The following is a 144,179-nucleotide window of genomic DNA, read 5'->3' as shown; positions in this document are numbered from 1 at the left end:
ACAAAGCATTATCATAATCAATCATTATGAGCCTGTCACACCCCATTGTTCATCTTCTGTGTAACCGCTCTGAGGGGAAATGTTACTTATTGGAAGAATAAAGCATATCCAGTCCTCATCATATACACAGAGAACAAACAATGATGTGGTCTTTATCCAATAATCATTATATCATGTCTGTATTGTTTGTCCGAAGTCAAGTATCGAGTTGAAACAATGGTCAGGAAAATGCGTCACCAAGTTCTTTTAAAATCAATCAGTTGAGTCGTTTTTCTCAGCGAATAAATCCTCATTCCAGCTTGAGCAAGATGTACTAGTTTTCTTCTTCTCATGTGATATTAAATTGATTTTTTTTCAACAATTGTTCTACTTTGTTTCACAGGACAGAGAATTCTTCACCATAAGAGTAATATACTGGAGACAGTGGTGCTCATCAACCCTTCAGATGAAGCCGTCAGCACCGAGGTAAAGTGAGATCAAATGGTGTTGGTGTCTTTAACTTTGTATTTGCAATCAAGGAGGTATGAGTCACACATGCTTTACATGAATGCACAGCTACATAGCAGTTACAGCTTGAAAGGGATTATTATCCAGCCTCAGCTGTCCACCACTTTTGGCTAATTACCCCTCCATGTGAAGTGCTGCGCGGTGCAATTTGTGGGAATAAAAAAAGATAGGAGCAATTAGGAGCTCAAGAGACTACCCTCATGTCTTGGGTACTTTTAGAATAAAGTGCAGCCTTTTACCTCTTTTGTTTTTGCAGAAAAGTTGTTGTTACATTTTGACCGAAAGAAAGACATCGAAGGGTCAGCAGTACAGATGACACACGATGTTTCTCTTGTGACGTGGCTTCAGCGTCGCCTCCACCCCCCAGCCATGTCTGCAGTCAAACTGTGCATTCATAATATCTCAAAGCACAGCAGGGTCTGACCAGCCGCCCAGAACAGCTGATGTTGCTGAACAAGAACAAATAAAAGACCAACAGGGAGAGGCAAGACTTAGAGGGATGAAAGGAAAATTAGCAGAGTGAACGAGTTAGCTAATTAGCTAATGGATTTGATTGACGCAAAAACTAGTGATGTTTCAAACAGACTAAATCATTAGGCTGTTTGCTGCAGCCGCAAAGCTTTGTAGTCCGCATCTCTGTAGCCAATAAGTACTATATATGATTGTGTACCAGTGGCGAACCGTCAGGGCCTTCAAGGTATTCAGAGAATACCCTGGAACACTCAGATAAAACAAACAAAAAATCGATTTAATTATATAAATAAAATGTATATAAAATAAATAAATGAGAATGGTATCCGTGTTGTTGATCTGTAATATTACAGTGTTACGTTGATTTGTTTGTCCTTCTCGGACCATGCACTACGCATTTCAGTGGCTTTGTGTTAGAAAAGAAAGCAACCAATCAGATCGTGTTCTGGGTCTCTGGGTAGAACATCCTTCAACCAAGGTATTCTACATCCTTGATAGAATGCCCTGGCCGTTGCACTGAATGAGAGCGTACGTCTGGACTGACAGTTTGATCAACCAATCATATATTGATTTGTAGCCAATGGGCGTGTTCTTTCCGGCGGCAGGTGTGTGTGTGTCTACAGAAGGTCCAGTTGTGATAGACATGGTTCGCCACTGTTGTGTACTATCAAGCCGTTTACACCAAGTGTCATACATGTTTTTCTCAATGTTTCTTTGACTTATTGTCCATTTACTCTCTAGGCTCGTTTGATGGTCTCAGACACCGCTCGACACAAGCTTCTGGTTCTCTCTGGGCAATGCTCGGAAAACAGTGGAGAGTTAATCCTTCAGTCTGGAGCTTTCTCTTTCTTCAACTTCATAGACATATTCACCGACCAAGAGGTGAGCAAACATGATGATGAGTTTTTTTATGAGAACTATGACATTTCCCCACATTTCTTTGATCTGGTTTTACATTAGTGAAAGATGTCAGGGTCTATAATGAGAACAAAAACATGTTCAGTCAAACCCTTGCAACAAATGCATGGTATTTGCCATCCCTAAAAGCTCTAATTCAAGCATTGCATTATAGTCTTAAAACTTGACATACATATACATGTACTAAAAGTGATAGCAAAGCACTGTTCATTTCATTATGGACTTATTCAAAGTTACTCACTCATAGTCTCTCCTGAACAGATTGGTGAATTGCTCAGCACCATTCACCCGGCAAACAAAGCCAACCTCACACTCTCCTGCCCTCAACAAGGGGAGTGGAAAAACTCCAACCTGGACAAACACAACTTGCAGGACTTCATTCACATGAAACTAAACTCGACTCTCATACTCCCTGAAATGGAGGGCCTCTCAGAGTTCACAGAGTATTTGTCTGAATCCGTAGAGATCCCGACTCCTTTTGAAATGTTAGAACCACCGACCTCAGGTGGATTCCTCAAACTCTCCAAACCATGCTGTTACATTTTCCCTGCCGGAAACGGTGACTCCGCCCTCTTTGCCGTCAACGGCTTCAACATGCTCATTAATGGTGGCTCGGACAGGAAGTCGTGCTTCTGGAAGTTGGTGAGGCACCTGGACCGGGTGGACTCCATCCTCATGACCCACATTGGTGACGACAACCTGCCAGGCATCAATAGCATGCTGCAGAGGAAGGTTGCAGAGCAGGAGGAGGAGCAGTCCCAGGGGTCGACAGCTAACAGCGACTGGGTGAAGAACATGATCTCTCCAGATATTGGTATTGTGTTTGTGAATCTTCCTGAAAACCTGGACAACCCGGACCCGAATTACAGAGTGCGAAGGAGCTTTGAGGAAGCAGCCTTCACTCAGCAGTTCCTCACCAAGCTAAATTTGAGGTTAGAGCCTTTGCAGAGGCCTGTTGGAAACACTATAGAACCACTGATACTTTTTCAGAAAATGGGCGTTGGGAAACTTGAGATGTATGTGCTTAATCCATCAAAGAACAGCAAGGAGATGCAGCACTTTATGAAGCAGTGGACAGGGAGTGAAAAAGACACCGCCTCCATTCTGCTGCCAAATGGAAAAGAATCAGAGTTCCCCATTTCTTACTTGACTTCAATCTCTACGCTCATCGTGTGGCATCCCGCAAATCCCTCAGATAAGGTTGTGCGTGTTCTCTTTCCTGGAAATGCCACCCAGCATCATGTCTTTGAAGGTTTAGAAAAACTGAAGCACTTGGACTTTCTGAAGCAGCCGGTTGTCACTCAGAAAGCGATATCTTCTAATATGCCGTCAACACCAACACTAAAGCAAGCTAAGATGAAACAGAGAACAGACAGCAAAGAGAGCCTCAAATCTACCCCAAGGCCATCACCAAGCAGAAGCATCAGGAAGGAATCAAAGGAGGAAGCCCCGGAAAAGGCAAAGACAGATGCAGAATCTTCTCATGAAAAACCACAAAAGACGGAGAAAAAAGAAAAAGCCCCGCTGAAAAAGGCAAAGGCACCCGAGAAAGAATCAAAGGCAAAGGCAGAGCAAACGGCCCAACATGAAACTCCAGAGAAAAAGAAGTCTGAAATTAAACCCAAGGTGGAAAAGGTTGTAAAAAAGGAGACCAAAGTGTCTGTGGAAAAGAAAAAAGAAGTTAAGAAAGAAGTAGTAAAGAAAGATGATACACCCAAACATGAAGTTAAAAAGGATGAAAAAGTGAAGAAAGAGGAGGCAAAGAAGGTTATCAAAAAGGATATCAGAAGAGAGTCGCCGATGAAGGAGAAGAAGGAAGAAAAGAAAGACTTAAAGAAAGATGTCAAAAGGCCAGTTAAAGACATAAAGAAATCATCCGCTGCGGGGGGGGAAAAGAGCCCAACACCAAAACCAAAGCCCCTGAAAAAAGAGGCTTCAAAGAAAGATGCGGGAACTCCATCAAAATTAAAAGACAAAGGAAAGCCAAAGGTGACAAAGAAGGATACGAAAGGGGAAAGTGCCAAAGTTGCAGTGAGTGCAGCTGCTGTTGCGGAGGATCCAGAAGTAGTAAGATCTCTGATGTCAACCCCAGAGGACCTCACGAAGGACTTTGAGGAGCTTAAAGCTGAACTGCTCGTGGAGGATGATGCAACTGTGCCACACCTCAAGGAAGAAGAGGCTGTGACGATCCACCGTGAAGAAATCATGCAGAACAAAGAGTCACCTGAGGCATTGGAGTCTTTGGACGAGGGTATAACAACAACAGAGGTTGAAGGAGACAACGAAGAGACTCCAGAAGAACAAGTTTTTAAGGGAAAACTCATTGGCAGTGTAAGTGAGAAGTTTGAAGATGAAGGCACTGTAATGGAGGAGACATCAGAGGGAGGGGACTATGAAGAGAAGGAAGAGATGGAAGAAGTTTATGAACCAAATAAAGATAAGCTTACTCCCAGTGGAGATGAACAGCAAGACCGAAAGGATGAAGTTAAACAAGTGGATAGTGTTCAAGATGATGACGATGATGTAACTTATAAAAATGAGGAAAGTCTTCACATAAGTGAGAGACAGACCGAGAAACAGTATCAGTTCCTTTCAGCGTCACCCAAAGTGTCCTCACCTGTTTCTCCAGCTGCATCTATCCATGAAGAAATGTTTCCGGTTGACTTTGAGAGCTCCACAACCTCGGATGACGAGAACAGAGACGAGCCCCCTGAAGATTACACTGTCAGCTCTGGCCTTACTCAGTCCACTATTGAGATCTCTAGTGTGCCTACTCCAATGGATGATATGTCAACTCCTAAGGACATTACAAGCGACGAAAACATCAACGATGAGTCTCCTTCACAGGACTTTGGCAGGTTTGGTAAATCAGCATTTGGGGAGTTGGATAGGAAGAAGCCCTCTCCACTTCAGGATTTGCCATTGTCAGATCACTCTCACAGTGATCCCACAGAAGGCCATGACTACAACCACTCAGCTTCCACAATATCTCCCCCTTCACCTCTGGAGGAGGATCAATTCAATAAAGGGTTTCTCACCGCAGGGAAACTTGAAGGATTTGCAACAGCTAAAGAGTCATGTGACACAGACTCCACTAGACTGGGTTCAACTTCCACCACATCACCTCTTGTACGTTCTCCCTCAGTGGACCGCAAGGACAATTTGGATTCTCCATCAGTGTTTGCTTCTCCAATTGAGCTGTCCACCACCATGGCAGGGTCTCCAGCAGCACCAGTCGATCCCTTCATTTGCCCAGAGGACAAGATCTTGGAAGGAGCTAACTCACCTCAGTCCTCTGGTCACACACCTTACTTTCAGTCCCCAGTAGATGAACAAGCCGGAGCTATACCACCTAAAGCACAGGGTCCAGTCATTGTGGAGGTCACAAGTGATAAAGAGGAGTCTTCCAATAGAAGTACCCCTGAACCAGAAAGGTTCTCCGCTGTGGAGAAGGTAATGTCCTCCTCAAAAAGCCCACCTCCAACTGAACCAGATTCCCCAACACAGATGGAGAAGTCAGACTTCCAGAAAACTGGAGATTCAATCCTGTCTTCAGCACCAATGTCCAAACAGGAATCAGACACTTGTCCTTTTACAGCTTTTAAAGACGAGAGTAAAATGTCAATTTCAGAGGGTACCACATCAGACAAGTCCGAAACTCCTCTGGAGGAGGTGGTAGCAGAAGATACATTTTCACATTTAGCTTCAGCATCCACCGCCTCGCTGGCCACCAGCTCTTTGCCAGAACCCACCACAGGCTCTCCTTCCCTTCATGCAGAGGTAGGATCTCCTCACTCAACAGAAGTGGATGACTCTTTCTCTGTCTCCATGGTTCAGACTCCAACCGCCTTTCAAGAAGCTGAGGGATCTCCAACCAAGGAAGATAGCTCAAGGCCCATGTCTATCTCCCCAGACATCTCACCAAAGATGAAAAGCAGAACACAGGATGCAAAATCCCCAGAGCACTCCACCATGTCAATAGATTTTGGCCAGGATTCCTCTGACCACTCCTCAGCCCTGGACTTTAGTAAGCAATCTCCAGAGCATCTATCTGCTGGGGGCACTTCACGTGCTACAGAGAATGGCCCTACTGAGGTTGACTATAGCCCTTCAGAGGGAACAGATGAAAGACCATCTGAAAACCGTAATTCTGCAGCAGAGAAGCCTTTTCTTTTTGAAGAGAGTTATTCAATCCTTGCCACTTCTGCGACCCCATCAGATGCATCTCAGTCCACTCCCTCTGTTACAACCCCTTGCCACATGACAGAGATGCTACATGCAGCACCTGAGCAGACGGATAAGTCTCCCGTCACCACAAAGGCATCTTCTCTCACCCACTCTCCCCATTCCAATGATTCATCCCCAGTGCTGGGAAGTCCCTCGGCTAAAGACAGCTCCAGCCCTATTTCACCATCTGTAGAGAGCATAACTAATACATCTGACACCCAGCAGAAATATGACAAGTCACCCTCACCTCCCAAAGCTGCTTTCCCCTCATCGACTTTTAGATACTCAAAAGAAGATACCTTTTCCCCTGCAAAGGAGACTAATCCCTTTAAATGTGAGGATTCAACACCTGAGGCAAAATCCCCTATGAGCCCTAAAGTCCCCTGTCCATCCTATTTACCTCTCTCCTCTGATCCATGTCACTACAATTCGGCCTGTGGCTCCAGAGATCCAGACTCTGTTAAGAAGAGCCCCTTTGCTCCATCCAAGACAGATGTCGACCTATGCCTAGTCACTTCATGTGAGTATCGTCACCCTAAGACAGAACTGTCCCCATCTTTCATCAACCCTAGCCCTATGGAATACTTCATTAATGAAGAGAATGCCAGGGAGGAGGAGAAGCTTCTGACCAAGTCAGCAGGAGGGCCTCCACCTCCAGGAGGGAAGCTTTCCGTGAAGCAGTGTGAGGAGACCCCTCCCACATCCGTCAGTGAATCCGCCCCCTCCCAGACAGACTCAGATGTTCCACCAGGGACCGAGGAGTGCCCCTCCATCACAGCAGACGCTAACATTGACTCTGAAGATGACTCTGAGACTCTGCCTACTGACAGGACGCTGACTTATCGGCATGCAGATCCTCCTCCGGTGGCACTGAAGGACTCCGCTCCATCTTCAGGCCACCATGATGTCTGCATGGTGGACCCAGACGCCCTCAAGGCTGAAGAAAACAATGCTAATACAGATGGAAGAGAGAATCCCAAGAAGAAAAAGCTGATCAAGAAATCTTCCTCACCTGCCAGGAAGACTACTCTATCAAAAGTAAAGGACACCAAGACTGCCTCTCCAAAGAAGAGTGTCGGAGAAGGGAAGGACGCTAAAAATGCAACCAATACCTCGGCATCCAGAGGTGTAAAAAGTGCCACATCAGGTGAGTACTATTTACTCATTAGCATCAATGATATCACATATCTGTTTTACATCCTTTGCTTGTATTGAAGGTATGTTTGCTTCTTTCAGGTACCGGCAGTGGGAAGGTGTCAGGCGGGGCAGCTCTGCCCAGCTGTCCTCCCATGTACATGGATTTGGTTTACATCCCTAATCACTGCAATGCCAAGAATGTGGATGCTGAGTTCTTTAAGCGGGTGCGCTCCTCTTACTATGTGGTCAGTGGCAATGATCCCACTGCTCACGAGCCCAGTCGGTCAGTCCTTGATGCTCTGCTGGAAGGAAAGGCTCAGTGGGGAAACAATTTGCAGGTGAGTATTTATATAATTAATGAGATATTGTAAAACTAACTGGACTAAAGTTACAATTTTGGGGAGAAATTTAAGATATTTTTAAGTCAATTTCAGTAATGCCACTGCCCGCATTTAAGGGTGCAAGAAGGGTATTTATGTAAAGACAATATTCAATACAGTGGTTTGAACATATTTTGCAATTATTTATAAATGAACTTTGGTCCTCAAGTTTGCATTTAGTATTTGTATGTAGTACAAAGCAGGGATCAATGAAAAAACAAATAGATCTAATTAACCAGCCTCAAATAGGTTTTTTTTTTACAATCAAATTATGACATATTATGACATTTACTAACTAGTAAAAATGCTAAGCATGTTAGGGAAATTATTAATTTTTAGAATAAATCATGGTCAGAAGTGACACTTTTAAAGGACTAATCCAAATAAAGAAATATAGATATACCTTATATAAAATGTTTAATGTGAACATATCTGCACACAACATTATGAATATGAATACATAAATAAATATTCTTACTTCTTATATTATAAAATTGGCCTATTGAAAATAACAATAGGTCATTGACCCATACGTTTCTTCCCATAGTTAAATGTTGCTGTTAAAGCCTTGCTAGTAATAATATAATACGGAATTCTACTTGCAAACATCATAAGAGGGACATATATTTTTTAGTTGAAGGATGATACATGAATTTTCTGAATGCTCTGAGCTAAGAGACCTTCTTCTCTCGTGTCAGGTTACTCTGATTCCAACCCATGACACTGATGTGATGAGGGAGTGGTACCAGGAGACCCACGACAAGCAGCAGGAGCTCAACATCATGGTGCTGGCCAGCAGTAGCACTGTCGTCATGCAGGACGAGTCCTTCCCCGCATGCAAGATAGAGATGTAGGCTCTATCTTGGAGATCAGGAGGTCTACTGACAATGAGAGGCATCATTATTTGAGGAACAAAACATGTAGCACTGAAACGTACAATTAAACACTTATATGCTCGAAAGCTCCTACTAAACCCTGAGGAAATAAATATGTACAATGAGAACTAACACTGAAACAAATTAGCTTTGAGGGTCTTCATGCAAGGGACAATGCTTTCTATATAAAGTAAGACATGTAATCTAATTTGTAGGTATAATTCGATTGTGCCAGGAGGAAATTAGAAACCAACAAAGCCATGATTGTCCATTTATGCCAACTCTAACACGTAACTCTGATGTTGTTGTCGATGTATTGGGTTTCTTCTGCATCCCTAGATCAAATAGACAGATGTCAATAGAACAAATATCCCTGCATAATGATATATTCTTGGATAATGGCTGTTATCCACACCAAAGGATAAAACGAAATGTTTTCTGTTATTGCCTTAGGGAGTCAAATTGAATGTATAAGAAATGGTACAACTAGCAGAGTGGGCCGCTAGCTCTTCACACCGGGTCAATCCCAAAAACTGCTGTGAAATGGTTACATAGTCGAATGATGGTGGATGAAATAACTTGAAAGGATACTCAACACTGATTAGCATTAATATGATGTCTGACTTCATATTCATCACGGGGGATACGAAGTGCCCCCTACCATTTTGAAACCTTATGTTTTTTAAGTGGGCCGGGTAGTATTTGATTTAAAATGCATGTCTTAAAATCTGCTTTATGTTGCTGCTGATGTATGAATATTAATTTATTATTTTTAATTTATTGTGCTTGATTGTCCAGATAGCCTTTACACTACACAATAGGAAGCTGCTTCAGAATGCTCTCCCTTGCCTTTTGTCGTGTAAGGCCTTTTATTTCAGATTGTCTGTTTTATTTACATATTTTATGTTATTTCACGAAGAGAAAACTTATTTATTATTATTTATTACTTTTTTTTCATGTAATCTTTGAGCTATGGGGGAGCTAGCCTTTTCCCATTGTAAAGCTGGTGAGGCAGGATATTTTCATAGACTTTAAATGTCTTGTTTTTCTAAAGCATTGTACTATAATTATAAATAGCTTTGTGGCCGATGGAGTGGTTGGAAGACATGCATGATGCGTTAGAATTTGTTATTTTTTGTCCATGGGGATTTTGCTCAGACTTGCATTAACAACAACAGGGCTAAGCTACATAAATACATGTAAGGAGCATTTTATAATTTTTGCAAGTTGTGTGATGACATTGTATACTACATTTAACTCAAATGGCTTACAAATGTGCACTGTAGGAATATAAAACATGATTTTGGGTTTAGTACAGTGGATTTTCAGGTTGAATCATTCTTGAGACAAAAGAGTGTAGGCTATGCTCTTTAGCCGGGATGAAAGGATGACAGCTTAGAGCAGAGGTGTAGTTTTGAGAGGGGCCGCACACAGAGGCGAGAGCGAGTAACTTAGGTGTTTTAAATGAAAGTATGTAAAACAAAGACACTTTAAACACATACATGACAAAACAAAACAAACAGTGCAGAGGCCACAGGGGAATTTTGACTGGCCACGTTCTGGAGAAACATTTAACAATCAATCATTACAGGCTTTACTTGATCACTAAATATTTCTGAAATGTCAGGTGTTCATAATACCACTATAGATCGGTTTTCCTGCAGGTGAACCTTAAACCAACACCATAACCAACAACAAACATACAAACCGGACTGACATTTCCCTATCCTCTTTCTTATATCTCTTCACTCCCTGTATTTCTCTCTGCCTTTTACTCCTTATCTTTCTCTCGGGAGAACTTTACTATGTCTGTCTGCAGCTGTGTGGTAAATTTGTCTTGTGATCTTGCATCCTCTCTGCCCTTTTCCCAAACTCATATGTAACTTCTAGCAATTAGTTTCAAGTGAAAGTATTCCTCGCTGCTTTCTGATGTTTGTGTGCAATATTTCCTCTACCCTTATGGCGAATCCGATGTAAGAGGAACCACTACTAAAGAAAACACATTCAAAAACAACCACAATAAAATCTGTTGTGAAAAAATATGGATTTATTTGTCTTACTTAATCCTTTTAAAGGCTTTAAATTGTGTTATTGTGTGATATTACAAAGTGTATTTATTCTTGTGTTATATTTAAAAAATATCATGTCCAAATCTCACAGACGCCAGTAATGCTTCCATTAAAAATATATCTCACAATTCCATAATTCCCATGCTAGCAGCTACGTGAGCATGTACAGTGGTGCTTTGAGCTAAATGCTAATTCATGTTAGCGCTGATGTTAAATACGTAAAAAGTAGCCTACTAGTACACCATGTTTCCCATCTTAGTTTAGCGTGTTAGCATGCTAACATTTGCTAAATAGCCTACTTAACACAACATTTTGCCGATATCAAGTCGATATCATCTGTTGTACAGGTATTTGGACCTAAACCAAAGAATTAGATACAAATTCCGTACAAAAACATGACACTGTCACTAGATTTAAAGTCAGGTGATCGTCAAATTATAATAAATCCAACAACTTGTTGAGATATTTGACTCAAAACCTATAAAGGTAGTTGTTGTCATCTTCTTCATTAACGTTCTTACAGAATTTCATAGCTTAACGTATTGAGATATTTCAGTACAGACCACAGTCTATGGTAGGCTACAGACCAGAGTCCTAGAGATACTAATCTCTCTTTATCTCTCTAGTCTAGGGCTCTGGTACAGACTAAATGTATGGATCATTTCACCACAACGTTTACGACAACAAATTCCTCCGTCGTCGTGAAGATAAATAACACAACATTGCCCGCATGTCAAGTAAAGGTCATGTGCACACAGGTGATTGGCTAGAAGCAACATCCAGGGCAACACACTAGGGCTGCAGTCGGATAGTTTAAAAATAAATCAGCTCCTAAATTCTAACCCTATCGTCTATTCCTTGACCTCTGAGTGAAACGTCACGGGGTTAAGGGATAGTGGATAGGAGAATTCAAAAGTACTTAGGAGAAGAGACTGCGGTACTTTAGAGAATCCGAATGCACTTTCACTATCCGACGTGTTTATGATGCGCCAGCGGACGTCATTGTGTGCGTCTGCTGCTGTGGGGAAACTATGGAAACCACAGTTTTCTATACAGCGGACTACAACATGGATGTTTAATAAGAACGAGGGACTACTGTAAACTCATCTAGAGACTCTGCAATTGAAATAAAAAAGGAAAGTGAAACTTATGCTCGTCACCCTCTCCCTCCGGTCCACATTAATACAAATGATCCCAATACGTATGATTGTATGAACTAAAGATCTTAAAATCAATACAGATGTATTTATTATAAACGTTAGTCCTTATCACAGTGTATATCACCATTCAAACATCTTCTAAAAGTTGAACAAACCCCACACAACTCAGTAAAGACTGAAATATTGACTTTATTTGATAATTTCAGTGAAAACTAACGTTCATATTTCTCTTTTTGATTATAATACTGATGAACGTTCAGAACAAAGCACTTTGGCAACTTACCACCTATGTTTTAAAATGCTTAATAAGCACCGTAACTTTCATGATATCATTTCTCGGTCATAATCGGTTGTTTCCGTGAACGGCCGACTGTTTGGTGACGGCAAATGCTGCGGCTGCAAGGCATTGTGGGGCAGCATTTTCGCTTCTCCTGTCGGTTAGGGAGGTCCAGTGGTTCCTAAGCTAAAGGAGGTTATAAAGGAAGTTTGAAACCTCCTTTCCTATCACTAGGCTTGTTTGAGACAAGCAAGACCTGCGCAGACCTGCGCAGTTGCGATCTAGTGCGTTGCATGATGGTTAGTCATTTTGTCCGACTTGCTCTGGAGGCTCGCCCACATGAGACTTTGAAATCTCGCAGGACAAAGACGCCCGCAGCCTTGAGAGCGAGGCGAGGCGAGTTGGCGCAGTTGCTCTCCACGAGCTGCGGAAGCGAAATGCTTGATGGGAAACGACTCGCTGGTATCTCGATCTGAGCGCTCATTGGTGGTTTTTACCACGTGCTGCTGATGAAACTCTCCAATTGGCTGGCAAAAGTTTGTTGTTGTTTTGTGTCAGTTTTACGTCGCCACATCCATTCCCATTTTTCATCATTGTTCCACAATGTTTATCATCATGAAATTAATATCTATATATTTTATACTATACTGCTTACCGTTTTCATACTTTATATATCTTAGCATATTCATACACACTGTTCATACTGCTCACAGGCTGCTAGTGTATATCTAGTGTATTCATACCCCACTGTTTATTCATCATTCAATTCATTCTATATGTTATTCTGTAGATTGTGTACATTACTTTCCACTTCACTGCTTGTTGCACCTGGTTAGAAGCTAAACTGCATTTCGTTGTCTCAGTACCTGTAATATGTGCAATAACAATAGAGTTTCTCTTTAAGTTAAACCAAATCATTACAATAAAATCTATTGTAATGTAATGATTTGGTTTAACCTTATTTATTGAATACATCATTTAAAATGGCAAGATTAAATCAAATTACATCCATGTTGTACACATCATAAAGCTTAAAGTGGCAGCTAAAGAATTAACACAGCAGCAGGTCTGTTCAATTCATGCTCATGAAGCTTCATGTGTGCGGATCTGAAGGGACTGATCATTTGTAGCCTGTCCACCTATCAGTTTTGCAAACATTAAGAGGGAGGAGCATTTCTAATTATGGAACCCAGTCACTGGTGTGGTTCATCATCATGACTGAATTAACAAACCTATATAAAGCAATGGAGATCACCTTTGTCTACAGTGGGTCAAATGGAATTTCCGCCATTGCAAACCCAGCCAGTCAAGCCGACTCCGAGTCCGAGCTGTCCGACTTAAGACGAGCTTTTTGACACCTCCCCCGGCTGCGATCGGCTACTCTCGTCTACTTTCGAGGCGAGCCGCAATGTGTCTCAAACAAGCCTAGTCTCATCATTCTAGAGAATTCGAACGGCACTTATCATGGCTGCCACTGAGGGACTTCCGGGTCATTTCACTCCTTAAGGGAGGTTGTCACTACCCGATCCGTCACCCTGCCCGATCGGTTCTGCGCATGTGCGAGAGGGTCCGCCATATTGGACAACTCCGGACGGCAACACCAGATGGACACTTGACACAGTGGCTTTTAGCAAAGCTCAAAAAGAAAACTCGAGAGAGATGAGTTATTGTTATTACAACGTGACTTCACTATTATTTAACAACTCTTTTTATTGGGTTCTTTTATTTGGGGTTAAGTACATTGTCAGAATAAGTGAGGAATGAATTTAACTTCTGTTAGACAGCCATATGCCATACATTTTTGCATACATTCACAGTAAATATTTATTCAGTATGATAGCTGTCTAACAGAAGTTAAATCTATTTCTCACTTATTCTGACAATGTACTTAACCCCAAATAAAAGAACCCAATAAAAAGAGTTGTTAAATAATAGTGAAGTCACGTTGTAATAACAATAACTCATCTCTCTCGGTTTTTCTTTTTGAGCTTTGCTAAAAGCCACTGTGTCAAGTGTCCATCTTGGGTTGCCGTCCGGTCTTCCGGACCCTCTCGCATATGCGCAGAACCGATCGGGCAGGGTGACGGATCGGGTAGTGACAGAGGTTCCTAAGCTAAGTGGACTATTCGACTTCAGCCTAGGCTTGTTTGAGACAAGCGAGGGACCTGCGCAGAGCAAGCCCCCAGGAAGTGCGCTGGAGTCTGATGAGAATATTCGTTGTGGCCAAACGGCGGTACTACACTTATTTTAGGTTGCTGGGCCCGGAAACACTTTTTCCCATTGACTTACATTGGGAAAGAGTGGTCTGTAACTCGTTGGATAATTTTTTGTAAACTAAATAAACAACCCAGCATGGACATTTGTATAGCCCTTATTAAAAACATTCGTTCCTCAAGTTGTAAAAATGTGCTAATAACGTTATTCTGAGAGTTATTTCCCTCGGCATTATGAACGCGCATCTAACCCACGGGACTATGGAAAGCCTAAAGTGCCACTATTCGCCCGTTTAAAACGCGCGTTTTTTACAAAAACCGCGTGTTTTAAACGGGCGAATAGTGGCACTTTAGGCTTTCCATACAGGACCGCGCCGCCCGGCACGTTCATGTTACGTGTCACTGTTCAGCACTGTATGCGTTTATCTTTACCCATGGATGCACAATAAGAACGGACCCATATCGCCTTACTGCCAGCCCACGGAGCTGTAATAATGGATATATTGCACATGTTTGCTGTAATTCATCATTTGTAAAATATTATACTACATGGGCTGTATGATTAAATCTTGTACCGTAAATGTTGTATTAAATAAAGTTAATATTACCGACGTTAGATTAACGTCCCTGTAGCTTATTATTGCACTAAAACGCTTATTGCACTGTGTATATATATATGCAATAATTATTTCATGCTAAATGAAGCTCTGTTGGATATCACTATCTATAGATCCTGTTACAGCGTAATATAAGTACATAACGATTGATGTGCACATTAGCATAATTACTAGCTAGCCGCTAGTTGCTAAATGCCGCCTCGTTAATATCAAATCCATCATAATAACAATTCATTACCATGCTGTCTTGACCGCACGGTGCTGTTACGTGTACGCAAATTGACGTGCTTGATGTGAACGAGCATTTTGGTTAAAGTTGTGCATGCGCTATGAGCGCACATACGGGTACTTCTCAAGCATGCCGGGTAATCTGTGACGTTTCACTCTCTCAAAAGTTGGGCCATTTTATCATCATGCGCTAATGAGCAACTCTCATAGGAATGAATGAGGCCCCGCCTCCCACGCTGTATCCAGTTCTTATTATACATCCATGGCGCAGACCTGTGCAATTTCGATCAACGTCTTTCTAGTGCGTTGCATGATGGTTAATCATTTTGTCCGACTTGCTCTGGAGGCTCGCCTACATGAGACGTTGAAATCTCGCGGGACAAAGACGCCCGCAGCCTTGAGAGCGAGGCACGGCGAGGCGGGGCAGTTCCTCTCCACGGGCTGCGGAAGCGAAATGCTTGATGGGAAACGACTCGCTGGTATCTCGAGCTGAGCGCTCATTGGTGGTTTTTACCCCGTGCTGCTATAGAAACTCTCCAATTGGCTCGGCAAAAGTTTGTTGTTGTTTTGTGTCAGTTTCACGTCGCCACATCCATTCCCATTTTTCATCATTGTTCCACAATGTTTATCATCATGAAATTACGACATCCTTTGTCCTTAGACCCTCCAACCCAGTCTCACAAAAAAACGTGTAATAACTACGTTGGTCCACAACGTAGGACGTAGTATTACTACGAAAACGCCTCTGAAATTGTAAGATCCCTACGTTTTTTTTCACCATTCATTCCAATGGCTGCCGTCTATGTCACGTGATCTTCACATTTCTCCCTGCAGAAAGAAAAAAACATGGCCGAACTTCGTTTTATTCTCGGTGTAAAATGCCTATTTAAAGTTACTTTGGCCATTAAAATGCGTTTTGATGTCATTTGATGCGAGAAATATGAGTTGTTATTTCAGATTATGTGTGCAGTGGATATACATGATCTTTAGTTTGCTAGTTATTATGACGATTACTTCAGGAAATTGCATCCATAACGTTTTCATTGTTACCAAGGTGGTTGCTAGGGACGCTGCTATCGATATTATTTATGTTATGTTGTGTAACTGTTTAATGGTGTTATCTTTATTGCTACCCCCTTCCCCGTCAATGTATAGTGTTGGTCCACAGTGCAAACGTATTAGTTTAACAAAATCCGCATCTAAAGATACGTTATTTTCCCCTGTGCAATTCTAGTCTCACATCTCACAGCACATCGTCATTAACAAATACCAGAAACAGACCGAAAACATTTAAAATAAAAATAATAATACTTTATTCCGAGTGTGCTTGCTTTTCTCTTTGAAAGTCATCACATAATGGCATTGTAATACATGGTTCGGCTGCATTAAATATTACATATCTGCCGTAGTTCTCTATTTATAGAGCCCTGATGAGAAGACTTCTAGACAAACATGAGGAACTGAAAACGTGACGTGGATCATAAATATATCAGCAATTAAACAACATCTTACATTTCTTTTCACACAATACGTCTCCTTACAGTATCAACACTAATTCGGCTGACTTTTATATTTGATCCAATTGGTAGGCTGTATTTACACCATAAAGGTGCACAGCTGATATAAAGGGACACCTAGTGGTTAAAGCATGTTATTGAAATGTATTATTTTTATTATTAGATATTAATAGGATCCCTATAAAGTATATTCATTACTCGTTATTCTCTACTAATAGATAATTAAAGACTGTATATAATGACTATTTTGCACATCCCTTTCAAGATTTCAAGATTTTCTAAGGTTTATTGACGTATTATATTCACAAACGGTGTAGTTATGCATTGAATGAAAAACTTGGGTCGCAGGTTCCTCAATAGTGCATTACAAGACATCTATCAATATTTGTGCATACCTCCAGCAATGTTAACTCTGTTGAAGCACTTATTTTGACTGATATTATACATGTATTATACTCTTATAAGATGTATGTAGATATTTCATCTCCGGCCTTGTCAGTTATTGAACAATCAATAAATAAAGAACACAGAATTGTTAAATATAAAACACAGAATTTGTGTGATTATACTAAATGCTTTACATATAAACACCACTGCATATTTACAACTGTTACACATGCTGATGTAATGCAAATGTTTCCAACTTGGGATTAATAAAGTATATCTTATCTTAAGCTGATCGATGGCTACTGCCATATTTGCAAAATGTGCCTCTGAACCTTGACAAGTGCATGTTTCAGGCTTATCAATTAATGTAATGTAATGTTATCAATTAACACCAGAAGGGGTCACAAACATAAGACCATGCTGTTAAATAAAGCTCTTCTGACCTTAGCTGGCATGCATATTATTGCTGCCCATTATGGGCACAAGCAATTTTCACCCATTTATTAATTATATGTTTTAAATTTGAGTGTTTCCTATCCCTTAAACCTCCAGGGATGTACACAGTTTAATACTGGCAACTTCTTATTATGGGAAATACGAAAAAGTCTTTTAGCCAGCATGTGTAGTTCTGGGGACGGGGTGGGGGAGGGGGGGAGGCGGTGGACCCGTTCAAATCCAGTTTTGGACAGTCTGCCGTGGTTCCATCCCATTTCAAGTGCTGTTCGACGCTCAGCGTAACCCTCGGAGCACACTCTCCAATCACAGAGCTTGAGGACTATCACGGGGTTTGTCAAGCGAAGCGGAGAGAATACTTAGCCTACTTCCCGGTGTAATATTAGGCTTGTTTGAGACGCGTTGCGGCCATACATCCATGGTTGTGGCTCGCTTCGAAAGTAGACGAGAATAGCCGATCGCAGCCGGCCCGGGGGAGGTCTCAAAAAGCTCTCCTGAAGTCGGACAGCCCGGAGTCGGTCTTCTTCTTCTTCTTCTTCTTCTTCTTCTTCTTCTTCTTCTTCTTCTTCTTCTTCTTCTTCTTCTTCTTCTTCTTCTTCTTCTTCTTCTTCTTCTTCTTCTTCTCTCGGTTATTTGGCGGATTGCAAACAACTTTAAGGTGCATACAGCCACCTCCGGAGTCGGCTTGACTCGGTTTGCATTTATAAAGAATGCACACATGTGTTTAATCGTTAATGTCAGATATGTACTAAGTAAATACATTTGTTCCTGCTCAAGATTAGATTCAACGTTATTGTTATTGCACATTACAGGTACTGAGACAACGAAATGCAGTTTAGTTTCTAACCAGGAGTGCAACAAGCAGTCAAGTGAAAAGTAATGTACACCATCTACAGAATAGGCTGTCTACATGATGTGGCCTGCCGACATGACCACTTTCATACAGATCATACTAATGCCCTCGATTGGTCTCTGTGTGTCATTCAAGCTTTGGAGGGTGTGTGTATGTGTGGCGCGAGCCAGTGAGATAAAGCATGCGCGCCGGTTACGTGTATTGTTGTTGTTAGCATCTGGTGCTAGCTAGCTGCGCTAAACGGATATAAGGAGCTTTTTCAACAACAAGGTGGAGGAGAGTCCTGTCCTGTCAGACTGAGAGATTGATAACTACAGCTCAGGTGAGGTAAATTACTCTCTGAGTGCTTAGATAGTTAACTTAGTCTAAGTTATCTCAGTGGGTCTCAAACGGTTTGGTCACCATTTATGTAAACACCTATTTCCATTTGAGGGGGGAGTGATTAATAAAATATGCATGAATAATAATTTAAAAAAACGTTAACTAGGTGAAAAAAGGTAAGAAAAACTATTAAAACTTGTTGAGAGCTAAAAACGAGTCTTTGCTTCTGCCTCAAAGAGGAGCAGGGGGAGAGAGGGGAGACAGGTGAGGCTGGTTCAGGAGCTCAGACACACTCACAACTATAAATGAACCAAAAAAATAAAATAAACAAGTTTCAATGTTTTTTCATATTGGATATGGTATGTTATTGGTTATGGCCATGTTTCATATGGGTGTAGTCTCTTTATTTCCCCCTCAAAATGCACCAGATTGATGCATTTAAGTCCAACATTTAAAAACAAATCTTACCGGGGGAGCATGCCCCCGGACCCCCCTATAGGATTTGAGGTACACCCCCACTTAAAATATGTTCACATAGGTTCCTAAATAGATTTGCACATTTTTAAAAAATAGTAACCCATGTCCATATGTTTATTTTTGGGTAGATTTAGAGGGCTATCACTATGGGCAGCAACGCTGTAATAATTGACAAATAGATCCAGCAAATGGCACAACAAACTGGAAGTGGCCTGACTGGGTGTATAATTCCCGGCCTGACTTATTGTCCCAGTCCGGCCCTGCAGCAGCCTGTGAGCAGTATGAACAGTGTGTATGAATATGCTAAGATATATAAAGTATGAAAACGGTAAGCAGTGCAAGTATAGTATAAAATATATGGATATTAATTTCATGATGATAAACATTGTGGAACAATGATGAAAAATGCGAATGGAAGTGGCGACGTAAAACTGACACAAAACAACAACAAACATTTGCCGAGCCAATTGGAGAGTTTCATCACCAGGACGTGGTAAAAACCACCAATGAGCGGTCAGCTCGAGATACCAGCGAGTCGTTTCCCATCAAGCATTTCACTTCCGCAGCCCGTGGAGAGGAACTGCGCCGCCTCGCGAGATTTCACCGTCTCATGTAGACGGGCCTCCAGAGCAAGTCAGACAAAATGACTAACCATCATGCAACGCACTAGCAAGAAGTTGATCGCAACTGCGCAGGTCTGCGCAGGTCTCGCTTGTCTCAAACAAGCCTAGACTCTAAAGCAAATGAGCTGCTCCGACCCGAGGACCTGACGGACTCCAACTTGTGTTTATTAATCAAACAAATAAATAAACACAAGGATAATTATGTGTTATTGTTGAGTAAATGGAGAATTGCACAGGGGAAAATAACGTAGGCTATATATGCCACAATTTTAGATGCGGATTTTGTTAAACTAATACGTTTGCGCTGTGGACCAACCTATACAGTCTATGGGACCAACACTATACATTGACGGGGAAGGGGGTAGCAATAAAGATAACACCATTAAACAGTTACACAACATAACATAAATAATATCGATAGCAGCGTCCCTAGCAACAAGTAACAAGTAGTTAATAATAATAAAATACATTAAGAAAAAGGCATTTTCAACAGTCATTAAAAAGCAACACAATCTACCTGCATTGCATTACTCTAAACGTGTAATAGCGTGATTTAACCAGTAGGTGGTTTGGGTTAAAAAAGCTGTCAAGTTTACAGTGTTAACAAAATAAAATATACTGCTGTTTCTGGTTTAGTTTACGACGGAAATATATTTAGTTATTGTTTTGATATTTGTAACACAAAAGCGATGGAAAAAACTCACAGCAACACAGAAAAGATGGTCTTAGTAGTCTAGTAGTTAATAAAAAACAATAATATCAAAACAAAATAGTACTACTAACTTTACTGTGAAATTCAAACTGAACGGTAAAAGAATAGTTTCCGGTCTATTCTGAGCCCGATCTCTGTAGATAAATAAAAATAAAGAACTACGACAGATGTATAATATATTTAATGCAGCCGAACCATTTATTACAATGCATTCATGTGATGACTTTCAAAGAGTAAAGCAAGCACTGCTGAATAAAGTATGATTTTATCTTTTATGAAACGTTTTTTTCATATGGAATGCCAATCACAGAGCTTGAGAACTAATCACGGGGTTTGTCAAACAGAGCATATGGTGTAGTCCTAAATGATAGCTGGGGATTCTGAGTAGTGTAGTCATCCTTTACTCCGAAAAAATATTTGTTTCTCCGAATCGAAGGGGAAAAATACAAAAGCATTACACACAATTTAAACCAATCAATGTTGTGTAATTAACAAGGATAATCTGGTGTTTTTTAGTCGATGAGTAGTGCAGATATCACTGTAAAATCAATCGACAGTAAGGGGAATACTACTTCCGGGTGTAAAATTCTCCGTTATCCAATGGGAATGGGACGCTCACATTGCCTTTAAGGGCAGCCGACACAAACGATGCCGTGCTTCCATGAGCGTCAAATCCCGCCGCAGATGGGAATACATTGCAATCAGTTGAAAGCTATTTGCGTCCCTTTATGACGCTGAAGGAGCCTAGGAGCGTCACAACTGGACGCCACGGACACTGACCAAATGTCGCTCCTGGACGCTTATGGAGTGAGAGTGTGTTGTCCAGGGAGGAAGTCGTCTGTCTTAGCGTCCTTGAGAGCTAGACAGAATAGATTGGCTTTTATGTTCCCTCAGAGGGATTTATCCTACGAGACTTAGCTGTGGTTAAGCTACGAGGAAAGAGCTGTCTGTGAGTGTTTTGACACTGTTTTCCTCTGTAAGTAAAGCTATTCGCCTGGCTTGGCTTGGCATGTTACATTTTCTGACATGAAGTTGGACTTAAATAACTATGGATTGTGATAACATTTTGCACAGACATTTATGGTCCTTTAATGATGCATCCTACACACTCTTGTGAGCCACTGAAAAAATGTATAGCAACACCAGCAAAATAACATTGTTGGCTTTAATGATACAACTTCACAACTATTTGATTGATTGCCACACAATTTGGTGCAGACAAAAGCTAGGATGCAATTATCATAATTTAGGAACAGTGGGCAGCCACAACTCAGCACCTGTGGAAAACACTTGAGTACAAATCTTACAACATACTTAATGTGCATATCCTTTTATGTAGATATCAGGAGAACACCTGCAATGGGAGAACATGTAAACTGGCTGTAATCAGCAGTAGCTTTAACTTAAGACCATGCTAACCCCAGCCAATGTACAATGCAAAGGAGAGTGAAGAACATATAATAAATTAATGTGAAACTATCAATGAACCGATCTTTATAATAAGATATGCAGAACATGAAACATGTCTTGAGAAAATAATCCATCAATTTGTAACACTTTTAGCTACTCCAGTATGGAGCAAACTGAAGGCCCTTTTAGATCAGATTCCCTAGAGACAAAAGTGACAGACTAATTAAGAAAAGCAGAGCAGGATGAGAGGACATTTCTACTCAATCCAATATCCATTTCCTGTACAGTGTTGCATCACAAAGCCACATGTCTGGTGACTTATACACCCCCACAGAGTGGTGATGGCTGCACACCAGTAAGTGGAAAGCTTTTAGATCCTTCCATATAGTATCACATTACCATATACAAGTTATGGAAATGAGAGTGCCTCCCTTCCCAACACCAACATGCAGTCCCAGGCTATACTTGAGTGAATAAACATGCATGTAAATGCTACGTTGAAAATATTGCTATATTGAAGCTAACCTATTCAATTGTATTTCAAGGACAGTGTCTGACACAGGAATCACTAGCAGCTGTTTTTTCCTTTTTTTTCTGTGCCGAAACTGTTTCAGCAGGGACATTTATTAATGATGATGGGACATCCCCGGGCACTTTCCAAAACCAAAGGGAAGTGCATGCAGGGATAAATCGAAGGAGATGAAAGAGCTACTGCCTGTCTGCAAGTGCTAAAATAAACCTCCCCTTCACACTGTGCTGTATTTCCCTGTTGATTAAATACATTATTACAGTAATGCAGGAGCTGTCATCCCACTAAACCCTAAACCTGTAGCTTTAGATAAGGTTTATGTTTGATAAACCTTTTTTTTTAAACAATAATAATAATGCAAAATATACATACAGAGAAAGAGAGAAACCTGCAGAGACACATACACATTACATTACATTACATGTCACTTGTTAGACGCTTTTATCCAAAGTGACTTACACACTCAATACTGTGGACAATCCCCGCAGGATGCCATAAATTATCAAAGCCTTGGTTCTGATTGGCTCAGCAGGCAATCTCAACAGGATGGGCTGAGGTCTTGTTGCCAGGGCAACAGTAGGGAACTCCCTGTCCCAGCCCTATTTTGTCTCTGCTGAGATCTTAGGAGTACCTTTGAGAAACACCATGATAATTGTAATGAATATTCTCCAAATGGCTGCAGGTTTAGCAAATATGTTTCCACAGAGTTCTAAATAAATACCATAAGATGATATGATGATATTAACAAATTCATGGTGCACATTTGAACAACTGGATAAGAATTCACAAGTAAAAAAAGATGAATGAATACATAGAATATGTTGAGCTCTTAAACTCTCTCTCTTTACTTGCTTATGTTTATAGCACACATCGGCTAGTCTACATATTTATATATCATACAAAATACAGGAAGTTTATCTATTTTACAGTGTTTATTTTACATTCTGTTTCATCTTATTTTACTTGCAATATTATGTCATTTGCACTATTTTATGTATTTATTTTCTTTGCTTTATCATACTGTATGTTGTACTGTTTGAGGAGACTGGGACTTAAGATTTTCATTGCTAACAACTATGATGTAGCTTTTGTGCTTATAATATTATAGTCCTTGAATTTGCAAAAGTATTTCAAGAAAAAGGCAAATGTGTGACCGCTGCATCCCATTGAAAATGCAACTGAACTCTTCCATAAGGATGTGCAGTAGGTCCTTGCTTATGTAATGCTGCAGGTCAATGGGTACAGTGGTGGCAGGGTTTGGCATCTCAGACTCCTATACTAAATGGGAGATGAGGTACAAATGCAATTCTGTTTAAATAAGATGTGAGTCTGGAAGATGTGGGGGTCTACATATTCTTAATGAAAATGTTTAGAATTATTATTATTTTTGATTAGACAACATTTTACTTTGCGATAGGTGGATCTATTCAGAAGTGGAAAGTAGTAGAGAAAAATAAATGCAAAACGATATCACTAAACTAATAATACATATTGTTGTGTATTGCAACTGACAACCTGTTAAAAGAAGGCCAATTGTCCCACATTTCCTGACAGCTGCAAACTCCTCAGACATGTTTACAGTAAAGTACAACAGCCCCACCTGTAGGTTAAAAGAAGAACCCCTTTGGTCATGAAATAAAAAATAAAACAAAACTTTAAACATGTAATAGCCGAAACACGATGAGAGGTTTGTGTAAAAGAGTATAAGCAGGGGTATAAGGGATATAAGTACACGTATTCAAGTACTGTACTTAAGTAGAATTTTGAAATATTTTTACTTTACTTGACTTTGTACTTCTACTCTACTACAGTTCAGAGGTAAATGGTGTACTTTTACTCCACTACATGTATTTAATACCTTTAGTTACTTTACAGATCTGGATTAATGATGTGAAATATAATCAACTCTTAAATAAGACTTTAGTTACACCTGGAGTAAATTCACAAGCTACCCTGCATTATACATTACATTATATTACATTGCATTTAGCTTACGGTTTTATCCAAAGCGACTTACAATAAGTGCGTTCGACCAACAAGATACAAACTTGAGGAAAACAGAATCATATAAGTACATCAGGTTTCATAGAGCTAAAACATTTCAAGTGCTACTCGACTGGCTTTAGATAAGCCAGTCCTTTATTAGTGTATACAGTGGGGCAACAAAGTATTTAGTCAGCCACCAATTGTGCAAGTTCTCCCACTTAAAAAGATGAGAGAGGCATGTAATTTTCATCCTTGGTACACTTCAACTATGAGAGACAGAATGGGGGGAAAGAATCCAGGAAATCACATTGTAGGATTTTTAATGAATTAATTGGTAAATTCCTCTGTAAAATAAGTATTTGGTCACCTACAAACAAACAAGATTTCTGCCACAGACCTTCTTCTTTAAGAGCCTCCTCTGTCCTCCACTCATTAACTGTATTAATGGCTGTTTGAACTCGTTATCAGTATAAAAGACACCTGTCCACAACCTCAAACAGTCACACTCCAAACTCCACTATGGCCAAGACCAAAGAGCTGTCAAAGGACACCAGAAACAAAATTGTAGACCTGCACCAGGCTGCAATAGGTAAGCAGCTTGGTGTGAAGAAATCAACTGTGGGAGCAATTATTAGAAAATTGAAGACATACAAGACCACTGATAATCTCCCTCGATCTGGGGCTCCACGCAAGATCTCACCCTGTGGGGTCAAAATTATCACAAGAACGGTGAGAAAAAATCCCAGAACCACACGGGGGGACCTCGTCAATTACCTGCAGAGAGCTGGGACCAAAGTAACAAAGGTTACCATCAGTAACACACTACGCCGCCAGGGACTCAAATCCTGCAGTGCCAGACGTGTCCCCCTGCTTAAGCCAGTACATGTCCAGGCCCGTCTGAAGTTTGCTAGAGAGCATTTAGATGATCCAGAAGAGGATTGGGAGATGTCATATGGTCAGATGAAACCAAAATAGAACTTTTTGGTAAAAACTCAACTAGGCGTGTTTGGAGGAGAATGAATGCTAAGTTGCATCCAAAGAACACCATACATACTGTGAAACATGGGGGTGGAAACATCATGCTTTGTGGCTGTTTTTCTGCAAAGGGACCAGGACGACTGATCTGTGTAAAGGAAATAATGAATGGGGCCATGTATCGTGAGATTTTGAGTGACAACCTCCTTCCATCAGCAAGGGCATTAAAGATGAAACGTGGCTGGGTCTTTCAGCATGACAATGATCCCAAACACACCGCCCGGGCAACGAAGGAGTGGCTTCGTAAGAAGCATTTCAAGGTCCTGGAGTGGCCTAGCCAGTCTCCAGATCTCAACCCCATAGAAAATCTTTGGAGGGAGTTGAAAGTCTGTGTTGCCCAGCGACAGCCCCAAAACATCACTGCTCTAGAGGAGATCTGCATGGAGGAAAGGGCCAAAATACCAGCAACAGTGTGTGAAAACCTTGAAGACTTACAGAAAACGTTTTACCTCTGTCATTGCCAACAAAGGGTATATAACAAAGTATTGAGAATGAGATGAACTTTTGTTATTGACCAAATACTTATTTTCCACCATCATTTGCAAATAAATTATTTCAAAATCAGACAATGTGATTTTCTGGATTTTGTTTTTTAATTTTGTCTCTCATAGTTGAGGTATACCTAGGATGAAAATTACAGGTCTCTCTCGTCTTTTTAAGTGGGAGAACTTTCACAATTGGTGGCTGACTAAATATTTTTTTGCCCCACTGTAAGTCAGGGTTGTCAACTTTGGGTACCTGGCTGGAGTGAGATTTTGATATCATGGGTTTAATTACACATATGCGCACTAAATGACTGCTATCGTGTCAGCAGCGGGACACGATAGCAGTATATAGGATATATAATATATACAAATATATACAAATACACAATATTGGACACAGACTATAAAGGGCACAAAGTTTCATTCACTAATGAAAGTCAAACACATGTTTGTTTCCACTGTTTTATTGTGTCCCTGTCGCGATAAGCGATAAATAAAAATGAACTCGATAAATTGACATTTACATGAGGATGTGGCTAGCAGTTTGAAAGGATGTACTTGAATTATTATTATATATTATCATTATGTCAGTGTTCTAAAATGGTCATCCAACGGTGCCGACAATATTATCGTTTATCGCAATCATTTCAGGGAAAATGTATCCAACAATATTAATTATCGTGAGAGGCCTATACATGAAACACACACACACAAACAAATCTACAGACGTACTCCAAACTGCCAAATATATTAATTAACTGACTCTCACTCTCATATACTCTTTGACTCTATTTTGGCCTAGTAGAACAATAAGCAGCAGACTTTTACTTTTTTATCATTTCTACTGGATCTTAGATCTGCGCATGCGCAATACGGGTCGGGATTGACCAACAGGCTCCCACTGCTCTGCTGTCTGTTAACGTTGTTAAGAGTGGTGGGGGCGGGGAGGGAGCAGATTGACATCTTGAGCAGCTGTCAACTCAACATTGTAAATAACCAACAAAAAACGATCGCCGGTTCATCTTGTTTTTGGCGGGTGGCGCAGTGGTCTGTACATCCGATCATCAGATCAAGGGGGAGTGCTGGGGAACTCCAGTTCGAAACCCGCTCCCGCCGCCACTGCGTCAGGCCGTTGTGTCCTTGGGCAAGACACTTCACCCGGATTTGCTCCTGTGGGTATTGTCCACAGTACATGTATAATACCAATGTATACTTGTAAAAGCGCCTCGATGACCTCGTGGCGTGAAGATGGACGGTGTGGCGCAGTGCGCTGTGCAATGATCATCAGATCAAGGGGTGAAACCCGCCGCTGCTGCGTCTGTAAAGCCGGTGGGTCCTTGGGCAAGACCCTTCACCTGAACTTGCTCCTGTGGGTATTGTCCACAGTATCTGACCATTGCATGTATGATGTGCAATGTGTGTATATGTAAAGCGCTTTGAGTCATTGATAATGCAATATAATAAATGTAAGGAATTATTATTATTATTAGATCCATTCGCAGCATGGTACGCAAGTACCAGTGTCTTGAAATGGATTCTAGCAGTTACTGGAAGCTAGTGAAGGGAGCGGAGGAGCGGCGTGGTGTGGAACAATTGTGGAAGGTTGAAGACCAGACGAGCCGCTGCATTCTGGATGAGCTGCAGAGGTCGGATGGCACATGCAGGTAGACCAGCCAGGAGGGAGTTGCAGTAGTCTCGGCGTGAGATGACGAGAGCCTGGGCCAGAACCTGCGTCGCTTTCTGGGTCAGGAGGGGACGCATCCTCCTGATGTTGTAAGGCGTGTATCTGCAGCAGCGGGTTGTAGCAGCGATGTTTGCAGTGAAGGGCAGTTTGTTATCTAGGGTCACACCCAGATTTCTTGCAGTCTGAGTCGGGAGAGGTGCCGACAGGGGCGGCGGGTACTGTAGGCTAGGGAAGGCTACGCCTTCCCAAATATTTGTGTCACTGCATCCTGGTAAAATAAAAATATAATGTTTGTGTCTTTGACATTGGCGCTGCTATGCAGCCACCTGTGCCCTGTACTACGAAGCCAGTTCAACATACCCTGGATATGTTTGAGTAACAAACAAACTAACAACAACAAACTAACAAATGAGATCTCGCTCGCTATGCGGTCCTACGACGCTGGTTATCAACTCGGTAAATCAAGCCAGGGAGTTTCTCTCCAGCTGAGAGCGCGTTCACGTGAAAGGGGCGGGGTTAGCAACATTTGACCAATCACAAACAGGGACAAGTGTACTGACAGCGCAGCGTCATACTTCATCAACTTTAAACATCCATGATTTAAACATATAATCCAGGATACAAGCTACATAGTTGCACCTGCAAGGTGAATATAGAACAACTGGTTAAAAAATAAATAAACTACCGAGTGTTTGCAAGCGTACAACAGTTTTATGATATCACTGCCCCATCTAAGACACGAGTGGATCTGACTTGAATTACATTTGAGTGTTTCGTCAACCTAATGTGTTGCTTCAAATAATACTTCTGCATACAGTATGTGACACTGTAAGTGTTGCACTGCCAGATACGGCTCGAGAAGCTGACTCAGATAAGGAAATATATGATATATTATATGATCGATGATCAGATTAATGATGTGATATGAATGATAAGTGCGACACGTCGGCGTCTTCTCTGCATACGGCAGTTTAAACTGTATATCCTTTATCCTGTAATATGACTTGAGAGATTTAAACTCCGCACACTGAGTGGATCTCTTTTCTATAGATGCCGGAGGCGGGCAGCGTCAGGTAAAAAAAGTTATTTAGCCTTCCCAAACCTGAGCCTCACGCGCCGCCTATGGGTGCCGATGTTGATTGTTAAGTCAAGAGTGGGACAATCTTTTCCCGGTAGGAAAAGCAGTTCAGTTTTGTCAAGGTTGAGCTTGAGGTGATGAGCAGACATCCACTGAGAGATGTAAGCTAGACAAGCAGAGATGCGTGCGACGACCTGGGTCTCTGAGCAGGGAAAGGACAGAATGAATTGGGTGTCGTCAGCGTAGCAGTGGTATGAAAAACCATGCGGGCTAATGACTGATCCAAAGTCATTAAAACTAGCTGCACCTTTACCAGCTTTGATAACACTTTAAGGATCAATCATTATGAAACATATCATATATATATTATTCTGAAATGGACCAATCTGCACAATGACTACTTTACTTTTGGTACTTTAACTATATTTTGATAATACTGTAACGGACTGCTTATAATGTTAATGTTTGATATGTTTGTTGTTCAGAGTTTGTTTGCATTTTACAGAGTGTCAGTGAAGGTGCCACTGTTTTGATGGACGTTTCTTGTGACCTGTTGCTTTGGGTTTGGGTGGGAGAGTGTTGTCTGGTTGGTTGGGGCTGGAAGAGGGAGGTTCCTGGGGAGGGAGACGCGGGAAGCTAGGAGAGAGCTAGTGGGAGATGTGACGTAGTGATGGGCATTTAGATTCCCTTTCGGGGACACAACTCTTTTGATTCAGTTCACTTTAAAGATTCGTTCGCGGATTCGTTCACCGGTTCGCGAACAACTTCTGGTGTTCTCATTCATAACACTCCGTTCGATGTCTCACTATGGGATGCTCCTCATCGCGGAGCAAACAGAAGCATCAATCTCATTACGCCACACGCGGGAAAACAGAGACAAAGAGGGCAGGCACGAGTCAACACACAGAGCAACACAGAGAAGCCCTCCCCTCATCTATGAAAACCCCCAGGTATGATGGCAAAGCGAACTGGGAAGCATTCCAGGCACAATTTGAATTGCTAGCCAAGGCTGGCAGGTGGTCTGCTGAAGAAAAGGCCCTCCAGCTCTCAATGTGCCTTACTGGGGATGCTTTAACCAGTCTACTGCTACTTAACCCTGATGATAGGAGTGACTATGATGCTTTGGTGGGAGCTTTAAAGAGGCGCTTTGGACTATGCTCTGCAGCTAGCCTGCTCCGATCTGAGCTGTGTAGCCGCAAGCGTCGGCCTGGGGAGCCGCTGAGGGAGCTCGCCAACGACATTGAGGGGCTGGTTCACCGCACCTATGCTCACATGCCTCCTGTTATCCAGAGTGAGTTAGCCCGGGACTACTTCCTCCAGGGCCTACTACCAGCCGACCTGCGTACACAGACTTTGCTCGCCCACCCCAAGTCTCTACAGGAGGCTTTGGAGCTAGCCACAGAGAGAGAGATGCTATGTACTGCTTCATGGAGTGTGGATGACCACACACCGAAGGTGAGTGCCACATGTGGTATTGAGCTGAATACAGCAGAGCCGGCCTGGGTGAAAAAATGTACACAGCTTGTGCGTGCCACCACGCTGAGAGAGGAGCAGTCTCTGAGACCTCGCCAGAGGATCTGCTGGGGGTGTGGACAGCCTGGCCATCTGGTTCGAGATTGCCCTTGCAGCACAGCTAACCAGGGAAACGGGGCCGGGTCTGCATAACCGGGACAATGCGGACCCCTGATGATGTGTCCCGTCCCTCTTCAAATGAGGAAACGTTGCAGCGCATTAACCAAGCAGAAGAGGCTGGCGGCCAGCCTGAGCGAATCATCAGGCTGGGCCGAACTTGGGTTGAGGACTGCTGGTATGCCCCAGTGACTATTGCGGGAACGGACTGTTTTGCGCTGGTCGATACAGGTTCTTCAGAAACCCTGGTGAAGCCTGAAACTATTTGCCCCACCATAGTGAAATTACATATAGTTACCGGGGAACGATCTCCGATGGTGAGAGAGACAATTGTGACAATGGAGGTGGGAAAAAAGTCTGTTCGCTGCCCAGTGTGGGTCGCAAACCTGGAAGATTGCATCCTGTGGCTGGATGTTCTTGGGACATTAGACTGTGCCATTGATACAAAGAGGGGTGCACTCACTTTTCCAGATGGGCAGGTCGTTCAGATGTGTAGGCGGCCACCCCAGACAGGCTGTCGTGTGACCCACACCATTATAACACAGACCCTAATCCCCAGATGACGGCACCTGCACAAACCCTCACCCTGCCGACCCTGGACCCTTGCCTTCACCCAGTCATTGCTGCAGAACCTGTCGCAGATAAGAGTGAGTTTCGGCATAACAGACGTCTGGCAGAGAAACTCTGATGGACTAACTCCCAATGAGCAGAACCTGCTGCTGCAGCTCTTGCTGGAATTCAAAGACTGTTTTTCCCTGTCTGAGGCCGATGTTGGCCGGACAGATCTCATCAAACACAACATCGACACTGGAGATGCACAGCCCATTATAATGAGACCACAACGCCTCCCTCTGGCCAGACAAGCTGCAGCAGATAAAGCACTGGGGGAGATGCAACAGGCTGGACTCATCGAACCCTCCAACAGCCCCTGGGCTGCTCTAGTAGTCATGGTTCCCAAGAAAAAGAAGGAGGACTTTCGGTTCTGCGTAGAGTTCAGACCGCACAATAAAGTGACCAAGATGGACCTGTACCCCCTTCCTCGCATCGATGAGGCACTCGATACAGTTGCAGGGTCTTCCTGGTTCTCCTCCCTGGACCTGCACAGTCCGGACTGATCACTCAGCCTTATAGTGGCTCATGTCCTTCAAAGCTGGCACGCTGGATTGAAGAGTTACAAGCATATGACTTCACCATAATTCACAGACCTGGCGTGCAGCACGGCAACGCTGATGCACTCTTCCGCCGCCCCTGCTACAGTGATGACTGGGAAGATGACTGCGTGAAGAGAGAGACACAGGAGAGGGAATGTCTACAGGCTGAGGTGATATGTGCAGCGGTGGGACCAGTCAGGTTATCAACTGACCAAGGACTTTTAGCTGTAGATGCTGCCGAACGGAGAAAGAATCAGGAGGGGGATGTCGACATCAGGCCGGTAACCGCTTGGGTGGCTGCACAACACAAACCCCGGTGGGAACAGGTCTCTGGGTTTTCTCGTGCCACTAATGGCGCGTTTCCACTGCAGCGGGTAGCTCGCTTTAAGCGTGCCGAGCCGTGCGGGGCCCGTTTTTGGTTGCGTTTCCACTTGGCCTAGTTTTGGCCCGGGGCTACTTTTTCACCTTTTTTCTGGCCCGACTAAATCGTGGTTCTAGGGCCAGGAACAACCAGGCTGAGTCGGGCTGAGTATGCTAAACTAGAGAGAGGATCGCTGGCAAGGGGGCTACAACTACAACAAGATGAACATATTTGACCGTGATTTAATTATAATACACGTTTCAAAATGATGCCGAAGTAACAACATACTGATACCGGTTAGTAAAAACCATGAATTAATGCTTTGACAAGTCTGCAGACAGACGGCAGGCGAAAAACCCTTTTAAAATGCGTGTTTTCTAAATGTATCTTGGCTAAGCTAACGTTGTATATGCTCCGACCGTCCACACTCACAGCAACGGCCTATACAGACATAAATAAAGCAGCGACTGTATTCGCCATGACACAGGCAGTCTGTGGTTTGTACTTGTTTAACTTTTGTCTAGTTTCTGAACAGATATGAAGAGCTGTGAGCTCTGAGTGCTAAGAGCTAACGGCTGTGTTGTTTTTTGGGGCGCTCATTGAAGATGACGTCACGGCTCCGCCTACACTGCGTTACTATAGTTACTGCCCCAGTTCCTAAACTGTAATGGGAACGCAGCATTAAAGTGAGCCGGGCATAATAAGGCCTAACCAAACCGAGCGAGGCCGAGCGAGGCCGAGCGAGGGCTGCAGTGGAAACGCGCCATAAAGGGCTATGGTCAATGTTTGAAGCCCTGTGCCTATGTGATGGAGTGCTGCAGAGGGGGTAGAAGGAACCGGCTGCAGGAGAGACATGGTGGCAGGTGGTGGTGCCAAGGACCCTGCGGGAGACGGTACTTCGGTCAGTGCATGGAACTCCAGGATCTGGTCACTTTTGGGTCTCTAAGACTCTCCGCCGCCTGCGACAGAGATTCTACTGGGGCCAACACAGACGAGATGTGAAAGATTACTGTCGCCGCTGCGACAGATGCACTGCATGTAAGGGCCCTACCGACAGATCTCAAGCCCCGCTCCAGCAGTTTCCGGTAGGGTGCACAATGGAGAGGATCGGGATCGACGTTCTTGGGCCGTTTCCCCGCACAGAAAAAGGGAACCGCTACATCCTCACAGCCATAAACTACTTCATTAAGTGGCCTGAGGCACACCGGCCAGGGCCGGAACTTTAAGTCCCGAGTGTTTAAGGCTATGTGCGAAAAACTGGGATCCCATAAGACCCGCACCACACCCCTTCACCCACAGAGCGATGGCCTCGTAGAAAGGTTCAACCGCACACTGGCTCAACAGCTTGCCATAGTGTGTCAGGATGCGTGGAAAAGGTAGGACCCAAATGCAAAATTTAACAAAAAGCGAGCTTTATTAAATCATAAAAGCTGTGGCAAAAAGGCAGTATCCAAAAATATCCAAAAACAAACGAGCAGCACAAGGAACACAGACCGTGGACACATGGAGGGGAAACAATGGACCGACATGGAACACAGGGGAAGACTAAATACACAGAAGGGTAATCACAGGACAAGACACAGCTGGGCAGGGGAGGGAGAAACACAAGGGCAACAGGTGAACACAATGAGACACACCAGGGAAACTAACGACAGGGAGAAGGACCAGACAAAACATAAGGAGGAAGACAAAACACCAAATGAACAGACTTACAAAACCCATAACCAGACAGACAACACTAAAACCGTGACATAAACCTAGGAGTGTGACATAGTGACGTCAAAACACCAAAGAGACTGGGACGCCCATGTCCCCCTCGTGCTGATGGCGTACCGGTCTGCGACCCAAGATTCCACTTCCTGCTCCCCTTCCCTCCTCATGTTAGGAAGGGAGATGCGCACGCCGGGCGAGATGATGATGGGCTTGCCCCCCGACGCTCCTGTGGACCCTCCAGGGTTCGAATATGCCAGGAAACTCCAGGAACGGTTGCAGTCAGCTCACGACTTTGCCAGGCGCCAGCTACAGAGTGCAGGGGGCGAGGCAGAAGAGGAACTACGCCGTGCATGCTAGAGGACGGCATTTCAGTGCAAGCGAGTTGGTCTGGGTGTATAACCCACAGAGGAAGAAGGGCAGATGCCCAAAGCTGGACAGCAACTGGGAAGGGCCCTGCAGGGTTCTGGAGAGACTGAGTGAGGTCGTCTACAGGGTCCAACTGCAGCGGAAAGGGAGAATAGTTGCTCTTCACCGGGATAGGTTGGCACCCTATCGGGGTACAGCATCACCACTAGGATCAGGTGGTGAGACGCAGGGGGCTAGGGACCAGAGTTCCCGTTAGCCGGTAATTACCGGACTACGACCGGTTAAATATGCTGAAGACCGGCAAATCTAAATCTCTACGGTCAAAGTGTCCGTTCAAAATCATTTCCGTTTAGCGCAATACCACATCAGTTGCGCAACTTGCGCCATTTATGTGACAGACAAAAGAGTATGTGACAGACAAGAATATTCAATTCTAATGTCTAACGCTTAATATGGAGAAAGAGATGTCCTGAGTGGGTTGATTGTGCGTTGATCTGTTGGTAATGCCTTGGGGTTCCGGTGGGCATGTAAACAAATGCATAATGTTGCACTATACTTTGCGGCCTCACCCGGTTGCATAGCGAAGCTTATTGTGTAGGTGTCTTTTAATAAGCAGGTAGTCCTATCATTAGCTAGAACTAGCTAGATCTGATCGATATGGACATAAACGCGAGTGAAGTCTAATCTTACGGGAGAGAGAGATCAGCTGCTGACGAGTCGACACGCAGCTCTGCATGATCACATGCAGCGGTGAGCGGAACAAAACACACACTTCAGGTTAGAATATCACACGTAGCTATTTTAAATGACCTCTCAAACTACCGTAACTAGTTATAGATATGTTTAGTTTTATTGTCGGGTCACTCATTACTGATCCGCGAGCTAAATGATACTGACGGGCTGTCAGGAGAGGGAGAGCGCTCCGTTTATTATTCCTGTGTTATTGTAAATTACTGTTCACTTTTGAATAATGTAGTTAATCTACTATAATTAGTTTGTTTAATATCGAATCATATCAATTTGTTTTAAAGCACAATAAATAACAAAGAAGACCTTTGACCGGCACTTTTCTCAATTTGTCCGGAAGATTTAAACTTTAACGGACATGTTGACCGGCGAAAAAATATTCTAACGGGAACTCTGCTAGGGACACTGTTCTTTCTTCCTCCCAACCCCCCTCTCACGACCCGGAGACCTTGCCTGGTTCCCCACAACCTGGACCTTTTTTCCCTTGCCCTACTCTGGGCCCCACGGTGGGCCTGCCTCCCCCTGCCGAGACCAGGCAGGCCACAGAGAAATCGCGGACCCCCTAACCACCTGAGAGACTTTGTTTATTCCCTCGAGGACGAGGGACTTTGAGGAAGGGGGAAAGTGTAACGGACTGGTTATAATGTTGATGTTTGATGTGTTTGTTGTTCAGAGTTTGTTTGCATTTTACAGAGTGTCAGTGAACGTGCCACTGTTTTGATGGACGGTTCTTGTGACCTGTAGCTGTGGGTTTGGGTGGGAGAGTGTTGTCTGGTTGGTTGGGGCTGGAAGAGGGAGGTTCCTGGGGAGAGAGACGCGGGAAGCTAGGAGAGAGCTAGCGGGAGATGTGACGGAGAGTGAGAATACGACAGGGTTAGTGGATTGTTTTGGCGTGGTTACGGCCAACAGTAACCGGTGATCTGTAAAATAAACTCCCGGATAAAGGCCAAACTAAGCCTGCCTGTGTTCCTGTAGCGAGACGCTACAATACTTTTCTAATTTTACTTGAGTAACATTTTGAATGCAGGACTTTTACTGTAACAGAGTATTCCTACACAAGATCTAAGTACTTCTTACACCTCTGTCTGATTTCAAACTCTTCCATTTTGAGTAAGTTTGCAACTGTGTGTTTTACTCAAGCGGCAAACTCTGGGGCAGAGCCGGGAGGCCAATATGGAAGTGCCTCAAACTGCAGTTCATCTAGTGGCCAGTAGGAGCAGTCTGCAGAAGGGAGCAATTTCCACAGACCCCCATGTTAAAATGACCAACTTTACAGCAGAAATAAACATGTTTACATCGTGGTTCAAAAAACCATATTCTTTGTATAGTTAGATTCCCCCTTCATGATAACTGTCTAGGGGGTGATTTTTTTTCTCAACTCATTTGTTTAATTAATATTCAGTCTTAAAGTTATGCATAAATTAGGGCGTGGTCACTTTGAGTGACCGGTATGAGCCTCACTGTCGGCTAACAACAATTTGTCAGCTCTGCTAGGCTCATAGGCTAGCTAGGCTACAGCTATGCTAGTTGTAGTTACCGAACTTGATCCGACGGCCGTGTCCGTGAATTTCGTGTCTTTTGTTAAGTATAAGACATAGACTACTGTATATATAAATGGACGTAGTGTCCGTGACGTCACCCATAGAATTCTGCATGAGTTGCCGAGAAGCCTAAAAGTAGGCTCGACAGTGACGTCAGAGTCTAACTCCCGCCTGCTGCAGCCTGATCCAAATAGAGAGGCGAAGTCCCGCCCATCTACTTCCGACCCATGGGACCTTATTTCGGAAAAATTATGTATTGAAGTCAATGGCGAGAGAAAGATTATCTTTCGATCCCGTTTGAATTGTGCCACAAATTACACATATGATGTAAAAGATAATTTTGCAAGTCACATTTTTTTAAATGTGTCGTAAAACTGTGAAGTAACACTTTTTTTTGTGTGAAACCGCTCAATGAACTAAATCTCCTGTCTCGCACCACACACCAAGACGGCCGTCACGTTAGCACATTTCACTTCTTTCTTTCAGAATGAGGCGAAAAGTATTAAACGAGGTGAAAATCACTACAAGTCTGGGCATGTTGTGAGCTGTACATACACAAAAGGGGAGTTAGTCGGTTCCGTAAGCAGTGGCGGAGCTGGGGGGTGAATCCTGGCCACCCTATTGGCCACCCCAAACACCCTCACCACAATTTTAGAACATTAAGAAAAAAATGTTTAAGTAACCTTTCATCAATAATTAACATTAATATAACGTTATATTGATAATGTACTCACTAAACTTACAATTCATTTAACTTATTTTCTTCCAAAAGTTAATTATCCAAAGCCTAATGCTGCACCTGAACCACCTTTTCTCCCAACTGAAGGAGGTGAGCAGCATTGTGTTGAATTACATGCCACTTAACATATCTGAAGGGAGACTGGAATACAATATATATATATATATATATATATATATATATATATATATTAGGGCTGTCAAGTTAATAACGCGTTAACGCAAAAAAAGATTAACGCCACTAATTATTTTAACGCGATTAACGCATGCCACCCCGTAGTTTCAGAGCGCATCAACTTTAAAATACCATCTACAAGCTGATGCTGACAGCCCCGCTCCTGCCGCCCGCTTGCTGCAGACCACACTTCCACGCTCACCGGCAGGCTCTGACTGGCCATCGGACCGGGAGAGACCTTACGTGTATTGTTGTTGTTAGCATCTGGTGCTAGCTAGCTGCACTAACGGATATAAGGAGCTGTTTCAATGAAAACAGAGGAGCGACATTTCGCCGAGCACTTGACTTTATGCAGGAAGCCAGACAGTGGGACGAAAAGTCTGCACACTCAGCATGGATAGTGTGCGCAACATGATTGCAGCGTCCAGGCAGCTCCCGTTCGAGCATATGCCTTGAGCTTGATTGAAATTGAACAGGTCAAGGAGACAAAATTGCTAGGTATAACCCTGGATCATAAATTATCTTGGTCTAAACAAATTGATAATGTTGTATGTAAAATGGGAAGGGGTGTGTCACTTGTAAAAAGAATTGTAAAATATTTGCCTATGGATGTCAGTAGACAAGTTTTGGATGCTTTGGTTCTGTCGCAGCTTGATTATTGTTTGGTTATATGGTCTAGTGCTGCTGAAAAAGATATAAACAAACTACAAGTAGCACAAAATAAGGCAGCACGATGTGCACTGCAGTGCTCCTACAGAACCAGAGTCACTGAAATGCTGGAGACACTGAAATGGTTAACTGTCAGACAGAGGTCAACTTATATTTTATTGAATTTTGTCAGAAATATTACAGTGACTCACTCACCAGATATATTATCACAAAGATTTATAGCGCAATATGCACAACATAACTATCAAACACGACATACAATAGAAGGAAGGTTTGTATTACCTAAATCTAAATCAAATATGGGACAGAAAACAGTCATGTACAGAGCCATGATCAGCTGGAACTCTTTACCGGTTCACATCATTCAGGAAAATTCTCAAGTACATTTCAAATGGTTGCTAAAAAATTATTTAAGTATTACAAAGTAAATTTGAACTGTGCCTGTGGCTATGTATGCATATATTATTATGTACACTTATTTGTATTTACTTTTGTTTGGCCTTAGGATGGCGATAATTGAATGACCATGTTAGTTTCACTTCATTTCACTGTAAATAGCATGAAATTATGAGCTGTTTTGTTTTGTTTTAATTTTGTTGTATGTTTATGTATGTTTTGAGTGTGTGAGGACCCCAGGAAGAATAGCCAATGCTCATGCTAGTGCTAATGGGGACCCTAATAAAGACATAAAAGACATAAAGCTGCACATAGCTCCAACGATCGATCTCTCTCACACACACACACACACACACACACACACACACACACACACACACACACACACACACACACACACACACACACACACACCCACACACACCATTTGTATTGTATTATTGTATGAGCGAGGTTCCAGGTTGAATTGAGGCGAATATTTGTAATGTTCAGAGGTTGTTGTGTTTAATATTCATGAGAATATTTGTCATTGTTCAAATGATAATAAACATTAGCATAAAGCATATTTTTCCACTCATATGTTGATAAGAGAATTAAAAACATGAAAAATATTCCTCTAAGGTACATTTAGAACAGATAACAAATGTGCGATTAATTTGCGATTAATCGCGATTAACTATGGACAATCGTGCGATTAATTGCGATTAAATATTTTAATCGACTGACAGCCCTATTTATAATTATAGTTCATTAACATTTGCGAGCATTTGTTGTTAGGTGGCTGTTAGGTTAATACTAGCTAAGACAATTCCTAATACATAGTTTATTTACATTTACAGAATAATTACGTGGAGTCAACTGTCATTCCTGGAAGGAGAGCAGAGCAGTAAGGTAGATTTAAAAAGCTGAAGGATAGTCATTGAAGAGTTGTTCTTTTGCTGCCATGGCCCAAACTAAGTGACTCAAAGAGAAAAGACAGCAGGACTGATTTGACCTATCCATCCCCTGTATGTTTTTATTGAACACAATGCTACCTGACATGTTGACCAAGGCGGCACAGTATGTGCTATACTATAGGTGGCTACATCCCTGTTCTCCATCTTGTCCCGCAGGGTCTTTACGAAGCAAACACGGAGCGGCCCATCCAGGATGTGGAATATTCGCTTCAGCACACCGATCACCCGTTCTGTTCACCCATCAGTTGTTTTAAAATATTTTCAAGTATAAAACTTCACATTTTAACTCAGTAATTGTTTGTTAAGTACTTTGTTTGCACTGTTATACAATTTGCTACAGTCCGTTAGTGCTGTTTTTTATATAACTTAATTTAGTAAAAGAGTTCATTTATTTTCCATCATATTGATATGTGCAATAGTTTACCAGTCTGTGGATAATGAATGTATACTTACCAATATGAATCCGAAACTTTGATTTCATTCTTGACTCTTCAACGTCTTTGCCTGGGAGTTGTTTTCTGCCGAGAGTGAAGGCTGGGGTTTCGAGACTGGCACCAAGTAAGGCAAACTCATCTTTCAGAGTAAAACCCCGATCAGCCAAGATCTAAAACAATTAATGCATAAGATGTAGGCCTTTTGCTTTTAATGTTTGTAGTCAAATAGTAAATAACGACACTTGTCCATAATTATTACCAAAAAAATGCATGTGATGAACTGTTAGTGTAGAATATGTGCACTTTATGTAAGATGAAACTTTACCTGGTCCCCAGGATGTGGTAGAGGGGTGAAATAAAGCCAGATTCCCTAACTATCTTGACATCTGATGCTCTTCCTCCCCAACCTTTGGACAAGAAGGTGATGTTTCCTGCAGGACTAGACACTATGAAATATTTTACTGTAGTCCACTTCTTATAATTAGAGTATGATTTTTCCCTGTTGAAAAGAAGAAACAAAAACACGGTTAGATGAACAGGACTCATTTTCAAGTTTAAGATGTCAAACCTTTAATGGACCTTTATTTGTTTTCAATAATACATTTAATATTTGATATGATGCATGCAGCGGCTGGGTACAATGAGCATCCCTCTATCTGAGCATACATTTAAAAAACAAGACCTGTAAATTATCAAACTCATTCGTATTACTTATTCAGACCTGTGTACGAACACTGTCAAAGCTACCTGACTAAACCATAAATATTGGCACCTTTACCTGGCTTTAAGGGCTTTTGGATGTTCAATTCTGATCTCGAAGCAATCTCTAATTGATGTGAGGCGCGGAAAGTTGGCCTTCATCACTGGTGGTATGGTTTGGGTGATGCACTCCCTGTCAGGCCAGTGAATGAGGAAAGTGATTTTCGCATACAAAAGATTCAGCCAACTTTGGAATATGTGATGGACGGTGGGTTTTGGTTTGTGTAGTATTTGGCTCAGCAAAGCAATCGATGGATTTTGGCGTAGCTTGAGCAAGCAAAGGAAGAGCTGGTCCTGGTATAGACAATCTAAAACCTTTTGGTGATGATTTGATGAACTGAACTAAATATCGGTGAAGACAGTCAAAAACTGACCAGCTGAGCCCAGTCATGGCCCTGCATGCACTGTCGTTTCCTTTAATAGCATGAACAGACAAACGCTCCTTAGACCAGTTCTAGAGTTCTCTTCTTGCCTCATCTCTTTCTCTCCTGAGATTGGCAACCTCTATGGCAATGGAAACCTGCTGCCTATGTAATACTGGCGTGTCACTCAGTTCATAATCATCAGAGGGCTGAGGAAGTGAATCCTCAGTGAAAGGGGCTTCAGGATAAGCTGTATCAAAATCTTCAGGGGTTTCATTAGGAGAAGCCTCTGTAGGTGGCTTTATTCACTGCCTTTTTGCTGGCAGGACCTCATGCTGAGAAACAGCATCTCTCCTTTGGTATCGCTTTAGAGCCTTCTGACGATGGTCGTTGTGGGAATATGGATGGATCATAATCTGGATGCTCGCCGTCATTCACATGGTATCCTTAAACCATGAAGGTAGGTGTTAGCCAAATACAGAGACAAACTTGACAGTTTTTTGGTTACGTTCACTGCGCCTATACAATATGTAGATCATAAAATAATTACCATAATGACTGTTTTGATAATAACCCCCCCCCCCCCCCCCCCCCCCATTTCGCTCAATATTCACCTATTTTAACTTTTAAATGAATTAATAAGTTTGCTTCAGTCTGAGCCAAATGAGCTGTTCTCTAATGTCACCCTGTGTGTACATGCAGCAGGCTAGTTTCCTTGGTTTGTCCGTTTTTTATATTTCAATGCAACATCTACTTCCACTTCTTAAACTTTTAACATTACATCTATTTACTTCAACGATTGATATTAGCCTCGTTAGCATCATCATTTACCAATAGGGTGACCAGATGTCCCGCTTTGCGCGGGACTGCACAGCATTTTCACGACTTTTGGTGCGTCCCGCAAATTGAGACGATGTCCCGCATATTTCATTTTGATTGGCTAAAACGCTTTTCTTTAAAATCAGATTCATCCAATGGCTGTTGAGAAAGCAGGGAAGGCTATCATCAGGGGGCTGTGTTTGCTGTCAATCAAACTGTAACACACGGCGGGTGCTTGTCAAGTGTTAACCAATGAGAGTAACTCACTCACACACACACACACACCCCCCACCCCGCCAAACAACAACAACGAACGCAGGCGACGCAGCAGGTTATGGAAAATGGAGGAAACTGAAACTACAGCTAAGAAGAAAAGAAGATGCACATACAACAAAGACTGGGAAGACACTTACCCGTGGGTGAAGCCAGTGCAGGGCGACTCTCAGAGATTGTGTTGCAATCTTTGCAAGAGTAATTTTTAAATTTCACATGGCAGTGAATACGACGTCAAAAGACACAGAGAATGCGATTCTCACAAGAAACGTGTCGCTCAAAAAGAGACATCCCACTCTATGGAGACATTCCTACTCAAACCAAAAAATGATGGTCACTCAGACAAAGGTAACAGCAGCAGAAATAACCAGTGTTTACCATACAGTGCAACACTCCCATTCATACCGGTCAAATGACTGGTAACAAGCTAGCGCCGACCATTTTTCCAGACTCTGAGATAGTAAAGAAAATGTCATGTGGTCGTACAAAAGCAGCGTCCATAATAACAGATGTGCTGGTCCCTGCCTCTGTGGAGAGTTGTTTGACAGAGTCAAAGACACCAGTGGTTCTAGGTGACAAAATAGCCCACACACTGTGTGGGGGCCCATCTTCTGTTGGTGTGATGGACAAAACTGAAAGCTATTTTATTTTATGTATTATTATGTTTCTGTTCCCTCCTGGCCAGTGTTGGTTTTATTTTATCTATTAATTTATGTTGTGCCTACTTGTACAGGTAATACACTATTGAATTAAGAAGATGCATTTCTAAACACTTGAAGTGAATAATGCCTGCTGCCTTGGTTAGCCTTAGTTTACTTTTCTTTATTAAAAAACTGCATTTTGACTTCACTTTCTGCTCTGTTGTTATATATTTGTTGTTACGTTTTTTTTTTCCGGGGGTTGGGGGGTGCTGTTGAGAGGGTGTCCCACATTGTCCCACATTGTCCCACACAACCATACTCCTTGTCCCACATTTGGTTTGTTGGGATCTGGTCACCCTATTTACCAAGTGTTTACCACAGACGTACACGTATTGACTGGCCGGGTCCCATTGATTGTGATTTTACAGAAAAACGTAACTCCGGGTTTTTTTTTATGTTTGAGGTGCAATACACGACACAGCAGCTTTTTGGCATCATAAAACAATTATTTTCCGCCTCGCTCGTGAGAGTAACAGCTGGCGAAATGACAGCCCCGCCTGCTGCTTTTAATTTAACCAGCTTTTAATTTAACCAGCCCGATTGTCGTTTTCCAATGATTTAATGTAATAGTTTGCCTGTCTGGCCATTGTAATCGGGCTCTTTGAAGATCCAAAAATCTCCGGTTTTCTTACATTTCTGATCGGATTGGCAAAAACTTCAGAATTTGTATTGACAGCCGTTCAACTGAACTGACAGCGTTATTTTCCTCAAAAAGTGGGCGGAGCCGTTATTTTTGCCCGGAAGTGACGCATTTGTTACTCTCATCTATGGGTCGGAAGTAGATGGGCAGGACTTCGCCTCAAACGCTGTATCCACTCCAGTTCTTATTATATATCCATGATGGCGCTGGCCAGGATTGGTAAATTATGTCGGTCGTTAGTACACGAACCTTCGAAAGGACTGTTTGTTGGAGTTTTACAGCCAGGGTGGATTGAATGCTGCACAGGAGGTAAATTAAACACAACTTTTCAATATGTTTCTTGTCAGGTGACCTTCAAAGCTAGCTGGTTTAACAGACAGAGATGCTACACTGGCAGCATGTACATGTGTGTACAGCTGCCTGTAAATGTCTTTAATGCGTCATAAAAACTCACCAAAACACGGTGTACCTGTAGTTTTACATGCATTGTATAGCAGTTGTATGTCCGTCTCATTCATAAATGTGGACATTCGTAATACCCGTACAAGCTTACTCACGATTGGGTTCATTTTTTTTTAGTTATAGGCAATGATGGAAAGTACATTAACTTGTAGTGTACTTCAGTAGAAGAGTACTGGTAGGCAAAACGTTACTTCACTTGAGAATTTCCATTTAATGCAACACATTACTTCTACTCTACTATATTTGTAAGCAAATATTGTACTTTACATACAGATTATACAATAACAACAAAATTATACAATAAATACAACATATGAATAAACTAATACATAATTTATATTAAAACAGGTCAAGCTAACAACCTATTTATAAAATGTGTTTAAATGAGTTTCACATTTACTAGCAGCAATATCAAAATGATACGCACATTAATGCATCACTAATTATAATCCTATAGTATGATAAATATGTTAATGATATGGGAAATGTTTTGGTACTTTGAGTATTTTGGTGCTAATACTTGCTTTTGAATTTGAAATCTAGGGGTATTTCTAAACATTTGTTACTTTTATTAATTAAAATATCTGAATTCTTCTGTCAACACTGTATTTTTTCTTTGCAGCTAAGAGGCATCTGTTATCACAAGATGTTATCAAATTACAAGAATTCCAGAAAAATAAGCTGGCTGTGGCTCACCTTCTCACTGGAGCTAAAGGTGAACTATTTATTCTTAATGTTTCTAAAGCTGCAGTGTTATGTCCTGCATTATGATCCACAAAGTAAGAGCTTATATCTTTACTTTATTTTACAGGAAATTATATTGAGCTGTTTAGTCAGAAGCTACAGAGTAATGACCTGATTCTGAGAGATGAGCTGAAGCTTCTCCTTCACATGTGCCAATCCGCAGACGACATGGTGATCGCCAGAGATGCCATCTCTAGGTATGGTACATCCTGTATTGATAGTTATTTTAAGCATCCATTACAGCATCAAATAGTTGTCCTATCCTCTTTTTATTCTCCAAAATGCCGTAACCTATATTCAACTGAACAAAACCAGATGCTACCAACTTCACTTAAGATAACTAAAATATGTCTACAATGGCTTTGACTATCATCATCAATTTTATGTATATTGTATTATTACAACTCAACTTTTTACCACTGACTGGTAGGACATTAGTGCTAGGGCTGTGCGATTATGGCAAAAATCATAATCACGATTATTTGGGTCAATAATTGATATCATGATTATTTTGACGATTATTCATTGACCATTTATTGAACTTTAAAACAAATAATATTTTACCAATAAACAAGATCAACAAATATGTTGGAGCACACTTCCAAAACCATACTAAGCATATATTATTAATATGATAATTAAAAAGAAATTAGACCAAAATAAATTAAATCAAATATGTTGCAGTGCACTGTCACAACCTACTGAAAACTCCTTTAACATATAGCCAACATTTTGGTAAAACATATTCAACATATTCCACTCAGTTAAACGGTGAAGGCTGGCCAACCGTCATGGTCCAGAAGTAACAGGAAATAAATGTTGAACTACAATTTAAGACCAAATAAAAATGTTTAGGCCACCATGGCAAATGCTGGTAGGGCTGCTCATGTAATCTCTTAAAGATTTTTTGCAAGAAACACCAGCCTGTTTACATGGTCTGGTTTCAGAGATGAGCGCAGGCAGGTGACAGTAGGCTTGTTTGAGACAAGCAAGACCTGCGCAGTTGCGATCAACGTCTTGCTAGTGCGTTGCATGATGGTTAGTCATTTTGTCCGACTTGCTCTGGAGGCTCGCCCACATGAGACTTTGAAATCTCGCGGGACAAAGACGCCCGCAGCCTTGAGAGCGAGGCGAGTTGGCGCAGTTGCTCTCCACGAGCTGCGGAAGCGAAATGCTTGATGGGAAACGGCTCGCTGGTATCTCGAGCTGAGCGCTCATTGGTGGTTTTTACCACGTGCTGCTGATGAAACTCTCCAATTGGCTGGCAAAAGTGTGTTGTTGTTTTGTGTCAGTTTTACGTCGCCACATCCATTCCCATTTTTCATCATTGTTCCACAATGTTTATCATCATGAAATTCATATCTATATCTTTTATACTATACTGCTTACCGTTTTTATACTTTATATATTCATACACACTGTTCATACTGCTCACAGGCTGATATCTAGTGTATTAATACCCCACTGTTTATTCATCATTCAATTCATTCTATATGTTATTCTGTAGATTGTGTACATTACTTTCCACTTCACTGCTTGTTGCACCTGGTTAGAAGCTAAACTGCATTTCGTTGTCTCAGTACCTGTAATATGTGCAATAACAATAACGTTTCTCTTTAAGTTAAACCAAATCATTAAAATAAAATCTATTGTAATGATTTGGTTTAACCTTATTTATTGAATACATCATTTAAAATGGCAAGATTAAATCAAATTACATCCATGTTGTACACATCATAAAGCTTAACGTGGCAGCTAAAGAATTAACACAGCAGCAGGTCTGTTCAATTCATGCTCATGAAGCTTCATGTGTGCGGATCTGAAGGGACTGATCATTTGTAGCCTGTCCACCTATCAGTTTTGCAAACATTAAGAGGGAGGAGCATTTCTAATTATGGAACCCAGTCACTGGTGTGGTTCATCATCATGACTGAATTAACAAACCTATATAAAGCAATGGAGATCACCTTTTTCTACAGTGGGTAAAATGGAATTTCCGCCATTGCAAACCCAGCCAGTCAAGCCGACTCCGAGTCCGAGCTGTCCGACTTAAGACGAGCTTTTTGACACCTCCCCCGGCTGCGATCGGCTACTCTCGTCTACTTTCGAGGCGAGCCGCAATGTGTCTCAAACAAGCCTAATATTGCCACCTGTACTGAAGACCCTCAGCCACGCCCCGACACATGGGGTGACGCCGGCCAATCACAAAGCTTTGATGCGTTCAAGTGCATTATTCTGGCACAGGAAGATTATGTTACAGGACATTAACGATAAAACAGAATATTGTTGTTCTATTTTTAGACACATCTCGCAATCGACTGGTTGGGCACCCCTCGGCTAGACCATAGGTCTGTTGTGGTAGCAAAGTAGTCAGCTGAAGCCACATCTCTCTCAACTTCCCCACGGCATTTGTCATATAGTGCAGGCAGCGCATACCTGCTGAAATAATACCGAGACGGCATCGCGTAACGCTTGTCCAACATGTTGACAAGTTGCTTAAAGCCCTGATTGCTAACAGTGCTAACTGGGCCCATATCTTTAGCGATGTGAAATGTAATGGCACCTGCAATATCTCTGTGTCTCTGCGAGCTCGTCGCGTAGGCCGTTGCTCTGTACAATGCGTCCTGAATCGATGACTGTGATGATGTGGGGGATGAAGTCGAGCGGGCATCTGTTTTTGTTGTATTAATGCCCGGTCGTATTGCACTTTGTGGTTGTATTTCAGATGATTAAAGAGATTGGTTGTGTTAGCGTGTGGTGCCAACACAACCTGGTAACAAATCCTGCACTGTACTTTGTTTTGCTCCACGTCGGACTCCTGAAAGCCAAATTACTTCCAAATAGTGGAAATAGTTTTACCCTTCTTTTTAACGAGTTTCCGCTCTTGTTCTGACATCTTCGCTCGCGCTGAACACTCACACTCATCGTATTTTGTCAATTATGCTGTTTTCATAATCGTCGCAAGCCATAATCGTAATCGCGATTTAATTGCACAGCCCTAATTAGTGCAATGTCATTTATATAATTATTAATTCTTTAACTATGTCCTCCTACTATTACACTACTGAGACCTCCAATTCGATACTGTACAAGCATCTATTTGACCTTCATATGCTCTTACACTAATTTTAGAATTGTAGCTATTACATGTCCTTACTTTTGTCTTATATTTTCAATCTTTCCATTTTGTAATGCAAATGCTGCCCATTAATATCCGTATAAATAATAAATACCCTTTTTTATTATTTTATCTAATCTGTTATTATCCTTTAATTTGCAATCACTAGGTATCATGCAGAGAACCCGAAGTTAATGTTTGGAGACTTCAGGTTTGGTCCTCTCTTTGTGAGACTGTGCTATGAGCTGGGTATGGAGGACTTGGCTGCTGCTACAATTCTGGATAAGGTAAAAAAGAACATAAAAACGATATGCTGTCTAACTTGGATAGAAACATTTGTTATGGTACTCTTGACAAAGTTTAAACCAGACAGTGTTGGAATAATAACATTTCATTTGACTTTTCTGAACAGAGTATGAGTGGATTTTTCAGCGAAGCAACGTCTTTCAACATCACCTTAGACATGTTATTCACTAAAGGCTATTATGAAAGTAGGTGACAGATTAACCTTCAAGTGTTTATTTTTTATTTTTCACATAATCACATGTAATATATCAAACTTTGCCTTTTGCAGATTGCCTAGAGGTACTAACAACCATGAGGAAACAACCTGTACCATTCAACACAAACACATTGATGCTGGCATCTGCCACCTTCTATAAACTGGTAAAACAAACCAATCAACATGTACAGATAATTTCTTCAAAAAATGAACATTACAGTACAATATACATCAGTTATTGTTTTAAGATGTACAATCTCTTTGCCATTATTTAGTTGTGCGTTATGTTGTTCAGAACACGGAAGAGTCCTACAGGATGTGCACTGCTATGCTCGAGAACGGACTGACTGAAGGCATGATCATCCCCAGGCATGCTCTCTGCTTTGCTGTAGCGTTAGCACTTCGACAGGTTAGTAAGATCTTCTTCACATCTTTATTTCATGCACAGAGATGTCAAAATATAAAATTGTCATTAATAATTCTTTTTGTTCCAGAACGACATAGAAAAGGCACAGTCGTTGTTCTCACAAATAATGACTCCTGACAGCCTATTATGTCGAAATTTAAAGGCAAGTCTGCATCCTAACTATGGTGTACTTAACTACTTGTTGTTTATGTTGAGTTAATAATATATTCTTCTTTTAAATGATGATTTAGGTTATGATACTAGCAATGTCAGGAGAAGTGACAGACGTCATAGCCTTGCTGTCTGCAGCCTTGACGCCAAAAAGCTTTTCTTTTTTCAAGAAGCCTGCATTTTCGCAGGAGGTGGTAAGTTTGCTCCATATCAACTTTAAAAAATAAATCCAGATATCTATGGGTGCATTAATTAAATATTTTACACATTTCAATTAATATTAATGTCGATGCTTTTTTCTGTGGTTCAAAGAATTTTAACCCAAGATAAAAAATGAAAAAGCTACGGATATGAATATGTAAATCTCTGAAAAACCGCTAGTGAGCTCAGTGGCCTCCTATGGCCTGTTTCAGGTGGATTTGCTGCGCCTGCGGACTGAAGGCAGTACACACATGCTGAAGGTGGAGCAGATAGTGAAAGATCTGGAGCAGGCTGATCAGGTGACCCAGCAGACCGTCGATGGCATGCTCTGCCACACGCCAACAGGGAAGAGGAGGCCGTCGCTGCTGATGGAGGAGAGGAGGCACAGCCAAAGGACTCAGAGCCCACGAGTGGCCACTCTGCTGTCGGACTGAGAGAAGCCTGCTTTCACTAAAGGCTGAATGCAATCAGTCCAAAAACACTAACTCTGGCTAGAGCAGACTTTGTTGAAATAACTCCTAACACAGACAGTCATCTATCTGCAGAGCTGGATTTTGTCCCATTTTTTTGTCTATCCAATTTGAAGAAGTTAAGAAGTTCAGTTGAAAAACAGTTCATATTTGTGGAGCAGGCATTGAAATACAAAGCTGCTAAAAGACAATGTTGGATGCAAAATCTTCATGGTTATGAAGCATTTCCTTGAAAGGAAATGGATAATGAATGATTTGGGAAGAATGTGTTGTATATAAAAGTGTAAATGAGTGATTAAAGATACATTTAATAATGGAAAAAGATTCTTCCTCTTGCCTTGATTTGTAAAGAAGTTGGGGGAAATGGTTTTTAATAATCAAGAATTTTACCTCAGGAAATAAAGGAAAGAAACACTTTCCAGGGAAACATAAATAAGGGATTATTTACTATAAAAACTCTGAAGATAGCGACTTGAAAATCACACTGTTATTTACAGTATATTTGTTTTAGATTTTGAGAAAATACAGGGACTGGGGATTTTGTTCTCCAGCAAGTCCAATAAAAGTACATTATGAAGGGATTTATTAAAGGTTACTACAGAAGGAATTATGACAACAGGTATTGCATTGCATTTAGCTGACGCTTTTATCCAAAGCGACTTACAATAAGTGCATTCGACCATGCAATACAATCTGTTTCATTACATGGGAACTCAGTTTGGTTTCTATACACACTTCAAACATTTATTTTGCTGTTAAACATTTTGAATAATAGGACTTATACTTGTTACTTAGCATTCAGACATTATTGAATGGGTACTTTTACTCAAATGGAGGATCTGAATACTTTTTTTCACCATTGGGCGTATAGAATATTCATTGCAACTCGATTATTATATTCATTGCAACTCGATCTGGTGATAGAAACATGTAAACAAACCTTGACGTGCGTCAAATCGTCCCACAATGCACCGCTCTTATAGGTTGAGTAACCAGAGAAGAGAACAACGGAGCAGACTACCTTACCTGAACCCGAACAAAACGAGGGGATTGTTTAAAGCTGTTTAGGGAAGCTTTGCTCATTTATCTGATTGCTAAAGGAAATTCAAAACGGATTCTGTGTTGATATCCACTCCTAGCGGCAGCTGGTGGCGCTGCTGTTAGCATCAGCTAGCCGGTTAGCTGTACCAACTGACGGGGAGAAGCTGCTGGCAACATCCGCTCAGCTGGAAAACACAAAGAAACAAAGGAAAAAACTAATTAATTATACTTTACATTTTTTATTTCATACAGCAGTGCTGAAAGGGACCGCTTTGTATTACTAAACGAGTGAGCAGTTAGTTTGTTTAGACTTGCTAACTTAATTGTGCTAGGTTCTTAGAGGCTTCACATCTTTAAATACGGTTTAGCTTGTTTAGCTAACATCGACATACAAACACAATGAACACCGAGGATAAGGCAGCCGCCCCCGCTGCACCCCCTCCAGAGGATGATGGCATGACATGGTGGTACCGATGGCTCTGCAAAATAGCTGGAGTTTTAGGAGGAGTATGTAAGTAAATATCAAAGTGCAATTTGTTACTTTGCACAATTGTAATGTATGTATTAGACACTGTCTATCTGGAGTACATTGTTGTTGCTTTATCTATCTATCTATCTATCTATCTATCTATCTATCTGTCTGTCTGTCTGTCTGTCTGTCTGTCTGTCTATTTAATGTACAGTGAATACAACTATTGAGGGTGCCAGTTTACAAAGACTTATGTGCTCTTTTCTGTAGGAAGCAGGTGCATTTATTGTCTTGTCAGCATACTTTTATACTGTTTGCACTTTCTGCATTAATATAAAACAGGACAGAAAGGAGATCAGGTTAATATTTTGGAAAACAACAACATGTTGTGTATACTATATATACCCAACTGTAATGCTGAGCCATGCCAGACTACAGCTTTGTCCCAGCCCATTGTCCCCTCCCTGGAGCAGACAGTTTTGGGCACCGCCTGTTTGCATGGCTTGCTCATTCCATAACACTATGATATTCCTGATTTTCATCTGTATGATATGAACAAACAGTCCATAGCTGGTATGTTCACTCTTCCCCTCAGTGCGAGACAGGCTATTTTTACTGCTGGCTTTGCAGTTTTCCAGCAGCACTGCAGCTCTCCTTCACAGTGACACCAGAGCCACAGTGCCTGTGTCACATTAACCACTGCATATTCAATGGACTCTGTATTATTAAGGAGGCTGGATTGTCTAAGGAATCTGGATATACTACATTATTCTTCCATTGTTTGTGATAGTGTGGACTAGTCTCGACTGACAGGTCGCTTATACACACTACTGGCAAATGTACCCTCTCTTCTCACTGAGTTTCAGCCTGAAACTGCTGTACATTGTCAACTCTCAAATACAAATACTTTACTTTGTGTTGGTATATCTGGCCGCAAACCATTTAAAAATTCCAAAGGTTTTAGCATATTAGTTAAAGAAATGTGTGCCTTAAGTACCATATCCTTATAAATGAGGAATAATTGACACTGATAACATTACTCTGTTGATAAGAAAGAAATGCCAAGGCACAAATGTTAGGAATGTTTTTTTAACATCTTCTTTACTCTTCAGTAGTGAAATAAATAAGTGTGGCATTTGGGCAATTTTACTCCGTTGAAAACATCTGTCTCACATTTGACTTTTTGACTTGTTAGAGAAGGAAAAGCAAAAGGGAAACATTATCTATCTTTGTTCGAAAGCTGAAATTATAAGTAAATCATCGGAAATGTTTTTGTGACAGCAATTATTTTAATCTTGTTTTTTTATTTTGCAAAAACTACAAATACCACAGAAGTGTTGCATGGTGGATTGCTTCGTGTTGGATTGAAAACAACTGATAATTGCATTTGATATATTCTAGGACTGGCAACATAGTTTGACTTACTGATGCTGTGTAAATTGCTTTAACTGTGACACTTCCAATGTGTGTGTCCAATGATGTTGCCAAATCACACCTTATTTCAGAACCTCACACACACATTGACTAAAATATTTCACATCTTGATCACCACCTATGGAAACACCAGCCTTGAGGTCAGGCGTATCCCATATTGCACTTGTCACACATTGAAGATAACATGTTGTCAGGGATTGATTTAAGGCAGGTACCAGTATGTGCATATGTACCTGCATGTGGGGCACAGTAACATAATGACATTTTAAACACATAATAGTAATGGTGAAAGCTAGAAAAGGCCTGTATTGAAAATGCTGACATTATCATAAAGTAATCTATAGCAGGGAAATAAAGCCTGTGGACATTTCACTGCCTCTTTATATAAATGTTGGATTCCTGGATTGTATTCAGTGTTTTTCAGATGTTTTCAAAAACGGTTTTATTAACAGGCAGTCGTATGCTGCTTTTGAAAGATGTTATATGTTTGTGTGTTGTGCATTTCACCCACATACTGTACATTCTCCATATGTTCTGCATCGCTGATTTTCTTCTGCTGTGTTAGCACACAGCCTGTACTAACCTGGTACTAACCCAGCACTGTATTTAGTTATCATGGCTTTTATAACTAATGGTCCGGTCTAATGTTTTCATTATCGGTCATACGTCTTATCTTACTCATAACCTTTAACTGTGTCTTGTCTCTGTGCAGCCTGTGCCGTGTCAGGAGTGTGGAACTGTGTTACTGTCAACCCTTTAAACATCGCTGCTGGAGTATGGATGGTGTAAGTCTTTAGCATTTGTTCTGCTTACTTAAATGTAACTTTAAAAAATAGCTTTTTGGTTTATAGGCTGTTGGAATTCAGTAAAAAACAACAACACACCTACTATAACACCACTTATTTAGACTGTACAAAGCTCCGTGTGCTGTGCTTCATTCAAGCTCAGGTCCTTTTTGCCACAATGCACAGTGGTTTTAAACGGCACGATGATCATTCATTATTTGGACAAGACGGTACTTTATTTGTTCTACTAAAGTTGTAATAAGTTACAGGCACAGATGTTACTGTTTTAGACATCTCCTGAAAGGAAACTATAATACATGTCATGATCCATGGGAGCATTATGCACTCGTACCACCAGTTCATTTCAATGTATCTTTTATAGTATTATCATGTAGACATGTGGACACAACTTGCTGCTCAAATGATGGAGGCGTTCAGACATTCTTGTTGAGAATATACATGTTGTAACAAAGCCCGCATTGATTTGTCCAGAATTTGAAGAATTTAGCACAGGCCTCAGCCAGCCTTGGTTTTGGTTTTGTTCCCAGATGAAGAACACTGTCTGCAGTCAAAGCTTAGCTGCATTGTTACCTAGGCTTTAATTAGTTGAGAAAACCGATGAATCCTGAATGTAATGTCCTGATATTCACTGCTGCATGTGTTTCCTTTTCTTCTCTCTCAAGGTTGACTGCCTTTGTGCTGTTCCTGTGTGAAGTCCCATTCTGCTGCCAGTTCATAGAGTTTGCGAACGCAGTAGCAGCCCGTGCAGACAAATTCAAACCTTGGCAGAAAGCCTTCTTCTACTGCGGGTAAGAACTAATATGTATTTATGTCAACGGGGTCTGTACTTTGCTTCATGAAGAAATATTGCATAAGCATTTGGAGACACTCTTGGGAATGTTGCTGTTTTATCTCCATCATGCACTTAAAGGTGGGGTAGGTACGTTTCAGGAACCGGCTCGAGTGCACTAACATTTGAAAGTACACAGCCGAAAAGAATCCGCCCCTTCCTTCAGACTTCCTTACAGAGCACCTCCTCCAACACACACGAACGCGCAATGCACGCCCAATGACGGCACGCCAGGGCACGAGATACTTTTGTGCGTGCACGAGATGGAAGGCTGACAGACAGGGCGGCAATCCAATCGATTGGTTTAATTGGTTTTACAGTACCACGGCTTCCACAGATGACATTTCGTTATGGGTTTTTTGTCAAAGCACTTAAGATATTCATTGCTATCGGGATGTTAAGAGCATTCCATGGAATATAACAACAAGTGTTTCTCAAACTTACCTACCCCACCTTTAATATAATTGACTGACTTTTCGGCCCTTTTGTTGTTCATGTACAGGTTGGCTCTGTTTCCCGTATTCTTGAGTTTCTCCTTCACAACCTTGTTTGGAAATGCCATCGCCTTTGCCACAGGAGTTCTGTACGGCCTCGCGTCTTTGGGCAAGAAGTAAGATGATTTAACATGTAATGATGTAATATATAATATGCTCTTATAATGTATCATCTATTTCTTTGAATCTGTTTGAACAGCTGTGCAATATAGACCTTTTGCAATTACTCATGTCTCTTGATGTTTCCTTCATCAAATCACTCCTCTAAAAGGTCCTATTATAACAGGCTCTCGTTACATTCCTTTTTCAACATTAAAATGACTTCATAAGATCTTTATTTTATGCTTCTAACAACAATAATGAGCCTCTTAATTCGTGCAAAGGCTCTTCTGACAAGGTGAGCCATGTCATAACCTTGCAATTAACAATGTTACCCTCTCCTGTCATACCCGCTCTCTCTTGGTTTCTACCCCCCCTCTCCCTGGTCATAACTTTTCACTACCCTCCTCCTCTTGCCTCCCGTGTTCCCTTTTTCTTTCCTCAGAGGAGACGCGGTGAGTTATGCCAGACTGCAGCATCAGAAAATGGGGGATGAAGAGAGGATGACAGAAAAGGCAAACGGGGCTCCGGAGTGAGACATCTCCGACCTCCTTTTACTTTCTGTAGTCCTTGCTGCCTTCATCCATCCAACGTCCTCTTCCATGCTCCTCCGCGTGTTCCCATTTCTGTCCCCCCATACTTATGGTACTGACTTTATTTCTTTCCTTTAACTGCTGCATCCTTATCGTCCTGACCTGAAAGTATCCTAACAGATTGATGTTGGATTCAGTCCAGTATTTGCTACCTGGCGTGTAAATGGAATCTCTCATTGTGACTCGATACCTTCGATTGTACGCTTTGTTTTTATGGTTTTTATGATTTATTATCTTATCCTGGGTTGTTTATATTATGTGTTACCCTTTGTTGTGTTATGTTGTTTGTCAACCCTTTTTTCTGCAGGAAAAATGTGAGGTACATCTTTTTAGCCCAAAAGCCTTTCAGGAAATCCCAATAGGAGTTAATGGGATTGTAAAATGTACATAATTGACTCGATATCAGCTCTTGTGTAGCTCTCACCTCATTATCATTGCAAAGCTTTAGGCAGTGGAGTTTCCAAAGAGTTTAATGTAAACGCTGCATTATATTTAAATAATTTATTATCAAGAAGTGAATGTACTCAAATGAACATTTGAAAAATAGTGCTACAAAAGCTCTATTTAGATTTATGATCTGAGGGCTTATTAAATTGTGTTTATCTGTATTGAAAGAAACTGCATTTTTTAATAATTTGGATTTAAAGTTACAACCCCAGATCTGTAAATTCCCTTAAGGTTTTCCTTAAGTTTTTGCCTGTATGTTATCCAATTGTACCTTCATTAGACTAAGGAAAATAGTAAGTATTAAATTATGACTTCCAAATACAAAAACAAAAGTCTGAGTTGCCGCCTAAATGCGTTTTCAAACATACATAGGCATTGGGGATATTTGTAACATTGGGGAATGTATCAGGTATACTATAAGCCAAGATAAAGACAGTTATTACATATATATATATATTTTCTTCTCAGTTATATTTGGCGGGAATGAATGCAAAATGTTCAGTGCATGTGTCACTTTGTTTTATTGTATTTCCTCATGAACAAGCAGCCGGTAGCAAAGTTATGGCTGCAGATTTCGTGGTAAATGTTGTAATGGAAAAAGTGGAATGTGCGCTCATTTTATTCTCTTTTTAAAACGTTGTTACTACTGAAAATATTGTTTCCTTTTAAATGATGAGTCTTAATTAGTACACATCAACAAAGCCCATGAAATATTCCCTAAGGGGAAGTGTCTTTATGCAGGGACTAATTGGTCAGTATCCCACACTATCACCAGAGCCAAGGTTTGCCTTTTGTCACTCAAATGAGGTCTGCTGTACAATTTGTGTTTGTGTTGTTTTGTTGCTTTCCCTCTGTTGTGTCATAATAACAAGGATGCTTTGGGAATAACTGTTTACCCATACCTCTTACAGCTGTTTCTATCCTAAGTCTTTGACTGGCTGCTCAGTGACTGAGTGGATTATTCACACATTACCACCAGCTCTCAGGTGTCATACTTCACAATGCTCAGCGTACAGATACAATGTGGTTTATGCATATGGTAACCAGCATAAGCATAACTACAAAATAACTATATCATTTGAGGCAATGAAAAAACTGTTGTGTTGCACAAAACTTGCACAAGTGATTAAACACTACAACCACACCAGCAGTATGTTACAGTCTGAGACTAAAAAAACAATAAAAAAACACTACTCTCGTCCATAGCACATCCATCCAGTTTTATTGTTTTTGCAGTGACATGCATTGAAGACTCCCTTGCTTTGATTTATTTTACATCTTCAGGTGTTGAATGCATATTTTTTGCTGTACGGGATATGTGTATAATAAGTGTTGTGAATCACGATCCTGTTCTCAATTAGGAAATTAAACAAACTTGCTACTACTACCATGGTGTTGGCTTCTTATGTTTTGTACTGCCATCACCCATTTCTTCCATGCCTTGACATTTCCTTAAGCACCACCATGAAAAAATGTTTTCCTAGTGCCAACAGCAGGTTCTAGTTTTCCTTAATTTCATCTACCAGATCAATTGCACAGTCTTGGGTATAGATCCATAGATATTAATTGTTGCTATACATTACTTTTTAAATGAATATAGGTTAATAACTTTTGGGTGGATTGATCTGAAATTGTTTACAGATATTCATGGTCCACAGGGGATGCAATTCAACAATACACAATCCAATTTTTTAAAAATACAATCCTATAAGCCTAGCTGCATTTTATGTTCAGTGCTAACTTGCAAATGTAAACATAAGAACATGGTAAAGAAAAATGTAAGTGAAATTCTAGCTTGGTCACAGGTTGTCGTTTATTATTGGTAGTCAATCTGAAGAAGGCGGTTCTTCGTGTCAGCTGTCAAATAGAGCCAATCTTGAGCTTCTCTCTATTTGATTGGGCGGCATTTGATAGTTTGGCCCTTTTTTCCGGTGTCCACGTGTGGAAAAATACACCAAAGATGTTCAATACATCTATAAATAGAGATTGGTTAAACGTTGACATTTGTTTACTTAGTTAAGTTTTAAGGTCAAGCCAATTATGTCAAGATTTTTATCCTAACCCAAATGAACGAGCTTAGTGCACTTGCCAAGGCCTCAGCACAACCACGAATTCGAGTGTGCGATACAGCGGGGAACAAGTAGCGCTACGGGGAAAAGATGGTGGAGTTCACTGCGGTTCAGGTAAATTAGGTCTTTTTTGTTGTCTTTACATGTCACCAAAGCATCACATTTTTGTTTAAGACTGTATTGTAACATCATAATGCTCAATTTTTGCTTAAGTCCCTTGACATTGATAATGTTTTAACCACTAGCAGCTAACTTGTACTATCAGAGTTAGCGTTGTTATTGATGGCATGCTAACGATAGAGAGCCGTAACCATGGCTGCAAACGTTAATTCGTACAGTAAAGTAACTAATTAGACATGGCGTCATTTCTGATATACGTAAAATAAATAAATTAGCTTAAATATATTTTCGTATCAAAAAATGAATTGGTGCTAATCCAAAAACTACCAAAATTGCCCAAAATCATCTCCAAGTGCTATAGTGGCTTAAATTGAAGGGGAGCAAGTGAATGTACCAAAGTGAGGCTTCCTAATGACGTCACGGGATTTCGCGTCAGACATTTTTGGGTACCACTCTACTGGCGGCAGCGTTCAAAAATGGCGAAAATGAAAGGCTACTACGAATCACTAAACCCGGAGGATAAGACCGTTTACAGAGAAAAATGTGCGTCGATTGGTTCGGTGGACCCATATTTGATTCCCGTTAAGGATTACAGCACCGATATAAATTCATGGCCTTCACTTTCCTACTGTGATATCGTGAACTACCTGGTTTTTTCGCCTATTCCATTGTACACCATGGAGGAAATGAAGGCGTACAAAGGACTCGAGGCATATAACCAGTTCACATCCGGGTGGATCCGCGACGTTTGCGTTGCATATCAAGGAGATGTGGCTGTAATAGCTGGACAAGTGAGTAAATATTTCGTGAGGTCCTCTTCAGCTGGCTTTTTAAATATCCCTAAAGTCCCCCAAAATAAAATGGGTGAGGCTGCTTTTATCCACTACGCTACCAAGAAATATCAGAGGCCAACTCAGTGGACATTTTTAAACACCAACTTTTATTTTTGTTGTACCTATATCTACATGTTTACTTTATTGTATAGGGATATTGTTGCATCAATAAACTTAGTCTTGTGTCTTATTATTTATTTGTATTTATCATATCTTTTACCTCCTCGTGTCTCTTAACCTGTTAAAATGTTATATGTTGTTGCTATGCTGCATGTACCTGTAAAGGTCTTAACATCTGATCTGAGGGGAATTTCTTGTGGTTTATTTTTAACTTGTGATGTGTGCCATTTTGTAAAGCACTTTGAGCTACACGTGCTTTATGAAAATGTCTTTATAACTAAAGATTTATTATATATTGCAATATATTTAAATTACAAAAGTTGTGAACCTATTCTTGGTTGTCAGCTTCTGTTATGGGCTACCTAGCATAGGAATATGACAAGAGCTGACCACCCACTGGTTGTGTAAACAATCAGTATTTGAAAGTAAAGTTGGACCAAAATATTGGTGGTTCTAAATAGTCAACAATCCAATAATATTTTTTGTATTTTATTTTTCAGGTATTGCATTCTCAGAGTATTGGGCTACCGCCAACATGTCCGTGGGTACTGATGAAGAAGGATGGTGCCGTCATCACAGCTAACTGCAACTGCAAGGCTGGTTTGGGATCGACATGTACCCATGTTGCATCTCTCCTGTTCTACATAGAAACATCTGTACGGATACGTGATGCCAAGACAGTTACCCAGGAAAAGGCGTATTGGCTTCTACCTGGATCAGTGAAGGATGTAACACCTTTCCCTGTTGCTGACATTGACTTTACTTCGGCTAAAACCCGAAGGAATCGTTTAAGCCAAGCAATTGACAGTCTTGGTGATGCAGCTAATTTAACAACAACAACAACACCACCACTTTTACGTCACTCAAGGGAAATTCCAAAAGCGACAGATGCTGAGCAAGAGTCTTTCCTGGCATCACTGAAATCTACTGGAAGGAAGTGTGCAATATTGACAATCTCAGCGCCACACAATGCCGATTTTGTCCCAAAAGTGACTTTGTCAACATCTCCTAAGCCGCTTTCTAGTCTAAAAAGTGAGAACTGCCTAGAAATGGACCATAAAGCCGAAAACAGCTTAAATCATTTTTCAAACATTCCCCTACACAACCAAACCCCAAATCACTTTTCTGATTATCAAGACATTTAATTGACCAAGTACAACATTGACAATAATGTGATGATAATTACAATACAAACATATCATATTTTTCAATCTGATATGGGTTGATTGGGGTGTAACAGAATGTAAAGGCTCAATCAACGGGTATTACAGTATCACACACATTATTCAGGTCGCAGCACACTTCAGCTATTTTATCTATCAATGTAATCCCATCTACATCTTTAGAAAGTAAAAGATCTATAGGAATTGGTCCTCCCAAAACGGTATATCGCTGCCTTACACATCATATGACACGCTCAACATGAATTCACACGTTAGCAATTTTCCTTGTGTCAATAACATCTTTCATTGATAATTGTTTCCGGCCTTTCATGACTGCAGGCACCTTAACCTCAGCACACATGAAACCCACTGAGTCACTTATATTGAAACCTCGGTCTGCCAAAATCAAATCACCAGGCAAAATGTTATCTAAGAAGCCACCATTTTCTGTAATATGCTTATCACTGGACCTGCCACCCCATGCCCTTGAAATGAATGATATAACACCCTGCGGACAGATTCCTATGAGAAATGTTATGGTGTTGAGATGTTTGTAGTTTGACCAAGTCTGAGCCCGTGCCATTACATTTGATGGCCTGTCAATGAAAACTTCAAAGCAGTCTATTACAACAGCCACTTTAGTACCAAAATGAGTGCGGAAATCCATAGGCATTGTCAGTTGGAGTTCCTCTCGAGATGGCCACTTCAAAAGGAAACTCATACGTTTGAACATGACGTCGATAATCAAGGTAAACACATGGGATACTGTGGACGTGGATGTGTTGAATTTATAAGCCAGCTCTTGCAGGGGTTGGTTTAATCTTAATTTCATTAGTGTCAGTATAAACTGTTGAAATTTAGACGGTGAACTCTTAGTGTTCACACTGATGTGCAGTTCCACAAGATTGTATACCATCATTAGAATGGCAAAAGTAGGAAGTCCCGTGTAGAACCGCACACGGTCATCATCGCCCTTAAATGTACTCTCTGAAATTGTGGACTTTACAAGCTTTTCTTTTAAGTTAACATTTTCTGTTGTTACATTATTAATTTCAAATGACATTTTGTCAATCATTTCACCAGTCAAATCAGTCTGAGTTGCAGTGCCATTCTCTGGTTCAATCACTCCTTCTTCCCCAGTGGCTCCCAGGACTGGTGCGGGCTCTTCTGGAGATGGTATATCAGATACCATGCTGTAGAGATCAAGTAGTGCGATGGATGACCTTTTTCTGGCGCGTTTATACCTGGCATGTGTAGCAGGGGAAGGTGCTGTAATTTTCTCGTGGCCCAATTTGACAGACGGTGCCCAGTCAGGATGATTATTTGCCAAAAAGTGCCACTGGTTTACCTGCAAATAAATCAGATTGTAGGTCAGTTATATCCTGGCCGGGTGAACTGTTAATTAATACAAATGTGACCTCTTTTGACAGGCGAAGTCAGACTTTAGATATATTTAAAATGCTGGTGTCAAGACATTGGAACATGACAAATAATTGAGGAAACCAAAAGCCTGTGAAAAGGTGCAAGGGACTGTACAGCCTTTACTGTTTACATATAATCAAATGGCCAGTAGGGGGAGGGATTTCTTTAAATTACAGTTAAAGGAAGCACTGCAGGGGATTGACAGACTGGTGAGAGGATGACCTGAGCCAAGGGATGACTTTACTTTGTAGATACTCCACAATCTGATATGTCGATCGATGACGCAGACTCCAGGATTCATATTTCCTTGTTAAGTTACATCTCTTACTACGTGGGTTGCATGTTGATTTTGAATGTTTGTATGTAAAACCTGACACTTACCTGACGTGAAATGATCCCCACAAACGCGAGTATAGTTGTGGTTGGATGGTTTGAGATCCTCCCGTCCGATCCTATTGAGCCATGTTTTCCGTCGACGCTTTGAAAGTTCATGTGGTGCTTCACCCTGGTGTGTTATAACCGCCGGCAGCCTGTAAAATGATTTCGTCCCCCTGTTTCGATCACCTCTGTTGCCGCAGCCAACAATAGCACAGAAATTAACCATTATATGTCCGATAAAAAACAGGTATGAGTATTACGGTGTCTGTTTTGGTACTCCAGTATGGCCGTTGGGCTGACGTCCCGTTACCTGTGATGTCATATGCAAAGCCTCTATTATGCTATATTGGAAACATATATTGTAGGGCCATACCCAGAGCCCTAGAGATAGGCTACTTAGTATCTCTAGGGCTCTGGCCATACCTATACAAAACATGTCTGTGAAGTTGTTTACTTAAAATACCAAACAGTTCACCCACCCCAGTTCATAGCCATGCCTCATACTGCTCATACCCCTCTTTTGCAGCCCTGTTAGAGAAACGCGGATTTTGGGTTCTTAGCTTGAAAAAATTTGTTTGGCTGCGTGAGTTCCCCGATGCACCGGGGACACTTATTTATGTATAAAATACATCACAAAGTACATTTTGCGCGATAGGTCCCCTTTAATATAAATAATGTAATTGGCCCTTCATATGATGTGGACTTGATTATATGTTGGTATCAACAATAGTCAGCGTTTTATTTTAATAACATTTGAGTGTTTACTTGAGAAACGATCTACAGAGGAAGCATAGTAACTGATGTAAAAGTGTAAAAGTATTATCATAAAAGGATATTGTGTTTTAGATCGGTATTATTTGTCATATTTACTTAGCAACATGTTCAGATAGACAGATTTAATTTTTTGTAATCCTCTGCATATTTTGTATTTCTGTGTCATATGATTTATTTCAACAAGCATTTCTACAATTCATCCCGTCTTTCTCAATAATTTAACCCATAACAATGATGATACTACTGCACACAAATCCCATTAAAATTGAGCAATTTCGAGTAAAGTGGGCCTTTGACGTATGTGTCTTTAAAATGAATGAACCTGCAATGTGAGCACTAATTCAGTTATTTATTTCTGATCTGGTAGTTGTCATGTCTTGTTGCTTTGAAAACTTGCATATTGTTATGGAAATCTAGGACCCAAACACGGCTGGAGAGTACAAGTCAAAAGTGATCAAAACAAATAAATGGTGAATCGAGAAAAGCTGTCTTTTGGTTATTTATTTGAAGCTTCAAATACACGATACAATAATATAATATGTCACAAGTCGCACAGAGTATAAGATAGTCTGCGCGAGAGTGCGCAGAACAATGAAACGGCAGAGATTATATAGGAAATGAGTGGGAACGTGAGAAATCTGGATTCACACAGTCACATATTGTTATTAGACACCTGGCCTTGAGCGGGAGATAGCATAACGGTTCTCAGAGCAGGGAAGTTCGTGTGTGACTGTTTTATGAGTCTCCCAGTAGTCAAAGCAGCTCTGTGGCCTTGACGCGTCTGGGAATAAACCCATAAGAGAATATAATAGAATGATAATAGTAGAAAGCACATCAGGAAATAAGAAGAATTTGGTTTAAGCATATGAAAGATATAATAAGGATGATGTAATAAACAATTTCCACTACATTCTCCCCTTTTGATCATACTTGATCAATAAAAAACAAACAAATGATAGGATAGACTGATATAACACATCAATGAATACACTCCATCGCTGGTTTAAGTAAACACATCACAAATATATCATAGAAAACTGGCTGTTTTTGTGGAGGACAGACTCCAATATAATGTAAGCATAAGAGAGGAGATACACACATGATTATATTGATAAATCGGAATCAGACTCTTCTGATTCTAGCTGATCTATCTCACTGTGGCGCAAAGGATTGTCGTTTAATGGAATAGTAGTATACTGAACGAAAGCTGAGGATACCATGCTGGAAACGCACTTCTTCAGTATTGGGATAATCAAACAGGTACAACTGATTAATAGGCCAAACATGATCGCTTTCATGTCGGCTAACAGGTTGTTAAGATGCAGCACAGTGTCAGTGATGTTCTTGGTGGCGTCGGGAATGTAAGTGCAACAGGAGTCACCGATCACATGACACAGGCCACCCTTTGAGGCGAACAAAAGGTCAAGAGCAAATTGGTGCTGCATGAGCATGTTCCGAGAGGCTATTATGAATGGGGGCAATGCCTGGAAGCCTTGCGTCGTCTCGTAAGTCAGATTCTCTAGCCGGACGTGTAAGGTATCTATTTTATGGGCATTGTTTACTGTACCCCACCATGGGAACAGGCCACCCATGAATTTAGCTCCAGCGGACGTCATATCTCTTTTTACCTTGTGGTGGTCGGGGTGTTGGAACTCTGGGTAATGATGTGTCGTGTGCATTAAGGACGTGAGTACAGTGACTGCTGGATTCAAATCCACTAGAGTGCATGTACCTATCCAGAGGGGAGCCAGAACTTGATAGAGCTTGTTGCCGCACAACCAAAAGTAATCTTGTGGCGCGCTAAACCCAGCATCACTGGGCCACGCCAGTTGGAGGGAAATATGTTTAACATCAGGGAATGCTACGTTAGAAAGGATTCTTTCAGGGGCACCAGATATGTGACAATACGAGGTTTTGTAAGCACCGTAACTGCACGTGTTCCGTAGGATACGGGTACAACCAGTAGTAGTGCCTAGGAAAAATAAGGTGGTGTAAGAGACGTTTTGTGGTAAACTCTCTGGATGCAGAGGCTGTGTTTCATCCCTCTCAAATGACTGGGGTGCACATGGCTGACGGGTTGGTACTTTGCGTATGTGTTGTCAAGCGTGGATGCACGCAAAGAGGAGTTAGACCGATTACTGCCTAGCATAACGCTACTCGGTTACGCTACCTATGTATAGATTAAATGTAGATGTACCTATGGATGTCAACAGTTGCGTCAAAGGTTGCTTACGCTTTTCCGGGGTCTGAGTTTTGGGCGCGATGTCTATGTAAAATGTGCCACACGGGTTGGCGCCGGATACATACATACAGACAACAAAATAAAATAAATGTGGTTCGCCCTGCTTTCCCCATGTACCTCTTAGATACCTCGCTTTTGGCTGACATGCTGTGTGCTGACCCTGGATACATAAAATATAGGACTAGTCCTAACACAACTATCATGGCAAGTATGCAGAGGAACCATTCTATGATTGTCCAGGCTCTCCAGTAGTATTCACATTGCTTACGGTTGCGTTGTCGTCTCTCCAGGCGAGCCCTCATCACGAGGGGGAAATGTTCCATGGTGTGTGTGTGAGTGTATTCTCTCGGTCGATTTCGTGACACGGACAGTCAGACTTCGCACACTGATAACACAAACGAGGAACCAGAGAGCATATGAAACCGCTCAGCTGGCACTCGCTCGTGACACCTTGTGTGTAGTGTGTTTTGGTGTATGTAGTGCAAGTGTGGTGCTGGTGGTGACTAGGACACGTCACTTGTTGTCATCTGTTGGTGACTCGGACACGTCACTTGTTGTCATCTGTTGGTGACTCGGACACGTCACTTGTTGTCATCTCTGTTGGTGACTCGGACAAGTCACTTGTTGTCATCTCTTTCTATTGGTGACTTGGACATGTCACTTGTTGTCATCTGTTGGTGACTTGGACATGTCACTTGTTGTCATCTGTTGGTGACTCGGACACGTCACTTGTTGTCGTCTCCTTCTACCGTTTCTCCTTTCCTGTGACTACGACCTTGCAGTGGCTGGCGTGGACCCATGTAGCTCGGCGACCTTGACCGCTGTCTGGGTGACGAAAAGCACCTGGACCGGGCGGAAACACCAGGGACCTTGCCAACGATTGGATTTCCAGCTCTTTCTCCGGAAATCCTTGATCAGCACGAAGTCGCCGGGTTGGAGATGGTGAAGTGGACCAGTGGCAGTCGCTAAAGTGGATGATAGGTTAACACAATATGACAACATAGCATCCTCACACAAAGTTGTGGAGGGAAGAGGACATCCTGGAGCCTTGAGTCCAATCTGTGGAGGAGCCCCAAAAAGGATTTCAAATGGGCTGAGTTGACTCCGTGTTCTTTTCCGCATCCTCATGTACATCAGCACAATGGGCAGAGCTTGTGTCCATGACAGACCTGTGTCTGCACAGCATTTTGCTAGTTTGTAGAACTGGTCTACCAGAATTTTGCATAATGCAGATTAGGCATGCTTCACAGTGCTTTTGAGCTGTTACTGTGAACCCCCTTGTGAACCACTCCTGATTGATAGACTCTAACATCCCTCCTTTTGACACATGATCCCACCCATGTGTCAACTTAGCGAAATGAGGGAAAAAATATCTGGGAAGACATGGATTGGAATTTGGGCCAACCCAGATGCTGGATTTTGGGTCAAAAACAGCCCCAGCAGCCTTCCATTGAGCCTTCTCAACTGGCGTAGCTAGCTGCTGCATCGAAGTCAGTGATGACATTTTGTCAGTGAAGGAGGAGACAGGGATTTTAACAAATGAGTGTGCGTGAGGTGCGAGAGGAGTCAGAGCAGCTGCCTGTGCGGCTGAGTCAGCAGACGCATTTCCTAGGGAAACTGGGTCTGTACTGCTTGCGTGTGCGGCACATTTACAGACTGCAACCTCAGATGGGAGCAGAATGGCGTCTAGTAAGCCTGCAACCAGCACATGGTTAAGTACTGGTTTGCCATCAGATTTCAGAAATTGTCTACACTTCCAAATAGCCCCAAAATCGTGTACTACCCCGAAAGCATATCGTGAGTCAGTGTAAATAGTCACGGTTTTGCCTTCTGCAAACGTGCAGGCTTCAGTTAGTGCGATGAGCTCTGCTGCCTGTGCTGATAGGTGACATGGAAGCGGTCCAGAACGGAGTACAGCAGAATCTGAAACAACAGAAAAACCCACCTGATTAGTGCCCCCTTGGTCGCGAGAGGCAGACCCATCAACATACAAAATGAGGTCAGCGTTGGTCAGAGAAACGTCTTTTAAGTCCAAACAATAAAAACCTGTCTGTCTTTTAAGTCCGGTCTAGGTGTGCACACCATGAGAAGTTCGTCAACCGTCTTCAGGCAATGTTCAAACTAAATGAAGTCTCTCCTTTTGAAACATCATGTGTTGAAATAAACACCTGCAGTTCAAAAATAAAAAAATGAATTGCCTAATATTTTTTGTTGTGGAATCAATTAATTTCTTTCTTTAAAGGCAAAAACATGAAAAAGCTAAGAGAAAAACCCTATGGAATACAATATTATTTGGAGCAACTTAATTTATAAATGGTTGTCAACTTAAAAACATGTGTTCATGTTCAACATGTGGTAATCAAGTACATACACTTTAAGATTACATTTAAATCATATGGTAAAACAAGTTGGAACTTTGGAGTAATCAACTTAAAAACTTGTGTTTATGCTACCAATTATTAAGTAAGTGGTAATTGAAAACACCTCTGATTGTAGAGGAAAAGCCTTCTCCCCTAACCCAAATAACTTTGTTGCTTTAACAACATTTCAATAGAAGTTGTCTTAACTCAATAACCATCGATGCAACCTATTGCCTTGATTTTCTTTGTTTAGCCAAGGCATTTGTTGTTGGAGTGTACGTAGACTGGGCCTCCCATATAACCTGGCTGAGCCGATATAAAAACCAATCAGCAAATAACTTTTCAATACATTATTGATTACTATTTTTGAGGTACTTTTAGGTTGGAAGTGAACATAAGTCAGAGGTACATGGTGTACTTTTCCTTCACTACATGTATGTAATACCTTTTAGTTACTTCACAGATGTGGATGAATGATGTGAAATATAATCAAGTGATAAATCAGACTTTAGTTCCACCTGGAGTAAATCCACAAGCTACCCTGCAGTCTACAAAGTACTTCAGACTAGCTGCACCTTCACCAGCTCTGAGAACACTTTCATGATCAATCATTATAAAACATATATATATATATTATTCTGAAATGGACCAATCTGCACAACGACTACTTTTACTGTCTTTACTTTCACTATATTCTGATAATACTTTTCTACTTTTACTTGAGGAACATTTTGAATGCAGGACTGTTACTGTAACACTCTGGTACTTCTACTTTTACTCAAGTACAAGATCTGAGTACTTATAATTTCACTACAAGATCTGAGTACTTATTCCTTTACTCAAGTACAATATCTGAGTACTTCTAATTTCACTACAATATCTGAGTACTTATTCCACTTCTGGTAGTGTATTAGTCTGAATTGTAGCTACAAAATCACACAGAGCTGCATAAAAATAGAATAATATGTACACGTGTGTACAATGATTTGTAGGTAATTTTGACTACTCAAGACACCTAACTTATACATCTTCAAAGTATTGGCTTTCAGAATATTAAACTTGTTTCGGCAAATTCAGATGATAAAATACAACTTTGAAGCTTGTAACGGCATAATTACAAGCAGAGAACGGACTAATGTAACATCACAGCAAGCATAACAACAGCCGTGTGTTATGAACACATACACAAGAATGACATCATCTGTCGCTTAGTGACAGGTTTTGGCAGAGCAGCCAATGATGCAATATGCTGATCTGAAAGCGCTTTCCCCTCTCCTGAAATGACATGACCCAAAAATGTAACTGTTCTTTGTACATATTGGACTTTTTTTTACCATTTAGCCTTAACACAAACGTGTGAATGTGTAAGGTTTACCATTATATTAAAATGTGAACAAAAATTGACTGTCTTTGTGTACCGGAACACTGAAAAAAATGCATTTGAGACATCTATGGCAGTAAATATGTTGCAGAGGCTGGAACTTGGGAAATAATCAGATAAGGATTCCGGACGAGCGTGCATGCACAGCTGCATTTACATCGTAAATCCTGGACAAATCTCCACTCGTCAGGAGGTTTGTCTCTGATCTTTTTGACAGGAAACACTGGAATCGTTACACGGAATAATGACCCCTTGTTTAAGCAGAGAGGTAAACACTGGCCGAATGCCATCAACAGCTTCACGTTTCAATGAGTACGGTACGGAACGTGGACATTAACCCTACGTCATATCTGTGAGCTGCCCAGAGTGAGTATGGCACATCTGAAAGCGCGGCAGGAAGCTCAGAGATATGAGAATTACCTTATCCTCAACCAACAGCAATGTGCGCAGAACGGCTACGTTCGTGCACATTTTCATTTGATACGCGTCACGTGACATAGAGTACATGACATATTCTGTGTGTGTAGGTGCCCAATCAGTGACTGACTCCCAATCTTTAACGATTGGACCCAAATCCCTCCATCTATCAGTGGGGCCCCCTGGCTAGTGAAATGTGTGGACCGCCCCTGGGATTTGATACAGCTGGTTGTGTCTTGTGTGTGTGTGTGAGTCTAACAGAGATAGCGCTACCCAGCGAATTCCAATACATTTTTAAATATGAGCTCATCATTCACACATTCTAACAGAACAACTCTCATCATAGCATTTACACGGATCTTTCAACCACGTTAGCAGTACAATGCAAAATGAGAAGCCTCCACACCGCAGGTAGAAAAACACGTTGACCAGTCAAACGCAACAACTCCTGAGAATCAGGATATGTCAGCAGCCCATTGATACACATTCACCAGTTCTTTATCATCAAATAACACTTTTTTTTGAACGATCGTAGGAGATGGCTGTCGGACTTTAAGACCCTCATTTGTGGAAAAATGAGGTCCAAGCCGAACCGGAGAATCAGATCTCTGCCCAGTAAATGTATTGGGCAGACAGATGATAAAACAACTGAATAACTGATTTTTTACTGATGTGGGAAATGGATGACTCATCACCGTTATCTCCACTCTGAAGTGGTACAGAAACTTCTCCTTTACAGTTACCCAGAAAACCCTATTGAGTGAATACATCTACTACTAAATTTGCATTCAGGCAAATCTACCCTTTTTTTACCAAAGTCAGTGTGGGACATGTCTTAATGCAAACATTCACTGTCATATTTCAAATATGTACCCTCTTTAACTACAGACATGTTCTCTAATTCTTCTCATTTCTCAATAGCGTGTGTGTGTGTGTGTGTGTGTGTGTGTGTGTGTGTGTGTGTAGCTTTATGTCTTGTATGTCTTTATTAGGATCCCCATTAGCACTAGCATGAGCATTGGCTATTCTTCCTGGGGTCCTCACACACTCAAAACATACATAAACATACAACAAAATTAAAACAAAACAGCTCATAATTTCATGCTATTTACAGTGAAATGAAGTGAAACTAACATGGTCATTCAATTATCGCCATCCTAAGGCCAAACAAAAGTAAATACAAATAAGTGTACATAATAATATATGCATACATAGCCACAGGCACAGTTCAAATTTACTTTGTAATACTTAAATAATTTTTTAGCAACCATTTGAAATGTACTTGAGAATTTTCCTGAATGATGTGAACCGGTAAAGAGTTCCAGCTGATCATGGCTCTGTACATGACTGTTTTCTGTCCCATATTTGATTTAGATTTAGGTAATACAAACCTTCCTTCTATTGTATGTCGTGTTTGATAGTTATGTTGTGCATATTGCGCTATAAATCTTTGTGATAATATATCTGGTGAGTGAGTCACTGTAATATTTCTGACAAAATTCAATAAAATATAAGTTGACCTCTGTCTGACAGTTAACCATTTCAGTGTCTCCAGCATTTCAGTGACTCTGGTTCTGTAGGAGCACTGCAGTGCACATCGTGCTGCCTTATTTTGTGCTACTTGTAGTTTGTTTAAATCTTTTTCAGCAGCACTAGACCATATAACCAAACAATAATCAAGCTGCGACAGAACCAAAGCATCCAAAACTTGTCTACTGACATCCATAGGCAAATATTTTACAATTCTTTTTACAAGTGACACACCCCTTCCCATTTTACATACAACATTATCAATTTGTTTAGACCAAGATAATTTATGATCCAGGGTTATACCTAGCAATTTTGTCTCCTTGACCTGTTCAATTTCAATCAAGCTCAAGGCATATGCTCGAACGGGAGCTGCCTGGACGCTGCAATCATGTTGCGCACACTATCCATGCTGAGTGTGCAGACTTTTCGTCCCGCTGTCTGGCTTCCTGCATAAAGTCAAGTGCTCGGCGAAATGTCGCTCCTCTGTTTTCATTGAAACAGCTCCTTATATCCGTTAGTGCAGCTAGCTAGCACCAGATGCTAACAACAACAATACACGTAAGGTCTCTCCCGGTCCGATGGCCAGTCAGAGCCTGCCGGTGAGCGTGGAAGTGTGGTCTGCAGCAAGCGGGCGGCAGGAGCGGGGCTGTCAGCATCAGCTTGTAGATGGTATTTTAAAGTTGATGCGCTCTGAAACTACGGGGTGGCATGCGTTAATCGCGTTAAAATAATTAGTGGCGTTAATCTTTTTTTGCGTTAACGCGTTATTAACTTGACAGCCCTAATATATATATATATATATTGTATTCCAGTCTCCCTTCAGATATGTTAAGTGGCATGTAATTCAACACAATGCTGCTCACCTCCTTCAGTTGGGAGAAAAGGTGGTTCAGGTGCAGCATTAGGCTTTGGATAATTAACTTTTGGAAGAAAATAAGGTGTGTGTGTGTGTGTGTGTGTGTGTGTGTGTGTGTGTGTGTGTGTGTGTGTGTGTGTGTGTGTGTGTGTGTGTGTGTGTGTGTGTGTGTGTGTGTGTGTGTGTGTGTGTGTGTGTGTGTGTGTGTGTGTGTGTGTGTGTGTGTGTGTGTGTGTGTGTGTGTGTGTGTGTGTGTGTGTGTGTGTGTGTGTGTGTGTGTGTGTGTGTGTGTGTGTGTGTGTGTGTGTGTGTGTGTGTGTGTGTGTGTGTGTGTGTGTGTGTGTGTGTGTGTGTGTGTGTGTGTGTGTGTGTGTGTGTGTGTCTTCCCTGGTTAGATGCTGCTGGCATGGGTTCCGTCTCCCCCGACCGAATTCCTTCCTCTTCCACTCCCTCCCTCGACTGTCAGTTTGAAGAATTGTCTTTGTTGTGGTCCGATTTATCCGATCAAAAGTTCTTTTTCTGCTTCTCGTGTGGGCATTCAGCGATCCGATGACCCGTCTGTCCGCAGTTAAAACAGCGATTGTAGTTATTGCGGTCTTTTCCCCGTCCTCTGCCTTTTCCTCCCCGGCCTCGGAAACCCCCTCCTCTGCCCTGGCCATCACTTTGGGTCCAGGTGGTTGTAATAGCCTGGACCATGGTCAGCTGGCCGGGGAAAGCGGAGCATGTAGTTATTCCTTTTTGGAGGTGTTATTTTCTGTAGAGTTCAGCTTTCTTCGCGTCTCTTTTCTTTTCCTCTCTCTTGTCACGGATCTTTTTCAGTCCTGCTTCTTCTTCTTCATCTTCTTTTCTCTGTCTCTCTTCGTCTCTTTCCCCTCTCTGTATGTCCTGCTGTGCAGCTGCTCCAGCGGCGGCTGGTATGTTGACCTCTGGTCCAGCAGCAGCAGCCCCTCCAGGAGCCTCCTCAGCAGGTAGCAGACGGGGGGAGGAAGGGGGGAATGGGGAACTTAGGTGAGGGAGAGGGTCCCGCACGCCTGAAAACAGAGGATAAAGGGAAGCATGTGGTTTATATTGTGGAGGTAACACAAAACACTTTTTATCTTCCTCTTCACTCTTATCCTCAGCCTGTATCTTTTTTATTGCCGCGGCCAATTGCCTTCTTTCACGGCACTCTGCTTCATCCTCCCAGTATTTTAAACACTTTCTATGAGTGTCCAGTTTTTCCAAGTCTTTTACTTTAATTGTACTCTTCTTTTTCATCCCATCTCCATACTCTTGTAATTTATCTCCCAGGTGTTTGATTTTTAATTTACTCAAAGAACCTCCCTTAGGAAATCCGAACATTTCCGTCCATATATTTAATTTAGACAGACTTTCTTCACCATATTTTGCTTGCATGACATCTACAATCGGACCCTCAGGAGGCTGTACACACCCCCTCCCCTGCTTTGCTCCCATAACAAAGTCTTTTAAAGTGTTACCAAAACACTCCGTGTTACAAAAACACTATTTTTCATCCGTCGATGCCAGATATTACAAATATCTCTGCTTTCGAGCAGTCCCTCTCATAAATGTCATGGAGTTTAATTACGTTTAACTTTAAACAATTTAGACTTTGTACATCTCACCCAGTATTGAAAGCCCCTTTTAGTTCGTTGGATCTCGTGAAGTCAATCGGTTCCACCCCTCGCGCTGGTCCCCTCGTCCCGTACGGTTTTTGTCGGGGTAGAGGAGGATCCCAAAGATCCCGGAGCTAGCAGCCACCAGCGTCCAGAGGTGTTCCCAATCAAACATACAGAGATCCTGCCGACAACGCCACTTGTTATGGAAATCTAGGACCCAAACACGGCTGGAGAGTACAAGTCAAAAGTGATCAAAACAAATAAATGGTGAATCGAGAAAAGCTGTCTTTTGGTTATTTATTTGAAGCTTCAAATACACGATACAATAATATAATATGTCACAAGTCGCACAGAGTATAAGATAGTCTGCGCGAGAGTGCGCAGAACAATGAAACAGCAGAGATTATATAGGAAATGAGTGGGAACGTGAGAAATCTGGATTCACACAGTCACATATAGATATATAGAGATAGCATAACGGTTCTCAGAGCAGGGAAGTTCGTGTGTGACTGTTTAATGAGTCTCCCAGTAGTCAAAGCAGCTCTGTGGCCTTGACGCGTCTGGGAATAAACCCATAAGAGAATATAATAGAATGATAATAGTAGAAAGCACATCAGGAAATAAGAAGCATTTGGTTTAAGCATATGAAAGATATAATAAGGATGATATAATAAAAAATGTCCACTACAATATCAAAGTGATGATTGTTAGATGTCTTTTATATCCAATAAATGCAACTAATTGGCATTCAGCCTTTTGTGACCCAGTGTTTGTAATTGTAAATGCAGCTACTTCAGAGGTGGTCCTTTTTTAATGAGATGTTTTTATTATTACATACAACCGCTATGAATTGCTCTTGAAAAACAGACCTGTGATTTCTCCAACTGTTATTGGAACAGATAGCCTTGACTATTGAAGTAAAGCATTTCATTACCTTGTGATTTTAAACAGAAGAACAGTATTGCAATTAAAGGTATTCCTTTATTGATATCATGCATCAGACAAATACTAATTATGTTTGAGTAACTACATCTAATACCAGTGCTTCATGGTGATATTATCACTGTACACAGAACTGTCTTATGAACAGATACAATATTCACTTTGGTAAATGCATTTATAAACAACGCTTTTTTCTTTATTGAGGAACAGTTATAGAAGAAAGCCATGTTTTGTAAAGTTATATACTATTTGGAGTAGACCCCCAAACATACAGAAATAACAAACTGTTTAAAGTAAGTGTGACATTGCAACGAGTACCTTCACAATCTTCTTAAATGTTTATACTTCTGAGTGTCAAGACACTTATTTCATGGTTGTCCTTTTTTATTAATGATGAAAGAACACCTGAAGGTGGATTTCAGGTTGAGTGCTGAACATGTCAGCCTCATCACACAAATCCAGGTTCCCCAGGGCCTAGTGTATTTGTGCAGGAAGCGAATATGCATTTTCTTCTTCCTGAAATGTCAAACAGGCCTAGTTCTTTACAAATGTTGTGTTTTTTGAGAACACATCCAGTGGAGTGGATTACAACATCAGTTTCAAGTCTAGTTTTTTAATGGAACCCTTCCTAGGTTAATATTTTAATATAGAAATCAGAAATGCCTCCCTCATCAAACAACTTTTATTCAAGAGACCATACGATTGCAGATGACAGATTTAATTTTCTCTCTTATCTTTTGCAATTCTTTGAGTTGTCTAAAGGTTTTATTCTATAGACGACACATTTAGTTGTACGCTACTCTCACTTGGATGTGGATGACTGGAGTGAGCTTAGTTGTTATATTGCACCACAGTCATATTGATTGCAAGCAGTATTAAAACATTGTTTGTCTGATTCTGAAAGATTATTTTAAATGTCTTTTTTACTGGTGGTGCCTGTCTGATGTATTAATCAATGTAATTATAACCTCATCTCTGCCTTTAATTAATAAGTCATTATGTCAGTAATATCCCTCCCTGTGAGGCATTTTCTCTTGCTTATAAAGCTTATTATTTGTCAATATTAATATCTAACCCTCTGAGTACAGCACTGAGACTGCTCTTGTAAAGGTCTTTAACGACATCCACACAGACAGTGGCAGAACTTCAGTGTTAGTATTATTAGATCTCAGTGCTGCGTTTGACACTGTTGACCACAGCATATTACTGGACCGACTGGAAAACTGGGTGGGACTTTCGGAAACAGTTCTAAATTGGTTTAAATCCTACTTAAAGGACAGAAACAACTTTGTTTCTAGAGGTAAATACACATCTGAGTTGACAAATATGACATGTGGGGTTCCTCAAGGCTCCATCTTGGGGCCTCTTCTCTTTAACATCTACATGCTACCACTGGCTCAGATAATGAAGAACAACAAAATAAGTTACCATAGCTATGCAGATGACACACAAATGTACGTAACAATTTCACCAGGAGACTATGCTCCAATTCAAACACTGAGTAAGTGCATTGAACAAATCAATGACTGGATATGTCAGAACTTTCTCCAATTAAACAAAGATAAAACTGAGGTAATGGATTTTGGAGCCAAGGCAGAACGTTTAAAACCTGTTAAGCCCGAAGGTCCCCGCCGACGGGGACCCTGATTTTTTTTATACACACTCACACAAATATTTTTAATATTTTTTTTTAAGAATCTTTTTTTTTATTTACATTTTTTTAATTTTTTTTTTTTTAATGGAATGAATACCTATAGTGATTATTCAATGTAATACAATGATTTTTATAGTCTGGTATCTGAAAAATGTCAAATGGCACTGATGGGCCCAAATGTGCCCAAAGCTTATTCCGCCTGGACTTTATTTTCATAAACCTCTCTAAAAAGGTCAAATGTCACTTGTTTTGCCTCAATCTTGATACAGGGTACTTATTATATGTTATAATTTGGATTCCTAAAGCTTTTAGGCTACTAACCCATCATTCAAGGTTGGTCTTCACTATAAGTAATGGGTTTTCTTTAGGCGGAGACAGGAATTTACATTTTTTTGCTATGTTCCATCTGAATTTACTCTGACACAGAAACATCTATATTGATTCTGACACTTCTACATCCAACTCACAGATGTAACCTTGCTTTGATAACAAAGATTATTCATATAAACCTTTTAGAAGTGAAGTTACAGTCATTTGTTCTGGGCATGTCATTTTCGAGCCTGAAACCTGAAAAACAGGCTCGGGGTTTAACAGGTTAAAAGTTAGCGCTGAGCTTCAGTCTGCAATGTTCAAAACAACAGATAAAGCCAGAAATCTAGGTGTAGTCATGGACTCTGACCTGAGTTTCAACAGTCACATTAAAACAGTTACTAAATCAGCCTACTATCACCTAAAGAACATATCTAGGATTAAAAGACTAATGTCACAGCAGGATTTGGAAAAACTTGTCCATGCCTTTATCTTCAGTAGACTGGACTACTGTAATGGTGTGTTCACAGGTCTCACTAAAAAATCTATTAGGAAGCTGCAGCTGATTCAGAACGCCGCTGCTCGAGTCTTCACTAACACTAAGAAAGTGGATCACATCACTCCTGTTCTGAAGTCTTTACACTGGCTTCCTGTGTGTCAAAGAATAGATTTCAAAATATTGCTGCTGGTCTATAAAGCACTGAATGGTTTAGGCCCAAAATACATTACTGACCTTCTGCTAAACTATGAACCATCCAGATCTCTCAGGTCTTCAGGGACTGGTCAGCTTTCTGTCCCCAGAGTCAGAACTAAACATGGTAAAGCAGCGTTCAGTTATTATGCTCCAAATATCTGGAACAAACTCCCAGAAACCTGCAGGTCCGCTGCAACTCTGACTACTTTTAAATCCAGGCTAAAGACTTTTCTTTTTGTCGCTGCTTTTATTTGAACTATTCATATCTTAAACTGCACTGTAACTTTTATCCATGTACTTTTTCTTGTAATGTTTAATTGAACTATTTATATTTTAGACTGCACTGTAACTTTTATCCATGTATTTTTTCTTAATGTTTATTTGATTAGCTTTTCTTTTTTAATGCTTAATGTCTTTCATTTTTTTTGTTTTTGTTTTGTTTTGTAAAGCACTTTGAATTGCCTTGCGTTGAAAAGTGCTCTATAAATAAACTTGCCTTGCCTTGCCTAGGGAGTGTGTTGCTTCTCTCATATTATCACGAGTTCTTCATCTAATTTGCAAGTATTTGTCTAAATATGTCCCACCTGCTAGATATGAACTGTATATATTCGGACCAATGAAAGTACTCTTATGTTCTATTCATGGTGTAACATCTGAAAACATCTAAAATTGAATTCTTAACTTCAGTAACTTATAGTGACTGATCAACAGAGGGCGCCATTGCATTATTTCCATAACGTGTTTTAGTTTTAATGAAGTATTTAACCTTGTACTTAATTAATCATGTGACATGTTGCTACTCGTACAAAGAGTGCTCTCTTTAATGATACATTAACATGTGATGATCCACTTCCTGACTTATTATTGGAATGAACATGCATGTGTAATGTTAATACCCACAGCAGTAATATGACTAACATGGTGGGAGCTTCAGAAAGGCTCAGCATCTTGAGAATGAACATCATTTCCATTATACAACCAAACAGCATCTTATTGTCTGAACAGAGATTTAATTTAGCAGTTTATATACAAATGTTCATGCATTCATGGAAACTATGGCTGTTCAATTTCTGAATTGTTACCCATGAATAGACTTACTGGGCTCCAGTGGGGAACACCAGGATGATGAAAACGACCACATGAGGTTTGTGTGATGAGTCCGAGCTGCTTGATTATTATCCTCCTGACTGAAGGCTCATGGCCTACAGTGAAATCCCTGCATGATGCAATTACGGAAAACTGTAGTCTATTATCTGAAGGGGAACAATATGTTGTTGTATTCAGGGAATGTTTTATGACATGAAATGTTCAATCTATAGGAAAAAGTACTTCGATCTAGTACAAATATAAATAAATACAAAATACAGCCGCATTGACTATAAAATACAGTATCAAAAGTAAACGTAGCCATTATGCAGAATGGTCCCTCCCATTGTGATATACAATTATTGGGTTGTATCTTCTTCTTGTCTTCTATAACAATGTGTCAGATTGTATGAACTGGTCATTATGTAAACAAGAATACTATTTGGCTCTTTTATTAATATCTCTATATAGGTTTATTTACTTAAATTGGTGTAATTTATCTCAGTATTGTACTCAAACACAGTTTTCAGGTACTTGAAGTGCAGGTACATTTTATACCTTATACTTCTACTTCAAAATAGTCCGCAATGAGAATAATATACAACTTTGAAAAGACATTACTCTGTTGATAGAATTCCACTGTGCAGTGTATCGCCCCCACAGTGAATCTTCCCCGGTTCCCAGGTATAAGTGAATGAAAGTATCTCCTGAGGGAAGGACTCACTGCTCTCCTCCCAGCTCCGGGTTGCATCATGCCTGGCAACTTTGCTCCAATAAGGGGCTTGCTTTGTGCTCTCTGGAGGGAGGCGGGTGCAGGGTTGCTATCAACTGGACGTGAGTAAAGAAAATACCCACACATGAGCAACATCACCCGCGGAGAGGTAACACCACTGGATTGGATTTCCCCCGCACATTTGGAACAGTCCACGTGTTTATTGCGTGATTTGTGCATGGAAGGAAATCCCTAAGTGTGTGTATCGGTGTATAGTCACAGGAAAAGCGGCGCCCAAATCTGTCCTTCCTGAGGACGGGGGACCTTTTTTAAATTGATATCAACAACAATGGACTGCGTTTCCACCGGGGACTTTCTCTTGGAGACACACATATGGGATTGTAGCGCTTCAAACCCGGACGACATTCGTGTGTTTTAGTTGTTAAACGGTGTGACTGTCGTTGAGGGGGGTCGGCGGTTGGAGCCCGTGATGCCGACGAGGAACAGGTACAACCTGGTGGATGATTTGGCGGACTCAAGGGTGCCGCTGCATAACGAGGAGGCGTACCAGCATGGGATTTCTTTCCAAGCCAAGGTGAAATAAAAAAAGAGTGATTCTTTTGGAACCGTGTGACCACACAGGGAATTCGGTATAGTGTTGTTTTGGAGCGGAGTGGCAGGTGCAATGGAGCCTTTCATCCGGTACCCAGCATGAAGTTTGAACGCATGGCATTGTACTCCACTAACTGCACAGCGCACATGTGGTATATTGTTGCAGGTTTTATGGAGATTGTAGTTTATGTAATCCCTAAACATTTAGATGTCTTTTGTATGTGGTGCTTACAAGTAGGCTACTGGTGGAAGAGGATTCAGTAGCAGTCGAAATACTCAAGGAGGCTAACATTCATGCATTCAAAATGGTCCTTTAAAATACTACATTATTGTAGCACAAAATTACTTAATGTTCAACAAGTTCTAATTATGCAAAAAGGACTAAAATCATACATATATTTCACTTATTGGCTTTTACAGAGCATTAATGTGTTCATCACTTTCTTGATGCAGCTTGTTAAGAGAGCTGCATTGAACTACTTTATATATGGCTGTGTACTGTAGGTTACCCAATACTAATATATCAACATAGGCTACAGTATGTGACTTGATATATTTGAGGTGATTTGTATTAATGATATTAACCTGCAAAATACTTTAGTATAAAATAAATGAAGGGGAGTAGAAGTGCAATATTTGCCTTAAAAGGCATTTGAGTCCAAGTATAAATAGCATAAAATGGAAAGAAAAGTACTAGTACCTCAAAATAGAACTTAAGTAGTCTAAAGTACTTAAGTAAATGCACTTAGTTACTTTCCACTGCAGCTCAAAGTGAAGTGAATTGAGTGTATTTTCAGGTTTTCCCTAGTCATTGAATTATTAACATCTCGGAGAAGAAAGCTGGACAGTATTCTGTTTTTAGTGGCACTAGTATTCACACGGCAATCTGCTACTTTATTATGGGCTTTCTTGATGCTTTTCTTTTCTTTCTTTTTTGAGGAGGGCAAAGAAGAGTGCAGTGGTAGAAAGGGTTACAAAAAGTGTTATTGTTGTAAAGTTCAATCACAAAACTGCTTGTACCTTCTATGCTGTTACAGTAGGACTGTTTATCAACTATGTTTCTCATCCATGTTGCTTTTCTTTCTCAATATGGCTTTATTTCAAATAATACATCCATATGCCACTATGGCAGCATGTACATATTATATCAAATGATCGTCAATTCCTTAAAAAGTGCATTATTATCCAAACCAACAAATGGATTAATAAACCCCCCGAAAACATCTTATTTTGTGTATGGTCTGGTTCTTTTTCTACCTATTTAGAAGCTGTTAAATGTTCAGCTGGAGTGTGTGGGATTACACCTCTGACTTTGTTAGTGTTTTTGTTTACTGCAGTACGTGGGGAGTCTGGACGTGCCCAGGCCCAACAGTCGGATGGAGATCGTGGCGGCCATGAGGAGAATCAGGGTAAGATGAAAACACAATGTCATGTGTGTGTTTAAGAGTCCTGTGGTGATCTAATTTGAACTCTCTTTACAATAATGCACTGAGCACCCACATCCAAAGAGTATTTGTGTCTGTCAGATGACATTTATATTGAGACCGTAGTGACGCATGCACTCACTGGCCGGACAACAGATCACGACTTCAGAGAAAGCAATGCAGGGGTGAGTTCTGCAGAAAGAGAGATTTATTGGCTGAATACTGTGTTGCCCTTTCTATAAATGTGTTTGAAAGTTCAAGGACACAGTGTGTGGGCATGTTATGGCTCCCTTTGATGAAAGTCAGTCTGTGTCCTTCCTGTGGAGAGGCGAGTAGCACAAATCAAACCTTTTTAGAATGAGTTTAGTTTAATTTCTCGCCTGGCATATTCATACTATCGTATCATCGCCAGGCTTGTTGTTTTTTCTTCTTCCCATAAAGCATTAGCAGTCAGTCGTGTTACTATGGGGATCCTGTAATAATGTTTCCCTCTCATGTCCCAGTGGGTCAGCGGTTTCCTCTCGGAGCACAGTGGTATCAGAGACCTGGATGTATTCTGTAGTTTAAGTGTGGCTCACTGGACTCGCTTGTTTCACACATGACGAGGCTCTTTGAAGCGGAGTGAATGTGCCGCATGGTTTTATTTTTAAAGCTCAGCAAAGCCATAATGTGCATTCATCATCTTAGAAATGCGTGAGTTTAAAGGGGCCCTATTATGCTGTGTAGGGTTTTCCTTCCCTGTATTTTATACAGAGGCAAAAATGCCACTTTTATCTCCGACACCCAAAATGCACAACAAAAAGGTCTCCGTTCGTTACAGATTCCTTAAAAGGTCACACCAATATCTTTAAATATCTCTATTTTGAATCCTATTGCAAAATCATTCAAAAACACTGGCAATTCGTTATTTATTCAAAATGTTGCAGCCCCACAATTATGAAAACTGAGAATTAGCATAATAGGGCCCATTCAAGGCACAACATTCAAACTTTTTTTTTTTTTTTTACAGGAGTTTTGGGGAATCCTCCCATGTTCTTTTTCAATACTTTGTTTTGGCTCCTCGTGTAAAGGATTGAGGTTGGAGAAGGCAGTGTGTATAACATCTGAGAAACCCTGCTGTTAGAGAGAGATATTTTAGGTAGGTGTGTGTGTGTGTGTGTGTGTGTGTGTGTGTGTGTGTGTGTGTGTGTGTGTGTGTGTGTGTGTGTGTGTGTGTGTGTGTGTGTGTGTGTGTGTGTGTGTGTGTGTGTGTGTGTGTGTGTGTGTGTGTGTGTGTGTGTGTGTGTGTGTGTGTGTGTGTGTGTGTGTGTGTGTGTGTGTGTGTGTGTGTGTGTGTGTGTGTGTGTGTGTGTGTGTGTGTGTGTGTGTGTGTGTGTGTGTGTGTGTGTGTGTGTGTGTGTGTGTGTGTGTGTGTGTGTGTGTGTGTGTGTGTGTGTGTGTGTGTGATCCTAAAATTCCAAAAGCTGACAAATCAATAAAGTTGTAAACCAAACATGATCATGGAGGTGATAAACGGCAGGGCGAGGCAGAACATAAAACAGGCTTTTATATTTATGTATTGACATGATGCTGCTATTCAAAGATACACTCATTAGAGCTTGTTTATGTCCGAGTATGATGATGCATACATGTTCTGTATCTTAAGTACCTCTTGAGGCCTAAAGAAAGCCGACATTCATAATGAATGAGTTACTATTCTGAGGTTGCAACTCTCAGGCTATTGTATGGAATATCTTTGTTTTTAAGTCGAACAGAACACTGCTTCGTGGAGTCCCCTGTGGGACTAATGTGAACAGAGAGTCTGCCTGAGTGGACCGATCTATAAAGATACAACCTCATCTATTATATATGTGTTTAATGCATTCTCTGCTTACTAGAGAGATGTTACTATTTGTGGACTAGTGGATTGGCATTTTTACTGCGTCTTGTTATATTTGAATTACTTTACTTTTACTGTGGCTACAAGTGGCAATCAAAAGATAATGTAGAAATGAATTTCCTGATATTGAAATATATTTTTACTGCAAGAAAAAAGTGAGTAATGTTCATCCTACATTTTGTAAACTAGATTAAGGAGTAAAGGCATCCATCTAATGAACATTTAGAAGTACATTTAAAAGGCTAAATCAACATTGAGTTTTATATCTTGTGAATCAAGTTTTTTTTATCCAAAGGTTTTTTTAACTTCTTTTGAAAGTTCCATTGTCTCATTTCTTAAGTCAGGTACGTGTGTGTGTGTGTGTGTGTGTGTGTGTGTGTGTGTGTGTGTGTGTGTGTGTGTGTGTGTGTGTGTGTGTGTGTGTGTGTGTGTGTGTGTGTGTGTGTGTGTGTGTGTGTGTGTGTGTGTGGGTGTGTGTGTGTGTGTGTGTGTGTGTGTGTGTGTGTGTGTGTGTGTGTGTGTGTGTGTGTGGTGTGTGTGTGTGTGTGTGTGTGTGTGTGTGTGTGTGTGTGTGTGGTGTGTGTGTGTGTGTGTGTGTGTGTGTGTGTGTGTGTGTGTGTGTGTGTGTGTGTGTGTGTGTGTGTGTGTGTGTGTGTGTGTGTGTGTGTGTGTGTGTGTGTGTGTGTGTGTGTGTGTGTGTGTGTGAAGTTGAATATTGACTGGCCTTCCTGACTTTATTTTTAAGAGAAGCACAACCATTTACCTGAGGGACCGAGTGCGGAGGAGAGTGATTAGAGAGTGGGGAATGAACTGATGGAACTGAGGAGAGAGACGAGAGTCCTCAAATGAAGAGGGGTTGTTGGCTGGCAGAGCCCAAGTCGTTTCATCTCCCTCGACTAATCGGTTTAGTCTCAGTGGATGTGAGGAAACATGAGCAGGGAGGCAGAGCAGCCTGATCCTCGCTGAGCAAACACTGCATCTGGGTTGACGGTGCTAGTTCAGTCAGGTCCACACACACACACACACACACACACACACACACACACACACACACACACACACCTGCCATTCCCACAGCGAACAAAGAGAAGAAGACACCATTTTGTATCCTGTGGATCTTTTCAGAGTTGTGTTTTGTTAAACCTGCTCCCATTATGTCTGATTGGTCCTACTGTGCTGGTTCATAATAATTACTTTCATTCAGTTTGACCGGTGGCTTAGAAAGCGCCCCAGTCGTGAGTTCACTTAGTATTTGCCCGTATGAATGTGTGTGTGAGCTCCAGTGCTTTCTAATAGACCCCTTGCATTGTAACGACCTCCACAACTGATTAACGAGGCTGAATGATAAAAGCTGCGTCCCACACGGAGAGATGTGGTGTAGTCGCTCACAGCTCACTGCTTTAGGCATGTCCTGGAATATCCTTGGGAAACAAGCAGGCCGATGTCTCCTCTACGGGAAAAAAGTGACGGACATTCTCGCCTCCTCACCCCTTCACTCTCCTCCTACCAGAATAGACTGTCTCGATTGAGCACATCTCTGCTATCTCCTCAGTGCTGACAGGAATAGATTTAGGCTGAGGGCAGGCTGCATGCCTCCCTTTGAATTTTGATCGGCTCTAATGGGATTTTAAACCTCCGTCGGGATGCAGCCTCCGTCCTCTCGCTGCCAAGAGTCTTGCTGGAAATGGCCTGGCTCCCTTTGGTCCCATTGGTTATCCGGACATCTCAAGTTAGAATATTTCTCTGTCGTGCAAGAAAAAAGCAAACCATATCGTTTTTAGGGTTCCTCTATTTCAGTATAGTGCTGTTGAGTCTGTATCAGGGGTTTTTAGAGAACTGTCATGACACAGAAGTCAGGAGCAGATCTTTGACTGCCAAGAGGAATGAAGTGAGAAAACAGGCACTCTGAACCCGTCGGAGCGCAACAGAATATTTATTTATTTTGAAATTTTACCTTTTTTGTGTACATTTTTCAAAAACTTTAGTGAACAAAAACAGCTCTGGGAAGCAAATACAGTTACATATTGGTACATTCTGGCATGCAAATATTGGCATAACATCTTTCCATTGTATACTTTGCTTGAGGATTTTGTCAACTAAAACCCCATGAGATGCTTTAAAAGCCAAATAATCAAGCAAGGCTAAGGCATGTGTGTTTAATATGAACCATCTTGTTTCTCTTCTCTGTGACCACCTGTCTCTCACTCCTACAGCACTGTGGCAGCAGTCAGCTCTATTTGCCTGCAGCCAAAATAAATAACTTCCACCAGAGGAACAGAGAAATATTTCACTTTCACCGTAGGCAATATTTCTAGGTATCAAACCGTCTTACTTTATATTCACTCGGGGAGACTGAATATGCTACATTTCAACAGCTGCTGCATATTTGAATATCTTTCTGTTATCGTGGACTCGTATTGACCATTATCGGTGCCAAACAATAAGGTGAACGATAATCCCACCTTATGTTTACTGGCAATCCCATTTTTGTTTAACAATGACACATCCTGCATGTCCCAGAAACCAGTGGGAGAAATGAGAGCACAGATTAACTCGTGGGGGGTAACAGATCTTAAGCAAAGTGAGGACGAATGGAAGGGCGTTGTTCTATGTGCACTCTCATGTGTGAAAGTGGGATATGCACTATTTAGGGGAGGCATGACACATATTTGGTCGGGGGGCATTGTTTTCACTTTGTATTCATGGAGCTTAATGGCAGATGTACAAGAGCATAGTCGCTGACCTATATGTGTACTGGATCAGGCGTGATTTTAGCTATGAAAGGGGTGCAGCTACTCTTTGTTTAACCGAACCCCCAGAGAAAGGGGGGGGGGGGGGGGCGTTCTTCTTTACAAATAATTAATTCACAATACATGATCAGTGTTTTAAAGTGAAGTGCTGCATGATCTGCTGTGTTAAGACCCGGTCACACCAGAAAGTGGCACAGCATATGTATGTGGACAATATTTCAGTATGATAATTAATAATCTTTTAAGGAAATTCATCGGGATTAAATCATATAAGAAAAGATTGTGGTATTCAATAAAGTTATCTAAAGTAATCATGACAAGCAAATTAAGTAACATTTCCCAAAATGTGTGATGTAATTTCTTTTTAGGAAATATAATTTGAAGATTGTTTTATTTAGGCAACTTTACTTTAATGGTGTATATATTAAAATATCCATTTATTTTCTCTATTAGAATTATAATCTTTGCACTGAAGTACCTTATTATAAGAGAACATACTTTTTTCTGACATTTCATAGACCAAACAACTAATCCATGAATCAAGAAAACAATCAACAGATGAATTGACAATAATAGCATGTTGTAAGTTGCAGTCCAAAATGCTCACTTGCAGCCTTTCCATTATAATCTCCAGACTTCTTCACAATTGTTTTTTTGAAATGCTGGTGTGACCCTGCCCCCTATTTTAACTTTACTTTAAACCTAATGCTGCACACTGTAAATTAGCTGACACCCGCACTCTACGGGAAACACCATTTTATTTTGCCAGCAGACAGTGGAGTCACAACAACATGACCTCAGTTAAATAATTTTCTCTTCCTGCTGAGGTGGAATATTTAATTTGACCTTTTTTTAAAAGTGCATTTCCTGAGTGCAAGCACTTAAGTTAATGTTTCATCGTGTATCTTTTTTGTTTGTTGCTGATCTCATAAGCTTTTTTCAAACTGTTGTGTGTATGTGTGTGTTGGATAAATACGCTGAAGGGACAGCAGGTCTTTGCTCGCATGGATGGACAGACAGGTGGTGAGTGGTCCCTGCCTCCATAACCAGCATAATGTTGCACACAGACAGACAGACAGACAGACAGACAGACAGCCACAGGCTTACATCATCTCCCCTCAGGCGCTGCTGTGTCTTTCAGTGCAACAATTAGTCAAGTCTTATACACTCGGATCTCCCCATGCTCACCCAAAACGAGACCCATGCTTAGGACAAGACATTTCTAAAGCCAGGAACTCCATCCTGCTGCACAGCCGGAAGGCACCATTTCTTCAAAGACATTCCCCGACCATCGCTCTCTTCAGCCTTAGCAATCTCAGGATCTTTGTATTGGATACATAAAGGTTGTTATTTCCAGACTTGACACAACACGGATGTTGGATAAAACCTTCCAAATCTAATGTTGGCATTGTCAAACCAGGTCAGCTGTGTTATTTGTTCTCTGTTTGGGACAATTGCAATATGTCAGCAAGTCAAAGCTTATAGTTGTGTAAAGGTCCCAAAAGAGCTCATCGCCAGAAACAGATTATATGAACAGTCATCTGTTACTGCCAGCTCACAGCCTGCTGTAGCTTATCTTGAGTACAAACACAACTTAAATCAACTTCCCTGGCTGAATCTACAGTGCAGGAATCTCATGAAATCTAGAGACCAACTACTAAAGCAGAGCTTGAAATCCAGACTATCCACTGATGGACAGAAATGCACTCGTAACAAGGGAACACAAACAATAAGGCAGGCCAAAGCAAACTTTTTCATCAACATAATTGAAGGTGCGAAAGGTAACAGTAAAAACGTTTGGCAAATCCTAAATAAACTATTAGGTAAACAAACCAAACGGGAAATAATGTATTAGAATAAAAAATGAATGATGCCCTGATAAAAGACCCTGCAGTGTTGGCCAGCTCTCTAAATGAGTATTTTATAAATAGTGCTCTGGACATTACAAAGCTCTTCCCGCCATCTGAGGTCTCACCCAGCCCGACTGTGGATACACACCCCGTTTCTGACCTGGAGGAAGTCACAGAGGCTGAGGTAAAACAATATAATCTTAGGGTTAAAAGGTTCTAAGGCTAGGGATGCAGATGATTTCGACACCAACTTTATAAAGACAAATATTGACGGTCTAATAAAACCAATTAGTATGCTAGTAAATCAATCTCTTAGCACGAGGCAAGTTCCATTGTCCTGGAAGGTGGCCACGGTGACACCGATCTTTAAATCTGGGGATAAGGCAATGATGTCCAATTACAGACCAATCAGCATCCTCCCCTGTGTCTCTAAAGGCGCGGACACACCAGGCCGATCATCGGCGTCGGTGGGCGCCAGGCCGACGATGAGCGTCAACATGCCCTACTCAGATTGGTGTGTCCCGCACCGTTGGGTCTTTTCAGCCGGGCCGACGCCTTTTCGGCCGAAAACCCAGTCGGCAGTCAGCAAAAATAAATCACTCTGATTAGCTGTTCAGCTAGCGAATCAGTGCAAGAGAAGCGAAACGGAAGTGAGGGACCCAAACAAACTATTAAGAAGGCAAATCTGAGATTTCATTTAACTCCAGCTCTCGACACAGGTTCGGGAAAGCCCCGTGAGCTTCTCGTTGTAGAGTGAAAATGGAATGCACACTGGAATGTTCTTCTTCTCTCGGTTATCACGCAGTCTGTCTTCCGGTTGTTGCCTCTTTTGAATGACGAATACACACTTCCGCCGCCTGCTGGTAAGGAGAGTTATCGCCACTCATGCATGCGCAGTTCGTACGTGCTTCTTGGCCGTCGGCTGAAGTCTTTGCGGTGTGTTCCAGTGCGACACATGGCCAAGACGCGGAGACGTGAGGTGACGCAACAGTTGGGGTCCATCTGTGTCAGTTCTTTGTTGTCAGATTGGTGTGTCCGGGCCTTAAGATCGCTGAGAAATGGGTGCCAAAACTAATCACCAAACATTTCGATAAAGGTTTCGCTCCACTCCACCCAATGCAGTTTGTTTTTCGTGTCTTTGTGGAAAAGGTTAAATGTATGTTGGACACGAGCCCACATGTAGGTACTGTCTTCCTTGATCTCAGGAAGGCATTTGACACTGTTGACCACCAAGTGTTCCTTACAAAGCTGACTTATTTAAATGTTTCGGCAGATTCAGTACAGTGGGTTAAATCTTACTTATCAAACAGACAACAGAGTGTTTTGGTCAACGGTACCAAATCGCTCTACCTTCACCCTGTTGGGGTTCCATTCTTGGACCATTACTGTTTTTTCTGTTCATTAATGACTTGCCTAATGTTTGAATGAAAGTTGAATGTGCAAAATGTATGCCGATGATGCGGTCATCTTTGTACATGGGGGAAAACACTGAAATGATCTCATCCTGTCTCTCAAATGCTTTGGACAAAGTTCAACACAAGCTGAACAACATTTGCTTACAGTTAAATGCAAAAAAAACACTGCATGATGTTCAGTAAACGACCAGTCAAAATTGAAGGATCCAATGTGTTTTTAAATGGAGCAGAAATATAACTAGTCCCCCACTTCAAGTATCTTGGAGTCATACTGGACTCGAACTTGACTTTTAAGAAGCATATTAAGAAAGTATCCAATACCATTAAATTCAACTTGCAACATTTTAAACAAATCATACCTTTCTTAACTGTGCTAATTAAATGCCGCAAAGTCATACCTCCACTGTATGATTCTATCCCACATTGAATACTGTTTGACAAGCTGGTCGTTTGCTTGTGCCACAAACCTGAAACCCATAGAACAGCTGGAGAAGAGTTTTACAGGACAATTTAAAGAATGTTTGAGCAACAAACAGACGTGCAATCACCGCTAAATGCACTTTTATACAGGGGTGTCTCCTCTTGCACTTTATGTAGCACTCTTATCTTATCTTGCCCTTTATATACCATAGCTGCTATATTGGACTGCCATGTGGTAAATGCTTGTATGCTGCTCATGCTCTTTCTGCTTGTCATGTATTTATTTTTGCTATGTATATAAATGTCATGTTCTTGTATGTGAGGGGACTGCGGATGGAAATTAGCTTAAAGCTAAAATCCGGCTCATTTACGCATTGTTTTTGTTTTAAAGTGTTCATAGATGTGCACTGTCCCGGTTCAAATAAATGATTAAAGTAAAAGACTGTCTGGTACTGTGTGTGTGTGTGTGTGTGTGTGTGTGTGTGTGTGTGTGTGTGTGTGTGTGTGTGTGTGTGTGTGTGTGTGTGTGTGTGTGGTGTGTGTGTGTGTGTGTGTGTGTGTGTGTGTGTGTGTGTGTGTGTGTGTGTGTGTGTGTGTGTGTGTGTGTGTGTGTGTGTGTGTGTGTGTGTGTGTGTGTGTGTGTGTGTGTGTGTGTGTGTGTGTGTGTGTGTGTGTGTGTGTGTGTGTGTGTGTGTGTGTGTGTGTGTGTGTGTGTGTGTGTGTGTGTGTGTGTGTGTGTGTGTGTGTGTGTGTGTGTGTGTGTGTGTGTGTGTGTGTGTGTGTGTGTGTGTGTGTGTGGGGTAGGGCTGCATGATTTTGGGAAAAAATCTAATTGCTATTTTTCTGACAAATATTGCGATTTCGATTCGAATTGCGATATTTGTTTTTAAGCGACCCAATGGAAGTTTATTGTAAAATGCGGCCATAACTCCGGCTAGGAAGGTCGTATCAACATACTCCTGTCTCTAGCACCCCCGCAGCCCGAGCTACGAGTGAAAGAACTAAACTTACATGAAACTTCCGTTGGGTTGCTTAAAAGAGCTGCAACAAGAGGAGACTGCGTTGTTCCATGAAGGAAGAGTTCATTCAGCCAATCTTCTTTTTCTTTTAAAGCTGCACAACAGTGGAACTCAATCCCAGTAAAGATTAGAGAACAAAACACCTGCAGTTTATTTAAATCTAACTTAAAAACATGGTTAGTGGAAAGTCAGCTCTGTCAACACTGACACAATCTGTACTTGACAACGCTCTGTTTATATGCCTTGACCTGTATCTGTCTGCTTTGTGAATATGTATTTTAGTTTAGTTTTTATGTATATGCTTGTATTTTAGTTTAGTTATGTTTATATATATGCTTTTATCATAATATAAGTATCTCTGTTGAATGTTGTTTTACTGATTGTATTTACCTGTTATTTGAAGTGAATTTTTGTTTTTAGGATGACTTTTAACATCTGTCCAGGAACTACAGATGAAAAATAGCCTGTTGGCTAACTCTGGCGCATTTACAGAAATGTCAATTAATGTGCACTGTCCCTGTCAAATAAATATATTAAAAAAATAAAATAAAATAAAAGTCAAGCTTCAGTTAAAGATTCACCCTTTTAGATGTAGAACATGTGATGGAGCATTACTAACCTGACTCAGATGGTTTGTTTCACCAAACTATCTATAGGAAAGCTCCATTGGAAGCCATTTGGAAAGGGCAGGTACTTTCAAAAATACTTGGCAGGTGATTGGATCAATCTGTCTATCACCTTCTATCATGGGCCACTTCTGATTGATTAACAATGGCTGGTACATGTGGAGCACAGCACTTCTGATTGGTGTGGATGACAGACACACAAGAAGAAGAAAAAAAATTGTAAAAAAAGTTTAAAAAAATCGCAGGCTTTGCGATTTGATAATCGTATCGTCTCGAATCGCGATTTCGATTTAAAATCGATTAATCGTTCAGCCCTAGTGTGTGGTACTGTGTGTGTGGGGTACTGTGTGTGTGGGGTACTGTGTGTGTTCCTTCACCTTTACATCTGCAGTTATGTGAGTGCAATTGCATTGGAGTGTTCATATGTCCTTGGGTTTGCACAGAGTAATGGATTATGAACTGTAAAGGCAGAAAAGGTGTGTATTACAAATGGTGGGCAAACAAGTAGGAACATTTACCAATTCGATGCTAAGCAGAATCATCTTCCCTACACATTTAATTTGGATATTTCTGTTAGGTCTGCAGTGTATTTGTTTGTAACGGCATCTGTCGAGAAAGAAAGGTTGGTCGGGTTGGTCCATCCACCGCATTACTCCAGACTGCAATATCTCAGCAGCGAGCCACGCCAGCAGCGAGCCACGCCAGCAACGCTCCGCGTCGCTTCCCACAATGCAGTTCGGCGAAAAGTGACGTCACCCCATTCAAAGTGAATGGTGAAGCGTCAACGCACGCCGCTGTGTGGACGGGCCGTAAAGCTGATTGGCAAAAGCTGGTATGCTAGCATGCTAACCAACTAAGCGAGTAAACATACACACATTAGCTGAATCTGCTCCAAACCTACAGAGGTCAGTGCTTGACATGCTACTATTAGGGATGCCAGCGATTATTCGAATATTCGCTACAGTCTCCATAATCGAATATTATTTTTTTTTCTGACTTAGTTTCAACCAAAATATATATATATGCTAATAATAGTATTAATAATTGTAAATGGTCATTGGTCACACCACCAGTTTGTTTTACTGTAAACTTGGAGGAAGCCTGCGTGCAGAGCAGACTGCTGCTGCAGCACGCTACACACCGACCCCGCCCCCACCCCCCCTCTCCCTCACACGTGCGACTAAAGATGAACAAAGCGGCAGCCGGCAGGTAAAAAGAGTTCCTCCTCGTGGAACTACTTCAAACTTACAAGTCCAAAGGAAGTTAAATGCAAGCTCTGCGAAAAGACGTTGGTCTATCACAGCTCAACCTCAACAATGCGTTTGAGTGCGAAGCACGCCAAAGAGGTTACAGAGAAAGACGCAGTACAGCCGGCCATTACCAACTTCACTTCAAGGCCACGTCGTTGTGATGACATGCTTGTTTGTTGTTTGTACTGTTAAACATGTTCCAGTAAAGAAAACAACGGAATTCCTTTTTTCTTTTTTTTTCGCGGGGGGGGGGGTCGAATAATCGATTATTATTCGCCAGGGCTGCCGAATAATCGATTTTGATCATGGTCAGTTTCTGGCAACCCTAGCTACTATAAGAACCATAACTGTTTGTCTCTTTTCTTTTTGTTTTTCCTTTCTAGTGACTGTGTCTGTATTAAGACAAGGTAATTCTCCGGTCTGTACATTTACAAATTTGACTCGGTCACCGAGATTGTCCCAACAGATTTGAATTGGAGTAGAATTTGATGTTGGTTTTCCTCAGCTCGTCTTTTGATCAATGGTACTCTTGAGCATGTCTTCCCTCTCGCTATTATCCTGCAAATCTGAACAAACCACACATTTCAGGCTGCTCCTTAGGTGTCCCTGGCAACCAGCTCTGCCACAAAAACAAACTTCTATATGGGCGTCATGTTCTGGCGAGAATTGATATATCTTAGATCAGCGCCCTCATATTACATCTTTCTAGAATAATGACCTGGAATAGACTTTACATGGATCTGAATCCTACAGTAGATGCACATTTGCATCCAGCATCTTCAGTTACAGTACATTATTCGTTTAGCTTAGACTTCCAAAACAACTTGGCCTAAGTGTAAGAAACCACAAAGATTCAAACTCGGAACTGCAAAAAAAGTGCAGATATATTTGCTGTCCTGATATCAATCAATTGTAATATGTAAGTGCACAGGTATGACATAATGGTAGCTTATTACAAATACTAGGGATGGTAATACATCTACTAACAAAAATAATTAAATCTAAATGATTCCCAGGAAAGAAATGGAAAAGAGATGGCATTTTTAACTACTGTACACTACATAATGGAGACTCTGCTTTCTCACTTGTATCTTGCTTGTTCCGTACAAAACCCATTGTGTACCAATGACACATTGGGTTTTTGTGAGACGACTGTATGTGCTGGGCTTTTTCTTGGCTAGGCAAACAAAAAAGTTGTATCTGATTTGCCACTGATTTTCCATTGCGTTTTTCTAGTCATGATTTTTTGCTGGGTTTATCAAAATTATAGATTTGATGCAAAAAAGACTATCATATTTATTTATCTATGACTGAATTGTACTTTTCACCATTGCTTCAAAGTAAGCTGTTTCTAAAAGTGAAGTTTTAGGTGTAAATACTAGAGCCGGGACTCGATTAAAAAAATTAATCTAATTAATTAGAGGCTTTGTAATTAATTAATCGCATTTTTAATCAAATATACATATTTGACCTGAGAACAGTGAGAAGCAATTTTCACATGGATGTTACTCCAAGTGGTCGACAGTCGAGTGCAGTCCAGTGAGCCAGGGAGCTGGTTATTTCCTCAGACGTGGACTTACTTATCCTGGCCCTGAACCCAGTCATCTGGTTGAGTGTGGGTTGGGTCAGGGTGTGGTTCCTTGCACTCGGGCTAACGTCCACGCTAGCTGCTACATGCTTTGCATTTAGGTGATACTTTAGGCTTGATGTGCTGCGGTGATATGCACATTCGTTTTTGCATAATTTGCACACAACCGTGCTCTTGTCGACGCTTCCATCCGTCCGTTTTTTAAAACAAAATGTCCCATCCACGGGGCCGACCAAAGCGGTCTCATCAGCTTGTTCGTTCATGTTTGACTATTGTTCACCGTGGTTTGTTGTTGTTTGAAGTCCCATGCTGAAGTCATGAATGTTAGTTGGTGCTCCAGTATAATCGGTACGCCTGAAACTCATCCAGTGAGAAACGTTCCGCTGTGCAAAAATAAGTGCGATTAAAATGCGTTAATTTTTGTGTAATGAATTAATCTTAATTAACGCGTTAAAGTCCCAGCCCTAGTAAATACATTAACCTTTTATACATTGGGTGCGCTCCACATCTACTATTTGCCACTCAGTCTTTCTGTTGTCACTAAAACCTTCATTCTATCTGTTGAGTTTGATGGATGTGTTTGATGTGTGGTTCCTGGATGCTCTCGTCAGTGGGATTGTGTTTTTGACTTCAGTCCGTTGGGACACACAATGGTTGCTGCCTGTTATCCTCTAATTGGATACATGATGTGAGCAAACGGACTCTAAACTGCTCCATCCACACAGGATAACGTATGCTCTGCAGTCCAGATGACGGGGCTAATCTGACTGTCACTCAGATGAACAGAACCTTGCTCTCACAGAGGACCATGTCCCTGTCTGTCAAACTGTCCACTTACTAATGTCTGAAACTGAGGCAGCATAGTTTCTTCAATCAAAGCTGCATTTCCAGGTTTTTTTATTGAATAGAAAAGGAATAACGATACGATTTGATACTTTATTGTCAGATAGTCTGACATTGTTCTTGCATCACAGCAGCTCTATTTGAAAGATTAACAAAGACAAATATTAAGACGGGATACAAGGGAACAGACATTTAGCATAACATCACGATCACTGAAGAGTAACATGACCTTCTATCGTTCTTTAGACCTTGGATTTAATTATGTATTTAATTTTCGGATTGACTGGTGCACAAAAGAATGCTTCAGTCTTACTTTATTGGACCTTGATGGTAACGATTCATATCCACTGTCAGGACAAGGTTGGGGTCAGACGATGTTGCCTCAATATGTTGTTATGGTAGGCTGGTTTATCGAGTCTTTCAAAAGGTTGACCGACAATCTTTGACAAGATTTTCAACTGGTGCAGCAGTTTGGACTTTAAATACTTAACTTTATATTATTTATATAACGCACCACTCAGCATTTTCTTAGAAGCTGTTTTGCTGAATTCATTATTATCTTCACTTGCATCAACCCGTCAGGGCAGAGAAGCTGAATATATAACGAGGGAGGAGACAACCCATACGACGTCTAATCATATGCACTGGAGGCATTAGCATATTTTTGGAGAGAATCTCAATTGCCCAAACTCTGTACTTTCTTCATCTTTCTTCTTTGCTTCCTTTGAATATTTTGATCCCAATTGGATTTCATTATAATCTTGTACTTGTCTGGTTCTGTGTGTTTTGGGTTATAATAAAGCCTGCGCTCCTCTGATCTCTTTCTGTCAGGTTGTCTCTGTCTTCCCGTGCCACCCCCTACGATACATCAAATAGTAGTGTGTCGTGACTTCCCAACATTACCCTGGCTCCATTATCCCAGCTGAGCTGACCTTCTCGAACAACATTTTGCCACAGTTACAAAGGATATGAAACAAAGAGATCTCTGTCACCAAACGTCTGTCACTTTTGGACTATATGACACCAGCTTAATATCTCTGAAGGGTCTACGGCTTCTACAGTCTTGTTTTTGAGTAATAACATCACGAAGATCGTACAGTCATCATCATTGTTATCCTGATTACTGCTCATCTCTCAAGTCCTTTGATTCTGCACAAAAGGAATGCAGTGCTTTTGATCTATTTGATTGCCTTTGATTCACTGCAATGCATTACTGTTGGAAAGTCGTCGCAGAGCCTCAGCAATAGTGATTTTAATTGGTGGCCTTCTAACTAGGGCTGGGCGAGATGAAGAAAATCATGTATCACAATATTTTTGACTAAATACCACTATCGATATTGTGACAATATTTAATATTTGATTGTTATTTCTTTAAAAAATATAATACACAATTATAATTTAGATAAGTAATATTGATTTAATGAGTAAATGCAATTCCTCGAATGGTGCAGTAATGAGTCCTTAAACCCTGAAAATACTTTTATCACTTCTGATTCCCTCATCTTGTTGTTGAGGTGTTGGTGATTAGAAGCCTGAAATAACATCTCTAGTTAACCCAAGTTTACGAGATTTTCATGTTTTGTTGTATCAGATACAATTCTGTGATTGTCCGAAGCTACAATAGTCTGTTAATTCAGAAAAATACCACTTCACTGTAATGTAGCCGTTAAAACCAGGAAAATACAACAATTCCCATTTTAAGAAGATCCCAAAAGACAATATCTAGTCTCATATCAGAATATTTAGATTATGTCAATATATTGCCCTGCTTTACCACCTACTTGGCTTGTTTTTTTGTTGTTGACATTTTGTGAGTTTTACCATTATTTATCTGACTTTGGTCCATGGAGTAGAGCTGCACGATATATCGTGTCGTGACGATAATCGCGATATGCGCATCGCAGGACGTGCAATAATAAGTAGGCAAATTAACTCAAACACGTCATGTTACAATTATTTTGCTGCTTGCTAGAAAAGGAAAACTAGCGCGGCTCTCATGTCAGGGGTACTTGAGTGAGTGACAGGCAGGCTCTGCATGCACAGCAAACCACAATCAAATCTCCATAGCAAACGGACCCGGTGATTAAAGATAGAAACGCTGAATAAAGTAGTTTCATGTGTTTCTCCAGGGCGGTTCGGCGCTGCTAACGGAGCTAGCTCAGCTTGTTGCTCTGATAACTTAAGATCCAGACCTCCGTGACTAAAATCCTTCATCCGGTTAAAAATACCAATTGTATAGCATTTACATGAAAGGATGGTTTGCAGACAAAAAAAACGGTATTTTCTTCAAGTCCTGTATTTTTTCATATCGTAATATATATCGCAGTGGGCAAAAAAATCACCATGTCAGTTTTTCCAATATCGTGCAGCCCTACCATGGAGGGATGCACATTTGGATATGGGACAAAAAGACAGACAGCTGTCAGGAGAGGGGAGCTGACAGTCATCAATCAGAGCCATGTGCTGGCACACTTTACCCAACCTTCTGTTGTCATGCCTACATGGATACTGGAAGAGCTGTCTCTGTCCTCTCAGACACAGATTTAAGCTACTCAGTCATCATTGAGCTTTATGAAAGCTCTCTCACACTCCTAAAGCCTCTTCTAAGGGGCTTTTTGGGGCCAGGTTTGCATGTAAGGCACAGATGGCGCCCCTGAGTGACACCCCGTGTTTACCCCCTGAAAAAAGGGTTAACGTGTGGTTAATCAGGCGGGTGCATTTGGCCTCAAACCTGTCATTGTTTTAGTAAACCGTTCGCCACCTACTTACTCCTTCTCCCTGGTTTCCTTTCATCGCCTACCTCTTTCACACCAGCTGGAGTCTGTCATGTCCTGTGTTCACATTTGTGCTTTCCCCTGGTGATGGCAGACATATAAGTTACGTTAAAAATCCATTATATATCCTTTTTATATGTCAATATACACTAAAGTCACTCGTTAACGTTGATCTCTTTATTTGAGCACTGAAAGAATAAACTGGTTATCCTTAAAAAATCCTCCTTATTTAAGCCTTTTGGAAAATAATATAACCTTAAGGGTATTGTAGCTGCAGCTTAAAATGATATCCCTTATTAATGGATTCATATTTCTCAAGGTGATGGTTTCAAATGTCTTGTTTTGTGCGACAAACATTCCGAAACCTCAATATATTGGGTTTTATAATGACATAAAACGCAGACATTTTTTGAATTTCTAATTGGAGGAACAGCAACCAGAGCATGTTTTAAGTTTTCCCTCTTAAAAATGAACAAAACAATTTTTAGAAAGAACTTCGGCTTGACTGGCAAATTAACTGGCAATGATATATCATAACATAAACATGCTGTTTCTTTTCAAGACCCTAGAAGCTCCTGCCCTAACTAGAGGTCATTACTGTGTTTACAGTATATGGGGGAAGATGGTTGACGGATACCCCCCTGCACTGGCTCCTGGGGGGGGGATTTAAGAGCCTGCGATCTGACAGCGTTGGTCTGTAATCCTATTACTCTGACTGCTGCTCTAACAGACTCCTGAATGGACAGAGCATTGCTCAGCATCTCTCTAACACCAAGGTCCCTAGGTTCACCTACAGCTGAAAGATGCCCTGTTGCCCCAGAGCTTTTCCTTATTCCTCAGCCTCCCAGCGAGGCCACTTTTATAAAAACGGATGGTTTTCAGTTTTAATTGATCTCTTAAAAAAGTCTTCCCACATCAGTACACACTAACTGAGACAAAAAGACTTCTTCTTTAGTAGATTAATGTTGAATGAAACCCAGGCCGTCTCACATGTTGGGCCAATGAAGCACTTTACTGAAATGAAACTACATACAAGCATTATAAAAAGCAGTGGCATACCTCACTTAGCAGGTGTTTTATTATGGGATTATTAGGAGATTTTTTAAACAAGATGGTGCCTTGTTTCAAAATGCATTAAATACTCAGCTTTGAATTATAATTTATGTCCTGGTTTGTTTTTTCCTGCATTAAAAAACCTTAAAAATACATTGATTCCTTTTCGCACTCTGAAAAGTCAAAGTCTAAGAATACACAAATATGAATTGTCCTTCATCTCTGACAAATACTTCTAAGTGTAAATGCACCAGTTTCAGCTCTGGACCATGATTGGCTTTCAATGTTATTGGGATGTCACAAAAGATGGTCGTAGGTGCACGCCTTAAACTCATATTAAAAATAACAGGAAGTGGTCCTCTTCATCAGAACGGTGTCAAAGTCTGCACCTGATAAGCCTTTCTGCAAAGTGAAGGTCAAACATCCAATCGAAGTAACACAAGTCCTCTTAAAAAGATCTAAAGATATCAGTCACTTTATTTCTATAGATTTCTATAGATGTCATGTGTGTGCTCTGCTTTGGGATATAAGTTGGGATAAGTTGCCTCACATTTTCATTTCAGTGGAGTCACTTAAGGACACAGATTTGCATTTAAAGGAGACGCTACCCATTCACTGGATGTAATAACTTGGAAGAGGTTTAAGATGAGGGTTTTTATATCAGACTGTCTGCGGCAGGGTGGGATTTTCACGGCGGCCATGACGGCCATGGCCGTCGTAGCCCCTCGGTCTGGCCGTTATGCCCCACAAATAATTGTACGTCCTACGGCCACCGTGGCCTTTGGGCCCTCGCACTGTTAAAAGTTGCTTTAAAAGCATCTGAACAGGTTTCTGAACTGCATTATGCTGCGTTCACAACGGACGCGATGCGAATACTAGCATTGCTCCAACCGCTGGAGTTTCACCGCGGCTGTCAGCTGTGTTTACTCCTGTCATTCAAACAGGACGCGCTGGAGAGGGGGCGGGGCTTATATCCATGTAAATACTGTGGTGGAAACCAACTACGACCAAATTAACCTATGTTATCGTGATTTCATTGTAATACACGTTTCAAAATGATGCCGAAGTAACTAAATCCTGATAATGGTTAGTAAAAACCATGCTTTAATGCTTTAACAAGTGTGCAGACAAGACGGCAGGCGAAACCTTTTAAAATGCGTGTTTTGTGAATGGAGATGGGATCGATCAGGCTAAACTAACGTTGTAGCTGCTCCGTCCACACTCACAACAACGTCCTAAACTTTTGTCCAGTTTCTGAACAGATATGAGGAGCTGTGAGGAGTTGATTAAAGAGACACACACACACACACACACACTTTTGCATTGTATTTTTGCAAGTATTGCTTGTTCATACAGTTGGATGTTGGAGCTTCACTGTGCACTGCTGAATGATGTATGTGCAGAGTTGGACCCTTGAAGGCTGTTTCTTCTGCTCTGAAATGGAATATATTTGTTACATATTAATAGAATTTTTGATTTTTAGATTTCATTTAGGATTTTTCTCCAAAACTCAAATTATGTTTTTTTCCAATGACATAAAACACAGAAGAATTGCTCATTTTCAATTTGGAGGAACTGCAACCAGCGCATGCTTTTCTTCGTAAGATTCAGTTAATTAGTTAAAAATGTGTACAATTGTGTAGGTTATCAAATACTGTTAATAACCGACTAAGGAAATCTTATGAGCGCACATGTGGATGTGTGGATGTAAGTAGTGTGTATCCATGTGCACCTTCTCATTGTGTGTGTGTGTGTGTGTGTGTGTGTGTGTGTGTGTGTGTGTGTGTGTGTGTGTGTGTGTGTGTGTGTGTGTGTGTGTGTGTGTGTGTGTGTGTGTGTGTGTGTGTGTGTGTGTGTGTGTGTGTGTGTGTGTGTGGTGTGTGTGTGTGTGGTGTGTGTGTGTGTGTGTGTGTGTGTGTGTGTGTGTGTGTGTGTGTGTGTGTGTGTGTGTGTGTGTGTGTGTGTGTGTGGCATGCTCAGGTGGTTCCTTTGTATTTCCTCCACGTCCCATGTGACTAACCCTGAGTATCCGCCGTCAGCTCCCTGGGACTGGCTGTCCTTTCACTGCCTGTCAGAAAGTAACTCAGGCGTGGGTCCATTGCAAGGGCGCAGCGCTGGATCAGTGCCTGTCCGGGCCTGCACGAGGCTGCGCTGCTTCCTCTGACAAGCTTTAAGTGTACTTGATCCCCATAGCTCTAGCATGCTTCATCAGGAGAGGCCACTAGTAAGTGTGATTATTATATTGAATGTGATTTAATGTGTATGGGATATGTGTGATCCTAATTGGTGTATTGTTGTTGTCCTTTTTCTTCTAAGGTTAACAGCCTATTTAGATTTGATTAAATCATCAAAACTAGGAGTTGTTTCCGTCCATCTTGATTCCACCCATACTGTCGGGAGATAGACGGTACAATATCTATGTTGGGGAGTAAATCATGATACCATGTGCATGCATGAAATAACATTGTAACCACCCCCTCATGTTATTGTTCTACACAAAAGTCCTGCAGCATGTTTTGCTATTTTAATCCGTGATGGCTTTTCGTCCTCCTGACCTAGCCGCTTTCATCTGGAGGGAAACAATGATGACCAATTAAGAGTACCACATAGTCTGTTGTCTGAGTTCAGGGGCTTTGCTTTCTTCCCTGCCTCCAACCAGACGTCTTAACACAGACCACAGGACTGATCAATTCTTTCTGTCAGCCTCTATAAACACACTTGCAGTGCTAGTAATGAAAGTCGTTTATCAACACAAGACACCGCTGTAGCTCCCAGATGGAGCGGGGCAGTCGGTGCCAGCTGTGGTCGCTTATCTGTCTTCCAGGATAGTATCACTACAACTAAGAATAAATATGCCTAGAAAAGAGGACCTTGAGTTAAAACTGTCCCAACCTCTTCTTAAAGTTATACTATGCCTGTTGGAGTTATGTATTGCTCTATATAATTGAATTGTTCAACATTTACTTTCTCGATGTTATTGTTTATCTTTAATGTATATTTATTTATTCTTTGTTGTTTGAAGGCCGTTTGGGGCACCTGGTGATCATGTATGTATCATGAGACATTAGTTGGGTTAAGAGCACCATAGGCATATGGTTTGTTACCATGGTGATTCAAGTGAAAGCTGTAGGAAAGGCTGCCAGGCAAGAATATATAGGAAACGTGTTTAGTGTGCCTTTTTGATATCGGACCATGGAAATAAATGTACGAAAAGGATTCTCTTGCCTGGACTTAACCTCTGCGTAAGATTCGCTGACCTGTGCTTCTGCTGCACTTTTATTTTGAGTTATTGTTCCGTTTTATTCCTTTATGAATTTGGCCGCCACAATGCGGTATATTGCAGTCTTGCGTGTCACCCTGCTGTGTTGGTGCAGTCCCCGTTAAGAAGCCCTTTAAGCTGTCTGGTTCCTGTTAGCACCGTCTCCCCCACAGGACCAGACTGCTGCTCACTCCCTGGAGGCTGCCAACAGACCCAATCCTTAATAGGTGCACTCAGACGGGAACCACTCACGTAGGCACAGACGGGCACAGCAAGCATCCACATGCAAGCGGTTCTTAAAAATGTGGTCGGCCTATCTAGCTCCTGTATCTTTATTCTTTCTTTCACATAACACTCCCAGCGTGCACAAACCAAAACTCCCGTCTGTGTCTGGTCGAAGCCAAGGTCTCCGTCTGTGGCGACTCTCGAGGTAACTAGTGATGAGGTGTGCCAGTTCATGTCATGGGAGTCACTCTGTCCTCCCCGTTTAGCTACAGGGCAGAGGCCTGTCTGAACATACCCCTCACAGTGAGAGACTAGTTGAGCAGTAATTTAAGTCTTTGTTTTTACTAATGTGTAAGAAGCAGAGCAGCTTGGTCGCCACGGTTTCCCTGACATGCTTTAAGAGTATAGATTCCTAGCAGCTGATTCATCCTGCAGCACGTTTACTATTTTAATCTGTGATGGCTTTTTATCCTGACGCTTTTATTTTGAAGGAAATAAAGACGATCAATTAAGAGTGCCACTCGTGGTGTCTGAAAATAGCCCTCACAGAAACTAGTTGAGCAGCAGTGATTACAATCTTTGTGTTTACTAATTGGACAGTGTAAGAAGAAGAGCTTCTTGATTGCCCAAAAAATTAGCAGTTGGAGTTTTACATAATACGTTTGGTTTTTTTGCGTGAAATTGCTTCCCTCCACTTTGATTTCAGAGAAGCCTTCTTCCTTGTCAGGATGCTGGGCAGCTGTTGTGATCTCAGCTCCCAACAGTCATCTCTTTGTTTCGCAAATTGGGGGAAAAAGCAGTGAAATTCCTTGGAACTCCCCAAATCCTGGGAATTGTAATGAAGGGTTGCTAGGTTGCGATCTATGGGGCCTATTGTGTCCTCCTGTATGGATTCAATGGTACTACAGGGAGCATCAATGACCCACAATGCACCCCGCATTCCTCTGCTTTTCAGAATCGAGGAAGAGGAGTGGGGGGGGTTGCCCATCATTTAAATCCTACTCAATGATTCACTAAAAAAATATCCGTAAACAGCAAGAAGAAAAACTAATGTTCTTTTTTCAACTTTTCCATTTTATGAGTTTTTTTAAGCGAGACCTCTAAAAATGAACCAAATAACGTTAACGAAAGGAAACTGTGACCAGAGGTTGCTGACATGTTCCCTTTTGGAGCCAGGGGTACAGTATCCCCAGCGACTTCCACATAATCATTTGGAGCCCTTTTCCTACAAGGACATGTACACGTGTAGTTCACTAAAATCCCTCATGTCCTCTGTGGCGTCCTCTAAAGTTTGACCTTCTATATCACTCTTGGTAGGTGGTCAAGATTAGATATTGATCTCGGGATCATGAGGTCCAAATTTCTACGCGTGTGTAGGGTTTGATTATTCGTCAAGGGCTTAATCATCATCATGGTGGCAGATGTGTTTCCTCAAATGTTGACTTCCTTCCACTCTTTGCACTTTAAGGAATAGTTTAAGATTTGGGGACATTTGCTAATTTACTATGTCCAAACGTAACAGGCAAATTACTTTAACAGATATTAGCTTAGCTTAGCATAAAGACTGGAAGCTGTGTAACCAGCTAGGCTAGCTACCTAGCTTTGACCAAAGAAATAAACGTAAAAGCGTACCTAACTTCCTGCAAGCATGGTCAATTCCAACCACAAGTGTATCTGTAGCTAATATATGTTGGCAGAATATATTATAAACAAAAACATTTCTAAGAAGCTGCTCTGAATCTGTCAGACCAAATTCTATTGTCTTGGCTCGCTAAGATAGTGTGGGGGAAACTTCTGAAGCAATTAGTCAGGACTCAGAGAGGCACGAGGAGAGCTGGAGCTTTGATGGCAAACACTGACGGTTTATTTGGAGTTTCGCCCGGAGAGTCGACGAGACAGGTGGTGCGTCACGAGTAGACACAGCGGTCGCCAAACCAACTCTGAAGAACTCTTCTGCAGCTCGAGGTTTTAACTAGTTCGGAGTGTAATAATCACCATTCTTCATCAGTGAGACTGAACATGATGGACCCTGAATCTAACTAGAGCTCTCGTCCATAGGAAAGAATGTGCGCCAGGGAACCTGCGTCCCTGAGCAGTGAACTACCTCATGGCGGCTTGTGCTCGGTCACAGACTGGCAACAACGATGCGCCCAAGCTGCTCCTCCTTAAGAGAGATAGCAGCGATACCCAAGGCCGTAGACCTGTGCCGTGGGAAAGAGACAGTGAGAGGAGAACATGATGAACTGTGTCGAAGGTTGAATACCTAAGCTAATGATTCCCTAACAGATAGTACTAATAAAAAGCGAGTGGCCCCTTCTGGTTGGATCTTGTGAAGTGTTTCTCTCTGTTTGGAAGCAGCTAACTAAACATTTACAACACTGGGAACACAAACTCCACTGAGAACCAATTGTCCCCTTCCTCATTCTGTGCACATAGCAACAGCCATCGCTATTCTGTCTGACACTTTCATTATAGATCGCAGAGAGCAACGCTGGCTAAGATTTGTTACGCTGTCTGGGAAGACTGATGAGTCTGACGGCCTAAATGCTCACATCCGACATCCAGAGAAAGATTTGAGATACATCGTCTCACTCTTAAGCTTGAGCCTTGCTGTACTACTGAAACAGTCAGTCAGCATTGGAGGTATAGTTTTAAGGCAAATCTTTGAAGTGTACCTCTTTGAATATGAAGCCATCTCCTTTATGTTTATCCACGTATATCAGCCATACGCTTTTCATTACAACTCCAACTGAGTTAGTCTGTCCTCCTAAATGTCTCTAGCATAAATCAGAAAGTTTCAGAATCTGTAACGGCAGACTAAAGTAAACTGAGCTCCCCTCTGGAGTATTTCTGTGCCTCGCTGAAAGTCTTCCAACACGTTGAGGCTTTGGGGAACTCATGTCATGAACTTTGTTTTTTCTTCCTGCTGTTGATAAAAGGAAAACCAAAACAATAGAAGTGCATTACCAGCTTGAATATTTCAAAAACACTTTGTACTTAGATAAGCAAAGAAAATATAAAAGATTCATACTTCCCAAATCCCAGTTTGCTTCACCAGAATGTTGGCTTTATGAAAGAGCATTGTGTAATTGTTTTGACACTGATTTGGGAGGAAAGGTAGTTACTTTGTGTTAGACTTTGAAGGTCACCCATGTATTGAATGTTTTTTAGCATTTACTTTTTGTCTGCAGTCAAAACAAAACACATTGTTATCGTTTATTAGACTTTGTTACAAGAGTTAATATGCTGACTCTTTAGTGGTATTAAAACACAGTATTTGGATTATTAATATTAACGGTGATTGCTGTTAGTATAGATTGTTAGCTAGCTAAAGAAGCATGGTGTTTCAAAGATGCAGGACGCGTATCTTCGATTGGAGGGTAGAGGGGAAATCTTAAAGGTGCCCGTCTTGTGCTTTTTGGGGTCTTCTCTTCCCTGTCGTGCGCTGCTTGGCTCCAAAACATTGTAGTGATAGGCAAAGGGGCGTGACATCCCTAAGCAGGTGACCAATCACAACAGAGCAGGCCAGCTAACCAATCAGAGCAGACTGGGCTCTGGTTTCAGACAGAGGGTGAAAGAGGTGCTGCAGCACAGGCAGTATGAGAGCAAGAAAGAGCATTAGAGCATGGAGACATGTCAGAGGCACAAAGTGCTAGTATGAACCTGAGAAGGAGTATCATAGGGCCCCTTTTGGTTTAGATTTGTTTCCTAACTCATTTTCATTTAAATATATTCTGCTCTCCTCTTATAACTCTTCTTTCGATGTTGATGGTGGTTCTTTGAATGTATTCTTCTCCGTGTTTGCCCCAGAGCAGATATTCTCCTCTCAGTGTGTTTTACACTGGATTCATACAGTAAGCACACTGCAATAGAGATTAGTGAAACTTAGCAGCAGTGTTCTTTGGGTTCACACTTTCCTTTCATCTCACCAATGTCCCACTTCGCTTTGCAGCACGAGTATTTCCCCGTTCCTCCTCTTTAAACCCCGTCGTCTCCCTCGGTCTCCGTGGTGCGTTTCCTTCTCTCCCTCCCTCCCTCCCTCCCTCAACCTCCCTTTAATCAGCTCTCCCAGGATTCGCTTCTGTATAATTAGAGGCTGAAACTTTAATCACCATGGATCCAGGGCAGCGAGAGCAGGGCATTTCAAATGGACTCACAAGCAGGAAATGAGCCTGAAGAAAGTGTGGAAAACGGATTTGACCAGAAAGCTTCCTTTTAGAGTATAACCCTTATTTCCTGTGAGTCTTCGCACACTCTCACACAGTGAGGACTTAGCCTGAGTACATACAAGACAACCCAAACTATTCCATGGTCATGTCTGCGAGGTCGTCACTTGTTCATAATGTTTAGTTAATTGTTCCCTGGCAGCATTGTGCAGCTTGATTAAAGGTCGCAGTTTGCAGGATGTCCTTACGTAACATCAGCTGTCTCCTCCTATCCACTCACCGCTCCTCTCATCTTCAATTGTTCATCCTCTTACCCTTTCCTTGTTTCCACTGACATTTATTTTACCCTTGCATTTTAAACAACGTACTCTTACACTTTTACACTTATTCACATGGCTGCAGTTGGAGTACAACATTAAATATGTCCACTAATGCTCTATATTAACATTTGGCAGAATGTAGTAAACAGCAGGCTGGACATTTAAATCCTTTATATTATTGTTGTATATATTTTGTGCGTGAAAGACTTGAAAAAAACTGGTCGCATAATATTATGTTCATGATCACAAGATGTAATAAAACCGGATAAATTGTATATCGGCACCACTCATGGGGCATATTCTAATTATAAGCTCAACCAGGACACCTTTAGCATAAAGACTCGAAGCAGGATGGATCTAGCTTGGCTTGTCAAAAAATGGCCATCACAACTTAAAAAATAAAACGTCTTTTTGGTTCAATTTTCTTTTGTATACAACGATATTTGACAGAAGAAGCAGAAAATCCTCTAAATTTGAAAATTGGATTTGTTTTACCATTTCTGCCAGAGAAGTGTCAAACAATCATCAAAATATCTTCAACGATCTAGGGCTGCCCTCGACTAAAGATTGTTATAGTCGACCAACAGTCGTCAATCCAGGCGATTAGTCGTCGCTCGTATATTCTCCATCTATATGATATTATTTATTGTTCTCCCAAAAGGGTTTCTGTTTCAAAGGCTGATAAAGAACAGCATGGTACGTTGTGCTTCACATAAAATATAAAATAAAACTGTAATAATTAACCTTTTGAAATATAAATTGAATGTTACCCGTAGAAAGCCATGAGTCACACTCTTTTCACAAAATGTGTGACAAGAAAACAAATGAGCTTCCTTCTGTTCAACAATGTCAAACTGATCATTTCCACGTGCGTTAAAAGCCAGAGCGCTGTTTTCCAGTTTGTCGTTTTCCATCGACTTTGTAAGCTCAGTGCAATGTAATGTATGAAACCAGCTTGTTGTCAAACACCTGCATTTTGTCTCACGGTGGATGCCTGTTGCTACAGAGTGTGGAACCATGCTTCTTGTTTAACAGTGACGCTGATTTGATTCGACAGGCCAGACTTCCTAAGTTCCTCTGCAGAAAGCTGGCCAGCTGACGAGGTGGAAACATGTTTCTCCCCGTGCCGACGCAGCTGCTGTGAAGCCCTCAGCAGCACAGAGTGGAGACAAACTCACATCCTTTACCTTAGTGTTCATTTAGCTGGGAGATGTTCTGTTATCCTGTCAGGCAGAGATGTGGCCACATGATCATTTCTCTAACACGTTCTAATGGCAACAGGATTCCTATCAGCCATGTGACAGGTAGTAGTCTAGAACATTTGAAAGGACAAATGCAGTATTTTGACCTGTTACCGGTTTTCGTGACAGCCCAGTTGAAGTTAGGTGATCCATCAAAATGTCCTCTCACTGCAGAGGAGGCTTTCTTTCAGTTGGCTTTGTTCCCAATCTCAACAGACTGATATATTAAAGTGCACCACAGATCCTGTTATAATAATACTTTCAGATTGATCCCAATTATGCCATCATTCAGGACATTGCAAGAAAGAAGTCGAAAGGGTTGAGTGGTGCATGCACAGGTGAAACAACTACCGTACTTTTCGGACTATAAAGCGCACCTGCATATGAGCCGCAGCAGCAGCTAAATTGTCCGTCTGTCTTGCTCTCGTTCTGCCTCCGGGTCCACTTTTACTTTGGCGCGCTACCTGTCTCACTCTTTTCCGGCCTCCAGCTTTTCCTGCTGGAGCCCGCCGCTTAAAGGTGGCCGGTCATAGAGCCCATAGTATTAGAGGTGGTTAATTTTACCTGTAAAGTCCATAGATTTAGGAGGTTCCCTAGTGGCCGTTAGCTGGACAAAAAAATGGGGAAAAAAGCTTATAGTCCGAAAAGTACGGCAATACTTAAGTGGGCAACAATTTGGATAATTTATGATGTTTAATCATACATTGTCTTAAATTGTGCTGGTGTTGGACTTTCAAGTGTTCGTATTTGTTGCTTTTTGTGTTTCTAGAACGCTATAAATAATATTTTTGGTTAATTACTAATTCAAACAAGCGTTTTAAATAAGTCTTTTTGGGCTGTGGGAGCCCTTGATGGGCATTTGGTCAACAACATATTTAAAACAATACATTATTATACTTATTGGTTGCAGTAAAGTTAAAGGTGTTGAAACTTTTTGGACTTTTGTTCAGTTATGTGGAACCAAATCTAAAACTACAGTATGAAAGCTACATTTACTGTAGTGCAGTTTATCTCAAACTGCGCTACCTGTTGCACTCAAATGATATTTACGTTTTGACTGGTTTCATACAGTGAAGATAACATACTGTTAATAGGTAATACTGCTGTCCTGATGTTGTTCCTTTTTGTCTCTTTTTTAGTATGAATTCAAGGCCAAGAACATCAAGAAGAAGAAGGTCAGCATTGTGGTGTCTGTGGACGGGGTGAAGGTGTTACTGAGGAAGAAACAGAAGGTAAGTCACCTGTGAACAACGAAGAGGAATAACAGAACTGTGTTCCACTTGATTTAAGAAAGTAATCAGTTAGGCTGAGCGAAGAAGAAAATATTTCAGCTCTAAATTAGTTAAAAAAGATTGTTTTTACACACCAATACATATGAATGATATACATGAATATGTCTTGTTCTGATGTCTTATTGCTGCTTTGTCACAATCATCCGTCTCACACACAGAGGAAAGCATGGACATGGGATGAGAGCAAGATGCTGATCATGCAGGATCCTATATACAGGTCAGTCACACAGCTCTTAAAATGACTTACTGTATGTTTGTATTAAAGAAAACAAAGCTTTGCACACTATGGCAGCGGGAGAAAAAAAAAAAAAGAAGGAATTCCGGTTTTTTTCTTTACTGGAACATGTTTAACAGTACAAACAACAAACAAGCATGTCATCACAACGACGTGGCCTTGAAGTGTCATTATTCTAGAAAGATGTAATATGAGGGCGCTGATCTAAGATATATCAATTCTCGCCAGAACATGACGCCCATATAGAAGTTTGTTTTTGTGGCAGAGCTGGTTGCCAGGGACACCTAAGGAGCAGCCTGAAATGTGTGGTTTGTTCAGATTTGCAGGATAATAGCGAGAGGGAAGACATGCTCAAGAGTACCATTGATCAAAAGACGAGCTGAGGAAAACCAACATCAAATTCTACTCCAATTCAAATCTGTTGGGACAATCTCGGTGACCGAGTCAAATTTGTAAATGTACAGACCGGAGAATTACCTTGTCTTAATACAGACACAGTCACTAGAAAGGAAAAACAAAAAGAAAGAGACAAACAGTTATGGTTCTTATAGTAGCTAGGGTTGCCAGAAACTGACCATGATCAAAATCGATTATTCGGCAGCCCTGGCGAATAATAATCGATTATTCGACCCCCCCCCCCCGCGAAAAGAAAAAAGGAATTCCGTTGTTTTCTTTACTGGAACATGTTTAACAGTACAAACAACAAACAAGCATGTCATCACAACGACGTGGCCTTGAAGTGAAGTTGGTAATGGCCGGCTGTACTGCGTCTTTCTCTGTAACCTCTTTGGCGTGCTTCGCACTCAAATGCTAACGCATTGTTGAGGTTGAGCTGTGATAGACCAATGTCTTTTCGCAGAGCTTGCATTTAACTTCCTTTGGACTTGTAAGTTCGAAGTAGTTCCACGAGGAGGGAACTCTTTTTACCTTCCGCTTTGTTCATCTTTAGTCGCATGTGTGAGGGAGAGGGGGGGCGGGGTCGGTGTGTAGCGTGCTGCAGCAGCAGTCTGCTCTGCACGCAGGCTTCCTCCAAGTTTACAGTAAAACAAACTGGTGGTGTGACCAATGACAATTATTAATACTATTACTATTATTAGCATATATATATATATATTTATATATATTTTGGTTGAAACTAAGCCAGAAAAAAAAAACATAAATAATAAAAAAATATATATATAAATAAAATCGATTTTTAAAAATAATATTCGATTATGGAGACTGTAGCGAATATTCGAATAATCGAATAATCGCTGGCATCCCTAGTATTGTGCAGCCCTGTAACACACGCTGAGGATTAAACTGCCTGATATTCAGTCCAGTGTGTTCTGAACTCAGCATGTTCTATTTGACTGCAGATGAAACACACTGAATGTCCCTCTGTGGAAATCTTATCTGCAGCTCACCCTCAGTGGATGATGCTGATTCTTAGTACTTTTTAGTCCCTCACATTGGCTTGACCATGCAGGACTAATGTGCTTCAATGTACTTTACTGCATGTGCTAAATGTACTTACTGTACATGCATTAAATTGTATAATGAATAATCTATAGCTTGTGCATGCGTTGGTAGCGCATATGTTTGCCAGTACTGTATGGGATTTTTCCAAGGGAGGCGCGTGCGTGTGTGCGTGCGTGCGTGTCTCCCTATTTACATGATGGAAATAACCAATCATAACAGGCTTCTGACGCTGCCAGTCACTGCTTTTTTTGGCTCTCTTCAAAATGAGCAATTATGGTCAATAATGCAACCTCTTAACAGAAATCTGTGAATCTCAGCTCGTGTGCGATGTGTGTTTGTAAATTATGTATTTACCTGTGGGAGGATCTGATTTTGCAAAGCCACACTTCATCAAAGGACTGTTTATGTATGTGTCTCATAATACACACATGCACACAGAAGGATTCACACTTGTATTTCATGATCAACACTTGTGTTTTTCAAAGCACACACAAATGTGTTCCGTTTCATATACATGTAAATAAAATCCAAAAAAAAAAAAAAGTCAGGCCCCCCCGACACAAATAGTCAGGCTTAGTGGCGGCGCCAGAGATTTATTTTGGGGGTGCTGTGGGGTAGCTTGATGTTTCATAGAGGGTGCTCAAACATTTAGGGTTTCCCATTAATGTACCGGGCGCAAGCAGGGGTCAAGTGCTATTTTTACAGGTGGTGTGTGGACCTCACATAGGGGGGTCCGGGGGCAAGCTCCCCCGGGAAGATTTATTTTAAAATATTGAAGTTAAATGCATCAATCTGGTGCACTTGAAAATGAAGAGATCTATGGATACCTCTTTCAACACCCATTTGAAACAGACCTGTAAACAGATTTACTTTTTCTTTATGGATATTTTACAAATCACCCTTTTAAAATGTATTCTTGTTTTACTGTCATATAGTATTTCATACCTGTTTTTCATTTATTCTCTTATTTTTTTATAACTATAATGATCATATAAACGTGTGCCTCGGAAATAATTGTTTACATTAATGGTGACCAAAACGTTTGAGACCCACTGAGATAACACTGATGCGGCTTTCACACCAGCGCTTTTCAGTTTCTAGCTCCGAGCGGGAGCTTTTCTGGTTCAGCTCCGGTTTCCCTTTTCAGCTCCCGCTCTGTGCACACCGCCCACTGGCGCCCCAGAGCTGCCCTTGCTGCGTCATGACGTCACCGTTTACATCGCTGATTTGCCCCCCAACGGCAGCTCACAACAACAACAACAACTGCGTCGGGTCGATGATCGTGTTGCTTTTAATCACACGAAGCCAGAATAAATTGAATAACGACTTCTCCAACCTTATACTTTTCTCCAGAGCGCCGTGGTTCATTGTTTATTAATGTGTTTCTGCAGCATTTACCGACCGCTGCAGTGTTGGCTGCTCTTCCACGGGAGTTTATTCTCCCGTTAGCTCCCGGTTAGCTCATACTGCAGCGGCCGCTCTAAAGTATTCACTGTCCGACTCACACAAGCAGCTGATGCATTTCCCCTTAGCCTAAGTGAATGTGTGTCAGTCTGAATTGACACTGTTTGGTATCACAACGCTGTTATGAAAGTTTCTCTGGTATAAAACGGGTGATGTTAGCATAGCAACCGAAGCTAAACTGACTACTTGCATCCGATAGCTGCAATAATACAAAACAACACGTCTGCCTCTCTCCACAATGATCGATAACAGTGAACGGATGGTCAAAGTAAGGCACACATAAACAGAATCACACGAAGCCTGGTTAGTGCTGCCTGACTTTATAAAGTGTGTTTATAGGCACTACTGCTTGTAGGCAGGCATAACAGTCGACCCATGGGAGGTGGGTTTAGTTTCCTGCACGCCTCGACGTGAGAGAGACGTAAGCGACGTCACCTCTTAGCTCCAAAGCTCTTGCCTCTGGACCGACAATTTTTTGGAGCTGGAAATGAAGCGGATTCCGGAGCTAAGAGCCGGCGCAGCTCCGGTGTGAACTGGAAAACCCGGCGCTTTTCAGGCTCTAGCTCCGAGCCGGAGCTGAAAAGGCGCTGGTGTGAAAGGGGCATCCGAGAGTCCTTTAGCTCCCTGAGTCTCAGTCTGAGAGGAGAGGACTCTCCTCCACTTTGTTGTTGAAAAGACTCCTTATATCCGTTAGCGTAGCTCGCTAGCACCAGAAGCTAACAACAACGATCTCCGGTACCGGTGCGCTCTCTCTCTCTCGCGCGCACACAAAATGGCTCGTTACACACACACACACACACACACATACACACACACAGAGCCGAGCTTTAATGAAACAGAGACCCAGACCCAGTACTGTACTGCATCATATTATTTTCGAATCAATAATTTTTGAAATTATGAATAAAAAAATAAATAAAATGTTTATCTTTTTATTATTTATTTTTTATATCACCATTTTTCCTCCTTGTCTCTCGCGCCCCCCCCCCCCCTGGCATGCCTCTGCGCCCCCCACTTCGAGAACCACTGGGCTAAGCTAACCTGTAGCTGCTCCCTCCACACTCACAACAACTTAATACAGACATAACTAAAGCAGCTGTATTCGCCATACAGGAAACACACAATTAAAACGGTTTTGCCTTCCGTTTTTGTGTACACAAGCATTCATCAATGGTTCTGAAAGTGGCACTGTACCTTAATAATATAAAGGCTTGTATTTGTGTGCATTTCCTGTTCGGAAAGTGGCGCTGTACTGAGAGTGGAGGTGTCCTGAGATTAGCGCCTGCAGGCAGGCTCCCTGGACCTGTCAGCTCCGGACAGCGCGAAATGCGTACATGAAGCGCTACGTCATGAACGCAAGAAATCTACCCTCGTGGGGGCGCGCTCATGTGATTGGCTTAGAATTGAGGAGACATCTGATTGGCTATAGATAGAAACAATTACAAGTACGAATCGGGTGACCGTCAGGGGTCTCAAAGAACCCACACACGAATGCACAGCGATCCGTGCACAGAAAGCGGTTTGTGTTTGCAGGTGCAGGAGATTTAAACGGAAAACAAATATGTGAGGATCAAAAATACACATGTAAAACTTTTTTCTGTATTTGGATTTTATTTACATGTATATGAAACGGAACACATTTGTGTGTGCTTTGAAAAACACAAGTGTGGATCCTTCTGTGTGCATGTGTGTATTATGAGACTGTTCTGAGCACATATTTTTGTGTGTGTGGTCTGAATAATTGCACTTGCCTGTGAATCCTGTGGGTGTGGCTTTTCAGTGGAAACACATGCAGTACTGTAGTACACCCTGTAGTACGCCCTGAGAGGAGATGCAGGCTGACCATCTCACGGTATACTGCGGAGTGAAAACCAGACAGGGCGCGTACTTAAAACACAGTATAATACTACACGTTTTTATCCTTGATAAATATGAATTTAATCTGGACAAATAAGGCATTGGGAAGCACAGACACTCACACAAACTCACACACAGGAGGAGAGAAATATATGACAAAAACACACATAACAATCCAGGGTCATAACAATATGTATTCAACAGAACAAAACCGTGACAACAGTTGTTGAAAAACAAAGATGCTTTTTCAGGAATGTCACGATGCCATCATTTGAGTAGTTAAAACCAATGCCAGTGAAATTCCATGTATTAATAATACCCATTTTGGAACCATAAAGTATAGTCAAAATTCTCCCTAATCATTCGTTTTGTATTGTGAAGTAACTCTAACATTTGTGTACTCAAATCTAGTTTGATGTTTTCAGGATTTTCTACGTGTCTCATGACTCCCAGGACTTAAAGATCTTCAGCTACATCGCCAGAGATGGATCCAATAACTCCTTCAGATGCAACGTCTTCAAGTCAAAGAAGAAGGTACCACAGGAGTCTACTCGCACACACACACACACACACACTCACTCACTCACTCACTCACTCACTCACTCACTCACTCACTCACTCACTCACACAACTTATTACACACACACTTTTGTGGGGAATAGGCTTTATGCAACATCCCTGCAGCTTTAATGGTTCATCGTAATGTATTCCCTGTATAATGAACACTGACTGGAATGAACCCATCATAAAGGGAGAAGAAAGCAAAAGGTAGAAACTGCCGCAGTAGTCCTTAATCTAACAGCTATAAGACGTGTTGCATTCAGAGTCAGGCTTTCTGAACTGTGCACTTATTCCTCTCACTACCCAATTTGCTGCTGTCACTGCTCATGATATAAATCCCCTGCTGCTCCATGCAGTGTTAGGCGCGCGGCATGGATGAATATATGCAGACTCAAATGTGGCATCAGTTTTCTGCTTCCACCTGTGACTGAGGGCTGTTTATATTACATGTTTTTCAATGTTTCCATCTCTTATTCAGCCGAGTTAATTAAAATGTGGTTTTAATGAGTTGTTTTGAGTTCCGGTGGCTTAGTTGATATCCTGTGGTTCATCCCCGTGGATAAAAAGCCTGCAGTGAATTCAGAAGAGATGATTCAAACTGCAGATTTCCCCAAACAACTCTTGATCTGTAGCATCTCGCTGCAGTTGTTGCTGTAGTATCTGCTGCAGCCTTGGCTCACGGGGCTGGTGTTATCAGTCAGCTGTAATGAGAATTGTTCCACAGAAGGGGAGTTATTAGTCTCTGAATGGAGGTATTCAACTGCGTGCCAAAGAATGACTGCGAGTGTTCATGATTTCAGACTGCAGCGAGTGGTTTCACTGATGAACTCCTCTTCAAGCAGCCAGCAGGAACTCATCAGCCAAATGACCGTTTTTTGTTAAATATTTCTTCTGTTAACTTCTGTTTTATTTTAGGTATTGGGGCTAAAGTACCGAGTATGTTTTCTTATTCTTTACAAGAAAGTATATGAACAGGCGTTTGTAAGCGTGTATGTAGATGTGTGAAATCATCCCTCTATTGTGTTCGACCTATGGCGATAACTGGACTATATGAGCCATTGCTTTATCAGACTTAATCTAAATGTATCCATATTACTGCTTGGATTTGAGTTTTTCTTGTATTTTTCTTCATCTTCAGCTTAATTCTTCTTATTTGTGTTCATGTTTTTCTGATTTGCTTGTACTGTATGTCAAAATATGAGTGCAACTATTTAATGAACTAAGCTAAATACAAATAAAATCACTGACCTTTTACCTTACACCCTCCCTCCTGTCTCCCCCTGTCAGACGCAGGCCATGAGGATAGTGCGTACAGTGGGTCAGGCCTTCGAGGTGTGTCATAAGATGAGTCTGCAGCACGCTGAGCAGGACGCAGACGGACAGGCGGACGGAGAGAGCGACAAGTCCTCCGAAGAGTCCAGCAGTCAAGGTGAGGCCTACCTGGAAGAGCTTACTGTTATCTGCTTACATTTGCAAATGTAAGCAGATAACAGTAAATACATATTTAGTGTAATTATAGTGTGATCGAGAAAAAGTGAAATAAGGTATTTAAAGTTTACAATCAAATCCTTAAAACGAACTAGAAGGGCTCTAAAAGAGAGTAGACCTCCTCCAAGGTCAAATGCATTTCACATTTTTAGGAGGGTGAAAGATAATGTATCAGCCCTTTAGCTTGGCTCCGCTTCAGAACTCAATGACTTGTTCCTTGGCCCATGCTACACCAGTTTCATTGGCAATTTGCCAGACATGTTTTATAATCCTGCTGACAATAGTCCACTCATTCCTGGTCTCTGTTTCCAGCTTACTTTGTGAGCCACAGCCCATTTGTTTATTGTGTTTGCTTTGGTTAAGCAATGTGTAAACAACTACTGCACCTCCACCTGTTAGCCAACAACACATGTAGCCAAACAGAAGAAACACAACACAAACTTAGATAAAAAAACAACAACATTAAATTACTTTTTGTAAAGTAATCTTGTATCATGGACTGTTTCTCAAATTAAATGATGCAATGCATATACCCAGATATTTAATTTAATTAACTGAAACGTTTTCCTTCAACTCCATTAGTTTGTAGAAAGCCAAATGCTATAATATGTATTGAGTTTTTAATACATTGTTGCACTTTTCCAATACAATAAAAATCATAAACTGTGTATTGAATAAGTTTAAAATGAAATATTAACATCTTAACCTATAGTAGAGTAACTCATATGTTGAGTTGTGTGATTGGAGTCCACACCTCTGATAAACTATGCATACAAAAGCTAAATATCTGGAAACTAAATATGGATGTGTTACACCAAGAATGATTTCAGACTTAAATGTTGTTTTTCAACTTCATCCCGTAAAAGGTTGGTCTCTGGCTTATTCCTGTCCCAGCTGGACTACGGTGATACCATTTATAGATGTGCCTGTCCCACTCTACCATGCTGCGCTGCGTTATATATCAAATGCACCCTATAGGACTCATCATTGCAAACTGTATAGTCTAACTGGATGCTCCTCACTTAGTATGCGTAGGATGCAGCATTGGTTTTTATTAATGTATAAAGCCATTTTAGGAAAGTTCCACTCTACATATGTGAAAGATTTGCCCCAGTTTGTGACTCTTACAACCTCAGATCCAGTGCCTGGATACGGTCCCAGGATCCTGCTGTGCGGACTGAGGCTGGGAAAAGGAGTCTTTTTAATTATGGTCCTTGGTCTTAGAATGACCTTCAATCAACCCTCAAACTGAGGGCACTTGTCTCAATAGTATGGGCTCAGAACAGTCTCATAATACACACATGCACACAGAAGGATTCACACTTGTGTTTTTCAAAGCACACACAAATATGTTCCGTTTCATATACATGTAAATAAAATCCAAATACAGAAAAAAGTTTTACATGTGTAGTTTTGATCCTCACATATTTGTTTTCCGTTTAAATCTCCTGAACCTGCAAACACAAACCGCTTCCTGTGCACGGATCGCTGGGCATTCGTGTGTAGGTTTTTTGAGACTCCCCTGACGGTCAGCCGATTCGTACTTGTAATCTTTTCTATCTATAGCCAATCAGATGTCTCCTCAATTCTAAGCCAATCACATGAGCGCGCCCCCACGAGGGTAGATTTATTGCGTTCATGACGTAGCGCTTCATGTACGCATTTTGCGCTAATCTCAGGACACCTCCACTCTCAGTACAGCGCCACTTTCCGAACCATTGATGAATGCTTGTGTACACAAAAACAGAAGGCAACACTGTTTTAAATGTGTGTTTCCTGTATGGCGAATACAGCTGCTTGAAGGTTGTTGTGAGTGTGGAGGGAGCAGCTACAGGTTAGCTTAGCCTAATCAACCAGTGCACTACGAAGCCAGTGCTAGACAGTGAACTGTCAAACTATTAAGAGTGAATATCGGCCGATAATGACCGGCGGGGCTCCCCCAGCCCCGCCGGTCATTATCGGCCGATATTCACTCTTAATAGTTTGATCGGTGCTCTCTATAAAGGCCGATCAGGAGAGCTGGATCTGATCGATATGGACATAAACGCGAGTGAAGTATAACCGGACGCGAGAGAGAGATCAGATCAGCTGCTGAGTCTGACGGAGACACGCTGCTCTGCATGATCACCTGAAGCTCCGCCCTCTGTCTAGCGAGCTGACCGGACAGTGCAAAATGTGTACATGAAGTGCTATGTCATGAACGCAAGACATCTACCCTCGTGGGGGCGCGCTAATGTGATTGGCTTAGAATTGAGGAGACATCTGATTGGCTATAGATAGAAAAAATTACAAGTACGAATCGGCTGACCGTCAGAGGAGTCTCAAAAAACCCACACACGAATGCACAGCGATCCGTGCGCAGAAAGAAACGGAAACCAAATATGTGAGGATCAAAAATACACATGTAAAACTTTTTTCTGTATTTGGATTTTATTTACATGCATATGAAACGGAACATATTTGTGTGTGCTTTGAAAAACACAAGTGTGAATCCTTCTGTGTGCATGTGTGTATTATGAGACTGTTCTGTGCCTGTTTTAAACTGGAGTTGTCTGAAGTCCTTACCACCAACGTTGCTGCCTTCTTGGCCAGGTCAGCATTGAAAATGAGATTTTATCTCAATGCTTTGATCTGGTTAAATAAAAATAAAATAATACATTTTACATTTGTAAAGCACTTAAATAGTATGCAAAGGTACTTTACAAGGAATTTAAACAACGGCAATAACAGCTGTGTATGACAACACACATTTGACCTTTCTGAATTCTGTTCTGGACAATGTTTTTGCGAAAACATTGTCCTTGAGCCTTTATTTATCCTTTCAGTGAATTGGCCCAACCTCTCTCTCCTGGCTAAAGCTTGACCTTTAATTTCACGCCTCTTTAGGACCTACATGAAGCCATCAAACCTCACCAGCTCATTACTTCTGCACAGCGGTCAAACGGCATCAGCACCGATGTCCAGTTACACCAAATAAACAAATAAACAGTATTAAGAAACAACATCCTGCTCATGTTGAAGTGAATGCTCGTTGAGGCCCCGTGACGTGTTTATTCCATGCGGGAAGGAGGGTAACAAAGGGGGAATACTGTAATTACAACGTCATTGGACAACAGAAGAGGTTGATTAGCGGTGTCACCAGTAATGAGAGTAATTTGCTCAGTGACTGAACACTTCTCTGGCACTGAGCTACAGGTACAGACAGCAGAGGTGCTGTGGACAGTATCTGCTCAAAATAGCAATCATTCAGGCTTTGGTTATCTAAATAAAGGCATGCTGGTTTGTCTTTTACATAACACCTTGAGGGGATGTGTTTGCTTATTGTCTTGGTGTGTTCCTTATCAGGTCGTAAGCTGACGGGGGCAGAGCAGGGGGAGGAAGAGGAGGAGGACAGCGAGCTGAAAGGAAGACGAGGAGGAGGAGAAGATTCTTCAGCCGGCGCCTCGATGTGTGAGAAGGCCCTCAGTGAGATCCTGCAGAGCCTGACCGAACTGAACGTGGTCAAACCTGGACAGACCATCATTGTAAGACTACTACCACACACACACACACACACACACACACTCACACACTGCATGGTTAAGGGCAGGGACACTATGCTCTGCTCGATATCTTATAATCGTCTTCAGTCTGCCCGGTATAAAGACAAACAAAGGAAACAGATAATGGAGATTACATAACATCAACATTTAATTTCTTCTCAGTGTTTGTGTCATTTAAACTCTGAAGAAATGTAAAATGATACGATCTATTCTAATATATTTCTCTTTAAGAGTTGTGAAAAAAACAATGGCTCAGAGTACGCCAAAGGTAGCGATAAGATGTTACAGAGAATTTGATCAAATGTAAAAATGTTACATACATTAAATGCTTTGACAATAAATACATCAAAAAAATATCATCAGTGGAAGCCGTGGCGCTGTAAAAAGCACGACCAATCATCTGAGCCGGCCCGGCTAAAGTAACTGGATGGCCTCCCTGCCTGTCAGCCTTCCATCGGGGCACAAACTTATCTCGTGCCCTCATTGGTCATGTGCGCGTTCTTGTGTGTTGGAGGAGGGGCTCTGTGAGGAAGTTTGTTGGAGGGGGAGCCAGATTTTTTCCGGCTGCGTAGTTTCAAATTCTAGCGCACTCGAGCTGGTTTCTCCATTCTTACCTACCCTACCTTTACGGGAAAGGAAGCAGGGTTTTGTTGATTTGTCACTTGGGATATTATTTTAAAAAGTCACTAGACGGTACACTGTACTGTAGGTGTCAAAAATGTTGAAAAAATGTTTTTAAACAATTTTGATAAGTGGTTCACTGCAACAACTCCTCATATTGCTAACACTTACCATCCTATATCAGCCCATACATTCTAACTCAACATGTTTTGAGAATAATTTACTACCCAAGAGCTGCTTGTGTAAGATGATGAAGCTTGTTCTTAGAAATTGTATTCTTATTTAGAGAAATCTTATAAACTCTAACTATCTCACTGCGCTGGCGGATGATCACAGTTGTTTCAAGTCTGTCATCTCCAATCACACTTTTTCTTTCCCTTGTCATCGGTAATGTGTGAACATGCGCTTTACCTCACGCATACAGTGCTTATGTTTCCAGACAGTCGTGATATATAGTTGAATCTTACAACAACGGAAAGTAAAAGCAGCCTTATAATAACAGACATGCATCGTAAACACCACCCTGTATGGCATTTTGTTTCCATCATATTTGTAGTGAAGGTTCTCCTTCATTGTTGACACCTGCAGAAGAGTTGAGCTACCAGCAGCATCCACGTTCAATGATTCCAGTTTGTATTCTGCTGCTTCTGTCTTTGAAGCTGCAGGAAATGACCTCACTGTGTCTCATTGATTCGTCTTTAGTGATGTGTTGATGCTATTATCCAGGCAGCGTGTTGCCACATGGCTCACTGAGCTAGAGAAGTACAGTGGTGTGCTTCATCATGTACTGCAGTACCTGGCCAGATCTGCATGACTAACAAAGGCTGGCAGCAGACACTGTGAAAGATATAAAGAATATATCTAGGATTAAAAGACTAATGTCACAGCAGGATCTGGAAAAACGTGTCCATGCTTTTATCTTCAGTAGACTCGACTACTGCAATGGTGTCTTCACAGGTCTCACTAAAAAATCTATTAGAAAGCTGCAGCTGATTCAGAACGCTGCTCCTCAAGTCCTCACTAACACTAAGAAAGTGGATCACATCACTCCAGTTCTGAAGTCTTTACACTGGCTTCCTGTGTGTCAAAGAATAGATTTTAAAATACTGCTGCTGGTTTATAAAGCACTGAATGGTTTAGGCCCAAAATACATTTCTGACCTCCTGCTAAACTATGAACCATCCAGATCTCTCAGGTCTTCAGGGACTGGTCAGCTTCCTGTCCCCAGAGTCAGAACTAAACATGGTAAAGCAGCGTTCAGTTATTATGCTCCAAATATCTGGAACAAACTCCCAGAAACCTGCAGGTCCGCAGCAACTCTGACTACTTTTAAATCCAGGCTGAAGACTTTTCTTTTTGTCGCTGCTTTTAATTGAACTATTCACTTAAACTTAAACTGCACTGTAACTTTTATCCATGTATTTTTTCTTTTAATGTTTATTTTATTAGCTTTTCTTTTTAATGACTGATTTTAAATGCCATTTTCTTAATGTCTTTCGTTTTTTGTAAAGCACTTTGAATTGCCTTGTGTTGAAAAGTGCTATATAAATAAACTTGCCTTGCCTTGTGTGTGTGAAAAAACACGGTCACGCATGCATTAGGTGAAAAGAAAGACATTTTTGTTTCAGTTGTGCTTGAGGTTTAGTATAATTTAAATCCTTACGGAGTTAGGTACTGACTCGGCTGTGACAGGATGGGGAGGCTCTGGTGTGTCACGATGTTTTTCTTTGGATTTGTCACCATAGTGAGAGCGCAGGAGACACAGCTGTTATCGTGCTGCTGAAAGAGAGAGTGGTGGATAGGAGAGGCGAACCTGAATATTCCTGCTGCCTGTGAAAGGGGGGGCACTTAATCCCATCGAGGGGTTCATGAACATCTGCTCCGTGGAGATAGATAAGAGAAGAGAGAGAGAGGGAAGGAAGGAAGGAAGGAAGGAAGGAAGGAAGGAAGGAAGGAAGGAAGGAAGGAAGGAAGGAAGGAAGGAAGGAAGGAAGGAAGGAAGGAAGGAAGGATGGAAGGAAGGAAGGAAAGAAAGAGATGGAGGAAGGTTTAATTAGAGATCAGGATAACGGAAATAAAGACTGATCAAAAGATATGGATTACACAATGCAGGTTGTTTAGACAACACAAGGCGATAATTTGAAAGGCTGTTGAAAATGTAATTAAAGGCCTTGAGAAATGGTATCAATCGGCTTCTCTTTAAACAATGTGTTGCTACATGAGCATGAAAAGGTATGCCACTGTTTCAGATGCTGCACATATGTTGTGTTTTTTTGTTGAGCTCCCTTCACTGGCAGAGCTCAGTTTGAAAAAAGTGACGTCACATATTCTGTCCACCAATCGGAGTGGAGCAACATTTCAATAGAAATCTTATGAAAGTTGTGGGACTGTTTTTCTTACATTGCAATCCAACCCGATACCCTGAGACCTTTTACAGAGTGTTACTTCGCCCTCTAGTGGTCTGATGTAGGAGTTGCAATATATTCTATATACCATTGTACCAATATTAATCTGTAAATATTTTACTGCCTCTGTTTTCATTAATGTTATCAGTTTCTTCATTTATACTTTGACATTTTTTAGTGTTGTGTTGATTCGCTTTCCATTTGTTTAAGATTTGGTCAAGGACCCTCTTCAAAACGAGTGTACATTTCATGGGATTCTTCTTTAGATAATACTTTCTGACTGTCTTGATCTGCTGTCTAAGAAGAGGGTGAAAACAAAGCAGATTTAAGGAGGTTTTCCAGGGAACATTTGCGCTACCTGGAAAATGATCTTAAAATCCAGGAGGATTGGAGACTGAGATAAATGGAGACATTGGGAAAAGAATGAATGATTTGAAAATGAGCTGAGATGATTTTAGTTCTGATGTGGGGTTACACTCGGGCTCCAGATCAGTGGGTCTCACTCCTGGTCTCAGTCTCTCGGGGGTTTCTATCCTTCTGGTTCCCTAATTGCATGTGTCTGGTGTGCAAGGTTTAAAAATAGCTCCTATTATGAGGACAGGTAATATAACCGGCAGCCCTGTGGCCAACAATGATGTCCAAGGACTCTTTCATGTCTTTACGATCCTATTCCTTCCATGAATGTTGTGTGTTTTTCTGTGTGCTCAGGACTTTACTCAGAGGTCCCTCTTCACTGTGACGTCCCAAGGAATAACTCCCAGCAGTCCTTGCTCTCGGTCTCTGACTCCGCTGGCGTCGCAGCATTACCTGCAGCTCCTTCAGCAGCAGCTGCAGCAACAGCAGCAGCACACACAGGTGGCCGTCGCACAGGTAAGGAAACACACACACACAAATAACAACTCATACACATTGTGCAGGTTGGGTAAACACGGCAGAAGGTCATAATGACCAATTGTAAAATATCTACTGGGAGGCGTGTGGTGCAGTGGATAGAGCCTTGAGTTGGGATCAGGGGGGCACAGGTTCAAACCCCACTGCAGTCAGCATGTCGTTGTGTCCCTGAGACTCTTCATCCCAGAGTGCTCCTCTGGGGATTGCCCACAGTCTTGAGTATGTAAGTCGCTTTGGATAAAAGCGTCTAACAAGTGACATGTAATGTAATGTACTCTAGTACACCTACAGCCTTACATTCAGGGCTGCATCTGACGCATTGTGGATTCATTTGATTTGATTACACGATCCCCTCCTTAAAGTCTTAAGAGTTTGTGATATTCAAAGTCCAAATATGGTATCATTTGTATTATTTCGGTTTTTACTATTATATTATTTTCATTATTATAATTTAATTAAAAAAAATAATAATTTTGTATTGCTCTGAAAATGTTTTCCTTTTTATTTTTGTATTAACTTTATTTTTTGATATTCAACGACTTAATATGATATTATTATTATTTGTATTTTCTTTTATATATGTATATATATAGTTATTTTTCATATTGCTCTGAACTAATTTTCCCTTTACATTACTCTTGTATCAATAAAATTACATTTAACTTTTCTCTACAACCCTACGTTAAGATCAAGCTTAAATCCATGTTTTAAAACTGATACTTTAAAAAATAAATATTCCTGGAAAAGGTCAATTGAACCCGCCAGGTAGTTTCCACCTTTGGTACTTTTAGAAAAAGGCAGCAAACTAAGTATATGTAATTAATTTATTGCAAAGACAGGAAGACAATCTTAGATTTAAACACATGAAACCAGAGAGAATTGGTTTTCACAATGTTTTGCTTTAACATTTACTGACTGATTTACATTTTCCCAAATAGTCGTTGCATCTCCACTCTGATTGGTTCTCCTCTCTCACTGCACAGCCATTCCTATTAAGCATTTCAATGAATGAGATTAACATTTCTTCTAGTCTATGCCCCTTGTACAATCTTTTATTTATTAAGGGCCAAATCAAAATCAATAGTCTCTTTTTAGAAAGGGGAACACAATAATCAGTACGGCATAAATTAAACTTGATGCTCTCCTGTTTTCAGTGAAAGCCAGTAGCATGTACCTCTTATCTTTCTAATTGACTTTGTTGGCCCAGCTGAGCTCGTCGGATTGCTCCTGACTCACGCTGTGGATTTAGCTCATCCAGTGTGTCATGAAATACTTCATATGATTCTGCTCGTCCATTGACATTGATGACATCGTTCTCTCTCACTCTGCCTCGTATTTATTTCAGTAAGCTTTTGAAAACCTGCACTATGAAATGAAAATGGAATTATTTAGTAAAAGAGACTTGTGAGGCTTTTGCTCCACAGATCATCACATTTTATTTATTTATTATTGTTAGTTTTGTCTTCGTCATTCATCCTGCCACATTTAAATATTATGTGTTCAAGCTAAATGACTTGTAGAAATACAAAATTAAACAAACCACCCACAAATAGTGCTAATATTAACAGGAAAATTCCACATATTTTGATATGATTTTTGGTATAACAAAGAGCATCATGTAAATTTTCAACGCAATTTTAAATTGTTGTCCTATTTTACTTTCTTCCATCTATTTGTCCTCCAAATTACTAACTGGCAAACATTTATTTTATTATTAGTAGTATTATCTTTAGTGTTGTCCGCATTCACACACTTTGTTGTAGCTTAATTCACTCTATTATGTTGCACACAATCACACATCAGCAGGAACTATATGGAAAATATTTTAGCACAGTTAAGCAGCCCTATGGAGATGATCTTCATCTTGAGTTATCTCTCCCTCAATCAAATATGTGTCTTTTACCTATGCTTTCCACTAGGGGGCAGCACCAACAGAGTAATGGAAGGGCAGTAAGTGTAGCAGAATGAAATACATGTGGTTAAACGTTTGAGCATCTCAAGCGATTGAATAACCCTCATGTATAGCGTACTCTGAGGAACTACAACACAAATGCATATCACTTCAGTGTTTAAAGTGTGATGCGGTTGATTGCAATGCCACAGCCACATCGACCCGCAAGGTAATGATGCCCCTAAAGAGCCATCCCATTATTCATTTGAGTTTCAGTCTTGAAATCATAGCAATGGGAAATGATGTATTAGATGTAATCCAAATAATATAATTAATCAAAATCACATAATATCTCTGATGGGAGGTAAGCGGAATTAAAGAGACAGAAAAAAAGTATTTCAAAACTCTTGCCGTACAATTAATTGGTCATTTATCCAAATCACAATATTGATTAGTGTAATATTAAAATAACAGGAAGTGCAATATTTCTCTGTTTTGCAATTTGAATCTTAATTCAGCTTCCTTTCTGTGATTTGAATATTGCATTGCGTTGTGAAAGTAGTGTCACCCTAACATTTTATTATCCAAACATATTTTCTTAGTACAGTTCCTGACAAAATGATCATTCCTAAAATATTGAAATCATATTGCAATAAAAACATCAGTCTAAATCACAATTTTATTGTATCCATATGCTCTAATTCTAACAGTTCAATCCATAATGCACCCCCCCCCCCCCCTCTCTCGTGTGTCCTCTCCAGGTGCAGCTGTTGAAGGATCAGATGGCTGCAGAGTCGGCAGCCCGCCTGGAGGCTCAGGCCCGGGTCCACCAGCTGCTGCTGCAGAACCGGGACCTGCTGCAGCACCTGGCTCTGCTGGTGCAGCAGCTGAAGGAGCTGGAGGCCGGCGCCCCAACAACACCAGCAGGACCGGAGCTGCAGGCTAATGGACTCGGTAAGTGACCGCTGGGAACAGATGAACTGATGTCAGGTCAGGTTCTGCAGTCCGGGTCTTTGCTCGCTCCTCTGCTGGCCCGGGACAGTGCAGTCACTCATGACACACATGGCCTCCCGCCTGCAAACACCCTCAGCTGTGTTTGACGAGGCAGAGGCACAGCTGCCGGGGATCGAGCCCCCGCCCTGCAGGTGAAGGTGTGCCCTTTGTGCTCTCTGGGCAGCTGAGCATTGCTGCCTTTATCTAAAAGAAGATTATCCTCCTGGTGTGAGCGAAAACGGCTTAAGCAGTGTGGACATTCTGTGTCGGAGTTCTCTTCTTGATCACAGAATCAAAGGAGGCTTTGTTGTCATGGCTAATGAAGACTGGTTAAAAGCCCTTGATATTGTTAATGAGAGAGAGTGAGGTGAGAGTGAGTTGGTGCTCAAACATGGTTTTCAGAGATGATTCTTTCATTTGTACATAAGCTTATGAGTTTTCACATTTATGTAAAAAAGGTTTCATTCACTCACTCAATGTATATAATAGTAGTAGTAGTAGCAGAAGGTGAAGCAGTTTAGCGTGCCAACATTAGTTAATTGGATAATAAGTACCGATAATACAAATGATAGCTTAGGCTGATGTGGAAGACATCCGATAATACTTTAATGTCAGTTAAAATCTGAAAATGTTCTTGCATCACAGGAGCTCCACTTGCTACATCAACAAGAACATATTCCAGGACAAGAAACAAGGACACATAACAATACGATCACTGAAGACAACATGCTCAAGACCCTCTAGACTAGACGTTTGACCTGGGATCTAACTCTGCATTCAATTTGAGGATTGAGTGGAAGGTGCACTGAAGAGTGCTCCGGTCTAACCTCGTAAAATAGTGGTCAGGACATGAGAGGAATATAGTCTGCACCAAAGCACTGGACCCTCCTACAAACAGATGCATGAAGCTACATTATGTCCTAACATTTATCCATTTCCACTTACTGACATCTAATCCAACTATACATCTACTATAACATCTGGAATTAAGAATATTCGAATGTTTACACTGTTCCCGATGTGTTAATTTAACTATATGTTTAAGGGGCGGTTTTGGCGCAGTGGTTAGAGCGTTGATCATCAGATCAAGGTGCGTTGGTGAACCGGTTCGAAACCTGCGTCAGGCCGTTGTGTCCTTGGGCAAGACACTCTACCCGCATTTGCTCCTGTGGGTAATGTCCACAGTATTGACATTTATGTGTAATATGTGTAATATGTAATTGTAAAGCGCTTTAAGCACCTGTAAAAGCGCTCTAATTAAAAATGTAATCCATTATTATTATTATTTATTGTGGTGTTGTTGTACTAGCTGCATTGTGTTGAAATGTTTTTTTAATGAGCTTTCTCCCAGATGTTTTTAATGTGGTTGTGAGAAACATTTAAACCACTGCTCATGAATTGCCGAAGAATGGCAGTCCTTAAACACTACTGCCAACTATATTGATTCCTCCCCGCCCATATCACTTTTTGCAACACAACGTGTAAAAAACAACATTCTTACAAACAATAGCATCTCTATATTAAACTAAGAGCAGATTACATAATCAGAGTGGATTTAAAAGCACATTATCTCACACTCTCAGACTGTGTTCTCACTGAGAGTTTTCATTGTGTAAAAACCTTTATTTTTGGTACACACACACACACACATTCATACACACACTGTCCCAAGGGAGGATTTTCGGTGGAGGCATGTATTACAGGAGTGAAAAGAAATGACCATTCTTGCCAAAATCATAATGAGACGCACACAGTGGGCAGAGCTGTGTGTGTGTGAGTTTTGAAGTGTGTACATTTTGAAAATGCCACATTATGTTTAATGCTGGTTTTAATCATGTTAGTCCCTGATAAAAAAATGCTAATCTCAGACATAGCTGGACTTAATCTTCCTCTGGCACAGAGCCAACTTCTCCATTCTGTAATGAGAGATCTTCGGACAAATAAGAAATATCTAATATATTTTACTTTTGGTCGACTAGGGCTGCACTATTAATTTGAATTTAAAGTGGCCCTATATATCTTTGAATGATAATGACACAAAAATGATCAATCCCTCCAAAATTTGGATTCATATCACAATTTCAAAATGAGTTTCTTTCCAATTGTTGCAGCCCTATGGTTAACTCTTAAATGCTCATCAGTTGCATATTTTATTATAGTGGCGTTTTGTTGATTTATCTTCTGCTTATTCCAGATGGTCCTCAGTCCCCGTGCGGCTCAGTAACATCAGCAAAGACTCTGAATCTGAGGAAGAACTACATCCAGACGCTGGACCAGCTCATCACCTCCACACCTGCATGGCCTCTCCAAGCCTCCACTGTGGACAGTGCTGAGTCCTACCTGAACCTGCTCAACCTGGAGAACAGCAGCGAGCCTGCTGTGCTGGTGAACGGAGACGCTGACCTCTTCATCAGGGCCAATGGGAGCGCAGAGAACAAGGAGGGCTCGTGCAATGAGATCGTCCCATTCACCCTGAGGAACACTGCCAACATAGATGAAAAGTAATACCACTTTGCTTTTTTATTTAGAATAGAATATAAAGTACTGTACCAGAACTAAGTGAGTCCAATGAAAATGAAGAACATTTTGTAACAAAGCTATTATGTGTCAAAGGAATAGTTCAACATTTTGAGAAATAGGCCTTTTTTCTGGTAGAGAGTTTCTCTTATGTCTATAAGAAACATCGTCCAAAGAACTGAAAATGCAACATTTAAACATTCAGTGTAAATGAGTTTGTTACTCCTTTTTGTACCTCCATATTATTCGTAGTTTTACTTCTATTTGGGAGATTTGTCTTAAGTTTGCATGATGTTTTTAGGGGATATAAATAGGAACTTTAATGTTGCTATGCCGTTAGCTAGCTCTTGGCTACAACTTGAGCCCTGAGGGATTTTATGCCTTTTATTTGTTGAATGTTTTTAGAAAATTGGCACCATTAAAGGTATACTGAATCAGCTATTGGCATATCCTGTCTGCAATAGAGTGGTGACGAGTCCTAAAACCCGGAAGTGAGTTAGCATTTTACCACTACCGGTTCCCTCGTCTCAGAGCCAATGGGATTTCTCCATAGGATTTTGGAAAATAGCTCGAAATAAGGTCTGTGGTTGACACAAATTTAAGAGACGGATCACGTTTTGTTCCATGACATTATGGCCCCGTCCACACGGAGACGATATCAGTTGAATCCGCTAACGTTCTCTATCGTATAGAAGACTGTTCGTCCACACGAGGCCGACACGGAAACGCGGCTCCCAAAAAGTGGGTAGATCTGAGGACGAAATGCTTGCGGCTCCGTCTGTACGGATCATACGATATACGATAATACGATCATTCCCTGAAAACGATGACGCCATAGCCCCGCCTCTCCCCACCTCTCTGCGTTTCACCAACAACAACAACAATGGCGGATCACAGGGTTGCGTTCGTGCTCCAGACGTTACTGACCATGATACAGATTTTAGTGCAACATTTACAGCTCCTCTACCACAACCATCAGCAACAATAATAATATAATATATAACATAATAATCGTCATCGGTCTTATTCGCTGCTTTTGGTGTATTTTGTGGTGGAAGTACAGCGCCACTTACAGGTCCGGCATATGTACTACATCTTCTCCAGCGGGTCGAGCGGTCTCGTGTGGACGGACACGTTTCTTGAGCCGATTCCGTGTGGACGGAAGACTTTTTTGATATCGAATTCGGTTAATTTTCATTTTCGTCTCTGTGTGGACGGGGGCCTAAATACACTAGCAGTGCACTGGTGATTTTTGAAGAGTTGACGCGTCTGAAAAACGATGGTTGTTAACAAGTGGCTGAATAGGACTACAGAAGTTGTCCAGGATGTTGTACGTCATTACGCCGAACGCGTAAACACTCCCGCTAAGTTTATTTTTCCCTGTTCTGCTTGAAAGCAAGTACCTGCGCTCTTGCAAACTGTTAAAACAAAAAGCTTCAACTTGTACCATTTTGAATCTGTATTTTAGAATATCGATCTTAAGTTGGCGTGACGTTGAAGCAGCGACCCTGCTGTAGTTCCTTTATAGCATAACGTTAGCATTTTGCTTCTGGCGACTAGATTTATGATTAGAAAATTATAAAAGTAGGGTAGACATGTGGAGATTATCCGGCTGAACAAAACGTGCATTCATCGAACAGGTTTGTTTTCCACAGACCTTATTTCCAGCTATTTTCCAAAATCCTATGGAGAGATCGCATTGCTTTTTTGTCGAGGGAACCCATGCGCAGCTTATTTTCTGGTAAAAACGTCATCCCTGCACCACTCTATATAACCTGGGATCAGAGTTGGGTGTAGCGCGTTACTGTAATAATATTACTTTTGTCGGTAACGGAGTAGTGTAACACGCTACTTTTATAATCCAGTAATCACACTACAGTTACTAACATCGCCCCGACACGCGTTACTTCGTTACTTTCTAAAATCAGTCATAATCAAACCTCAACAAACACCTGCAAAGAACACATGCTAAGGTGAAGCTAACGCACAGCTATTTGTTGTTTGTTTATATCACGTTCTGTTCTTCTGCTCTGTCTTCCGGTTGTTGCCTGTTTTTAATGATGAATACACACTACCGCCACCTGCTGGTAAGGAGAGTTATTGCCACTCACGCATGCGCAGTTCGTACGTGCTCGGCTGAAGTCTTTGCGGTGTCTGGTTCCAGTGCAACACATGGCCAACACGCAGGAGAACACGCCGACGCAACAGCGTGAGCAGAGATTGACTGCGCAAAATATACTTATAGCAGGAGACAGAGAACAGCCATGGTCAGATAGCAGGAGACAGAGGACAGCCACGGTCAGATAGCAGGAGACAGAGGACAGCCATGGTCAGATAGCAGGAGACAGAGGACAGCCACGGTCAGATAGCAGGAGACAGAGGACAGCCATGGTCAGATAGCAGGAGACAGAGGACAGCCACGGTCAGATAGCAGGAGACAGAGGACAGCCATGGTCAGATAGGAAAACATTCAGGATCTGGATCAGTCTTATGCGACAATGGAAACTGAACTAAAGAGAACATTTGAAACTTTAGCGGTCTGCGTGATCTGCCTGCAGGGAGGGGCGGGCCGGCCCTGCGAGTAAAGTAACGAGTTACTTTATTAGAGAGTAACGAAGTAGTGTAATATATTACTTTTTTTTAGTAACGACCCCATCTCTGCCTGGGATGAACAGACACTTTCACTGGGTAACTTAAAAAATAGAATATTACATTTAAACTGTAAGTCACACCGAGTCTAATAATCTGTGTTTTGCATCTTTGTGTTCAGAGTTTGAGTTATGAACCCAAAAACAAAATAAAAAAAAGATAACCAAGTAAACTTTGAAGGGGCAGATAGCTTACATGTCGATCCATTTGAACAGAGCCAGGCGAACGCTATCCCCCTGATTACACTGTTTGGCCATATCTTCATTTTGTATGGATAAACATGGAAGTAGAATCAATGTTTCTCCATCTTACTCTTAGCTTGAAAGCATACAAGTCTGAAAATGAACGAACTATTCCTTTTAGTGTGCAAACATGTTCCTAATGTGGTAGCCGTCAGTTTGTATTTGAGGAGGCACAGTGACACACAGCCTGTAGCTGTTGGTGTTATTAGTGGAGAAGTGCTACACTCAGCAGAAGCAGCCTGCAGCTAATGAAAGTGTGACTGTAATCAGGGGATTGCAGAACACAGGAGGAAAAGGCTCGGACAAACAAAGAGGGGATCAGGGTTGAGGTTGAAAGAGAAAGGGAATCAGAGAAGCTTCTGAGAGAGGATGAGATTCAAGAGAAAACAGAAACTCTATCAGCTTTAACTCCAGCACCGTTTCTATTTCATGGAATAACTCATTTTGAAAAGCCATTAAAACGCGTTGGCAGAGACGTTGTATTCTTAGGCTTAATCTATAGTGAGTTTTTATTTCTCACCGTCTTGCAAATGTTACCTTGCAAGGTGCTTCCCCGTCTGTACTTTAGATGTAATGTCTGAAACAAACACCAGCAGCTCTTACCTTGAATGCGTATATAGGACACGGCATCTAATCACTTTTTAATGAGTTAAAGCTCCAGCGACTCTCATCAAAGCCATCGCTAAGACCGGAAATAGCAAACATCAAAATAAAAAGCACACATTGACTACGTTAGATCCAGCAGAGCAAACTCTTAAGTCCTTTCTTACTCATCCCCCCGCTCTCATCCTCGCACTTAATTGATCTCTCGATGTTTGCTCTCCCTCTGAAAGCAATCCCCAGCGAATCCCCAAGGAGGGCATGTTGAAGGAGATTTTAGAGCCGACAGTGAGAAAAGTAAGGAGTTGACTCAGTGGTGTCGTGTGTGTTGGCGTGCTTGTGGATGTTGTGGGTCTGCTTTGTTGTGTGTGAGGCTTTGCTCCCAGACTCACATCCTGTGGTTTCCTGCAGCACGGACTCCTCGCCCGTCACAGCCTGAAACTCTACCCCAGTCCACGTCAGAATATCTTTTTTACTTTTGCGTGTGAGGGAGAGGGAACAAAAGGAACTTCAGATCTCTTCCGAAGAGAGGCATTTTGTGACCCTACATTTCCACGGGAAAATCAGTTTCATCTGGGAGTGTTTTGTGTGCCCGGCTGAAACCCCCCATTTCCCCTGCCTTGTTTCTTCTGTCTATAACTCTTCTTTCTGAGCACCTCATTTTCAGTTATCTGTCTCGAACGCTTAGCAGAAGATTTAATAGCTTAGAAAAATACTAAAAAGACTTTCCCTTCTCTGCCATCGTCCCCCTCTTTCTTATTGGACGTTGTTTGTCTCTCCTGAGTGACATCATGTGTCTGTTAATAGTGCTCGTACATGCTGGGTTTATTCACATGGCATGTACACGTAATGAAAAGTCAAGTTGTTGCTGCACAGGACAAATGTTCCTGCTGAACTAAATAACTTCATTCCTGATGTGACCTTTCGATTACATCGGTTATAATGTGTATGTTATGCTGCTTAAGTGACTCAATTGTACATCTGTGATCACAGTGAATCCTAGGGACAACGACACAGAATGAAGGTTATGTAAATGGAACTTCATTATGTTATTTAGTCTCCACATGAATCTGCTCTGCAATACCTTCGTCAGCCTCCCTCCCTCCCCCGCAACACGGCACATTGTATTACTTCCATTTGCTTTTGTTTTCCGGATTTCCCCAGGGAATCAATGTGTACAGCCTGAGTGGCCTTATTTGATGTTCTGGAAAGCAGACGGACACTCTTCTGCCATCCTCTCTCTCTCTCTCTCTCCTCCTCCTCCATGAGCTGACCTCCGCTCTGGGTCAGGAGCTGTTCATGCCGGGCGATGGAATCCATTCATTTCACATTATTAGTGCAATTTAGCTCTAAATCACAGTTATTACGCCCAACATGGTTCACTCTCCAGCTGGCTCGCTGAGTCGAGTGCTATACGATCACTGCATCTGGTATGTTTCCTCACAACGCTAAAGCTAACCATGTAGTCAGTCACACTGTACACGACTAACAGGCAAGGCACAATCAAACAGGGTGTAACAGTTAAAGTACACGTTGTGGGCCGAGCATTGGACTATGGAATCTGCAGCTTTGTTAAGTCATCACCCCTCTACTGTATATCCTCTGCCAATACTATACTCGTTTTGGTCATAAACAAAAGTTTTGGACAATTTAAAAGGTTGACCTGATGATGGCAATAAAGGCAACGTGAAGTCCTGAGGGGGACGTCCATTTATTTTCCTAATTTTAAGGCAACTTATCCAGAAGTTATTGAGATATTTCATTCAAAGCTACGCTACATATATTCAGAATTGTCCCATAAATAAAATCTGTCAGAGAAATCCTCTTCACGTAAATATCTGTATAAATGTGTTTCAGAGCGATGTATCCAGATTTTTTTGTTGAGATATTTCTGTCTCTACCAACATGGCAATCCTCACATTGTGTCTTAAGCCGGCAGCGTGCCCACACAGGGCAAACACATATGGTGGCCATAAGAACACCGGACTATAACTGATCCACCAGTGAGTCATGCTTTCCTCTGCTATGCTATGGACTGCTCTCCTTCTCTCTGACCGTGTTGTGTGTTGCATAATCACATCTCCTGACCTTTCGGCTGGTCTTCTTCCTCCCCCGTATGCTTCTTTGTTTTCCATCAACATCATGAGATGCACCAGCAGCATCGTCCTAATCTGACTGCAGCGATGTGATATGAGTTTAATTGACCATGTTTGCAGGCCAGCCTGACTCGGCTACACTGCAGACTTCGTCAGGCTTTAGGATTCATTGGTTTGCTTTAAAAAGAAGTTTTGTAGTGACTTTGCAGATCCACGTTCATCCACCCACTTCACCATCCCACACACACATCTCTCTAATGTGCCGTGTTCCTTTCTTTACCAAAGCAAGACGCTTTCACAAAGGCCCAGTGTCGCTCCTGAGATTAAGCCTCCTACTTATGTCTATCTCACAGTGCAAATGATTTTAGACGTGACTAAACAGGAAGACAGAGATGTTCCCTTTCTTCTCCACCTGTTGATCAGCTCCCACTGGTTGTGATTTAAATAAGTGTTGTGCTGTTATTTCTTGCTAGCCTCCTGATGGCCTGAGTTCAGGCCCTGACCAATTTGACCAATTTGCCGCCCTAGGCAAGATTTTAGCTGGCGCCCCCCCCAAAAATGCAGACACTCACTATGATTCGCGCGTGCACGGTTGTGGCATGACCACCAAAACAAGTTTAGTTTCCTATCCATTTGAATATGATTTAAGTGGGGGGGGACCTCACCTCCTCTAGGGGGGTCCGGGGGCATGCACCCCCAGGAAGACTTTTTTTTTTAATATTGAAGTTAAAATCATCAATCTGGTGCACTTTGAGAGCAACATTAGGAGATCTATGGATACATCTCTCAACACCCATATGAAACAGAACTGTAAGCAGATTTTCTTTTTCTTTATGGATATTTTACAAATCACTCCCCTTTCAAACTGTATTCTTGTTTATTAATAACAACTTTTTTGTACTGTCAGTATTTTATACCTGTTTTTCACCTATTCTCTTATTTTTTTATACAGTAATGATCATATAAAGGTGGGCCTTTACCTCACTGAGCTGAGGTTATCAAAGCCTCTCAGTCTTTCAGGAGAGAGCTCTCTAAAGCTCCCCCCCCCCCCCCCCCGCGGCCGCTTACACAGTAAATTCCAATGTTAATAAAAGCACACAGAAGCTGTGTACGTTTTTTGGGAATTTGATTTATTTTTAAATGAATACAAATACAAAATTAACACCTATAATTGCACACTAAAACAATTATTTCAAAAAAAGAACAATTTCACATAAACCTTTGGCTTTTACTGGGACTGGGGCAGTTCAACTTGATTTTGGGGGGGTGGGGGTGTGTGTGCCATAGTTTATGGGCGCTGTACGCAATATAGGCGTAGTTCTGTTAGTATAAGATAATAAGATGTACTTTGTTGATCCAAAATCGGGAAATTGTGTTATGAAATTAAAAAAAAAACAATTTTAATTTCTAACTTTTTTTTTTTTTTTACATTTTCGGCGCCCCCTATGGGTTGATGCGCCCTTAGCATTCGCCTATACTGCCTATGCCGAGGGCCGGCCCTGCCTGAGTTATCCCTATGTGTTGAATGTTGAAGTAAATCAGCATGCTGGGATTATGAGTCATTTGTTCTGCGGACAGAGGGGGGTTCCTTTTTCATTTCCTAACACCTTTGCTGCGTTTGCCTCTTTATTGATTTTCCTGCAACATTTAATAAGTTCTGGCAGTTAATAGTCTGACACATCTCTAACAAAAAAAGTGAAGCAATGACGGTAAATAATTATGTTTTCGCCAATTAACTAAATTCTCCTGAATATTTTCCAATTCTTGAAAGCCCTGGTTTGATTAGTCTTAGTCTAAAAGTACTCGTAGCTTCGATAGATCTGGTTCTTTCATTTTAAAAACGTGTTGTTATAAAACAAGGGCCTGACATTTTTATCGCTATTTTAGTACTCTATTTTATATTTTATATTTTGATTTCTTATTATTATTACAATTATTTGTTTAATCTCTCAAAGTGTATCAGTATCCCTTGTTGTGAAGCACTTCGAGATTTGTCTTGGCAGATGAGAAGCGCTATATAAATTAAAATATATTATTATTATTATTATTGTGTCCCTTTTCAATAAAAAACAACCACATACCAATTCTCTTATGTAAATAATAATAATGTATGGTAATACTGGAAGCAGCAGTTTAAGATTTTTAACAAAACAAAAAAAGAATTTTGCATTAACAAGGTTATATTTTTAAAAGATTGCTGTAATGATGATACATTGTTAAAGTAGTTCTTCATGTCAACATGACGCAAATGTGGTTTTCTATCAAACATTGAGGTTTGCTGCTTATTTCTTTCCATCATATTAAACTGAGGATTTGGTAGGACTAACGAAACAAGACTTCTAAAGACTTACTTTGGGAAACTGGGGTGGACACTTAATAGAGGAAACTATAACGAGTAATGTACAAAGCAATTGTCAGATTGCAGCGCTATGTTTTTGTAGCACGAGCAGAGTGTTTTGTATACGCCTTCACAGCATTTTGAATTGTGTATACCACTTCAATTTCATCCTCACACTGCCGATGTCTCCATTGCAACTGCGTCACATTGTAGTATTGCATTGTCACATCTGTTTTAGTTGTATAGAATGCGACACATAGTAGTTTAAATGTGCTAAAATGTGCAGAATGACTGACATAAGCTTTTAAGCCCTTTCCCCTGACATAGTGTGGTGCTCCTCTGTACTCTAACGGCTGCCTCTCTTCGGTACAGGTGTGAGGACCCTCTGCTGCTCTTCCTCTTCCTCCTCTAACCACCCCTCATTTCCCCGTCAGTCAAACACACAACAACAACAACAACAACCCCTAAATAACTCCCACACGACAGGCTTTCTTAAACCCACACTGAAAGGCTGAAACGTTGACTTTAATGAAATGTATAATGTCAACAGATTTCACATAGCTGTATTACTGTAGGTTAGATCAGAGCAATGTTCTTAAGTTGAACCTATCATTTGTATTCAAACCTAATATTATTGCTCTCAACTAACCGAATACAGTTATGAGAAACCTGCTGGCGTTATACATTTAATTAAAGTCAACGGTTTCGTTTGTTCAGTGCATAGCTCATTGCCCACTCCCATGCACCAGCCTACCTGCCCTGGAGCTCTGCCACTGCCTACGCCCCTTCCTCTCCTCCTCTTCCTCTTCCTGCCCCTTCTCCTCCCTCTATGTGAGTATTTCCATGACATCCAGCATGTGGACTGTGTACTGGGCATGTGGTGGTGAACAGTGTGGGGGTGTGCTGGTTCATGCTCAGGGCTCACCCGTGATTCTCCCTGCTAATGAAGACTGCATCGTCTCTCCTCCATGGAGCTAATCAGGGAGCCACACATGTTTAATGCACGGCAGCTCTGTCTGTGATTTATGCACTTTTGCAAGACTGTGAGCACTTGTTTTGTTTCGCACACTTAGGAGAAATATTCCTGTCAGTATTTGCTATTATCTTGTCAGTGGAGGTTCCGCCTGAACAGTAAAGCTGTCACTTGAGAGGCAGAGGAGAATACCTGTCTGCTCTCACGGTGTTACACGGGGTCTTTTGTATTTAAGTGAGTGTGAGTGTGTGTTTGGTGTCGTGTGCATACATGTCTTTACTGAGTCTGACCAAAGGACAGTTTCACAGCCTCAGGCAAACGCCATCAGAGATCTCACAAGTCTTAGTCCTGAGTTAGATGTCCTCGTCAGTTTTTATCTTATTCAATCAAACTCATCCATTCTAGTTACATTTGACTGCAAGTCTTTGCCTTATTAGTTCCTTAGTTAGTAGCTATTTTAGTATACTTAGTCATCAGATTATATTGAACATTTGGGTTCATTTTAATGCTCTGTTATCATGCTATAAACTATAACTTAAAGCTATCTAAAACAAATCTACAATAGGACACAGCTGGTGTTGAATCGAGTTTGGTCATTGCCCTATTTTAGTTATTTAAGCGTCGTAAGCGATGACCCGATGAGTCAACATCTTTCTTTAGAAATGAACACTGCTTTGAGTACATTTAGTTACTGTATTTTGAAACATAATTATAACTTAAAAACCTGAAAGACATGAAATAATGTATCTCAAACTGCATTTCCACTAAAAAAAATAATCTTACTTTGAGCAAGAAAACCCCTTACGTCTCTCCCTGATGAATTGCGTACAGTATTTCTAGTAAATGTCAAGTCTCTGGAAGTCCATTTTCTATTCTGCGCTTTAATGAACTGAAACCGAGGGCCATTTAGAAGGATCCTCCGCAGTAATGTAAAGTGTACGTGAGCAGCTGTGGTAAAATGGCCTAATAATCTCTTTTAGTCTGACAACCTGCTCCAGTGAGCACAAGATGAGGGACTAACGAGCACTGTGGGTCCTTCCTCTTAGTGGCAGCAAGAGAGCGGCTTGTACGTTTACTGAGGAAATAATCTGTCTTATCAGAAGACAGACGGGTTAATGAAGTGTGTAGGCAACATACGATCACCCAGTCACAGCAAGACATCGAATGTGTCTGGGATTGGATGGCTTTTGTGATTACTCTTAATCTCTTGGAAAGACATCCACAATTTCACAAGTATGGTTTAAATTCTTAAAGAAAGTAGGTATTCTCTACCTTTTTGTCAAGTTGCCTTCTTGTTTGTCAAATCTCTGTGTGGTAATAAAAGAATGTGAGACGTAAAGGGAAAAGAGAGGTGGATGGAAAGACGACGATGAAGTTATAAAAGGCAGAACACTAAGGGAAGACACAGAAGAGAGAGATAAGGCCGGGAGGTGTCAGTGTGACGGAGAGAGGAGTGCTGAGTCAAAGTTATGATAATGAGCGCGGCCTGCTCCTCGATCCAGCTGCAAACTCATCCTCAAACCTGGCAGCACACGCTGAGAGAGAACCGCACCAGAAACCAAAGCTGCGTCACAATTCAGACCGGGCGGTTTGTCTTTGAACGCCTCAAAGAAACAGTCGCTCCAAAAACGGTACATGTGTCCAAGGCTGTCGTAATACAGACTGGGCCAAATACACATAAATTGTAATATTTAAAAAAGTATATTTTCATTTATCAAGAAGCATCTTTGCTAGTATGTACGAGCTGTTGAATATTTTTTACATTTCAGTCTGTTTTCACAGGCTTTAAAAGCACACGTGTAACTGACATTAATTAGCTCTAAAATGCAATGCCAAACATTCGTACGTACCTCATTAGTTATGCACCACAGCGTGTCGGTGTGCGGAAATATTCCAGCTCGACATTTCCATGCACACAAACCTATATAGCACACGACAGGGAAGAAGTAATCCCCCAAACTACAATGGAGCCTTTTAAAGTATTTCTCGGGGAAAGGGAAACCATTGATTTATGTTAATCCATCCAAACGTTTTTGAATTTTAAATCAGAAACATCCGCCTCACGAAGTCCAGGGAGTCAGTAGGAACACTGAATGTCTGAACAACATTTAATTAAAATCCAAACAGTAGTGGTTGCCATATTTCAGTTGGCACCACAGTGTTGTGTCACGTTGTCGTCCTAAGGCGAATAAAAGCCAGCGATGCTTCCGGTGACCTTGGAGTTCGTGAACGTGACTTCTCCCACAATGCTCTGTGCTTCTCCTTTGGTTCGCCGGGGAAACCGTGTGTGATCATCTCTGGTGATGGTTTCCCTGCGCCATTATAACGAGTCTGTCATCGACACCCATCTGTACCGAAGCGGAGACGGTAGAGACATCGGCACATCGCTTAAGTTCATTAGAGAGCTGATTCAGCCGCAGACCGGATTTCACGGGGGAACAAAGTTAGCATCTCGCAATATAATGTAGATGGGTGGAGTCCGGGAGGAAGTGAGGCTTGTTAGCACACGTGTGTTGGGCCTCCTTGCCAACACGATGCCTGTACGTGTGTGGTCGTGGGAGCTGGTGCTTGTCGTGGATGTTCTGTGTTGCATGAGAGACTGCAGTGGAGCTGTTTCTGGTGTGAGCTCTTTTATCGCTTCCTTACCCCCACACTCTTTGTATTCTGTGGCTCCCTTTCTTCCCTCGCTCCTCTCTCTTTCTCATCGGGGGAGCTGTGGGATGTAGATAAGTCCTCAGACGGCAGGAACAGCAGGGGGCAGGGAGAAGGAGAGGGTTTCTGCCTTGGCTAGGAACCGCTCGCGTCACAGAGCGTCTCAGGTTAATGGGTAACAATGTGATCGATGGAGAGGGAAGCTGGCTGTCGGCTGATTCTCATGTACAGTGGAGAGAAGTCTGTTTTATTATAACGTGGACAACGAAGGAGTTTATAGTGCTAGACCTGAATATACATATATATAAATATTCAGAATCGGATTTCTTTCTTACAGTGTCTACGTTATATAAGTGTATCACCTGTGTATGCTGTTTCAGCGCTTGTGTTTTCAAAGCACTTTAGCCACGTTCACACTGCGGTACTTTTCCCACAAAGGTTCATGCGAACTTAGTTCATGATCGCGTTCACACCAAAAAGAGGGACTTTCGAGCGGCTCTTTTTTGAGAAAATAGCTATATTTCTGATTGGCTGGGCGGATTGCAAACCACGCCCCGTAAAACTCCCAACAAGTTTTGTGAAGCCGCCATTTTATTATCCTCGCATTAGCATTATTAGCATTAGCCCAGCGCAGAAACGCAGAGAGACTAACTTATGGCAACACAAAATAAAACATGGGAGCGGTGGAGATGAGGAGGTGTCGGCGTTCTGGCGATTTACTCGGAAGGCTTCAGGAGAAGCTGCTGGGAGTCCCAGCAGCTGCTACTGAAGCCAGTCCCCAACTCCGGGGACTTCCGGCCGGGGACTTTGGGCGGCAGTATACGCCGTGAAGTGGTTTGCGGCCTGCCAGTAAACCCAAAGCAGAAGAAGAAGAAGTGACGTCAGCGGCTTCATTTGCCTAATCCACCCCCAGGGACTTTTTCTGGTGTGAACGCGATCTGTACTTAGTTCATGAGAACTAAAGAGTTCTCATGAACTAAGTTCGCATGAACCTTTGTGGGAAAAGTACCGCAGTGTGAACGCGGCTTTTGTCAGGCCTAATCTCTGATTCAAAGCATTTTAATATATAAGTATATATATATAAGTATTTATATAGCTCTATAATTTATCCATGGTGTGGAAAAGTCTGACAAGCTGTTATTATGTATTAAATAAGGTATAAGACAAATGGCAATACTGTAGAATAAATATTGCTTTTAATAAAGCGAAAGACGTGTTGCAGTCGATCTCAGCCAAACAGTTGAAAGAGAATGGAAGTGGATAGCTGAGGTGCATTTATTGAGACAGCAAACCAAGGTGATGAAATACAGTCAATTCTGCAAACGGTGAATTGAACATTATCAATTTAATAAATCAAAAGTGAATCGTTAATAATGTGTGTGATATTGTTAAAGATGGTGTTCAAAGATAATGTCGTTTTGGCTAATCCAACAGTTTTTACCCCGAGACAAAAACTGAGAGACGCTTTAAGACGGACCTTTTTAATATATTTGGTGTCGTCTGAAAGTATGTCAAACAGCAATATTAAGCTACAATATTAAGCTACAGTATCTTTACAATCCAATGACATAATTATGATCCCGTAAACATCCATAGAAGTTGAAGGGCCCCTGTTCCAAGCTTTTCTCTGGATACATGCATCTGATCTTAAACTGATCTGCCCCCTTGTTCAACGTTCCTTAGCCATGCTGTGTTCCAATATGACCATGCCACTGAAACGTCTTTCATTTGATTTTGTGGCATCTTGTCCGACGCCCCTAACCCCCCCCCCCTCTGTTCCCTCTCTGGCAGATATAAACAGACGATCCCTAAACTGGACCCTCCGCCCTCCATGATCCGGAAGCGCTCCAGCAGGACCTTCTCTCCGGGCTCCGGGGAGGTCACGGCTAACGACGGGGCCCCTAGCAGCAGCAGCAGCAGCAGCCTCTCCTTCCCGGACATCACCCCCAGCTCCCTGTGCTCCGCAGACTTCCACTCCCTCTGTAACGGCGAGAGCAGCTCCTGCTCGGCCAGCGAGGACTCGGGGGTCCGGTCCGAAACCAAGTCGCTGCTGTTTCCTTTACGCGATGACGACGACTTGTTCGGTGACCGCGGGACGTTTCTAACGGCCTCGAGCGGCTGCGACAGTCCCCTGGAGGACAGGAAGGATCTCTTCTCCTCGTACCCTGCTGATCCCACCTCACGCCCGGACACTAACGACCACCTTCCGCCTTTCTCCCCCCCCATGAACGACACCTGCCTTCACATCAGCTTCTCCGAGGACGAGCTGCTGGACATCAGCCAGGAGGAGCCCAGCGTCCCTCAGAGGAGTTAGGAGGACCAAGACTCCTCACTTATCAATCAACTCTTAATGCAATACTTCCTGTCAGACCCTCTTCTCTTTGCACTGGGCTCCACATCAGGACCTTTCATTATTCCGTCCACTTTGACACCGTCCAAACATAGCATATACCAGTTAACGATGAATAATCTATTGTATAAATTATTAGCCAATGGACAGATTTAGTATTTTTGTAATGAATTGTAATGTTATTTTACTTTTTAGTGACTAGAATGTTAAGCAGAATACATGTAGCAATTCTTGCACTGTTAAGGTCACATGTACGTTAGAAAGTAAAGGGAACACATTTTATTTTTGCTAGTAGTCTACCTTAAAATGTTATTTTGTATGATGCTTCTGCTGTGGTGCAGACTATTGTGGGAAACATTGTTTTCTGCAGATTTCACAGAGTGATCACAGGGATGTTGGGATAAGCCTCGCCTTCTGAAAAGCACCGGACCCGAGTATGGAGGGAAAGAAAAGAAACAGAAAGTCAGGATAAAAGAAAAAGAGAGGATAGAAGTATGCAGTGTTTTGATGTATGCACATCAATGTGTGGCTGTGTGGGTGTTTAGTTTTCATTCACAGAGTTGAGATGGTGTAGGAAGGCTTTGAGCTACTTGTATTTTAATTTGATTTTGACTTACATCCTTTAAAGCAGAAAATAAATGCCATATACGAATAGATTTTGTATTTTAGATGGTTGTAATCCTTCAAAAGCATTTAGTTTATGATATTTGTGCAAACCCTCAAAAATAATGCAGGAAAGCTTTGTATTGCACATGTCAGTGTGGAGAGTGGGTTATTAAATGCACCCCCACACAATGGGACGATAATTGGGCAATCACAGAGGGCCTTGGAGAAAGACAGCTTGGCAGATAGATTTTCTCGCACCGCCTCAATTTGAGAAATCCTGAACCACCAGCAAAATGTGTCATTAAGAGGGATCAATTAAGCTGACATCTACTGTAAGACAAATTGGTCGGATTAAAGTCCGATTTTAGGCACAAATTCCCAAAAAAATACTAGTTTTAGCTTTTCCAATGTAAAAATTACTTTAATTTTTCGCTCATTTTTTATTTTTTATTTTATATTTCATGGATTAATTGTTAAAAAAACACAAGAAAATGATTGGCAGATAATGAAAGTAATCATTTACTGCATGTGTTTGATCAAATAAGCTATTTATATGAATAGCCTACATGTGGCAAGATGTTACTGTAAAGTTGTGTAGTCAATTGAGCGCAGGTCTAACCCGTGACGGGTAGAAGAAATAATAAATGGACAGGAGAGGAAAAGCAGTGCAGGAGACAAGAGGGCCGGTGTGACGGTGCAGGTCTTAAACGCCCAGAGGCCAAGCTTTTAACACCCAGAAACGTGGCTTTTCTCACCATCGCATGAGGCGGGAAGCTAAAACAGCAATAACACGTGGAAGAACATAATAAAGAGGAATAGTTGAAGTACTTTCGCACTTGTTTTCTTTCCTGCAACGAAACTGAATCCAGAGTATATTTGCTGTTGATACATGTCTTTCTTTTGTACCCCCTGCAGGCCTTTAGGGATGGGAATTTGAAAGCAAATGTATATTCAAATATTCGACCCCCCAAAAAACGGTTAACCGGTTAACCGAAATGTACATATCCTATAAAAAAAAATTCGGTAAAAAAAAAATGTTTTTTTTTTTACCCAATTTTTGTTCAATACATTTTGGAAATAAATTCATACATGTTCAAATAAGTGTAGAAAGTCGAATTTGTTAAATGTATTGAACTGGTGATCACAGTTTGACAGCTATAGGCCTACAGCGTTCATGTGCGGAGACGATTCACAATCAGCCCAGCTGTAGAGAACATAGATATATATAAACACTAGATGGCTCATGGGAGATTTTCCAGCGTAGCTGACCGGCCGCCATCTTGCTACAGTCAACAGTTACTCTGATTCGCGTTATGGTAGCTGTTGTAAGGTGAGTGATCTGCACAAAAATACTCTTAACTCGCTGAAATCTTGACTGATTTACAAACAGTTTGGTTTATTAGAAACATGATTAGCATGGCTATGATACAGGATGCTTGGACATGTTGAAATTGCAGCTTTTCTTTGTGTATGTGTTTGTATTTATTAGCTGGCTAATAACAAGAGACCTAGTATTACAAAGTTGACACAGCAACTTTACACCAGTGGGAGAGGCAGAACTGCTCTTTCTTTTCAACATAACTTAAGTTACACATGATTTCTTCCAAGTGGTTTGGCTTGTTAAAAACATCTTGCATTATGATACAGGAATTTGCTGGCTTTGTGTTTACAGAAGTACCTGACTATGCCGTACTTTTGTGCAGCCTACGGATGCT

At 41.4% G+C, this 144,179-nt stretch overlaps 4 protein-coding genes across 8 annotated transcripts in view; all 4 read left to right on the top strand.

The window, feature by feature from the left end:
• map1b (microtubule-associated protein 1B) overlaps nt 1-10,528 on the top strand; it is a 19,948-nt gene extending 9,420 nt beyond the window's left edge. Inside the window, exons 3-7 of the mRNA XM_034096076.2 lie at nt 383-465; nt 1,720-1,860; nt 2,158-7,270; nt 7,360-7,598; nt 8,339-10,528. Of these exons, the coding sequence (XP_033951967.1) occupies nt 383-465; nt 1,720-1,860; nt 2,158-7,270; nt 7,360-7,598; nt 8,339-8,494 (5,732 nt within the window). The 3' untranslated portion in view covers nt 8,495-10,528. The remainder of the gene's footprint in view (nt 1-382; nt 466-1,719; nt 1,861-2,157; nt 7,271-7,359; nt 7,599-8,338) is intronic.
• Nucleotides 10,529-43,202: 32,674 nt separating this feature from the next.
• On the top strand, nt 43,203-49,457 carry ptcd2 (pentatricopeptide repeat domain 2). The gene is made up of 10 exons (XM_034095975.1): nt 43,203-43,368; nt 44,144-44,236; nt 44,333-44,462; nt 47,553-47,670; nt 47,796-47,874; nt 47,958-48,049; nt 48,181-48,294; nt 48,380-48,454; nt 48,543-48,656; nt 48,876-49,457. The coding sequence occupies exons 1-10, from the start codon at nt 43,257-43,259 to the stop codon at nt 49,095-49,097; spliced, it is 1,149 nt and encodes a 382-aa protein (XP_033951866.1). The 5' UTR covers nt 43,203-43,256; the 3' UTR covers nt 49,098-49,457.
• A 653-nt stretch (nt 49,458-50,110) lies between these two features.
• cacfd1 (calcium channel flower domain containing 1) lies at nt 50,111-56,732 on the top strand. Of its 2 annotated transcripts, none has more exons than XM_034096210.2 (5): nt 50,111-50,685; nt 52,790-52,862; nt 53,546-53,671; nt 54,215-54,322; nt 54,751-56,732. In XM_034096210.2, the coding sequence occupies exons 1-5, from the start codon at nt 50,574-50,576 to the stop codon at nt 54,839-54,841; spliced, it is 510 nt and encodes a 169-aa protein (XP_033952101.1). In that variant the 5' UTR covers nt 50,111-50,573; the 3' UTR covers nt 54,842-56,732. The 2 variants fall into 2 exon arrangements, with proteins under 2 accessions (XP_033952101.1, XP_033952102.1); XM_034096211.2 differs by having other exon boundaries at nt 54,478-54,842.
• A 509-nt stretch (nt 56,733-57,241) lies between these two features.
• Nucleotides 57,242-143,288, top strand: LOC117456395 (carboxyl-terminal PDZ ligand of neuronal nitric oxide synthase protein). Of its 4 annotated transcripts, XR_004553241.2 has the most exons (12): nt 78,141-78,621; nt 79,976-80,047; nt 107,880-107,972; nt 108,191-108,249; nt 113,475-113,583; nt 114,898-115,039; nt 118,444-118,622; nt 122,375-122,536; nt 125,210-125,402; nt 127,636-127,942; nt 136,256-136,714; nt 141,300-141,390. XR_004553241.2 is itself a non-coding variant. In XM_034096266.1 (11 exons), the coding sequence occupies exons 1-11, from the start codon at nt 57,505-57,507 to the stop codon at nt 141,820-141,822; spliced, it is 1,863 nt and encodes a 620-aa protein (XP_033952157.1). In that variant the 5' UTR covers nt 57,242-57,504; the 3' UTR covers nt 141,823-143,288. The 4 variants fall into 4 exon arrangements, 3 of the variants coding, with proteins under 3 accessions (XP_033952157.1, XP_033952156.1, XP_033952158.1); XM_034096266.1 differs by lacking the exons at nt 78,141-78,621; nt 136,256-136,714 and adding an exon at nt 57,242-57,528 and having other exon boundaries at nt 141,300-143,288; XM_034096265.1 differs by lacking the exon at nt 136,256-136,714 and having other exon boundaries at nt 78,142-78,621; nt 141,300-143,288.
• Nucleotides 143,289-144,179: the final 891 nt, after the last annotated feature.

The sequence above is a fragment of the Pseudochaenichthys georgianus genome, chromosome 12 (genome assembly GCF_902827115.2).
Source record: "Pseudochaenichthys georgianus chromosome 12, fPseGeo1.2, whole genome shotgun sequence".
Classification (NCBI taxonomy): Eukaryota; Metazoa; Chordata; class Actinopteri; order Perciformes; family Channichthyidae; genus Pseudochaenichthys; species Pseudochaenichthys georgianus.
This window is presented reverse-complemented; position numbering and strand designations above follow the sequence as displayed.

Excerpts from the sequence above, each read along its gene's own strand:
- ptcd2 (XM_034095975.1), top strand. The coding sequence starts at position 43,257 with ATGATGGCGCTGGCCAGGATTGGTAAATTATGTCGGTCGTTAGTACAC. Across the intron at positions 44,463-47,552 it reads GCCAGAGATGCCATCTCTAG|GTATCATGCAGAGAACCCGA; the intron begins GTATGGTACATC and ends TGCAATCACTAG. Across the intron at positions 47,875-47,957 it reads CACTAAAGGCTATTATGAAA|ATTGCCTAGAGGTACTAACA; the intron begins GTAGGTGACAGA and ends TGCCTTTTGCAG.
- cacfd1 (XM_034096210.2), top strand. The coding sequence starts at position 50,574 with ATGAACACCGAGGATAAGGCAGCCGCCCCCGCTGCACCCCCTCCAGAG. Across the intron at positions 52,863-53,545 it reads GCTGCTGGAGTATGGATGGT|GTTGACTGCCTTTGTGCTGT; the intron begins GTAAGTCTTTAG and ends TTCTCTCTCAAG. Across the intron at positions 53,672-54,214 it reads AAAGCCTTCTTCTACTGCGG|GTTGGCTCTGTTTCCCGTAT; the intron begins GTAAGAACTAAT and ends GTTCATGTACAG.
- LOC117456395 (XM_034096265.1), top strand. The coding sequence starts at position 78,517 with ATGCCGACGAGGAACAGGTACAACCTGGTGGATGATTTGGCGGACTCA. Across the intron at positions 115,040-118,443 it reads CGAAGAGTCCAGCAGTCAAG|GTCGTAAGCTGACGGGGGCA; the intron begins GTGAGGCCTACC and ends GTTCCTTATCAG. Across the intron at positions 118,623-122,374 it reads AACCTGGACAGACCATCATT|GACTTTACTCAGAGGTCCCT; the intron begins GTAAGACTACTA and ends CTGTGTGCTCAG.